The sequence below is a fragment of the Nothobranchius furzeri genome, unplaced genomic scaffold (genome assembly GCF_043380555.1).
Source record: "Nothobranchius furzeri strain GRZ-AD unplaced genomic scaffold, NfurGRZ-RIMD1 Scf031, whole genome shotgun sequence".
NCBI classification, from domain to species: Eukaryota; Metazoa; Chordata; class Actinopteri; order Cyprinodontiformes; family Nothobranchiidae; genus Nothobranchius; species Nothobranchius furzeri.
Window position 1 is genome coordinate 888,635 of NW_027223048.1, and position 144,179 is coordinate 1,032,813.

Consider the following 144,179-nt stretch of genomic DNA (forward strand, 5'->3'; position numbering starts at 1 on the left):
TATTTCTTAATCATTTTTATTTTTACAGTAATTAAAAAAATAAATCATTTTACCATCCGTTTTTGGTCTGTGTTGCATTCTGCATGTCTTGGGTTAGGTACCTTCCTCCAAACATGACACTTACTTGAGTAATAAACCCTATATCAGGAAAATATCGTCCTCGGTTTGTGTCCTTCCAGTGAGCTTTGCAGATGTGGGAAAATGTCATCAGGCAGGTTGTAACTGCAAGTTTTTTTAATTACTGTAAAAATAAAAATGATTAAGAAATAGATTTTGAAAATAGCTCTTCGAGAAATGTTGTAATTTTTTATTGCATTCTGTTAGTCTAGAATAAAATTAATATGATGAAATAAATATTTTTTTCAGTTTATTTTTCTCAAAAAATAAAAATTAAAATGCTTAAAGCCACATGGCTCCAGATGTTCTGGCTGGTGTGTGCATCTTTGAATCCAAAACGTGATAAATTAAACAACTGCTTGTTCTAACTTTTTATTAGCGAATGTGAAAGTAACACACACACACACACACACACACACACACACACACACACACACACACACACACACACACACACTGTGTTCCAGCAGCTTCTAATTCTTGGCAGATCTGCTTTTTGGTGATTCTTGGTTGTCTCTTTACCCTCCTGACCAATTTTCTCTCAGCAGCAGGTGATAGCTTGCGTTTTCTTCCTGATCTTGGCAGTGATGAAACAGTGCCATGCACCTTATACTTACAAACAACTGTTTGCACTGTTGCTCTTGGGACCTGCAGCTGCTTTGAAATGGCCCCAAGTGACTTTCCTGACTTGTTCAAGTCAATAATTCGCTTTTTCAGATCCATGATGAGCTCCTTTGACTTTCCCATTGTAGCGTTTGTGGGCGTTTGTATCCAATGAGCCCTATTTACCTGGCCTAAGAGAAGTCACCAGCTGTAGTCACTCATAATCACTCACAAGAAGTTAAGAGGCCATGCTATGAAGCTCAGTTCACTGACACGTTTCTAAGTCACCAAAATTGCTAGTTCATGTTGCTGTATGTATATTTGTGACCCAGCAAATGTGATCACTTTTCTCTGTTAACCCATAATAAAGACATTAAAGAACCAAACTTCATGAATGTTTTTTGTGACAAAGAAGTATCTGTTCCAATCACTCTATCAGAGAAAAATCAGAGTTTTAGAAATAACGGGACACTCAGTAGAGCCATTATATTATATTTTTTACAAGTGTATGTAAACTTCTGACCACAACTGTAGGTGTTTGGTTGGAAGTGTGAACATGGAGTTGTACTGGACAAGACAGCACAGCTTCAAATTTATGAGCCGAGGACTTGATTGTCCTTTGTTTACATAAGAATGATGATGCACATTAAGGAAAGCAGCGCAAACGTTTCTTTCATATGCAAAGTACTTGTATTTTGGAATGGATAATTTATTATTTACAATTAGTGTCATTGTTCTCTATGTCACTTTTTTACTCATATCTGTCAAGTACTTGTATGTGTGTGAGGGAGGCCTATATGCGGGTCTTTGTTTTGTAAGTCTTAACACTGAGGTGTACTCTACACCACAGCATGACTGAAATGTTGTGAGACTATTACTTTACTCTGTCTACATCATCTGTTTACATAAGCATGATGATGGATATACTGACTGTCCCACAAACTAGGTACAGGTCTAGAGGTGACCGGGCTTTCTCGGTCTTGGCTCCTTCTCTCTGGAATGAGCTTCCACTTGATATTAAACTGTCACCGTCGCTGCATGTTTTTAAGAGTCGTTCGAAAACTCATTTTTATCGTTTAGCTTTTATGTGACTTGTATGCTTTTATGCTCCCTGTTTACATTTTGTATGGTGCTTTTATGTCTGTATGTTGTTTTTATCTCTTTTTTATTCTATCTGTGTTTTTACTGTATTTTATGTTCAGCGCCTTGGGCTCCTGCAAAGGCAGTGGAAGGTGCTGTACAAATAAAGATTGATTGATGATGCACATTATGGAAAACAGTTTTCACTTTTGATTCATAAGCAACGTATTACTATTTTGGGAGAGTTGAGTTTGTATTTTAAATCTTTTTCATTGTTCAGTCAACTATTTGTGTGTGTGTGTGTGTGTGTGTGTGTGTGTGTGTGTGTGTGTGTGTGTGTGTGTGTGTGTGTGTGTGTGTGTGTGTGTGTGTGTGTGTGTGTGTGTGTGTGTGTGTGTGTGTGTGTAGTACATTTTAGTGTATGGTGCCTTTTCAGTTGACATATTTGATTTGTGATTTGTTTTTGGAGAAGCAGAGATGAGCAGGTGCATTGTTTTGATCAAATTATTTAACCTCGTAAAAACGTTCATATGCAAATGACCAAGTGTTAATGATCCAAAAATAAAAACTTTGACTGTTAAATTTTGAAAGTATTGATAAAGAGTACTAGGAAATTGGTTATCAGCAGGGGCCATTTGTGTGTCACTACAGTTTACAGTAAAATAAATGAAAAATCAGAGATGTATTTTTTTCACAAACGTGCTTGTTGGAGTATGTAGAGCCGGTTACTGTTGACCAGCAGGCATGATTTTGTGACAACAACTTTTACAGTGTAGGAGCTACAAACATTTCAATGATTTAAAAATTCAACAAAAATCAGACAAGTATGTTTTCTAAAAAGTAAATGCTGTAAATGCACAGTTAGAGATTATTTTTTAAATATTCTGCAGAAAAAATACCGAGGTCCAGACCTCAATGTCCTCAATGGTAGATACGGCCATGGTGGTGTCTAGTAGTGGGTAAATGTTTTGTTTTTACTCACGCAGCTCTACACAGATTTCCATGGGATCAGAAATCAAACCTGCAACACTCCTTTTCTTGACTGGACCTGTAGGGTACAGGGTAGGGTACAGGGTCCTAACAGCCCTTACCCTCTGGGGGTACTTCAGGAGTATGGGGTACCAGGCCCTCTGATACGGGCTGTTAGGACCCTGTACGACTGGTGTCAGAGCTCGGTCCGCATTGCCGGCAGTTAGTCGAGCTCATTTCTGGTGAGAGTTGGCTGCCCTGATGCCACTGGGTTTGTACTAGGGATGTGACAAAATATCGTTTGGCCAAAACTCGCGATACAAAATGTGACGAAATGCATCGAGGTAAAAAAATATGGACCACGAAATTAGGCTAGTCGGCACTGCTGCATGATTTGTGTAGTAGTAGGGCAGGCCCACAGTCTATGGTGACAGGCTGATAGCACCATCTCTGCTGATAAAGCAGGGTAAAACTAAACAAAATAAAATAAATTAAAAAAACATCCGGGGAACGGTGCAGTGCGTCATGACGTTAAGTCACAGCGCATGTTGTAACAACAACACTGCAGGCTACAGCGAGCAAACAAATATTAGCATTAGCACCAAGTTGGTGCCACCAACTGCCTTGCCCCGAAAGAGCAGAACAATGGAGTCAAATGAGGTCAAAACTGAGGATGCTCCTCCTGGATACAGGTCATCTGTCTGGCAGTATTTTGGCTTTCCGGTTAAAAAAGACAATAACGGCAACAGAGTAACGGAAAAGACCAAGACTGTGTGTAAGCTATGCTATGCTGTCATTCCGTACACCACCTCCAACACAACAAACATGAACCACCACCTTCAACGTTACCATTGTTGGGGTTATTAGGAGCGAACAATTAGTAAGCTTCAACTTACTTTTGGATTCTTCAATAAATTCTGTAAATATGTAAATATTTACTGATTTATTAATTAATTAAGATATTCTTAGATATACGGGGCACCATTCCCCTTTAACCGGGGAAAAATTGAATCCAAAACTCTTATCAGTCTTTCTTGAAGTTCGTAGAATCCTTGGAGCAGAGACTTCTCTTCGACACAACAAAGCTACTGGAGACGAAAATCTGAATTTTATAACGTTTAATTAACAATTTGTCAAATGAATAGACAGTGGCATAAATGAATAATAACCATGTGATATAATAAAAGGATGTATATTCAAAATAATGTTCAAGGTGTTTTGTGTGTATGTATGTGTGTGTGTGTTTCTAAAATGGAGTCTGTATGCAAGATGGCTGACCCCTTTGTCTGGCTAAAGTGTGAGTGGCAACTTGCACTTTAACTTCCAAGGCACTTAGAATCATCAGTAACTTAACCTTAAATTCACTCAAAACATTTCAAAGGATCATGAAACAACACAAAGGATTAATCACGAATAATATCTTTTAGTTTAACCACGTGGCCAAGCAGAAAACATTTAAAGATACCAAACAATGCAAGTTTATTTATTCAAAATGACCCGAAGGACGAATTGGGAGCGAAAGAGGAAAACACGAAGCTACTTTTTAAGCAATAGCGCGGTTTTATTGCTTATTCTGGACTATAGAGGAAACGGGAGAAGAAAAGGAGAGAGAAAAAATGAGTTTTCTGATCACCAGAAGAGCAGCAAGGCGTCCCCCGCTGTTATGATTTGACGGTTCTCCGTTTTTCTCCACAGTTTTCAGCGTCATCCGTCGGTTTGATGCTTTCTCCGTTGTTTGGCTCCACGAGTGTTTCTCCACGGGCTGGACACAAAGAGAACGAAGTTTCTTTTGTGCTGAGTTTGACAACTTACAGCGTCTCTGAGAGCTGGATGGAGCTCCGCTCGTTCCCAGTCAGGTCCCGATGATGGTGGAGTGGTTTCCAGCGGTTGCGTGGCTCAACTTGGGCACTTAGAGCTTCCGCGTGCTCAAGTTGTCGGAGCGTTCGACAAGCGTGTCCTTACCGCCAGGTATCCTGGGCAAAAGAACGAGGTTTCTTTGTCTCTGCTGAAGATTTATGGTCTTAGTTCGCGGGAAAAGCTCCACGGCTTCCCGCACATGCGCAGAACGTGTTTCTGGTACTAGGCAGTGACATCACCCAATGCTTCCGTGTGCAAAGCATCATGGGAAATGAAGTTTCTTGGCGCTGATGTGATTATTTGCTTTTCAGAGCAATTTAAGCACAGTCATTTTGGAGAAAATCACTGCATAGTAATTTCCTCATGAGGTCAGACCCTCAACATTCCCCCTTTTGGTTTCGGGGATCGCGCCCAAAGCTCGATCGTCGGAAGCACAGATGGGTTTGTTCCTCATGAACGTAGGTCGACTTGATCGTCGGAAGCACAGGTGGGTTTGTCCCTTAGGACGTTGGTCTCCTTGGACGCCTTTGTCTTTGGTCTTTGTCTTGGATCCTGGCGCCTTTGGTCTTTGATCCTGGTCAGGCACAAAGAGGATAGGAAACGGGATAGTCCCCAACACGCATAACGAGAAGAAGCCACTCACGCAGGTGGTACGCAATGATGATGTCATCCATGCGAGAGGTAGTAGTGTAGAAGGAGGAAGGTCGGTGGGCGGTTAACTCCACGAGGGGACACAAAGGCATCTCACCGCCGGCCATACAGTTCAGTTTATGGATCACGCGGTGATGTACGAGGTCCATAGTTCGCAAACGCGCATTGACCTATGTGGTCCCAAGATTCCCCCCTTTTTTGGTCCAAAGGGTGGATCAGGACAGTCTTTGGGCTAAAACAAGGACCATAAAACTAAGAGGTACTACAATGTGCTGGTGCGTCAGACAGAGTCATTGACAGACTGAGCTGGGCCGGCACATAACCACTAGTTATTATGTGACCAAGTACGAAACAAAAATACAGAAAACCCCCAAAAAAAACATATAACATCCAAGAAAATTCATAGCAACCTTGAGTCTCATAAAATACATTCTTAGGTCATACATTCAGTGTGTAGCTTATAAAGAATGTGACATAATGCAACACTCAGATAAAAAATGTGAGGTAGACTAAAGTGAGAACTACTCTTAGGGTTACAGAATAACAAAGAAAATGTTGCTCACCCCCTTTAGACAGGTGTGGTACATTCGCGCTTGGAGTCTACCCGAACGCGGTCACGAGGCACACCGTAGGTGAGCAAGTGCATCTTATCTTGGAGTTTATTAACACGCCTGTAGGCGGAATAAGCTATCACGGCCGTGATGAGCCATCCCATCCCCAGGGCGACCAATGTGCAGATTAAAGTCGTATAATCTGTGTCAATGTAGCGTCTTGGGCGTCAAAGTAAGTTCACGTGGGTTTTGTGTGAACTTAACAAATTTGGTTCCTTCAATCAGTAATTGTTGGTCAATTTCTAAATCGAAGGCAAAGTTATAACCCTGGAAAGCGTCCATGATCTCAATCTCTGAGTCATGCTGTTCGAGGTTGAGGTGATGGAGTGTCAGGTTTCTAGTTCAAAGTGGAAATGCCTACCGTCCTTTCAAATACCAATGTTCAGCATCGACCTAAACCTATAGATGTGAGGTGTCACAATTATGGGAACGTTTAACAGGAAACCGAGTTCTAATTTTTTTTCATCGTGAATGGGCATTGCACTACTTAGGCTGTACGCTAGGTGGATTTGTGAAAGGTGCACAGTAGAGGGGTAGCAGCTGTCAAGCCAACTTTGAGCAGGTCCAGTGGTACCAAGTACGGGGAAATACGACTTTCAACCAAGCTGTCCAGCGTGGAACTTACTTTCCTGAGCAGGTCCTACATCAAATCTCTCACCACTCGTGTGTACACAATATCCTGAGGTATGGTTTCAGACAAAGTCTTGATTGCACGTAGAGATTCATTAATCAGAGCCTAGTGTAGGTACCAGAGTACTCTGTAAGGTTTTAGTAGGTACATCCTGTTAGCGGTCTAGGAAGGAGTTTCTCTTGGTTAGTGAAAGTGACGGCGGGGGGGGGGGGGGGGGGCTGGTTCTTTGTCGGTTAGTACATGTTAGTGGGTTAAACGTGCACTTTCCCCCCCTTTCCATTTCCATGCATAGAACTATGTGGAGACTACGTCTACCTCCTGCGGGGAGTCTGGTCTCTGTACCCGCGGGGATGGTTTGACGTAGGGTTTGATTTGGTTTGCATGCACCCATTTGTAGACAGGCTCCTGTCTCGCTTTGGTGATGCGTAACCTGTATGCAACTGGAGAGAGTTTTGCCACGATCTCAAATGGTCCTGACCAGCAGGGCAGGAACTTCTTAGCTTTGCGTGCCGGTTGGGCGAACCGAAAGTAGAATACTTTGTCACCCACCTCGTATTCGCGGCTGGTTGTCTTTTGGTCGTAGTAGGCTTTAGCGCCTTCTACGTTGGTCTCCAGTTTCTTCTGAGCGTGCGCGAACGTAGCTCTGAGGTGTGTTTTCAAGTCTGCCACATACTGATGAGCGGTATAAGCAGTGGCAACACTGACATCCTCTGGGTGATACAGGAGGTGCAGTGGTAGAGTCATCAGTCTGCCGGTCATCATCTCAAAGGGCGTAACCCCCGTGGATCGCTGTGGAGTGGACCGTATGGCCATCAGGACCAGAGGGAGCTTGACGTCCCAGTGCTTCCCAGTGGAGCAGACGTACTTTTTGAGCATAGAGACGACCGTGCGGTTCATCCGTTCGACCTGTCCGGATGACTGTGGGTGATAGGGGAGGTGGAATCTCACTTCCACTCCCAGAAGTTCAAACAGGGACGTCATTACACTGGATGTGAAATGAGTTCCTCGGTCAGAGTCAATGCAGAGTGGAAGTCCCCATCGACTGAAAACGTGGTTAATCAGCAGTACAGCGGTTGTGACGGCTGTATCGTTTGGCGCTGGAAGGCACTCAACCCACTTTGTGAAACTGCAAGTTACAGTTAGCATATATTTGTTTCCTCTTGCCGATTTGGGAACCGGTCCAACCCAGTCGATCTGCAGGTGGGACCAAGGGAAGGTTATTCCCCTGCGTTGCAGTGGTGCTCTAGCAAGCGGCTGGGAGGGTTGAAACTGGGCACAGATGAGGCAGCCTTGGACATAGCTGTGTACGTCCTTGGACATCGACGGCCAATATGCTACTTCTGTCAGTGACGCGAGGGTAGCTTTTGCTCCGCGGTGACCTCCAACCGGAGTGTCGTGGGCGTAGGCAAGCATCACTCCTCTGTGGTCGAGTGGAACAACCCAGCGAGGCGGGCGGTGATCATCACGCATGTAAACTAACAAATCGTTTTGTAGTTTCAGGTGCGTGAGTTGACGATGCAGGTTTACCAAATCTTGGCTTGCACCAATAGGTGGTGATGGTTGTTTAGACATCGGGCCCTTTTGGAGAAGCTCGCGGATGAGCTTCAGGTCAGGATCTTGTTCCTGCATGGTGACTAGGTCCGCGTCATGTGGTTGTCTGCCTAGAAACACGGGTACCCCAATGTTCTGAGGTTCGTCTGCCTGTTTAGCATGGCGACGAGTAATCGCACAGACCTCGTGAACGGCCTTGGGAGGAAGCCACTCGTCTTTGAATTCCCAGCAGGTTCCCTGGTCAGCACCGAGCTTAGCAAGGCGGTCAGCTTCGTCATTACCATCTTTCTCCGGACCTATGGTCCTGGAGTGACCTTTGACCTTTTTCCAGTAGACCATTATGCCTTTCTCAGTGGTGAGCAGATCACACGCTAGGAATAACTCCGAGTGTTTCACGTCTCTGTTCCTGGCGTTTTTCATGTGATTCTCCTTCCACATGGGGAAGTGAGAGATGAAGCTGTGTCTAGCGTAGTTTGAATCAGAGCAAAGGACGATTTGAGTGATGTCCAAGGCTGCCGCCTGCTGGAGGGTTATCAACACTGCAGCAATTTCGGCGTACTGACTAGACTTTTGGCCCAACCGGTAGTGATTTGGTTGCTTAGTGTCACAGTCCACCCAAACGACTCCAACCCCGGCACGGAGCTGGCCTTCGTGAAGGTAGGCGCATCCGTCAGTGTAAACTTTCGGAAGCCCTTGGCAAACATTCTCATCAAAGTAGCGATGATTGGATGCGGTTGGGTAGACTGCGGCAGGTGTGTCCAGGGGGCCCATGACGGAGTCAGAGTCACAGTGCTGGCAGCCTGCTAGCCCTTGTCCTAGCGCTAGCTTGGTGTTCTGACCATACTTGACCTCAATGTTGTATCCTTGGAGCACCATCATCCACGTCGCAATGCGGCTGTTTGACACTCTTCCTTCGCGCAGACGCTGGCTGTTTAGGAAGGTGACAGGCTGATGACACGTTTCAATGATCACTTTCTGTCCACCGATGTAACTACGAAAGTGTTCGACGGCCCAGACTGTAGAGAGGAGAGCTCTCTCGCAGTCTGAGAACTGGAGTTCCACCTTGCTCAGAGGCTTGCTGGCGTATGCCACAACTCTCATGTCCTGATCGTGTTTCTGCTTCAAAGCAGCGCTCAGGCAGTGAGAGGAGAAAGTAGCCTCTATGTAGAACTCTTTATCCTTGTCTGGGTAAGCCAGACAGGGTGCGGACGCCAACTTCTGTTTTAGGAACTGGAAGGAGAGTTCTTGGGGTCTGTCCCACACGAAAGGTGTGTCGTTCCGAAGCAGCTCAGTGAGGGGCCTCGCTGTTTCAGCGTACTCCTCAATGAACTGCCTGGAGTAGTTGCAGACTCCGAGGAAGCTCCTGAGTTCAGTCAGATTAGCTGGGGCTTTGATGTCCTGAATGGCTCTAATGCGTCCCGCTTGGGGCTCGACTCCATTAGGGCCAACCAGCAGTCCAACATACTCCACTTTGGTTCGACACCACTGTCCCTTGAGAATCGCCAATTTAGCTCCGGCGTCAGCGAGCTGTTGCAGCACGTGACGGAGTTCGGCCAGGTGCTCCTCGAAGGTTCGACTCCTCATCAAGATGTCATCGACATATATGAGGTTCCCTCTAGAAGCAGCATCTGACATGGCTTTGTGGAGGAAGATGTTGAACTCTGCAGGTGAGTTAGAGTAGCCAAAGGGGCAGCGGTTCCAAGTATATTGGCGATTTCCAAAGGAGAAAGCCAGTTTATACTGGTCCGCCGGCTCAACCTTCATGGTCCAGAAGCCGTTGGCTACGTCAACCGTAGAGAAGAAACGAGCATCTCTGACTCTGGCTAGCTCCTGATCTAAATGGATCATAGGCCACCTGGAGAGAGGTACTTGTTTGTTCAGTGCACGATAGTCTATGGTGAGACGCCATTTCCCAGTCGGTTTCAGAACCGGCCAGATGGGAGAGTTGTAAGTGGAGTTACACTCTCTGATGATGTTTTTCTCCTTCAGCTGATCGAGGATCTCCTGGATCGACTCATAAGCAGCGAGGGGAATCTTGTACTGACGTACAAAAGTAGGAGGGGCATTTGGGTTCGTCGGAATGCGAACCGTATGCAGGTTTGTGAGTCCACAGTCCAGGGAGTCCCTGGATAAAACGGACTGAAACTCATAGAACAGGCTTCTAAGCTGTGCTCTCTGCTCCTCTGATTCCAGCGCATCCGCTTTGTCAAGCTGCTGGCTGACTTCGGCTTCAAAGCCGTCATAAGGTTCAGAGGAGGAGGGTCTCTGGTGTTCCGGGCTTTCAACCGGTGACTCAGAGGGTTGAGTATTTATTGCAAAAACCGTTAGACACTGACCGCCGTCAGTATCTAAGGTTGCACTGCAAATGGGTTCCTCAGGAAGGGCTTCATGCCGCTTGATGGTAATCATTTGTGAGGGGAACGTACTGAATGTGTCTGCACCAACCTGTCTGTCATTCAAGAACAACGGAAGTTGTCCGATCACGGGGACTGAAAGTTCGAAGTCATGGAATGAGCTATCTATCAGCATGCCCAAGGGCTTTCCTTCCGGCATGTGGATAGGACTCCGGGTCGGATTTTCGACCAACAAGTAGGTAGAACGATTGTTCAGCTCCAAGAGTGGCGTGCCACAGACGGCTAAGTTGAGCTCCAAGAAGTGTGGTGATGGCTGGAAGAAGGCCTGTGTGCCTGTCAGCTTCTGATGCTTCATCAGAGTCAGACGAACAGGCACTCCTTTGACCAGTGGGGGCAGAACCGTGCTGGCCTCAACCACTGCACGGCAGGCCTGTGGAATGGTCTGACCGGACAGCAAGTGTTCAGGGCCTTCTGAGCCAGGCTCAGAGGATGGTGTGGTCCGGGCCCAAAGGACTTGATTGCAAGTGTCCAGCTGGGCACCGAGTCGAACCAGCAGATCTGCTCCAATGAGTGCAGGTGGATCAAGCTGTGGTATGATGCTGAATGTATGTGTGAGCTGTCTTGCTCCAAGTTGGATAGTCAGAGAGCAGACCTCTGGCGCTTTCAGGAGCCTCTGTGGCCAAGTAGGTGACAAGAGCCGATGGCTACGTGTCACACTGACCAGAAGGGGGTCCTTCTGACGCAGGTGTTCAAACGTCTGCTGGCTGATGGCTGACTTTTCAGACCAAAGAGCAAGGCGAGCATCTGAGATGTGGGTGCAGTTGATGGTAAGACCACCAACTATGTGTGGTGCATATGGCTGCAGGCTGACGTTCTTCAGCGAGCAGAGAAAAGATGAATGTGTGCGGAACGGAGTTCCAGGAGCGGTTTCATGCCTTTGCAGGCGGACATCGTCTGTGGGAGCTGTAGGGAGGGGCATGACCTTGGAACAAGGGTTTTGCTGCTCACTTATGCTGACTTCAAGAATGGAGGATGGTCGGCTGCTATCCGGGTTCCAGGGCTTAGGTGTGTCCACCTGGGCCCACAGTTGACCCTTCTGGCAGTCGATGAGGGGAGCTAGACGTTCAAGCAGGTCCTGACCAATGAGAAGTGGTTCAGTGTCTAGCTGGCAGACATAAAACGGGTGAACCAGAGTCATGTCTTGGAAGGTGATATCCAGCCACGCCCGGTGAGTGATACACTCCCGGGTCTGGGTGTAGCTGGTGATTTTCAGGTCACAGGGTTCTACCTGGACTGGTTTCCCGAGCGACCGCATGGTGTCAGACACGCGATGGAACAGTGTGGAGCACATCAGGGTGATTTCTGAGCCGGTATCCAGCAGAGCATCAACCTGTATGCATCCACCTACGTTGGTGCTACAGTACAAACGGTGAGCATGATCATGGTTTGTTAAGTCACCAAGGAACTTCAGAAATTTAGTATCAGGTTTCTCTGGGGGGTAGATTTCAGGAGACTCCTGTGATCTACCAGTAGTGTTCCCCCAGCTGATCAGGTAGGTCCTGGCCACGCTGGGGGTTTGAGACACACCTAGTCATGCGGACGTTGGCTCTGGGTCTGGCTTCTTAGAAGAAGACTTTGGTGCAGGGGTCTCTTCTGCAGATCTCAGCTGTTCCTTCTGTTTAGCTAGGAACTGCTGAAACATCTCCTGGAGGTCGGCTTTGGTCAAGTACTCCTCTGCGGACTTGCGTTCGGGACTTACCTGTTGGCGGCGCTCCTTAAACCTTCCACTGTTCCAACCTACCTGCCGTTGGTTTTGGTTGGGCCACTTCCTGTCTGATTGTCCAGACCTAGGCGGCCGATTAGCACCCCCCTTCCCCTGTTGAGGAGATTGGGACTGCTCTCGCGGTTTAGCAGGTCTAGGTTTAGCAGATTTTGGCTTAGTGGGTGGAGCTTCTGTGCCTTCAAGCTCCAAACGCGGCTCGGTGTCGGGAGCTAGGTGCATGACGCGGTGATGTGCGTCAGGCTTTTGGGGCTTTCCGCCAGCTTCCCAAGCCTGTTGGGCGTATCTCCTAACCTCCTGAGTTGTCAGTTTTTTCATCCGACAATACATTGAGACTTCGGAGCGAACACACTCGTGCAGGTTGTGAATGAACAGGGATCTGAAGGCAGGGTCTTCCTTGAGCCCAGGACCGTTTCGACCTTGGAAATAAGCACTTTTTAGTCGGCGATAATACTCTCTGGGGGGTTCGTTTCTCCAGTGTTTGATGGAGAAGGCCCCCATTGTAGCTGACGCAGAGTCTGCATACGTGGCGTATTCATCCCTCAACGCTCGGCAGAGCGAGGAGTACCGATCTCGAATGTCAGGTGGTAGAGTTTCCATGAAACCGTGCACCGTTCTAGATGTGGTTTTCCAAATTAGCTTGAGCTTTTCCCTTGAAGAGGGTGCTGGAAGATCAAGCAGACAACGTTCTATCTCCCTGAGATAATCGTCGACATTGGATTCATTGGTGTTAGGATCAAAGCGTTCTATGTCTTTAGCTAGCGATTCAATTTGACGTACACGGAGCCCTGACTCACGGTACGGCGCGTCATCCTCTGACTCTGACCCACCGTCTGTCTCAGAGGGCGCTGGATATCGCTGGTGTGCTCTGGGCTCCCAATGTTGACTCCTGGGGCCCAAATTGGGGTCCGGCATGCTGTGGCGGGCTGCTGGTACGTCACGTGGGTGTCTTGGGAGGTCCTCCTCCCGGGGCACGTCTGCGTAGTGCAGCCTGCGTCTTTCAACTGGGGCATCTGCGTAATACGCTCTGTCCGGGTACGGACTGGCGTATGATGCTTTGTCCTGCAGCTGGTTATCAGCATGCCAAATACCGGAGTAGCTAGGATGGGTGGATGGTTGAGGTGCAGCTTGGGGTGCATAACCCCAATCGGCACCTTGCACCCTTCGTGGACTGGGGGAGCGGTCTAAATAGAGGTGCCGCTCGGCTGGTCGGCTTCTCACTAATTGAGAAGGCCGTGAAGATGAGGGTGGTGGTCCAACCTGGGGTTCGAGGGCGAACTGCCCTCGGCCCCTAGGTGGTCCTGAATGCCCTATAGTGTGTGTAGGGAACGGGGCCGCAGGTTGGGACAGATGAGCTTCATCTCTCCCCTGCGGCGTGCGTCCGTCCAGAGAGTCATGGTGTTTCCCCCCTTCCCACTGTCTGTTGTCATCAGCAGAGGGGGGCGGGGTCTTCTCCCCATCTTCCCCAGAATCGGTGCTGGTGTTGTCTTCCTCGATCGGCCTTCCATTTCGCTGTTTTTCAGCTAGCATACTCTGGAGGTTCATGATCTTCTGACCACGTTGGAGTCCTCTCTGATAGAGGATCAGGGCTAACTTAGCTAAGTGAACCTGGATTGGTTTTGTACCATCCAGGTTTTCTATTTGGTCAATTACAGCTTCTAGCTCGTCGCTACGCTGTTCTTCAGTGAAATCCCTAGAAGGGTAGTCGGGTTCTCGAGCAACCGCGACCAGTTTGGACAATATTTGTCCAGAAAGTAGGCCAGGTTCACATTTGTGGGCCGCAGCGCCACCTGGTTGCTGGGAGTTGGTCAGTTCACTACTCTGTCCCTCCATTTTAACAACCGAACCAAAATAGCCTAGTAGAGCTTCTGCAGATAGCTCAAACTGCACCTTTTGGCAGCAAACTGCTAGCTTTGTAGCAGAAAAACACTAAATTAACCTTTGTGCCCACAGGTTTTAGCGTTTTAAGATTGCACGGAATGCCGTGACTGACGCTTAAAATACTATTCCTTTCAGTATTTTAGCAAAAGCTGGTGCGTTGCCGCAGCAACGTCTTACAACACTTGCAGTGTTAAATATGCTAGTTATTCCTTCAGAATATTAGCAAACAGGGTGTTATCAGTCTTTGAGTGAAGGTTTCAGTTAGTTATAATAGCCACTGTGAGTTAAAGTCGCTAAATTAGCAGTTAATTTTAGCCTAAAAGGGTTAGTCAGAATTACTTACACACTGCACCTTTAATGAAGAACTGAATTTTAACCTAAAAGGTTAACCAGAATTAATTACACGTTGCACCTTTAAGGAATAACTGAATTTTAACCTAAAAGTCAACCAGAATTAATTTACACGTTGCACCTTTAAAGAAGCACTGAGTTACCCCCAAATTCCACTACCTCCGCTCCGCTGCGCTCCGCTCCGACACGGACGTCGGAGCAAAATCGGTCCCGTTCTAGTCAATCAGAGCAATTCCACTACTGCGGCCGTGCTCCGGCAGTGCGGCGCCGTGCGGCGCCCTCTGTTCCGACGTCCGGCAAAAATAGAATCGATCCTATTTTTGCCGGACGCCGGAGCACCTCCGCAGTAAAAGGACAGAAATCACAACGGCCCAACAGGAAAAGGAGCAAGCACATCTTCCGTTTTTCACAATAAATCGCTAAACAAAAGGCGTTTTTTGTTTCATATGCACAGGTTTAACAACTTTTAACAACTATCAATGGCGGCTGAAGTTTAAATGCACAAAAATAAGCCATAAATACAGTTGCCACTATCAAAGTAGTCACACTTTGTTGATCCAAACACTGCTGATCTCTCAACACAATGATGGGCAGATTAAACCGCTCATTTCCGATGCTTCTCCCGCACAACGGGTGTTTGGATCTAACTTCCGCGTTTATTGCTCGGACTGTATCGCAAGATCTCGAAAATCCCGCGCATGCTTGTTTGCCCCCCTCAGGTCTCCGCACCGGAGCGGAGCCGTTGTAGAGCGGGTACCAGTAAAATTGAGTTCGGAAGCGAGCGGCTGCGGAAGGCGGGGGCGGACCGGAGCGGAGCGGAGCGGAGGTAGTGGAATTTGGGGGTTACTGGTGAGAGTTCGATGCAGCTTCCTGCTCAGCGAAATCAGCACCACTCTGTTGCTGGTTCAAGGCTGAACAACTGATTATTTTTAATTCAAGCTCTTTGGATTTATTTGTTTGTTTGTGCCGGATAGAAATCTCTGTGTATCCAAGCCTCACGCGGGCTGCACCAATTAATGTTGGGGTTATTAGGAGCGAACAATTAGTAAGCTTCAACTTACTTTTGGATTCTTCAATAAATTCTGTAAATATGTAAATATTTACTGATTTATTAATTAATTAAGATATTCTTAGATATACGGGGCACCATTCCCCTTTAACCGGGGAAAAATTGAATCCAAAACTCTTATCAGTCTTTCTTGAAGTTCGTAGAATCCTTGGAGCAGAGACTTCTCTTCGACACAACAAAGCTACTGGAGACGAAAATCTGAATTTTATAACGTTTAATTAACAATTTGTCAAATGAATAGACAGTGGCATAAATGAATAATAACCATGTGATATAATAAAAGGATGTATATTCAAAATAATGTTCAAGGTGTTTTGTGTGTATGTATGTGTGTGTGTGTTTCTAAAATGGAGTCTGTATGCAAGATGGCTGACCCCTTTGTCTGGCTAAAGTGTGAGTGGCAACTTGCACTTTAACTTCCAAGGCACTTAGAATCATCAGTAACTTAACCTTAAATTCACTCAAAACATTTCAAAGGATCATGAAACAACACAAAGGATTAATCACGAATAATATCTTTTAGTTTAACCACGTGGCCAAGCAGAAAACATTTAAAGATACCAAACAATGATCAATAAGCAGTTTATTTATTCAAAATGACCCGAAGGACGAATTGGGAGCGAAAGAGGAAAACACGAAGCTACTTTTTAAGCAAAAGCGCGGTTTTATTGCTTATTCTGGACTATAGAGGAAACGGGAGAAGAAAAGGAGAGAGAAAAAATGAGTTTTCTGATCACCAGAAGAGCAGCAAGGCGTCCCCCGCTGTTATGATTTGACGGTTCTCCGTTTTTCTCCACAGTTTTCAGCGTCATCCGTCGGTTTGATGCTTTCTCCGTTGTTTGGCTCCACGAGTGTTTCTCCACGGGCTGGACACAAAGAGAACGAAGTTTCTTTTGTGCTGAGTTTGACAACTTACAGCGTCTCTGAGAGCTGAATGGAGCTCCGCTCGTTCCCAGTCAGGTCCCGATGATGGTGGAGTGGTTTCCAGCGGTTGCGTGGCTCAACTTGGGCACTTAGAGCTTCCGCGTGCTCAAGTTGTCGGAGCGTTCGACAAGCGTGTCCTTACCGCCAGGTATCCTGGGCAAAAGAACGAGGTTTCTTTGTCTCTGCTGAAGATTTATGGTCTTAGTTCGCGGGAAAAGCTCCACGGCTTCCCGCACATGCGCAGAACGTGTTTCTGGTACTAGGCAGTGACATCACCCAATGCTTCCGTGTGCAAAGCATCATGGGAAATGAAGTTTCTTGGCGCTGATGTGATTATTTGCTTTTCAGAGCAATTTAAGCACAGTCATTTTGGAGAAAATCACTGCATAGTAATTTCCTCATGAGGTCAGACCCTCAACACCATAAAAATGTGAAGACGGCCTTGGCGAAAACAAGCCTACCGAAAGGACAGCTGACCATGAAACAAGCACTGACACCAACTCTACCTCCGTCAAGTCCACGTGCAAAACAGATAACCCGGCTCATTGGTGAGTTCATAGCGGACTACATGGCTCCATTTAACATAGTAGCGAACAGAAAATTCATCCAAATGTTCAAGGTGCTGGAGCCCAAGTTTAAGATGCCATGCCGGGGACATTTTTCAGAGAAGGTAATCCCGGAAATTTACAATGAAACGAAACAAAGCGTGAAAGAGTGTCTAAAAAATGCCGACCGCGTCACTCTGACCACCGACAGCTGGACCTCGCGTGCAACACAGAGTTATGTCACCATTACGGCACAAGTCATCATCGAAAAATGGGAGAGTAAAAGCTTTGTGTTGCAAACTCGTGAGCTAAGTGAAAGTCATACTGGTGTTAACATAGCTCAAGTGTTGAGAAATTCACTGAGTGAGTGGGAGCTAACAAGGCCACACACAACCATTGCTTGTGTCACAGACAACGCGAGCAACATGGACATTGCTGTGAGAGAGAGCGGTCTCCACCCTCACATCAAGTGCTTGGCGCATGTTGTGAATCTGGCCAGTAAGAGAGGCTTGGCTGTATCCCGCGTTGCGCGCCTTCTTGGTCGTGTGTGAAGAATAACTACATTTTTTCACAAGAGCACCACGGCCACCGCAGTCCTGACCAACAAGCAAACCCAGTTAGAACTGCCTCGGCATAAACTCATCACCGATGTCCAGACCAGGTGGAACAGCACGTAGGAAATGCTGGCGCGCTAACTTGAGCAGCAAGCAGCTGTCTCAGCAGCGTTGAGCTGCCCAGAAATCCGAAGGAATGCGAGAGAAATCGACACTCTGGATCACACTGATATATCAGATGTAGAAGACATAGTGAAACTGCTTAAGCCACTGAAGACAGCCACAACTGTTGTCTGTGATGAAAAAGAGCCCACTGTTTCACTGATAATGCCACTGAAGTACATGATCGAGCAAAGCATGTCACCAAACGGAAATGACACACAGACCATCGCCAACATGAAAAGCGCCATCTTACTCGACATCTCGGACCGATGCACCGGGGACTGTAATGACGTGCTGCAGGAGTGCACAGCGCTTGACCCACGATTCAGAAGCCTGTCCCATCTGAATGATGAACAACGTGAGTCTATCTATGCCCGAATATGTGAAAAAGCTTCAGCACTTCATGAGCAGCGCAACCAGGTAGGCTAACTTGTATTGGGGAAAAAGAGGTTTCCTGCTGCATGTGTGTAACTGTATGTATGTGCAGGCCAGAGTCTGAAAACTTATTTCTCATGTTTTTTTATTAGTCCATCAGAGAGAGAGTGAATGAGAGTGAAGGACAGAAATGTTTAACTAGTTTTTCTATTTTATTTATTTTCAGACCAGTTACACTGATGAAAGAACCACTAGGGCCAGTGCTTCAACATCAGAGGCAGCAGCAGAGCAGGCCAGGGTCATGGTTGAGGCAGCACAGGGAGCAGAGCAGAGCCAGGAAGAGCCAGTAGAAGGAGAAAGGCAGATGCAGGATGCAACACAGCCTCCCCCACCAAAGAAGACAGCGTTGGAAGATCTCCTTGGGAGCTCCTACACTACTGTTGAGACAGTGCAGACCAGCAGAGGGATTGAAATGGAGATACTCTCCTACAGGAGTGGGATTCCCATCCCACTCAACAGAAGTCCACTTGAGTGGTGGAAAGTTAATGCTTATGCTTACCCCATACTTGCCTCCCTTGCCAAAGCCTACCTTTGCATTCCTGCTACATCAGTGCCCAGTGAGCGTCTTTTCCACAGCAGGAGACATTGTGTCTGCTCAGAGATCACTGATTACACCAGAACATGTTGATATGTTAGTTTTTTTGAAGAAGAACCAGTCCTGAGATAAGATAACCAAGGCCTATAGCAGCACTAAGGGTGTTCCTGTTTGTGTTTGGCCTGTTAGGCCTTGTGTTTCCCTGTGTGCAACTGGAAAAAAAATAAACAAGTTGTTATTATACAGTAATATTTTTTCCTTTTTTTTTCTTATCTGATATCGTATCGTGACGTATCGTTTCGTGCCTCAGACATATCGAGGTGCATCGTATCGTGAGTTTAGGTAGATCGTCCCATTCCTAGTTTGTACTGTATTGTATAATAAATAGTTTTATATTTGACGTGTTTGATTAGAAACTATAAATGTTTACTAAATATATTTGTATATGTCATAACCTGCCTTCATTTTATTTCTTAAGAGTAAAATCCCTCTACTGTGGATTTAGTTCTGTGTTATAATCCAACCCCTCCTCTTTAATCCGGGCTTGGGACCGGCAGAAGTGACTCAAAAGGGAAACTCTGGCAGAGTTAGTTGGATTTTTTTTTTTTTTTTTTTTTTTGGTGCTGGACGAGAAGCTCGTCCATTTGCCCTTTTCTGTCTGCTGTTATCTTTTTAAGGCGTAACACATTCAGGTGTTACACCTCTGAGCCAGAATCTTCTCCAGAACAGAGTGAATGCTGCCCAGAAACAAGCTGTTTCCTCTCTTACTGAAATGCACTCTGTCTGGGAGAAAAAGGGTGTTGTTGAAGAACCTGAGCTCAGGATGCTCGATGACCAGGCCCCCAAAGCTCCTAACGGCCTTCCTCAGTAAAGAATTAACCTGTTTTCTGTTGCTGTTAATTCTTCCTGGTCGCCCGTATCGCCACGACTGCCGTTCGTTGATGGCGGAAAAGGCTATTCTCATTTCCGGAAAGTCCTTATGGAGGTGGGACAAATCCTTTTGGATCTGAGAAGCCAGTTCCACCGGGGAAACGAGACCCAGATCGTTTCCTCCGGCGTGGACGACCAGAATATCTGGAGGACCGTGTGTGGGAGCCTCGGAGTAAAACCTGGGAAGGACACCGCCCCAGCGCATGCCTCCTTTGCCAAACCATTGGACCTTAGCTCTGAGTCCAAAGTTTGTCCCAAACTGCCGCTGAGCCGCCTCTTCACCCCGTCTGATGTAACTGGATCCAATAATCCAGATTACTGGAGTTCGAGGCTGCTCAGACTTGATGGTAGATGCAGTTTTTGGGGGTTCGGAGACACTTTTGGGTCCTGAATCCGTCCCTTTCCTACGACCTTTGAGGCGGATCATAGTGGGACGTTTCTGCTGAGGTGTGCCTTCTGACAGCCGCAGCCTTTTAGCAGCGCTGGGGAAGTCAGAGTTCTCGTGACCTCCGTCACTCAAACGCTTTCTTTTCCCCAACAGCTGAATGCGAGGAGTATCCTGGAGTTGGACAGAGGATGTCTGTCTTTTCTCCACTAAGGAAATTCCTCGGTACCTTGCCAGCGTTTTATATCTTTGGTCTTGTCGATTAGCCTGTAAAACAGAGGAGTTTTTGCTGGAGATGGATGTTAAACCTCCACTGGTGTCCACAGACGCGGCTGTCTTGAAAAGGACACTTGGTTCCTCAAAGGGCTGAATCTGACGAGACTTGTCAGGTTTTGATGCAGACAGACACAGGTTTTGTGTTTCTGCGAAGCTAGTTCCTCTGTAGCTAGCCAGAAGTTCATATCTGCGTCGTTTGTGAAGCGACTGTAGCTCAGAGGACCTTAGCCCTGACTGGAAAGCTGGTTGGCTGTTTGACAGAACAAAGACCATTTTGCACTCTAGGATTTCCGAGCAGTGAATAATTTAGCTATAAATATTCACCAAATGCACCAGATTTCTCTGAAGGAAGCTGTTAAAAGATGTTGTTTACACAAAACCAACAAGTTTTCTGAGAGCAACAATCCGTCCAACCACCTTCTTCAAAGCAAGTCTGATACTGACTGACCACTGACTGCAGACCTTTATGTATATGTCCATGCTGCCAGCGTCAGTCATAAAGGCTTTGTGACGTCATCACGCCACCTGCGCTTCCGTGCGTGCAGACCATTACAATTGTACTGCTGCGCATGCGTGAACGCTGTGGCCGTCTTGTGTGTCGGGTTTCTGTCTCCAGAGGGTCCGGTCCGGTCCAGTTGGGACAGAAAGAACGTTTAGCTGCTTCTGCAGGTTCTAATGAAACACTTTTAAACACTAAAGACTAGAAATGTCAGTCCTACCTGTAAATACGAGCTCAATGAAGCACGTAAAAGTAAATACGTGAACTTTGCGCACATGCAGCAAAAACAGTAGAGGGAGAACAGCAGTTAACGTAGCACACGGCAGGTCTCCATGGCAACAAGGGCTTGCTTCCACGTTACGTAAAAGGGGTGGACAATGGTTTCTGGCGCTGAATCCAGGAAGTAGAGAAAACAAGACTGACCAAACAGAAAAACTGTCATTAGAAAATATCAGGAACATGAAATCAGGCAGATGAAGTCAGTTGTCTTAACCACGGTGTTTCAGGTAAATGTAAACCGTCTGTTGGACCAATGTCGCCCTCCTGTGCCTGTTTGCTGGTACTGCACCTAAAATATTGACATTATTCTAATGGTTCTGAAAGAAAATGAAACAACTGTAATAAAACCAGAAAATACACCCATGCACCTAACATCTTCATCACGCTGTTGTAAAAACCATCTCTGACATTTCCTCTCCCTGGCTCGCACTGGTCAGCGAGGCGCTGTCTGTATTTTCACTGCTCATTAATGGCGCCCAGTCAGACGCAAGCACGTGCAGCATGGAACAAGACATGTGTGTTAAAATGTATTTGTACAGGATTTAAAAAGCTGACATTGCTTCACAATAAATCTTAAGGCGCCATATATTAAATTGAGGACATAAAAGCAAAAATAAAATAGATAAAACAAAAAGTCATACAGCCAAAATCTAGTTAAAACCATGATACATAAATCAGCTGCTGTTAAAAACAACATAGAGATTATTTCATTACCGGATGTAGTATGTTTGTGTCCCTGCTGCATAGTTCTGGATACCCAGTTTTGTTATTGGTTGTTTTTAGTGGTTGAAGGTTACTATAATAGCTTACTGCCTTTGTGTGTTTACTTTTTCTTTTCTGTAAGTGTTTGTGCTGCTCTAGCAAATGAATTTCCCCACTGACATTACTGTTCTATTCTATTCATCCACCTGGGACCAGTGCTCTAAAACATCTCCTGTTGTGTGAAAAACGGGTGTGGGAGTTTCTACACCAGCCCACGACTAGAAGATCTTAGACTGTCCCCGTGTCCCCGTGATGGACTGACTGATGGAGTTCTGTAGCAGCTCCCTGAGACCACACTGAGAAATAAGCATGGGGGAGAGATAGTGGGTGGGTGGGGCTTATTTAGATTGAATTTATTATTTATTCATTTTATTTATTTATTTACTTACTTTTTAATCTTCTGAGTCTTCTGAGTGACGTCAGCGTGACGCGTAACTTCATGTTTTGCTGCACATCTCGACATGTCATGGCAACATAATTGGGGTGGCTCGCTCTTGGTCTCTTAGTCTAAGTTGAATTACTGAAAAAGATGGACTTTTACACAATATTTACATTTTTCCAGTTTCACTTGCATGTCCTCCATCAGATTTCTAGATGACCTGGTGTGACTTTTCCAAAGTGATGATTTGTGCTGGTTATTGTTATAAAATTTAACCTCACGGTTATTGTGACCAAAATTATCACGGTTTTCGGTATTATCGCGGTATTTTTTTAAACGTGTTACATTTTCAGACAACTAAATAATCCCTGTATACCAGGAAATTATTGTCCTCAGTTTGTGTCTAAGTTTTGCCTAAAGTTTGTCATTTTGTAATTATGTTGTTTATTCCTTTACATTTTTCCCCTTTAGTCTTTAAAATACCAATATTTGCCCATAACTTCTTAATGTTTGTCTGTTTGATGTCATCATTTTAAAAATATTAGATCAGATGATACTCAGGCCCTGTCCACACGTAGCCGGGGATCTGCCAAAACGTAGATATTTTTCTACGTTTTGGCCTGTCATCCACACGAAAACGGAGTTTTTTCACACGAAAACGGATCTTTTTAAAAACTCCGGCCAAAGTGAAGATCTGCGTTTTCTCCGTTTTGGGTGTCTGCGTGTGGACAGACAAAACCGGAGTTTTAAGGTCCGCAACGTCACTTTCCGTGACAAAAAAATGCTGACATCACGTGTGCGACCTGTGTTTACACTAGCCGACAGCATGGATGCCCTCAGAGCTGCGCTCGCTTTATCAATCGTCCAAGCGCTTTTTGCTTGTTTGTTTTTGCAAGCAGAATTACTGCTGCTTGCGGAAGACCACAGACGAAGGACGAGGTTAAGAACGGGGGAAGTACTGCCGCCTACAGGTCTGGCATGTCCTTAACAACGTATTTATCCGGGTACGTGTGGACAGAGTTTTTTTAAAACGAGGTGGTGTGGACGCAAGTTTTTGGAGGGGCGGATATTCGTTTTAAAAAGACCCGGCTACGTGTGGACTAGGCCTCAGTACGCCTTCTACTCAGATACCTTTTTACCTTTACTGTCATGAGCTGGGGTGAGTACTCTCTTCCTCTTAACCATCTGTGAGTCTCTTGCCAGGAGAGGGAGTGGCCCAGCTGTTCCTGATCAGCGGGGTGTTTTCCTATTTAAGGTGGATGGAGGACACAATTCGACGCCGGAAGATTGCCTCAGCGTGGTAGTAGCCAGCCACTCGAGTTATCTCTAGTATTTCTTGGATTAATGTTATTCGTAGTGTTTAGCTCTAGTATTTTTGGATGTTGACCTTTCTTGCTTCGCCTGGAACTGATTTGGATTTTTACCCTTCGTCAGGATTTCTGTCGGCCTCTTTAGATACTTACCTCTACTCCAGGATTTGGATTTTCAGCACGCGGACCATATCACCAACCTCCATAACCCACCTCTCATCTCAACCCAGTGCCCCATCCACCAGGACGCCCCGCTTCTCTCCACCTATGCTCCCTCTCCTGCGCTTCCCCCCGGCTCTCTACCTCTCCCTCCTCCAGCCAACATCTACACGCCCCACAGGATGTTCTGCTGAACACCTCTGCCTAGACCCCTGCACGGACCTAAAATCTGAGCCCCAGCCCGACCCGGCCCGAAAAGGTTTTCAGGATTCTCTGGCCCGACCCGAGCCTGACTTTTTTTAACCAACTAAATGAAAACAAAGTGCGTCAATCCTGACCAATGTGTTAAAAGACGAGCAGGATCCGATCAATTTGTTTTTCCCTCGTTTACCGCCACGGAGATAACGGCGCACTGGCTCTGGTGGTAATCAAGTTAAATTTGATCTCTTTCCAACAATTTTCACAAGCAAACAAAACAGTCTAAAGCAGGGCTTGTGTCGACCGGATAGTTACCGTGTTTGGCCGTTTATTTTGACAGAGAAAGAATAGAAAGAATTATCCCGACGCATGCAGACAAACTGACATTTTATTCGTTACACACATCGCAGATGTAGCTAAATCACCCAAGAAAAGATTCCCATCTGAACATCTGAGCTGCTCAGCGCATATGTGCACAGCGAGCTGAAGTTGTGGAGAGGGGCTTGGAGCGCATCGCAGAACCAGAGCGCATGCGGGAAGGTTCCTCCCACTGAAGCGAGTGTTTTCCAAACCCTGTCTCTCAGAGAGACTTGTCCCTTAGAAAATGTTCCCTGATTATGAAACTTTGGCTGAATAGTGCTTGTTCCTGTCTCCAATGTGCGACACATCCAGGAGGAGAATCCCAGAATCTCTTCAGCCCAGGAAGCGCCTATGATTACGCACAAGCGTGACCCGTCAACCCGGTCTCACAGTAAGACCGGGTTGGACCTGTTCAGGTTTACGCAGACAATCTTTACATAGAATTGACTTACAGATATAAAATTAATTCAGTAAAATATTATACATTTTATTTAAATATCCATTCATTATTTTACAAGCACAGAGAGCCGCATCAGAAGGATGGGAGAGCCGCGGGTTGTGACATGTTTTCTCCAGGACCAGAGAGGACGCAAACTCAATACATCTCTTTTATTGTGAGGTAATAGGAGCGATTTGTGGCAGCGGCAGCGCGAGTGGCACTTGCAGTGGCAGCTCTGACTCTTCCGGGTGGTGCCACGGCTTTTAGTGGCACCTGCCACTGCTGCCATGGCCGCTGCCACTGCTGCCACAGCTGCCACGGCCCATGCCACTGCTGCCAAGACACTTCCAGGTGGTGCCACGACTTTTAGTGGCACCTGCCACTGCTGCCACGGTACCTGCGGCTGCCACAGGCTGTAGTGACCTCAGTAATTGCAGCACTTATTGCATCATCGGCCTCATCATGCCAACGTTTTTATTTTTTACTTTATTAACAAAATCAAAACAAACAAGGCTGTCACCGAAAATATTTGAAATATTTCAAGCGGTTTACAAATGCATTTCCCAGTCACTCCAGGCATATACAGTGTAATGCAATCAGAAGCATCAATGCATTTATTTTTTCCATCATTTTTATTGCTCCCACAGACAAATCTGTGACAGCTCTAGTGGAAGATCCACAGACACTTCCGGGTTGAGGACCGGCGGGTCACCGGCCTCCGGTACGGAGTCAGGAAGCAGGGGATTACCAGAGGCAGATGGAGAGCGCCAGAGCAGTTCTCAATTTCTGAAATAATTTATGACAACTGCTACCAATGTGGATTGTGGAATAAAAAGAGATAAACTGTTAGTTTTCTCAATATTGTCATTGCAATCGCAGCAGATAACGCCATCTGCCGGCTTAAAATGGTTATTGCAGTACATTTTAAACAACTTTTTTGTAACTATTTCAATCTTCGTTTTCACATACATTCAGTTTAAAATGTAACCTACATTCAACGTACTGAAGAATAAAGCAAATACAAATGACCTCAGATGAGGAACATGAAAATTACATTTAGAACTTGCAACAATTACCACATGACACTACACCATAAAATAAATTATGATGCAAAATAATAATAAAATAAAAATAAAATATCATCAACAAACAAAAAATGTTCAGAGGTTGATATTTCAGCATTATATTTCAAACATGTTTGATTCATTGGACTGTAATTTAAAGAACAAGAAACTCAGACATTGTTTCGTACAACTCAGTTATAGATTGGTTATTTTCTGATACTACTTTTAGAGATGTTGTAAATTGTTTTATTTCATTTTTAAAATGGTTAATGTTAGGCTTGCTGTTTTTCCATTTAGTTTTATGTATATGGTATTTTCCCATGATGAAAATAATATTCACCATTTTGGATATCTTTTTTGGCAGAGCATCCATGTAGATCAACACTTTAGATTTGTTAAGCCATACATCATTTCTCTCAATATTTAATAATCGATAAACATCCTCCCAAAAACCAGTTGTTACTGAACACGAGAAGAAAAGGTGCTCAATGGTTTCACATTCTGTCATACAAAAGACACACTGGTTCACTTCAAAATTAAATCTTTTTCTTAATGTTTCGGCAGCTGGATTGATATTATGTATTATTTTGAATTGAATTTCTTTCAACTTGGGTGCAATTGGCCATTTAAGATAGCTGCATGGCTGTAGTTTCCTTTCCTGTGATTTTTATTTTCTTTGATTTGTCAATATCATAGAATAACTATTTTTAACATACTTCCAAGTACTTTGTTTTTACATTTTTGTTCACCCAATTTAAATTTGCCAATTTTCAACTCAGGAAGTTTAATCACCACATTTGAATTAAGCAAGGTATTTTTAATCATGAATTTAAGGGAAGTGGAATAGCTCTACTGATTTGATTAAACTCTCTAACAGAGCATTTAAAATTAAATTTTTCGACAAAACATTCAAATTGTAACAAATTGCCATTTTTATCCATCAAATCTGTCACATATAAAATCTGTTTGTCATACCATTCTTCTTTGAATTTAGTCTTCCTATTAATTACAATGGCTCTATTATTCCACAAGGTGGAGCTATGCGGTGTAAAGTTGTGGCTGAATATCATTTTCCAGTAGAGCAGAATTTGTTTATGGAAGTCAGATAGTTTGATTGGTAATTTATATATTTCAAAGTCACATTTTAACAGGAATTCTAATCCTCCAACCTTTTGGAAAATATATTTTGGTTTGTGGAACCATATAGAATACCATATAGAATGTGTCTGTGAAGGTTCTCAGTCATCCAGGTCATTGTAGTCTAAGGAGCTTTGAAAGAAAAGCGTCTGGACTTAAAGCACCGTCCCTGTTACTCTCTAAATATGTACAGTAAATACAAATACAAATTTATACAATATTACTAAAAGAAGAATTACTAAACAGAGATTTATTCTACAGGATAAGGTGTAAATTGGCCATGGTAAAATTTATAAATAATGTGTTATTGACAAGAACGTACATTGGAAGTTATACAGAACTAAAGAATTTAATGACTTTCTCTCCAACCTCCCAATTAATTGTATAATTTTATTGTTCATTTATTATATTTATTACTTCCTGTTCCAGACTGAAACAATCATCCAGCGATTGGAAAGAGTCCTGTCACTTTCAGGAACTACATCTGTGGATCCTCATTTCATAACAGATGTTATTCTGCCCGAGGTATGTTTATATGACACTTATAAATATAAAAAAACACAACTTACTAGTATTTGTAATGTTTTGTAACACAAGCAGGAAGAAGTTGGATGCTAAAATTACATTTTCACCAACAGAAAATAGTGCCTTCACAATAATAATGTGGTCAAATATCTGCATAATGTAGATTCTAACTTTTTCCAAATTAATTTGATGTAAAATTGTTTTATAGGCTCTGATTCAGTGGGTGCAGACTACAAATGTCATCTTTGAACATCTTAGGTGTGTTCTTGCTGTGTCTTTGTAAATCCATGCTTTCGTTCTTTTTTAAACACAGAAACAGTTTTGTTTACCTGTTTGTAGCTACGGTTTCGCCGACAGCTGCCGGCTTCTTCAGGCTGACGCTGATGGTGGCGCGTCACTTCCTTCTCCGTTTATCTGCGGGCAGCAGAGGACGTTGTCGCCCTCTACTGCCCGCTCTCCCCTCTCCGACGATGCAGTCCTATGCGTGGTCCAGCGTGTAAACTCCGTCGTCCCTGTTCATGGTCCCACATCCACGTCTCCTTATCTCTATTGCTTCCTTGATCCATCTTTTGTATTTTTGTTGTTCAGTGGTTATGATCCGTGTGCTGTCCCAGTCCATTATATGGTTTTCTCTTAAGCAATGATCTGTTACGGCTGACTTTTTTATTGTACTTTCTGCTTCTTCTTTTGCTGCTCTTGTGTGTTTACGATTTGCCTCTTTCTCGCACTCCTTTCTGTGTTCTATTGTCCGTGTATTGAGTTGGCGTCCGGTTTCTCCTATGTATGTTTTATTGATTATTTTGCATGGGATTTCGTAGATGACTCCACATTTTTGTCCAGCTGATATTTTGTCTTTTGGGTGTACTAATCTGTTTCTAACTGTTGTGTATGGCTTTGTTGGTGTGTTTATGTTGTGTTTTTTCATTGTTGCTCTTATTTTTTCCGTTATGCCTCTGATGTATGGTAGGGTTATCACTGGTTTTGGTTCTTGTCTTTCTGGGTTTCTGGTTCTTTTTTTGGGTTGTTCTTTGCTTTCTGTTTTTGTTTGTTGTTTTCCTTTGTTTATTGCCCATGTCGGGTATCTGCAGGTCTTTAAAGCGTGTTGTATGTGTTTGTCCTCTTGTTTACGGTCTCTCTCTTCTGTTATCATGTTTGCTCGGTGATATAATGTTCTGATTACTGACATTTTGTGTATGGTGGGGTGTTCTGATGTCCATAATAGATATTGGTCTGTGTGTGTTGGTTTCCTGTATGTGTTTATGTTTAGGGTCCCGTCGGTCTGCCTGGTGATTTTCATGTCCATAAATGCTATGCTGCCTTCTGTTTCTAACTCATAAGTGAATTTTATGTTGCCCGTGTCGTCAATATTGTTTAAGTGTTGTGTTAGTGTTTCTGTTTGACCTTTTGGTATGATTTCCAGTATGTCGTCTACGTAGCGTTTCCATAGTTTTATTTTGCAGTTTGGGGGGGGCGGCGGCTATGGCTTTTTGTTCCAGGTCTTCCATGAAAAACTCGCACAGGGTGGCTGATAACGGGTTACCCATGGCGAAGCCTTCCAGTTGTTTGTATATTGTGTTGTCGTATGTGAAGTAAGTGGAGTTAGCTACCAGTCCTATAAGTTGTGCTATGTCATCTGCTGTGAGGTTTGTCCTTTTATGTAAAGTTTTGTCTTGTCTGATTCTGTTAACTACTATGTCTATGGTTTTTTGGGTTGGTGTTTTTGTGAACAGAGATGTGACGTCATGTGAGATGAGTATGTCGTTGTCTTCTATTGTAATTTCCTTTAGTTCTTTTGCCAATTCTATGCTATTTTTGCAGTGTTGGTCTGTATTTCCTAATAACGGGCTGATGATTCTGCTGATATCTTTTGCCATGTTGTATGTTGGTGTACCTATGCTGTCAACTATTGGTCTAAGTGGGGTGTTTTGTTTATGTATTTTTGGTGTTCCATATATTCTTGGTGTTATGTTTTCTGTGGGAATCCAGTGTTTGTACATTTTTTCTGTTATTTTGCCTTTTTCGTGCAGTGGCTTCAGTAATTTTTTCATGTTTTTCTTAATGTTTTCTGTTGGATCTTTTTTAAGTATTTCATATGTATTTTTGTCTTCTAGCATCTGTTTCATCTGTTGTTTATATTTTTCTCTGTCCATAACTACTGTGGTTCTTCCTTTATCTGCCGGTAGAATAATTATCTGTTCATTTTTGGATAAAGCTGTCATGGCTGATTGTTCTTCTTTTGTAATATTGCTGTGTTGAATTTGGCTGTTTTTTAATATCCCAACTACGTTATTTCTGAGTTCTGCTTTCTTTCCCTCATCTGTGATCTGTTGACATGCTAGTTCTGTTGCTACAATAAATTCATCATATGGTATTTCTTTTGGTGTGACTGCAAAGTTTAAACCTTTCTTTAATATGCTCTCTTCTGCTTCTGTTAGTTTGTATTGTGAAATGTTACATACCCATGAGTTTGGTGTGGAGTTGCCTTGTATTTCTCCCCTCTTTTTCTTGTTTATGAGTCTGTTTAACTTCTTTATGTGTCTTTCTTTTACTTTTATGAACTCTTTTTCCTGTTTTTCCATCATGTGTCCTTTAATTAGTTCCTCCATTTGTTTATCAAGTTTGTAATTCCTTTTCAAGTCCAGGTGTCCTCTTTCCAGTTCGTCCTCCACACGCCTCTGTTTGGTTATGACGTTCCTTATCCTCTCCTTGAGCAGTGCTCTCTGTGCTCTTTCTATTATATTTTGTGCTGTCTGGGTCCGGATCGATGTTTTCAGCTGTAGGCTTGTGGGTGTGATGTTTTCGTCCCGGCATCTTAAACAGAAGCAAAGGTGGTTTCTTAGACGTGCGTGTTTCTGGTGTAATCGTTCCAAACGGCGGAAGTCCTTCGTTCCTTGTTGTCCGTATTTCTCTTTGAACATCTTAGGTGTGTTCTTGCTGTGTCTTTGTAAATCCATGCTTTCGTTCTTTTTTAAACACAGAAACAGTTTTGTTTACCTGTTTGTAGCTACCGTTTCGCCGACAGCTGCCGGCTTCTTCAGGCTGACGCTGATGGTGGCGCGTCACTTCCTTCTCCGTTTATCTGCGGGCAGCAGAGGACGTTGTCGCCCTCTACTGCCTCAATACACGGACAATAGAACACAGAAAGGAGTGCGAGAAAGAGGCAAATCGTAAACACACAAGAGCAGCAAAAGAAGAAGCAGAAAGTACAATAAAAAAGTCAGCCGTAACAGATCATTGCTTAAGAGAAAACCATATAATGGACTGGGACAGCACACGGATCATAACCACTGAACAACAAAAATACAAAAGATGGATCAAGGAAGCAATAGAGATAAGGAGACGTGGATGTGGGACCATGAACAGGGACGACGGAGTTTACACGCTGGACCACGCATGGGACTGCATCGTCGGAGAGGGGAGAGCGGGCAGTAGAGGGCGACAACGTCCTCTGCTGCCTGCAGATAAACGGAGAAGGAAGTGACGCGCCACCATCAGCGTCAGCCTGAAGAAGCCGGCAGCTGTCGGCGAAACGGTAGCTACAAACAGGTAAACAAAACTGTTTCTGTGTTTAAAAAAGAACGAAAGCATGGACAAATGTCATCTGCCGTTTTCAAGCAGAAGACTTGCTTATGAAGACCAAGCCATTCATTGACAATGAAGGGTATAGTAACATTTGGGTGCTGACTCCTGTTAGGAGCATGTATAATAAGCTGAAATTTTGAAACGCTATGATTTCTCTGACCTCACAGAAAAGCAGAACTGGCCATTAATGATGACACTCCAAAGGTAAAGCACACATAACAAGTATAGTATATAGTACATATGTATATATTTACAGTGAGGGCGGAGGGTGTTTGATGTCCCGGGAATTTTGCAACTTCTACTTCGAAATCAAAGAGGGGTTTTCAGCATACATGCATAAACATTGCATGTATATATATAAATGTGTGTGTGTGTGTGTGTGTGTGTGTGTGTGTGTCTGTCTGTCATTTTCACAGGAAAGCAGTATTTTGGCAGACACGCTGGCAGCAGCCGAGTGGGTAAAGGAAACACTGTTCGAGGGAATGGTTAAAGTGCCATCCGTTCTGTCCATGGATGAGGAAGAACAGCAGGAAGTCCTTGAGGCAGTTCAAAGCTGGAACGAGGACCATGATTATGACTCTCCAGCAGAACATTTGACTTTTGCTTTTGAAAATAAAAATGACTATGACAAGTTCTGTTCCTTTATCATAGATGAGAAGAACCTCAAAGTTTTCTCCAGATTTGAGGTACAAGACTAAACAGCATAGGTCTTGGTTTTAATAAAGTTTTATTGTGTTCTAAGTCTTCTTTATTGGAGTCCCTTCACATTACAGAGAGTGATAAATCTATATACACAATACAAAACTTTATTGTTGTAAAATCACAATATCTATTAACAATAAACTACATTCCCAAATCTGTTGTAGTGACAAACAGCCTTTTCACTTCCAAGTTGTTTAAAATGTACTGCAATAACCATTTTAAGCCGGCAGATGGCGTTATCTGCTGCGATTGCAATGACAATATTGAGAAAACTAACAGTTTATCTCTTTTTATTCCACAATCCACATTGGTAGCAGTTGTCATAAATTATTTCAGAAATTGAGAACTGCTCTGGCGCTCTCCATCTGCCTCTGGTGCTCCCCTGCTTCCTGACTCCGCACCGGAGGCCGGTGACCCACCGGTCTTCAACCCGGAAGTGTCTGTGGATCTTCCACTAGAGCTGTCACGGATTCGTCTGTGGGAGCAATAAAAATGATGGAAAAAGGGTTGCCAAGATGGCGCTCTGAGCATTCACTTATCGTTGAGCTCTGCGAACCTAGCTTTACTTTAATATATTACACACAGTGAACAAAGACTTTTGTTGCTCCTATCCAATAATCATAATTTACTCTGAGTTTAAGTATTTTTTCAACCAAAATGAGTAAACCTGAGAAGAGAAAGACCGAAACTAAAAAGCTGCTAGCTAACAGCAGTTCCGTTAGCAAATACGCTAATGTTAGCCAAGCTACCCAGCCTCTTACTCTTGAGAAGCCCGCCGACACTAAAAATACTCTCATCGACTCCATATACGATTATTTGGAGGCAGTTTCCGAGCCTCTTCAACTAACCGGATGGAGGAAGAGTTTCCCCCTCTCCCTATCACTCCATGTGCCTCTCCCGCTGGTAAGCTAAGAAAAGTTACGGATATGGAGACACCTACGGTTCTCTGCCAGCTCTCATCACTCACCATGCTGATTAACTCGAGGTCAGACACTCTTGAAAAAATGGTGAGTGGCAACTCTGTAGTCATCTCCGAGATGAAAAAAGCTGTCCAAGAGAACACCAAACACATCACGGCGGTGAAGGAGTCGTTTGATGCTGTCTGCGCTGAGCTAAATGATATGAAGGGCAGAATTGCTGATGTCGAATCACAGCTTGAACAATATAAAACAAATGCGGAAACACAGGAAAAGCGCATCTCCCACCTGGATAACTACTCACGACGCTGGAATTTGAAGCTCTACGGTTTGCCCGAGGGAGAGAAGCAGGACGTCCGACAGGAGGTCATCAAAGTCTGCAGAACAGTCCTGCCGGAGGAGCAGGTGAAATTCCCCGACGTCGTTGATACCGTCCACCGCATCGGCCCCAAGAAATCCAACAATAACAACCAACCCAGAGGAGTCATCATCCAGTTTACATCCAGGATCTACCGTGATGCTGTCTGGCGCGCTGCCAAGAAGTCTGCCTTCCGGAAAAATAATAACCTGAAGCTAGCTGAAGATCATTGGTTACGTATTGTAACCCCATATTCTATGAGTCTAGTCGCAGCCCTCAAGCTAGCTGCTATTGGAAGGATGATCTCCGCATCAGCCAATCATGAAGAGCTTAAATGTACGCCCACCAATAAGTGGGCCCCCTCGTGGTATATAACCGCAGTGACCCCACTGCTCACCTCCAATGGCTCTTATTCCCATCATAACCAGAGGGGCCAGTGGCTTAAGGGCTGCGACTAGACTCATAGAATCTGGGGTTACAATACGTAACCAACGTTCTATTTCGTCTAGTCTTAGCCCTTAAGCTAGCTGCTATTGGAATAAAGCGCAGCTGGATGGGCTTACGCCCCACTGGTTAACACAACCAATGGACACACCCAATAAAATCTCCTCTAGTGGGGGACGTTCAACCTCAGACCAGGCTTAAAGACTGAGGCAGGCACGATAAGAGAGGGGCCCCCACTAAAAAACATCATCCACAACAGGATGAAATCCATCTCAGCAAGGCCAATGAGGTGCCATAAGCATTCATTTAGCCTGCTGGGGTCCAAGCACTGAACGAGTGATGGATCCTGAAGACACATCTCGTAAATAATAACGAGTAAAGGAACAGGGTGAAGCCCATGAAGCAGCCCGACAAATGTCTTCCGTTGACACACCACTGAGGAGCGCCATAGAAGAGGAAATCCCTCTGGCTGAGTGAGCCCTGAGTGCCTCAGGGGGATCCTGCCCTGATGATGTGTAAGCGAGGGAAATGGCGTCACACAGCCAGCGTGAAAGGCACTGGGCCGACAGCGCCTGACCAAGGGAAGACTCCCTATAGTGCACAAACAGGTTTTGTGAGCGACGAATCCCTGAAGTGCGTGACACATATCGTGCAAGCGCGCGCACCGGGCAGAGAAGGTGAGAAGCCACCTCCTCCTCAGAATTATGGGGAGGAAGAAAAAGTCCAGCCAATGAAATTGACCTGGATTTGAAGGAAGCATTAATGCTTTTGGGCACAAAGGCTGGGTTGGGGCATAAAACAGCAGACCCGCCATCCTCCCGGATCCTGAGGCATGCGGGAGCCACTGAGAGGGCGGTTAGGTCACTCACTCTCTTAACTGATGCTAGTGCCAGCAGCAATGCAGTTTTAAGTGACAGGAACTTGAGTGAGACCTGGTCCAAGGGTTCAAATGGAGCTTCAGATAAGCCACGCAGATCCACCGTTAGATCCCATTGGGGAAAAAGCGGGCGGGACACAGGTCTGTTCCTCCTGACACCTTTTAGAAAACGTTTTGTGAGGGGATGATTGAAAACAGATCTATCTCCAAAACCCTGATGACATGATGAGATAGCTGCAGCATATGTCTTAACAGTGCTGAATGCGAGGCCCCTGTCCATCAGTATCTGCAGAAATGATAGGACATCCGCCAGCTGGCAGGAGAGCGCTTGAACATTCCGTTCTGTGCACCAGTTCTGGAAAGCTGCCCATTTAGCAGCGTAAGACGCAATGGTAGAGGGCGCCCGCGCACTCTGAATCGTGGCGACCACATCATGCGGCAGCCCAGAAGCCTCTAAGCGTGACCGCTCAGCGGCCAGACCCACAGCCGTTGGCCTATTTCCGGAGGATGTTTGATTATCCCATCCGCCTGGAGAAGGGCGTCCTCCCTCCACGGGAGCCTCCACGGGGAGCCGGACTCTAGCGCTTGCAGGTCCGGAAACCATGACGCGGACACGCGTCTGGGAGCCACCAGAATCAACAAGAGCTGTTCCGACCGAATTCGGTCCAGGAGACGGGGAATCAGAGGGACTGGTGGAAACGCATAAAGGAGCGTTCGAGGCCAGGGCTGAAGTGAGAAGGCGTCCGCCCCGAGCGGGGGTCCGTCCCGGGGACTCAGGGAAAACCAAAGGCGACACTGAGCGTTTTCGCGAGCCGCGAACAGATCCACAGATGGTTCCCTGAACCTGATCCAGATCTGTGATATCAGTGCAGGATGTAGACGCCAGTCGGAGTCGCGGGGTCCCCCTCTCGACAGGATGTCTGCTGCCACATTCAGGACCCCTGGAATGTAGGTGGCTTTGATGGACAGCAGGTGGACATGTGCCCAACACAGTAAATCTGTGGCTACGAGCAATAGTGGGAGGGATCGAACTCCCCCATGGCGATTTATGTAGGCTGCCGCCACCTGGTTGTCTGTGTGAACTTCGACATGACGGCCCTCGAGAAGGGCAGCGAAGTGTCTGATCACATTTCTCACTGTCATAAGCTCCAACACATTTATGTGCTCGTGCGTGTGGGAGGGCCAGCGATCTGCAATCGTATGGGACAAGCACGTGCCCCCCCACCCCGACAGTGACGCATCCGTAAACACAGATACGTGTTACGCAGGACGTCCGATGGGAACCCCGCGTGAGAGGATGCAGGGGTTCCCCCAGTGAGCGAGGTCCCCGCCCAATGAAGGGGGAATCCTCAACATACGTCTCTTCTGACGTATCGGGTGTACCCGGAGGCGGACGAACCAGCGTTGCAAGCGCCTCGTGCGCAGCAAACCTAGCGGCACCACCGAATGGGCTGCGGACATCATGCCCAGGAGTTTCATGACTAACCAGGCTCTCACGATCTTGCGGGGTTGAACACGGGAGATCACCGTGGAGAGATCTGCCGCTCTTGCAGGCGACAAACGTGCTCTCATTAGGGAGGCGTCCAACTCCACCCCAAGATACACAATCGACTGGGATGGAAGGATGGAGCTCTTTTCCCAGTTTATAGAAAACCCTAGGGTTGACAGATGCTCTGTCAACCTCCTGGTTTGCTGTGACGCCTCGTCCTTGGACCGAGCGCACAGGAGAAGATCGTCCAGGTAAAATAAGACCCTCATTCCCTCCATGCGCAGTGGCTGCAGCGCGGTCTCCAGACATATGGAGAAGGTGCGCGGGGCTAGCGAGTAGCCGAAAGGGAGGCGATTGAACTGATATTGAACTCCCTTGAACGAAAAACGCAGAAACTTCTGGTGGTTTGGAACTACTGGTATGTGGAAGTATGCGTCTTTCAGGTCGATTGACGTGAACCAATCCCCGGGGCGCACATATTCCAAGACTTGTCTCATCGTTAACATGCGGAAATGCATTACTGCTATGGAGCAGTTGAACAGGGACAGGTCGAGAATCGGCCTCATTCCTCCCGACTTCTTCGGTACTACGAAGTAGCGGGAGTAGAAACCCGAGAGTTCTTGTCCGCGAGGGACTCGGGAAATAGCGTCTTTGGACAGAAGTTCCCGCAGCTCCAGCTCTAGCGCCTGAGACTGTACTTGCGATGTGAACGTCGTCTCCACGATCCCGTTGAAGGGAGGTGGAGTGGCCTGAAAATGAAGTGTGTGGCCGCAATGAATGGTGTCCGAAATCCATTTACTCATGATGCAAAGGCGGCGCCACTCGTGCGCGCGTTCCGACAGTGGACGCGTGTGCGCGGTCACGTGAACAACGTCTGAGGGTTGTGCATGCGCCCTTACCGCCGTCGCCCGTACCAGAGACCTGGGGGCGACCCATGGAGGGCTGCGCTCGAAAGGGCGAGTGCGAAACAGCTGGAACAGGCTGGTCCACACCGCGGAGCATGGAGTCCGAGAGTGAAGGAAGAGTGGGAGCCGGGCCTGTGCACGGGGGTGACAGAGTGCTAGCAGATGGAGCAGCGCACTGTGCCGCCGCACGTGGTCGAGACAGCGAAATGACATCCCGCCCCACCCAACGGCATGGGGAGAGCGGGAAGAGTTGGGCCTGGCCGGATGCTGGGGCCGGAGCGCAAATGGAGCGCACCCTTACGGCTGGCCGTGTATTATGACTACCTGCAGGAACATGTGTGCATGCAGCAGTGCTTGGTGTGGGGAACATGTGTGAAAACTCGGCAGAGGATTCTGCGGAGGACTGTAGAATTGTGCTCTTTGAGTGACGTTTTTTGGGTTTTATTTCAAAACCAACAACATCAGAACAATCAGTAACACACACATTCCCCCCAAAGAGTCACTTCCGTGGCTGCTTTTGGCGAGGCTACTGCACCTGGGACTGCCAAGACGGCGTCTGCTGACCCCGCCGGAACCGTTGTCCGCCATCTCGCTGGTCCCGCTGATGTGGAGCTGAAGCGGGAGGCCGGCTCCGTGGAGCGGGCGGTGCAGCTGGACGTCTGAAGCTTCCGCGCCGTTCGTCCCATCCTCTGTCTGAACGGCCGGAGTGCGAGGCTGACCGAGGGTGGACCAGGTCTCTCACCGTAGCCAATAGTTCGGCCGTCTTCTGAGCCCTCTCAATGACGCCCCTAAGATGGGGACCAAACAGAACATCGGTGGTGATGGGGCCATCCAGGCCCGGAGTGGCTAATCGGGAGGGTCTGGAGAATTCCCGGTGGGCCGCGCGATGTTTGGGCCGCATGCGGCCGGTGCTCTCGTTTTTGTTTTTTATCATTTTATTTTTATTTTTTGGTGCCGGTGTTCAGTCATGGCACTGAGGCCGCCGGGCTGATCACATACGCTCCTCCCGGCTGTCTCTACCTGCAGGCTGCAGCTCGTTGTTTTTTTTCCCCCCGTATGCGCCTGTGCGCACCACGTGACCACGCAGTTGACGGAAAGATGGAAAGTAGAAAGAGCAAGGGTGGCGCGGAGAAGGCAAGAATTAAAAAGAGGAAAGCGCTGGAAACAGATGCAGCTAAATGTGCAAAAATGAGCACCTTTTTTTCTCAAACAAGCTTGCGGTCTTTAACTTCAAATGAAGATAAAACGGGTAAGGCAAGTCAAGATGTTAAACTTTACCGGCTGCAAATCACCATTCAAGTTAATTAAGCATCAATAATGAATTATATGGCGTCATGACATAACGTTATGTAATATAGTTAACAGTATGATGTGACTGATGCCACCAAACTGCCTTGTAGCCCCTCAGAGTCAAACACAAGATCCAGTAGGCCTAATAAGCACCAGGCAGAAGCCCACAATTCCAGAGCGGGCATGTACAGGTAGGATTACTTATTGAGTCAGTGAACTGAATATTATTAAAATTTATATGATGAAAACTATCCTGGCTCTATATGAAAGTGTTCTAAAATACTAGATGAATCAGCATTGATCAGAAAGTGTGTAAAAAAGGAAAATGAATGCTGAATTGTGACCATTTTCACACAATGTAGTGTCAGAAGAAGAGCCAGGAGCCAGCAGTGAGGGTATTGCTCCTGTTGGGATAGAAAGTGAGCCAACTCATGTGCAAACAAGCAAACATCAGTTTGATTATAATAATTTTAATGTCCAAATAATAGTAGGGACCTGTTGTATTTTTATTAGTAAATGCACAAAGCCCACAACAGATCGCTATTAGAATGAAAGTAAAATGAAATAAGCCTGCATATTTTGCCATAGAAAATATTTTAATTGGTTACAAAAAATGTGTTTTCCATATCAAATGTGCTAAAGCTTTACAGATGATTATTTTAATTGTGTGCAGGTGAGTCTAGGGAAACTGGAAAAAGTGTGAAAGGGAGTGCTGAGTCATTTCATTTTAAAGATTTGAAAATCTCAGAACAGCTGTTTGAACAGAAGGTAGATTGTTATATTGTTAGAGAATGTGTTGTAAAGAACAATGTTGGAGATGTGCACTGATGTTCAAATATGCATTGTAAAGCAACTCTTTCTTGCACTGAATTACAAGGCTTTACCGAGTAGTGTGCTTTTGTAGACTATACATATAAAGTTCTAACATGATTTTAATAATAATTCGTTAAGTGGGCCGGTCTGGGGTCTGAAACTCCAGGGCTGAAAATGTGTCCCACTCCGGCCCTGGGGCCATCCAGCATCTCCTTTTGCAGATGTTCCGGAATGGAGGGCAGGGCCTTCAGCCAGATCGCTCGCTGGATGAGGGTCTGCCAGGCAGCGATGCGAGCAGAACCGGTGAGCACAGCAGCACACAGATTGAGGATAGCATCAGCAGTCTTAGTTATGACGGCTTTCGACTCCTCGTGAGCTTCCAGCTCCTCCATCATCTTGGAGACGCCGAAGGCAAGAAGGGCGATGTTATTCCCTCTAGCGCCAGTCTGAAAGGCACACTGATGTGCGCGGTCGGTGAGCCGCGTCAGCAGCTGGTCATGTTTTGAAGCAGGAACAGCTCGCGGGCCAGCGAGGTGGTTCTTGGCACCGAACAGCGAGGCCAAATCCGGCTCTAGCGGAGGAACGGACGGCCAGCCTTGGTCGGAAAACCCCTCGACCTTGGTGATGGGCGCATACATGGAGACTGGCGCCTTGAGCTTGGCAGGCTCGGAGAAGGCGGCAGACCAGCAGCTCATAGCAGCGGGGAAGCGCGGCCAGATAGGGTCTGGACAGCGTGTCTGAGTTGCCCCGAAAATTCCCGCCAAATCATCCGCTTCAGGCAGGGCCGGTTCTGGCACAGCTAGCCCCTTGCGGGCTGCTGCCGCAGAAATGATGGCAGGCAGCTCCTGGAGCAGTGCTCTTACTGCTGGCAGGGAGGAGCGAGAAGCCACTGGGGCAGAAGGACCCGCTGAGCGAAGCTCATCGACCTCCGTTATGTCTAGGAGGGATGCCGCCTCATCGTAGTTTTCGCTGTCGGTGACGTCATCCAGCCGGTTGAAGCCAGCCGGCTCCTGACCGGCGTCGAAGAAAACCAAAGCCTTGTCCAGCGGGTAGGAGTCAGCCACCGGAAATTCTTCGTCGGCGGCGGGAGTGAAGTACTCGACCCGGCGAATCTTCTCCGCCACGGGCAGAGCGGCACAGAACGGGCACGAGGCCTGCGGGGTCAAGGCCAGGCCAGCGTGGTGAGCCCCGAGACAGACCTCACACTTAGCGTGCAGGTCGCCGCTGGAAATGGAGCCCGTCTGGCAGGTCGGGCAGGGTCTGGCGTCGCTGGACATGGCTGGTAAGTCGTCTTCGGATAATTTTGCTCTTTTGGGATAATATTTGCTCTTTAATAAAGCTCTCAAGCTTGGCATGAAGAGAAAAAGGAGGTGAGCAGTGGGGTCACTGCGGTTATATACCACGAGGGGGCCCACTATTGGTGGGCGTACATTTAAGCTCTTCATGATTGGCTGATGCGGAGATCATCCTTCCAATAGCAGCTAGCTTAAGGGCTAAGACTAGATGAAATAGAACCACTAGGGCCAGTGCTTCAACATCAGAGGCAGCAGCAGAGCAGGCCAGGGTCATGGTTGAGGCAGCACAGGGAGCAGAGCAGAGCCAGGAAGAGCCAGTAGAAGGAGAAAGGCAGATGCAGGATGCAACACAGCCTCCCCCACCAAAGAAGACAGCGTTGGAAGATCTCCTTGGGAGCTCCTACACTACTGTTGAGACAGTGCAGACCAGCAGAGGGATTGAAATGGAGATACTCTCCTACAGGAGTGGGATTCCCATCCCACTCAACAGAAGTCCACTTTAGTGGTGGAAAGTTAATGCTTATGCTTACCCCATACTTGCCTCCCTTGCCAAAGCCTACCTTTGCATTCCTGCTACATCAGTGCCCAGTGAGCGTCTTTTCCACAGCAGGAGACATTGTGTCTGCTCAGAGATCACTGATTACACCAGAACATGTTGATATGTTAGTTTTTTTGAAGAAGAACCAGTCCTGAGATAAGATAACCAAGGCCTATAGCAGCACTAAGGGTGTTCCTGTTTGTGTTTGGCCTGTTAGGCCTTGTGTTTCCCTGTGTGCAACTGGAAAAAAAATAAACAAGTTGTTATTATACAGTAATATTTTTTTCCTTTTTTTCTTATCTGATATCGTATCGTGACGTATCGTTTCGTGCCTCAGACATATCGAGGTGCATCGTATCTTGAGTTTAGGTAGATCGTCCCATTCCTAGTTTGTACTGTATTGTATAATAAATAGTTTTATATTTGACGTGTTTGATTAGAAACTATAAATGTTTACTAAATATATTTGTATATGTCATAACCTGCCTTCATTTTATTTCTTAAGAGTAAAATCCCTCTACTGTGGATTTAGTTCTGTGTTATAATCCAACCCCTCCTCTTTAATCCGGGCTTGGGACCGGCAGAAGTGACCCAAAAGGGAAACTCTGGCAGAGTTAGTTGGATTTTTTTTTTTTTTTTGGTGCTGGACGAGAAGCTCGTCCATTTGCCCTTTTCTGTCAGCTGTTATCTTTTTAAGGCGTAACAGATTTAGGTGTTACACCTCTGAGCCAGAATCTTCTCCAGAACAGAGTGAATGCTGCCCAGAAACAAGCTGTTTCCTCTCTTACTGAAATGCACTCTGTCTGGGAGAAAAAGGGTGTTGTTGAAGAACCTGAGCTCAGGATGCTCGATGACCAGGCCCCCAAAGCTCCTAACGGCCCTCCTCAGTAAAGAATTAACCTGTTTTCTGTTGCTTTTAATTCTTCCTGGTCGCCTGTATCGCCACGACTGGGTGGGTGGGGCTTATTTTGATTGAATTTATTATTTATTCATTTTATTTATTTATTTACTTACTTTTTAATCTTCTGAGTGATGTCAGCATGACGCGTAACTTCATGTTTTGCTGCACATCTCGACATGTCATGGCAACATAATTGGGGTGGCTCGCTCTTGGTCTCTCAGTCTAAGTTGAATTACTGAAAAAGATGGACTTTTACACAATATTTACATTTTTCCAGTTTCACTTGCATGTCCTCCATCAGATTTCTAGATGACCTGGTGTGACTTTTCCAAAGTGATGATTTGTGCTGGTTATTGTTATAAAATTTAACCTCACGGTTATTGTGACCAAAATTATCACGGTTTTCGGTATTATCGCGGTATTTTTTTAAACGTGTTACATTTTCAGACAACTAAATAATCCCTGTATACCAGGAAAATATTGTCCTCAGTTTGTGTCTAAATTTTGCCTAAAGTTTGTTATTTTGTGATTATGTTGTTTATTTGTTTACATTTCCCCCCTTTAGTCTTTAAAATACCAATATTTGCCCATAACTTCTTAATGTTTGTCTGTTTGATGTCATCATTTTAAAAATATTAGACCAGATGATATTCAGGCCCTGTCCACACGTAGCCGGGGATCTGCCAAAACATGGATATTTTTCTACGTTTTGACCTGTCATCCACACGAAAACGGAGATTTTTCACACGAAAACGGATCTTTTTAAAAACTCCGGCCAAAGTGAAGATCTGCGTTTTCTCCGTTTTGGGTGTCTGCATGTGGACAGACAAAACCGGAGTTTTAAGGTCCGCAACGTCACTTTCCGCGACAAAAAAATGCTGACATCACGTGTGCGACCTATGTTTACACTAGCCGACATCATGGAGTCCCTCAGAGCTGCGCTCGCTTTATCAATTGTCCAAGCGCTTTTTGCTTGTTTGTTTTTGCAAGTGGAATTACTGCTCCTTGCGGAAGACCACAGACAACGGACGAGGTTAAGAATGGGGGAAGTACTGCCGCTGTTACGTCCTGGCTATGCTAGGAAGGTAAGGAGGTAACATAAACCCATGACCAGATGGAATGGGAGGAGTACATGCATTTAATAAAGAAAAACAGTGGATAAATAAACTTACAATATAAAGATAAATACTAACTGAGACAAACCTTACCAAACAAACAGGGCATTCACAATATTAACTTAAAGCTCTCATAGCTGTGAATATACCAGACAAAAAACACAGGTTCAGAAGGACTTCAACTGAAAGAGGCAATAGCATTTACTATTCCTAAATCGAACCAGAGGAGCTTTAACTCTACACAAACCTTTAGGTCTAACCAAGCTTCTAAACAACAATATCTCACTAGTAATCCTTCACAGTAGTTTAACGGCACAAAGTTCCAACAAAGCTGACCAAGTGTGGGAAAAGCACACCATCAGCTGGTCTGACTGGGCCTGGGTCCAAGCTGGCGCACCGAGCAGGGGCAGCTGCGAGCTCGCGGCTCCGTCCTGGGACAAGGGGTGACGGTGGAGTCCGGCATCCTTCCCAACGGCGTGGGCCAACTCCGGGGGAGCACACAGCCAGTCTGGTGCCCACAAAACAGGAGCGGTCCATCTGCGCCTCCCCGTCCAAGTCTCCATCCAGCTCCGGGAGGGTGGAGAGGATCGCTGAGGCCCGGGATCGGTGGCGGCGGCGAGGCGATGGCGGAGGAAGAGGAGCCGGCCGGTGGTCCATGGAGAGAAACAGGAGCAGGTCCTCTCAAGGGATAACCTCCCCGCTGGATCCTTCTGTAGGTTGGCTCGTTCTGTCACGACGCGCTGGTGAGTGGAGCGGATGTAAGGACCCAAACGCTGGGGAGGAATCAGGCAAGCAGACAACCTGGGATAGGTAAAGTCTTTTAATGATAAATACGTGCAGTACATGGGAACAACGAGCCAACCAGGGACACAGAACTGGAGGGGTTTATATACAAGCGGGGTGGGAGCTTGGGTGATTGGAAAACGAGAGGCAGGTGGGAGCAATTAACAGAGACGCAGGTTGAACAAAATGGGGAAACAGGACAGGGTGTGACATCTTTCTTCTTTCAGGACAGGGTGTGACATCTTCCTACATTTTTACTGACTGATATATATATAATTATCATTATGTGGAAAAACAATGTGTTTATCACCAAAAATAGCCTTTTATATTCCTATTAAGAAGAGAGCCTTAAGTGATTCCCACAGACCCCCTTAAATGAGGCTGCTAGCTAACATGCAACATTGCTCACCTTCTTGAGGTTCAATGGGTTGTGAGGGGACAACTGCTGACATATCATCAGCTGCTGATTCTGGTAGGGACTGGGACAACAACCTATTTACCATAATTAGATGAAACATAGTTCTATTTCGTCTAGTCTTAGCCCTTAAGCTAGCTGCTATTGGAAGGATGATCTCAGCATCAGCCAATCATGAAGAGCTTAAATGTACGCCCACCAATGGTGGGCACCCCTTGTGGGTATATAAGTGGAGCAACTCCACTGTTCGCCTCCGTTATCTCTTCAAGCCAAGCTGAAGAGCTTTCTTTAAAGAGCAAATTATCTAGAAACAACATTCAACTCACTAGCCATGTCCAGCAACGCAAGGACCTGCCCGGCCTGCCAGACGGGCTCCATCTCCAGCCGCGACCTGCACGTCAAATGTGAGGTCTGTCTCGGGCTCATCACGCTGGCCTGGCCTTGAACCCCCAGGCCTCGTGCCCGTTTTGTGCTGCTCTGCCCATGGCTGAAAAGATCCGCCGGGTCGAGTACTTCACCCCCGCCGCTGACGAGGAATTTATGGTGGCTAACACGTAATCGCTGGATAAGGCCTTACAGTTCTTCAATGTCGGCCAAGAGCTGGCTGGCTCCTGCCGACTGGACGATGTCATTGACAGCGAGGAGTACGGCGAGGCTGGCTGCCATAGCCCTTCTTCCCTCCTGGACAACACGGAGGTTGACGAGCTTCCCTCAGCGGGCTACTCTGCTCCAGTGCCTTCTCGCTCCTCCCTGCCAGCAGTTAGAGCACTGCTCCAGGAGCTACATGCCATCATCTCTGCGGCTGCAGTCCGCAAGGGACTAGCCGTGGCAGAACCGTCTCCGCCTGAAGCAGATGATTTGGCGGGAATTTTCGGGGCACACAAACGCGCTGTCCAGACCCCATCTGGCCGTGCTTTCCCGCTGCCATGAGCTGCTGGTCCGCCGCTTTCTCCGAACCTGCTAAGCTAAAGGCGCCAATTTCCACATATGCGGCCATTAGCAAGGTCAAGTGCTTCTCCGACCAGGGCTGGCCATCTCAACTGGAGCCGGACTTGGCCTCGCTGTTTGGCGCCAAGAACCACCTCATTGGCCCGCGAGCAGTTCCCGCTTCTACGCATGACTAGCTGCTGACGCAGCTCACCGATCGCGCACACCAGTGTGCCTTCCAGACCGGCGCTGCAGGAAATAACATTGCCCTTCTTGCCTTTGGCATTTCCAAAATGGTGGAAGAGCTTGACGTTCCTGACGAGTCGAAAACCATCAATTACTAAAACTGCTGATTCCATTCTCAATCTGTGTGCTGCTGTACTCAGCGGTTCTGCTCACATTGCTGCCTGGCAGACCCTTATCCAGCGGGCCTTGTGTCTCTCGGCCCTGCCCTCCATTCCTGAACACCTGCACAGAGAGATGCTGGAAGGCCCCATCACCTCTGACGTTCTGCTTGGTCTCTATCTTAGGAGCGTCATCCAGAGGGCTCAGAAGACAGCTGAACTGTCAGCCACGGTGCGAGACCTGGTCCACCCTCGATCCGCCTCTCACTCCGGCCGTTCCTCCAGAGGATTGGACGAATGGCGCGGAAACTTCAGACGCCCAGCTGCTCCGCCCGCCCCACGGAGCCGGCCTCCCGCTTCGGTTCCACCTCAGCGGGACCAGAGAGTTGGCAGCCAACGGTTTCGAAAGAGCCAGCAGATACCGTCTTGGCCGTCACAGTCGCAAGAACCTTGCCGAAAGCAACCACGAAAATGACTCGTCTGGGGGAATGTGTGTGCTTCTGACTAATATTAACTCTGTGAATGATTTTGGTTTTGAAATAAAACCCAAAAAACGTCACATTGAGAGCACAATCCTACAGTCCTCTGCAGAATCCTCTGCCGAATCCTCACACATGTTCCCCACACCAAGGACTGCGACACACCTGCATGTTCACGCAGTCAGTCATATTACACGAGCAGCTGTAAGGGTGCGCTCCATTTGCGCACGGGCCTTAGCTTCCAGCCAGGCCCAACACATCCCGCTCCCCCCACAACGTAGGGTGGGATGGGATGTCATGGCGCTATCACGACCACACGCGGTGACACAGTGAGCGGCTCCATCTGCTGGCACTTTGTCGTCCCCATACACGGGTCTGGCTCCCACTCCTCCTTTATCTTTGGACTCCACACTCTGCGGTGCGGTTTAGCCTCTTCCAGCTGTTTCACACTCGCCCTTTCGACCGCAGCCCTCCGTGGGTCGCTCCCAGTTCTCTGGTGCGAGCAACTGCGGTAAGGGTGCGAACCCAGTCCTCAGACGTTGTTCACTTGACCTCGAACCGCGTCCGCTGTCGGAACGCGCGCAAGAAAGGCACCGCTTTTGTCTCATGAGCAAATGGATATCGGACACCATTCAATGCGGTCACACACTCCATTTTCAGTCTGCTCCTCCTCCCTTCAACGGGATCGTGGAGACGACGTTCACGTCACAGGAACAGTCTCAGGCCCTGGAGCTGGAGCTACAGGAACTTCTGTCCATGGACGCCATTTCCCAAGTCCCTCGCGGACAAGAGCTCTCAGGCTTCTACTCCCGCTACTTTGTAGTACCGAAGAAGTCAGGAGGAATGAGACCAATTCTCGACTGTTACGACCCCAACCTGTTCTAGAATCCAGGGAGGTCTAACACAGAAACATGAGAATAAAAAGAAAATGATCGGACACCAAGTCACAACCAAAGAAGTTTTATTAACAAAAATTCAATTCAATTCAAGTTTATTTATAAAGCACCAAATCACGACAAGAGTCGTCTCAAGGCACTTCACATAATAAACATTCCAATACAGGAAAGTTCATTAAGCCAATCAGAAATAATGTTTCCTATATAAGGAACCCAGCAAATTGCATCAAGTCACTGACTGGTGTCAGTGACTATACAGCAATCCTCATACTAAGCAAGCATAAAGCGACAGTGGAGAGGAAAACTCCCTTTTAACAGGAAGAAACCTCCAGAGAATCCCAGCTCAGTATAAGCAGCCATCCTCCACAAATCACTGGGGATCGAGAAGACAGAGCAGACACACACACACACACACACACACACACACACACACACACACACACACACACACACACACACACACACACACGCGCACACACACGTGCACACACACACACGCACACACACAAAGACAAGTAATGTGTCTATAGTTATATTGTAATGTCTTAGTAAATATTCTATTTGGTGAAAGATAAACTTTATTGTATTTATCCTAGTGGATCTATAATTAAATGGATAAACTAGTAGTAGCACATACAACGTCAAGGAAAGCAAAAAGTTATTATCAGGAGAGTGATAATGTTTTAGTTGTTAGAAGCAATGTGCTAGTCGATGGCCCCCTCCATGAGGCCACCACAGCTCAGCAGAACATCGTTGTAGCTTCTTATGGGGAGAAAAACACTTACAGAGAAAATTAAGTTAACAGCTGAAGTTGCAGAAAATAGTACCGTTAAAGAGCAGACTGTAGAAGAAAGCAGGAGAGTGTGAAAAGTGGTCAGTGTATCCGCCAGCAGTCTAAGCCTATAGCAGCATAACTACAGAGATAACTCTGGATAATCTATCCTATTTAGATGGAGGCATGTTGGAGGCAGGGCAAGGGAGAGCCGTCTTTTCCGACTGTACACTCCACCTCCCTCTACTCCCCCACTTGTCCTGATTTAGGCTAACATCAGATTTTAACCATAGGCCCTATCAAATAAAAATGTTTTAAGCCTATTCTTAAAAGTAGACAAAGTGTCTGCCTCACAGACTAAAGCTGGGAGCTGGTTCCACAGGAGAGGAGCCTGATAACTAAAAGATCTGCCTCCCATCCTAATTTTAGATATTCTGGGAACCACCAGTAGACCTGCAGTCTGAGAGCGAAGTGCTTGGTTAGGAACGTATGGAACAATCAGATCATTGATGTATGATGGAGCTTGATTATTAAGAGCTTTATATGTGAGAAGAAGGATCTTAAAATCTATTCTGAATTTAACAGGTAGCCAATGTAGGGAAGCTAAGACAGGAGAGATATGATCTCTCTTTTTAATTCTCATCAGAACTCTAGCTGCAGCATTTTGGACAAGCTGAAGACTTTTAACTACATTCTGTGGACTTCCTGAGAGTAATGAATTACAGTAATCCAGTCTTGATGTAATAAATGCATGAACTAGTTTTTCAGCAACACTCCTGGAAAGTATGCTTCTAATCTTAGCAATATTCCGAAGGTGGAAAAAGGAAATCCGACAAACTTGTGAAACCTGGGATTTGAATGACATGTCCTGGTCAAAGATAACACCAAGGTTCCTTACTTTGTTCTCGGAGATTAATGCAATGCCATTCGGGTCAGGTGATTGACTAAGCAATTTCCTTTTCTGGATTTCTGGTCCAAAGATGAGAACTTCCGTCTTGTCTTGATTTAAAAGCAAAAAATTTAGAGTCATCCAATTTTTTATGTCCTGAAAACAAGCCTGTAATCTACCCAACCGATTAGGTTCATCAGGGTTAATGGATAAATATAACTGAGTATCGTCAGCATAACAGTGGAAGTTTATCCCATGCTGTCTAATGATTTTACCAATTGGGAGCATATGTATAGTAAAAAGAATTGATCCAAGCACTGAACCCTGTGGTACTCCGCAAGTAACCCTGGAGTATGAAGATGATTTGTCATGTACATTTACAAAATGAAATCTGTCAGACAGGTGGGATTTAAACCAGCCTAACACTGTTCCTTTGATCCCTACAACATGTTCAAGTCTTTCTAAAAGAACATTGTGATCAACTGTGTCAAAGGCAGCACTGAGATCTAACAAGACTAGAACAGACACAAGATTCTTATCTGAGGCCATAAGAATATCATTTGTAACTCTCACTAATGCAGTTTCAGTGCTGTGATACTCTCTAAAACCAGACTGAAATTCCTCAAACAGAGCATTGATGTTTAAATTCTCACATACTTGGATGGCCACTATTTTCTCCAGGACTTTGGATAAAAATGGAAGGTTAGATATTGGTCTGTAATTCATTGGGTCATCTGGATCCAGAGAAGGCTTCTTAAGTGATTATTAAGTGATAATCATTGATTATATCTAGAATGGGGGCAGTAACCAAAGGAAATGCTTCTTTAAAAAATTTGGTTGGGATTGGATCCAAAATGCAAGTTGAAGGTTTAGATTAAGCTAATATTTTTGATAACTCTGAAAGCTCAACTGGATCAAAACGGTTCAAGCACAGATGAGGTTCTACAGTCACCTCTGATGCTGCCTCACTTACTGAGGAAGAAGTAATCACGTAAGGGAGGATGCTAAAGATTTTGTTTCTAATAGAATTAATTTTACTTGTAAAAAATCCCATGAAGTCATTGCTGCTCAGGGCTAAGGGAATAGATGGCTCAGAGCTATGATTCTGTGTAAGTTTAGCAACTGTACTGAAAACAAATTTAGGATTATGCTTAGTCTCCTCAATTAGTGCTGAAAAATAAGCAGTTCTAGTTTGTCGAAGCTTATTTTTATAAAGCACAAGACTATTTTTCCAGGATAGGTAGGCCTCCTCATGGTACGCAGAGCGCCATGTTCTCTCCAATTTCCTGGAGTTTTGTTTTAAGGCTTGTAAATGACAATTAAACCAGGGAGCCAAAAAGCGTCCCTAAGGGAGAAGACCTGGTTAATAAACGAAGGGGAGTTTAACGTATGCTGCAGAGACCTAAAACTGAGGATTTAAGAAACTTAAAGAGCACTAAAATGAGAACTAAAACTCACTGGTTCCAAAAGTGAAACCAGGAACAACAGAAGCTTGCCCGGAGGCCTTACCAAGAAGTCCACTGGTGACTAACTCACCCACACAACCGACAGCTCTGTTAAGAGCAAAAGGAAAACGAATATCAGCCAGAATGTTTTCCCAAGCAGGTGGAAATTAGCCACCCGGGGGCAACTATGACTTCTACAACTTCTCAAACACAAGTCTCTTTAATCCTCTCCTCTGCAGTCCTCTCAAACTGTCCTTCTCCGTCCTCTCTGTGTCTCAATCTCTTCCTGTCTCAATCTGTCTGTCTCTCTCAGTCCTCTCTCTGTTCTCTCCTTCAGTCCTTCAGTGCAGCGCTGATTTTATCTGCTCCAGCCGGGGATATCCTGATGCGCATCAACTGCGCGAGTGTGGCTGGGCGCTCTCCAGGGTGCTGACCATGGTGCTGCAACAGAGCGGAGTAGAAGCTGGGCGCTGGGGAACTCAGGGATCGTAACATCGACCTTTCCCTGTTCAACTGCTCCATAGCAGTGATGCATCTGCGCATGTTAACAATGAGGCAAGTTCTAGAATACATGCGCTCCGGGGACTGGTTCAACTCAATGGACCTGAAAGATGCATACTTTCACACCCCAGTAATTCCTAAACACCGGAAGTTCCTGCGCTTTTCATTCAAGGGAGTTCAATACCAGTTCAATCGTCTCCCTTTCGGCTACTCGCTAGCCCCGCGCACCTTCTCCAAATGTCTGGAGACCGCTCTGCAGCCATTGCGCGGGGCGGGAATGAGGGTTTTATTTTACCTGGACGATCTGCTCCTATGCGCCCGGTCCAAGGACGAGGCGTCAGAGCAAACCAGGAAGTTAACAGAGCATCTGTCAACCCTGGGGTTTTCCATAAACTGGGATAAGGGCTCCATCCTTCCATCCCAGTCAATTGTGTTTCTTGGGGTGGAGCTGAACGTCTCCCTAATGAGAGCACATTTGTCTCTGGCGAGAGCAGCAGATCTCACCACGGTGATTTCCGCGTGCAACCCTGCAAGATTGGGAGTGCCCTGTTAGTCATGAAACTTCTGGGCATGATGGCTGCAGCCCACGCTGTTGTGCCGTCAGGATTACTGCACACGAGACACCTTCAGCGTTGATTCATCTGCCTCCGGGTACACCCGATACGTCAGAAGAGACGTATGTTGAGGGTTCCCCCTTCAGTGGGCAGGGGCCTCACTCACTGGGGGAATCCCTGCATCCTCTCACACGGGGTCCCCATCGGACGTCCTACGTCACACGTGTCTGTTTTTACGGATGCGTCACTGTTGGGGTGGGGTGGGGGGGCACGTGCTTGTCCCATATGGTGGCAGATCGCTGGCCCTCCCACACGCACGAGCACATAAATGTGTTGGAGCGTATGACAGTGAGAAATGTGATCAGACACTTCGCTGCCCTTCTCGAGGGCCATCATATCGAAGTTCACACAGTCAACCAGGTGGCGGCAGCCTACATAAATCGCCATGGGGGAGTTCGATCCCTCCCACTATTGCTCGTAGCCACAGATTTACTATGTTGGGCACATGTCCCCCTGCTGTCCATCAAAGCCACCTACATTCCAGGGGTCCTGAATGTGGCAGCAGACATCCTGTCGAGAGGGGGACCCAGCGACTCCGACTGGCGTCTGCATCCCGCACTGATATCACAGATTTGGATCAAGTTCGGGGAACCCTCTGTGGATCTGTTCGCGGCTCGCCAAAACGCTCAGTGTCGCCTGTGGTTTTCCCTGAGTCCCCGGGACCACCCCCCGCTTGGAGCGGACGCCTTCTCACGCCAGCCCTGGCCTCAGACGCTCCTGTATGCGTTTCCGCCGGTCCCACTGATTCCCCGTCTCCTGGACCGAGTTTGGTCGGAACAGCTCTCGGTAATTCTGGTAGCTCCCAGACGCTTCTCCGTGTCATGGTTTCCGGACCTGCAAGCGCTAGTGTCCGGCTCCCCGTGGAGGGCGGACGCCCTTCTCCAGGTGGATGGGATAATCAAACATCCTCCAGAAATAGGCCAATGGCTGTGGGTCTGGCCGCTGCGCGGTCACGCTTAGAGGCTTCTGGGCTGCCGCATGATGTGGTCGCCACGATTCAGAGTGCGCGGGCGCCTTCTACCGTCGCATCCTATGCTGCTAAATGGGCAGCTTTCCAAAAATGGTGCACAGAGCGGAATGTTCAAGCGCTCTCCTGCCAGCTGGCAGATGTCCTATCATTTCTGCAGATACTGGTGGACAGGGGCCTCGCATTCAGCACTATTAAATCATATGCTGCAGCTATCTCATCCTGTCACCAAGGTTTTGGAGATAGATCTGTTTTCAATCATCCCCTCACAAAACGTTTTCTAAAAGGTGTCAGAAGGAACAGACCTGTGTCCCGCCCACTATTTCCTCAGTGGGACCTAACGGTGGTTCTGCGCGGCTTATCTGAAGCCTCATTTGAACCCTTGGACCAGGTCTCACTCAAGTTCCTGTCACTCAAAACTGCCTTGCTGCTGGCGCTAGCATCAGTCAAGAGAGTGAGCGACCTAACCGCCCTCTCAGTGGCTGCCGCATGCCTCAGGATCTGGGAAGATGGCAGGTCCGCTGTTTTATGCCCCAACCCAGCCTTTGTGCCCAAAAACATTAACACTTCCTTCAAATCCAGGTCAATTTCATAGGCTGGACTTTTTCCTCCTCCCCAAAATTCTGATGAGGAGGCGGCTTCCCACCTTCTCTGCCCGGTGCGCGCGCTCGCACGATATGTGTCACGCACTTCAGGGATTTGCCACTCACAAAGCCTGTTTGTGCACTACAGAGACTCTTCCCTTGGGCAAGTGCTGTCGACCCAGCGTCTTTCACACTGGCTGTGTGACGCCATTTCACTCGCTTACACATCATCAGGGCGGGATCCTCCTGAGACACTCCGGGCTCACTCAACCAGAGGGATTTCCTCTTCTATGGCGCTCCACAGTGGTGTGTCGATGGAAGACATTTTTCAGGCTGCTTCATGGGCTTCCCCATGTCCCTTTACTCGTTATTCACGAGATGTGTCTTCAGGTTCCATCACTTGTTCAGTGCTTGGACCTCAGCAGGCTGAGTGAAAGCATTATGGCACCACATCAGCCCTACTTGAGTGAATTTCATCCTCTTGTGGATGATAATTTTAGTGGGGGCCCCACTCTTCTCTCTGGCTGCCTCAGCCTTTTAAGCCCTGGGCTGAGGCTGAGCGGCCCTAGCTAAAAGGAGACATGTTGGGTGTGTCCATTTGGTTGAGCTAACCAGTGTGGCGTAAACCCATCCAGCTGCGCATTATTCCAATAGCAGTTAGCTTAAGGGCTAAGACTAGACGAAATAGAACGTTGGTTACATATTGTAACCCCAGATTCTATGAGTCTAGTCGTAGCCTTTAAGCCACTGGCCCCACTGGTTCTGTTAGGACCAAGAGCCATCGGAGGTGAACAGTGGAGTCGCACACAAGGGGTGCCCACCATTGGTGGGCGTACATTTAAGCTCTTCATGATTGGCTGATGCTGAGATCATCCTTCCAATAGCAGCTAGCTTAAGGGCTGCGACTAGACTCTAAGAATCTGGGGTTACAATACGTAACCAACGTTCCTCTCACTATGGATATCAAAGCTAACAAACAGGTTGAATTTAACCACTCACTAACTAAACCCACCTTTCTTTGAGAAAAACTGTGTGACATACTGCTGCCCTCTCTTCTGCCTGTCCTCTTTCTCCTTTCTTTCTTTCCTTTTCCGTGACCCAGACATATTTTCACTGCAGCCTCTGCTGTCTGACTGCTGCGTGAAGCTGGCCTCGCCTGCTACGCGCCCCTTGGCCAGGTGGACTGTACCATTTTATGCCGTTGGGGGGGGGGGGGGGGGGGGGTTTCAAATTAATTAGTCAAAATAAAGTAGGGACCTCTGAATAAATATACATTTCATAAAGACTAAAAGATTGTTTGTTTGATGTCTTAAATGAGCAAAAATACTGCAAAGTAAAGTACTTGTGATTTTTAAACTTTATTTATTTTTTATTCAACTTTGAAACTTTTTTGGGCCCCTGATGTCAGATTGGTCAGCTGGATACGGGAGTTGAGCTTGTGGAGAGCGTTGTCTCACAGACGCGGAAGTGATAGCGTTGTTGAAACGCCGGCTCTCGGTTTAATCCCGAGAGACGTGCTTCAGCCCCCACTTCGCTACTGGGTGGAACGAAGGTCTTCCTGAGGGCGGCCACAAAAGCAGCATAGTCTTTGCAGGCAGGGGATTTAGAATTATAAAGAGCAGCGGCCCACTCCTGAGCGCGTCCAGAAAGCAGGGAGGTGAGGTGCGCAACCCGAGAGCGGGCAGTGGGGAAGCGTCCCGGTTGGCACTCGAATTGCATATCAAGGGAGGCGAGCAGACCATCTGGGCTCCCAACCTCTCCATTCCACCTCTCCGGTAGGCTGAACTGCGGCTCCTCCTTAGGTGGAGAGAGGACTTGCTGCCGGAGAGCATTCAGGGATGTGGTCAACTGAAGGGTGAGGTCGGTCAGGGAGTTCACCTTCGTGTTGAGCCGATCGACAAAGGCGTGGAGCTGAACTATCCCCTTCTTCATTTGCTCAAACTCTGCTGGGTTGATGGACTCAGTCATCCTGTCAGACTGGTCGGCTGGATACGGGAGTTGAGCTTGTAGAGAGCGTTGTCTCACAGACGCGGAAGTGATAGCGTCGTTGAAACGCCGGCTCTCGGTTTAATCTAGGAATCCCCGAGCGTTCGAGGATCAATGAAGTGACACGGAAATGCTGGGTTTTCCCGAAGTAAGAAAGAACATTTACTGTGAGCTGAGAGTTCGTACGATGGATCGGTTGCTTGGAAACTCTTATCATAGATCTGAAGAAACAATGACTGAGTGGTGAGCTGGGGAGGCGACTTCCGTATATAGTCACGGTTCGTGACGTAGGTGCGATGTGGAGGGAATCCCTGCGAGGGGCATGCTGGGAGTTGTACTCCATGGTGGATGCCGGCTAGCTGGGAGAGGTTGGTTTGGGGACTTGGGTTCTGACAGGACCCCCCCATCCAGGGACGGCTCCTGAAGTCCCAGGGCGGCCCCGGCGGTTCCAGAAGTCAGAGATCAGGGCATGGTCCAGGATGGAGCGGGCCGGTTCCCAGGAGCGTTCCTCTGGGCCGTAGTCCTCCCAGTCCATGAGGTACTGCCATCCGCGACCCCTGCGACGGATGTCCAGGATGCGCCAGATGTTGTAGATGGGCTTACTGTTGAGGAAGCGGGCAGGCGGAGGCGCCGGAGGCGGAAGCAGGGAGGATTCCACATAGGGCTTGAGTCGGGAGATGTGGAAGGTGGGATGAATGCAGAGAGTTGTCGGTAACCGCAGCCGGTACGAGACTGGGTTCATGACCTTCTGTATTGTGTAAGGCCCGAGGAACCAGGGAGCGAGCTTTTTGGACCCTGCACGGAAGCGGAGGTCCGCGGTGGACACCCAGACCTTAACCCCAGGGACATAGGAGGGACAAGGACGGTGTCGGCGGAGATGTTGGCGAGCGTAACGGCCGTTGACTCGGGTGATGGAAGCTCGTGCTTTGATCCAGGCATTCTTGCAGCGCCTCACTAGGGATTGCGCAGCAGGTACAGCAACTTCGGGCTGCTGGTGGGCGAAGACCGGGGGTTGATAGCCATAGCAGACCTCGAAAGGGAACATATGAGTGGTTGAAGAGGTGTGAAGGTTGTGGGACAGCTCTGCCCAGAGGAGGTTGTTTAGGCCATTGCGAGGGTTGGGCCGAGACAAAGCACCGGAGGTACCAACCTAGCTGTTGGTTAGCCCGCTCTGTCTGATCATTGGTCCGCGGGTGATAGCCTGAGGATAGGCTGACCGATGCTCACTGTCAGGGACCGAGCAGTAAAACTCCAGGACAATGGTATAAAAAGAATATCTTCTCCATTTATTTCATAAAGAATTAAACAAAATCAAAACAAAACCGGGCCCAAAGGAAAAAATGGCCACAAAAATAACCTTAACTAAAAGTAACAAGCAAGACTCTCAAACTGAGACACACAGGGGAATTTATACACACAGACTAGCCTACAGACAACGAGGGGGGGAGAGACAGGGGAAACACTAAGACAAACAGTAAATAAACCTAGGAAACTAAGTCAACAAAGTAGAACTACCACAAAAAAGCTTTAACTAATACATCCTAACAAAATCTGGTAAACTCAATAGAGCTTCAGAACGTCTGGTTTCTGGTTTCTTCATTATCAAGCTCCCTGCTTCCAGGAGCCAGATGGAATGTTCCACTTCCTGCATGGAGTTACACTGGGTGTGTCCCCTCTCTCTGCCAGTTCATCCAATCTCAGAATACAAATGATGATAGTTAATGATCAAAAAAACTATGTGCAAGATAAATTACTAAATGTGTGCACCCATTAGTAAACTTACAATATTGCAACAAAATGAAATAATAAACCAGCGTGTGGAAAAAATATATTTAAATAATACTGACACTGAGAAATGGCTGGAGGAACCTCCACACACTCCCCCTCCTCTGGAAACTCCATGGGCCAGCTGGACAGGTAGTCAGCAGTGGAGTTTTGCTTCCCAGGTATATGATGAATCTCAAACTGGAAGGCTTGCATCGCCAGGTACCAGCGAGTTATTCTGCTGTTCGAGTCCTTCATCCTCTCAAGCCACTTTAGAGCCTTGTGGTCCATTTCTAGGATGAATCTTCTCCCCAACAGGTAGTATTTGAATGAATCCAAAGCCCATTTAACAGCCAGGCACTCCTTTTCTACTGTTGAGTAGCGGGTTTCCCTTGGGAAAAGTTTCCTGCTTATGAAAGCAATCGGATGTCGTCTGTCTGGAGGCCCTTGAAGCAACACAGCCCCTAGGCCACGATCAGATGCGTCCGTCTGCAAAACAAATAGTTGTTTGAAGTCTGGACAATGTAACACTGGAGGTCCACTTAAGGCATGTTGGATGTCCTCAAATGCCATCTTCGCTTCGTCTGACCACTCGAGCTGGTTAGATCCTTTGAGGCTGGTCAGATCTGTAAGCAGAGCAGCTCTGGCAGAGAAATTAGGGATGAATATATGGTACCAACCCGACATGCCCAGAAATGATCTCAGTTGCTTTCTGGTTTGTGGCAAAGGGCATGACTGAATGGCTTGAACCTTTTCAATCTGAGGCTTAATGACTCCATTGCCAATAATGTGTCCCAGGTATTGTACTTCCTTCTTCGCCAGCATGCATTTAGCTGCATTCACAGTCAGACCTGCAGTGTGAAGACACTCAAACAAAACTGTGAGATGTTCAAGATGTTCCTCCCAGCTGTTACTGTAGATGACAATATCATCCAAGTAGGCAGATGCAAAGTGAGATTTTCCTTCCAATACCTTGTCCATAAGTCTCTGGAACGTTGCAGGTGCTCCATGCAGCCCAAACGGCATGACTGTAAACTGGTAAAGGCCCCAGGGTGTTCTGAAGGCAGTCAGCTCACGGGATCTAGTGGCAAGAGGAACCTGCCAATAACCCTTGGAGAGATCAATGGTGGTAAGATATTTTGCTCTGCCAAGACAACCAATTAGGTCATCAATACGAGGAGTTGGGTAAGAATCAAATTTAGAAACAGAGTTCAGGTATCGGAAGTCTATACAGAACCTCAAGGTGCCATCTTTTTTCAGTACCAGGACAACAGGATTGCACCATTCACTCTGGGAGTTCTCAATAATTCCCAGAGAAAGCATCAACTCAATTTCCTCCTTTAAAGGCCCCAAGAGGCGCTCAGGGATCCTGTAGCTCCTTCGTTTTACCACTGCATCTCCTTTCAAAAGAATTTCATGTTTGATATAGTCTGTACACCCAGGATTATCTTGAAAAATATTGGCATTACAGATGGCCCTCACCTGTGACTGCTGCTCAGGGGACAGATGGCTCAGGTCAAGCCTAGAAGTCACCTGTAGAGGGAGGTATTGTTCTTCCACCTCCTCTTCTGTCACACTTCTGATGAGAAAAACATCTTGTTTCTCCCTTTCCTCAGACCTTGAAATCCACTCCTTCAGGAGATTAATGTGGAGGACTCTGGTACTACGCCTCTCACCTGGACTACAGACTTTATAGGTCGTGGGACCGAGCTTTTGAATGTCCTTGCCACTGAGCCAAAAGCTTACTGTCTTCAGTGGGTAGTAGAACCAAAACTTTTTGACCTGGTTCAAAATGCCGCTCTCGAGCAGTTCTGTCATACCAGGTTTTTTGTTTTTGCTGGGAGACCTTCATATGCTCCTGAGCCAAGGTGGTCATCTTCTCCAGCTTGTCCCTCATCTGGAGAACATATGAAACTATGTTAACAGGCTCCTTTCCAGATTTCTCCTTCTCCCACCTTTCCTTTAAAAGCGCCAGTGGTCCTCGCACGTCATGCCCAAAGAGCAACTCAAAGGGGGAAAACCCAGTAGAAGTTTGGGGAATCTCTCGATAGGCAAACAAAAGGTATGGGAGCCACTGATCCCAATCAGACCTTTATTCATTGATGAACTTACGAAGCATGTTTTTAAGGGTCTGGTTAAATCTCTCTGTAAGGCCATCAGTTTGTGGATGATATGGCGTTGTTCTCAGCCTACTAATACCAATCAGCTTGTACACATCCTTGAGCAACTTGGACATGAAATTGGTCCCTTGATCTGTCAATATTTCTTTAGGGAACCCAACTCGTGCAAAAAACTGAACCAGGCAAAATGCAACAGTCTTGGCTTTAACAGACTTCAACGGAAACACTTCTGGATATTTTGTGGCATAATCAGTAATAACCAACATAAATCGGTTACCTGATTTGCTTTTCTCCACTGGGCCCACAACGTCCATCCCCAAACGTTCAAATGGTGTCATTATGATGAGAAGAGGCTGTAGGGGAGCTCTTGCTGCGAATCGGGCTGATGTTTTTTGACACTGAGGGCAACTCCTGCAAAAACTGGCAACATCTCTGTACAATCCCGGCCAGTAGAAATACTGTTGGATACGGGCTAAGGTCTTATTTTTCCCTAGGTGGCCAGCCCAAGGAATTGAATGGCCCAAAGATAAAACAGTTTCTCTGGCTGCTCTAGGTACCACAAGCTGTTTCAGTTCTCCATGTTGTCTATAAAGGATGCCATTTTGCAAACAGAATTCCTTTGCAGTCCCACCTTCTTCAGCTCCCTTAATAAGGTCAGCCAAGCCTGCATCCTGATGCTGCAGCTCAAGAATGTTGTCAGGAATTTCAAATCTTAGCTGTACCTCAGGTTCAGGTAACAGAGTGGACACTGTTGTGTTTTTAAATTTGTCCCGTTTGCGCTGCCTACGAGACTTTTGTTCTCTAGTTGGGCCAGCTTCAATCTCAGCCCCAAAAAATGGTAAAGCTCTTAAACTGCGATCATCTTCCCTTGGAGCTTTCAACTGAGACCGTGTTATTGCCACATTGCACATTTTAGGATCGTTAATCAAGTCAGTGAGAACTGGTAAATCATTCCCCAAGACAACAGGAAATGGTAATCTGTCCATGACACCCACATTTAATAGGTACACATGTCCTTGCACTTTCATATAGACGTCCGCTGTTGGATATTGTTTTTCATCACCATGCACACAGCAGATTGGTATTGTTTCAGAAGTGCAGATGTGAGCTGGTGAGACGTACCTGCGATGAACCAGTGACTGGGTGCTTCCTGTGTCAATCAGAGCCTTAACTTTCTGTCCATCTATCTCCACTGTGGTCTCCACCAACAGCTGGTTCATTGGGTTTGGGGCATGGTTCCCTCTGGGCACAAAATACATCTGGGAGAGTTTAGCTGGATTTTGTGGACACACCGGTTTTGTGTGGCCTTCTTTCCCACACAAATAACAGACAGGTTTCCGCCCCAGATTTTTTGTTTGACTGGGAAAATATTTCTCCCTTCCACATGGCTTACCAACATTCTCTGTCGGACTGGTGTTACCTGGCGCAGGGGTATAATCCTTTTTCATAGCCTTATAAGCCCATGATTGGTTCCTTCGACGGGCTGCCACAAACGCATCTGCCAAAGAAACTGCCTCTGCTGCGTCCCTTGGATTACGCTCCTTGATCCAAACTTGGAGTTCTGGCGATAGCATTCGGAAATACTGTTCAAGGATTATTGTTTCATTAATTTCATCAATGGTCTTACCTCTGGGTCTGACCCATCTCCCATAGAGCTCCTTTAGTCTCACAAAGAGTTCTCTGGGGGACTCATTTGGTTCAACTTGAAGAGAACGGAACCTCAGACGATAAGTCTCACTGCTTATTTCATATTTCTGCAAAATAGCAGCTTTAACATGATCATAGTCCATTGATGCATCCACATCCATATGTACATAAGCACTTCTGGCTTTACCCGTCAATAGTGGAATCAAATGGAATGCCCAGTCAGATCTCGGCCATCTACATGCACATGCTATTCTTTCAAAAGTTATAAGAAAATGCTCAATGTCATCCTCTTCACTTAGCTTTTGCAATCTTGGTTCTTTATCGGAAGGATGAACAGAAACTGAGTCACCTGATTTTGAACAGCGTGGTGCAGGCTCCGGTTCCACCTCATCCCAATCAGCATACTCATGAGGCCTCTCATGGTCTGCAGGCCCCAAACCTGCAGAGAAGCGGGCGTGGTCTTGCTCTCCAGGTAGCAAGCCAGCAGAGGTCTGGGCCTGAAACTCTTGCTGAAACAGACTGAACTGGTGTTGAAGATCTTTAAATCTTTGATCCTGGCGTACAATCACCTTCTCCCACTGTACCTCATGGGCTTCCTGTCGTCCAATGTGAGCTTGAAGGATGCCAGCCAGGTCTGATATTTTTGGCTCTCTGCCATGAACTTCCTCTTCAGCAGAAGCTCCACAGCCCTCACTCCCATCCTCTGTCTGTGCTTCTCTCTCTAAAGGGGCTGACTTGATTTTACCAGATTTGGTTCCCTTCATTGTAGATTCGTCAGGATAAAAGAAGAGAAAAAAAAATTGGGAGAATCTATTTACCAATGTCCTTTAACTGGAAGATCCCACCTCTGCCACCAACTGTCAGGGACCGAGCAGTAAAACTCCTCCATAGCTCTGGTTTCAGAGGGAGAGAGAGAGAAAAGGTGCCCACGGGGAGGACTGGTACCTGGTTGTAGCCTGATCTCCATGTCATATGGGCGGTGAGGCAGCAGTGTGGTGGCGCGTCGCTTATCGAAGACTGCAGCCAGGTCTCAATAGGGTAGTGGCGGATTGGGCGGTAGAGGACCAAGACCACCAGCCGGGCGGTCTGCCATGGACGGAGGAGGAGAGAGGTGGGCCTGGCACTGGGTCCCCCAGCCTAAAAGGCGGTTCTGGGACCAGGGAATCTGGGGGTCGTGGAGACGGAGCCAGGGGAACCCCAAGATTAGAGGAGAGGAGGGAGCAGAGATGATGAGAAAGTGGAGGGTTTCCCAGTGGCCTTGGAGGACCATCTGGAGAGACTGGGTTCGGTCTTGGACAGGATAGGGCTGGGGAGGTCTGCCGTCCACCGAGGTCACCGGAACAACTCATTCCAGGGGAGTCAGGGGGATCCGTAGGCGTTTAGCCAGATCCACATCCATGAAGTTGTCGGCGGCCCCTGAGTCCACCAGAGCATGTACCTGATGTGAGGTCTCATCGTGTAGGAGGGTGACAGGAAGGAGGAGTCAGTGGGAAGAGGTAGAGGCAGAGGGTGACCCGGGCTGAGCTACCCCGATACTCAGTGGGTTCCTCCGTTTCCCGGCCGTAATGGGCAGTCCAGGCGCCGGTGGTCGGGAGAGCCACAATAGGCACAGAGACCCTCGCACCACCGTCGCTGTCTCTCCTCCGGGGGAAGGTGGCCTAGCTGCATAGACTCCTCAGTAGAAGTGGGTCTGGAAGCTGGAGTTGGTGAACGAGGAAGAGGTCCGTGCACTCTGAGTGGGCGAGTGGATGATCTGGCTCGAACCAGAACCTGCTGGTCGATGCACAAAGCCAGGTCGGCAACCTCATCCAGGGTCTGGGGTAGTTCTCTTCCCACCATCTCGTCTCGGATGTAGGGCGCCAACCCCTCCAAAAAAACAGCTCGAAGGGCAGAGTCATCCCACTGTAGTTTGGCCGCGATGGTGCAAAACTCTGACGCATAGGCGCACACAGAGCGTTCACGTTGGCGGAGCTTTAAGAGACGTGCTTCAGCCCCCACTTCGCTACTGGGTGGAACGAAGGTCTTCCTGAGGGCGGCCACAAAAGCAGCATAGTCATTGCAGGTAGGGGATTTAGAATTATAAAGAGCAGCGGCCCACTCCTGAGCGCGTCCAGAAAGCAGGGAGGTGAGGTGCGCAACCCGAGAGCGGGCAGTGGGGAAGCGTCCCGGTTGGCACTCGAATTGCATATCGAGGGAGGTGAGCAGACCATCTGGGCTCCCAACCTCTCCATTCCACCTCTCCGGTAGGCTGAACTGCGGCTCCTCCTTAGGTGGAGCGAGGGCTTGCTGCCGGAGAGCATTGAGGGATGTAGTCAACTGAAGGGTGAGGTCGGTCAGGGAGTTCACCTTGGTGTTGAGCCGATCGACCAAGGCGTGGAGCTGAACTATCTCCTTCTTCATTTGCTCAAACTCCGCTGGGTTAACGGACTCAGTCATCCTGTCAGACTGGTCGGCTGGATACGGGAGTTGAGCTTGTAGAGAGCGTTGTCTCACAGACGCGGAAGTGATAGCGTTGGTGAAACGCCGGCTCTCGGTTTAATCTAGGAATCCCCGAGCGTTCGAGCGTCAATGAAGTGACACGGAACCACACACACACTTACAACCACAATCCCTACGCACACGCACATCAAAAGTGAATGATTCTACATTTTATATATCCATAAGGGTTGTAACTCTAATACACAGTGTTAATTGTACAATTGTTTGTGTCCTGAGCAGTTTATAAATTTAATTTTGAAAAATATCATCTTTAGAACCTCACAACTTCATCACAGACACAAGTGTGTGGACCCCCTGCAATCTTGTGGAGAACCCATTAGGGTGCCAGGTACCCAGGGTTGGGAAACACTGCTATATATGGTTTAATGGAAATAGAAGCCGTTTACTGTTTGCCCCTCTACTCATTTATTTGGTAGTACCTATGTAAAAAAAGATCCATTCCATCGGTATGTGACATGAGAAGATCTAAACACGTGTACTGATAATACCAATGATGTAAATTTTAACTGATCATTTGTAGTAAAGATTAACAGTTATGGCATGAAATTGATCACAAATATTGTAATGAAGTGCTCTGTAACAAAGGATATGTGGATGCATTTCTTTGTCCTTGTTAGATTCAACGTGGAAGTTGTTCAACATGGTTTCACACGCTCTGCCTTGGAATGACTGCCTTCCAGATGCCAAGCAAAAAGACACCTTGGTGTTGTGACATGTGCAAACAGCAGCATGTAAACAACATGTAGGTGTTTGGTTGGAAGTGTGAACATGGAGTTGTACTGGACAAGACAGCACAGCTTCAAATTTATGAGCCGAGGACTTGATTGTCCTTTGTTTACATAAGAATGATGATGCACATTAAGGAAAGCAGCGCAAACGTTTCTTTCATATGCAAAGTACTTGTATTTTGGAATGGATAATTTATTATTTACAATTAGTGTCATTGTTCTCTATGTCACTTTTTTACTCATATCTGTCAAGTACTTGTATGTGTGTGAGGGAGGCCTATATGCGGGTCTTTGTTTTGTAAGTCTTAACACTGAGGTGTACTCTACACCACAGCATGACTGAAATGTTGTGAGACTATTACTTTACTCTGTCTACATCATCTGTTTACATAAGCGTGATGATGGATACACTGACTGTCCCACAAACTAGGTACAGGTCTAGAGGTGATCGGGCTTTCTCGGTCTTGGCTCCTTCTCTCTGGAATGAGCTTCCACTTGATATTAAACTGTCACCGTTGCTGCATGTTTTTAAGAGTCGTTCGAAAACTCATTTTTATCGTTTAGCTTTTATGTGACTTGTATGCTTTTATGCTCCCTGTTTACATTTTGTATGGTGCTTTTATGTCTGTATGTTGTTTTTATCTCTTTTTTATTCTATCTGTGTTTTTACTGTATTTTATGTTCAGCGCCTTGGGCTCCTGCAAAGGCAGTGGAAGGTGCTGTACAAATAAAGATTGATTGATGATGCACATTATGGAAAACAGTTTTCACTTTTGATTCATAAGCAACGTATTACTATTTTGGGAGAGTTGAGTTTGTATTTTAAATCTTTTTCATTGCTCAGTCAACTATTTGTGTGTGTGTGTGTGTGTGTGTGTGTGTGTGTGTGTGTGTGTGTGTGTGTGTGTGTGTGTGTGTGTGTGTGTGTGTGTGTGTGTGTGTGTGTGTGTGTGTGTGTGTGTGTGTGTGTGTGTGTGTGTGTAGTACATTTTAGTGTATGGTGCCTTTTCAGTTGACATATTTGATTTGTGATTTGTTTTTGGAGAAGCAGAGATGAGCAGGTGCATTGTTTTGATCAAATTATTTAACCTCGTAAAAACGTTCATATGCAAATGACCAAGTGTTAATGATCCAAAAATAAAAACTTTGACTGTTACATTTTGAAAGTATTGATAAAGAGTACTAGGAAATTGGTTATCAGCAGGGGCCATTTGTGTGTCACTACAGTTTACAGTAAAATAAATGAAAAATCAGAGATGTATTTTTTTCACAAACGTGCTTGTTGGAGTATGTAGAGCCGGTTACTGTTGACCAGCAGGCATGATTTTGTGACAACAACTTTTACAGTGTAGGAGCTACAAACATTTCAATGATTTAAAAATTCAACAAAAATCAGACAAGTATGTTTTCTAAAAAGTAAATGCTGTAAATGCACAGTTAGAGATTATTTTTTAAATATTCTGCAGAAAAAATACTGAGGTCCAGACCTCAATGTCCTCATTGGTAGATATGGCCATGGTGGTGTCTAGTAGTGGGTAAATGTTTTGTTTTTACTCACGCAGCTCTACACAGATTTCCATGGGATCAGAAATCAAAACCTGCAACACTCCTTTTCTTGACTGGACCTGTAGGGTACAGGGTCCTAACAGCCCGTACCCTCTGGGGGGTACTTCAGGAGTATGGGGTACCAGGCCCTCTGATACGGGCTGTTAGGACCCTGTACGACTGGTGTCAGAGCTCGGTCCGCATTGCCGGCAGTTAGTCGAGCTCATTTCTGGTGAGAGTTGGCTGCCCTGATGCAACTGGGTTTGTACTAGGGATGTGACAAAATATCGTTTGGCGAAAACTCGCGATACAAAATGTGACGAAATGCATCGAGGTAAAAAAATATGGACCACGAAATTAGGCTAGGCGGCACTGCTGCATGATTTGTGTAGTAGTAGGGCAGGCCTACAGTCTATGGTGACAGGCTGATAGCACCATCTCTGCTGATAAAGCAGGGTAAAACTAAACAAAATAAAATAAATAAAAAAAAAACATCCGGGGAACGGCGCAGTGCGTCGTGACGTTAAGTCACAGCGCATGTTGTAACAACAACACTGCAGGCTACAGCGAGCGAACAAATATTAGCATTAGCACCAAGTTGGTGCCACCAACTGCCTTGCCCCGAAAAACCACAACAATGGAGTCAAATGAGGTCAAAATTGAGGATGCTCCTCCTGGATACAGGTCATCTGTCTGGCAGTATTTTGGCTTTCCGGTTAAAAAAGACAATAACGGCAACAGAGTGACGGAAAAGACCAAGACTGTGTGTAAGCTATGCTATGCTGTCATTCCGTACACCACCTCCAACACAACAAACATGAACCACCACCTTCAACGTTACCATAAAAATGTGAAGACGGCCTTGGCGAAAACAAGCCTACCGAAAGGACAGCTGACCATGAAACAAGCACTGACACCAACTCTACCTCCGTCAAGTCCACGTGCAAAGCAGATAACCCGGCTCATTGGTGAGTTCATAGCGGACTACATGGCTCCATTTAACATAGAAGCGAACAGAAAATTCATCCAAATGTTCAAGGTGCTGGAGCCCAAGTTTAAGATGCCATGCCGGGGACATTTTTCAGAGAAGGTAATCCCGGGAATTTACAATGAAACGAAACAAAGCGTGAAAGAGTGTCTAAAAAATGCCGACCGCGTCGCTCTGACCACCGACAGCTGGACCTCGCGTGCAACACAGAGTTATGTCACCATTACGGCACAAGTCATCATTGAAAAATGGGAGAGTAAAAGCTTTGTGTTGCAAACTCGTGAGCTAAGTGAAAGTCATACTGGTGTTAACATAGCTCAAGTGTTGAGAAATTCACTGAGTGAGTGGGAGCTAACAAGGCCACACACAACCATTGCTTGTGTCACAGACAACGCGAGCAACATGGACATTGCTGTGAGAGAGAGCGGTCTCCACCCTCACATCAAGTGCTTGGCGCATGTTGTGAATCTGGCCAGTAAGAGAGGCTTGGCTGTATCCCGCGTTGCGCGCCTTCTTGGTCGTGTGCGAAGAATAACTACATTTTTTCACAAGAGCACCACGGCCACCGCAGTCCTGACCAACAAGCAAACCCAGTTGGAACTGCCTCGGCATAAACTCATCACCGATGTCCAGACCAGGTGGAACAGCACGTAGGAAATGCTGGCGCGCTACCTGGAGCAGCAAGCAGCTGTCTCAGCAGCGTTGAGCTGCCCAGAAATCCGAAGGAATGCGAGAGAAATCGACACTCTGGATCACACTGATATATCAGATGTAGAAGACATAGTGAAACTGCTGAAGCCACTGAAGACAGCAGCAACTGTTGTCTGTGATGAAAAAGAGCCCACTGTTTCACTGATAATGCCACTGAAGTACATGATCGAGCAAAGCATGTCACCAAACGAAAATGACACACAGACCATCGCCAACATGAAATCTTACTCGACATCTCGGACCGATGCACCGGGGACTGTAATGATGTGCTGCAGGAGTGCACAGCGCTTGACCCACGATTCAGAAGCCTGTCCCATCTGAATGATGAACAACGTGAGTGCATCTATGCCCGAATATGTGAAAAAGCTTCAGCACTTCATGAGCAGCGCAACCAGGTAGGCTAACTTTTATTGGGGAAAAAGAGGTTTCCTGCTGCATGTGTGTAACTGTATGTATGTGCAGGCCAGAGTCTGAAAACTTATTTCTCATGTTTTTTTATTAGTCCATCAGAGAGAGAGTGAATGAGAGTGAAGGACAGAAATGTTTAACTAGTTTTTCTATTTTATTTATTTTCAGACCAGTTACACTGATGAAAGAACCACTAGGGCCAGTGCTTCAACATCAGAGGCAGCAGCAGAGCAGGCCAGGGTCATGGTTGAGGCAGCACAGGGAGCAGAGCAGAGCCAGGAAGAGCCAGTAGAAGGAGAAAGGCAGATGCAGGATGCAACACAGCCTCCCCCACCAAAGAAGACAGCGTTGGAAGATCTCCTTGGGAGCTCCTACACTACTGTTGAGACAGTGCAGACCAGCAGAGGGATTGAAATGGAGATACTCTCCTACAGGAGTGGGATTCCCATCCCACTCAACAGAAGTCCACTTGAGTGGTGGAAAGTTAATGCTTATGCTTACCCCATATTTGCCTCCCTTGCCAAAGCCTACCTTTGCATTCCTGCTACATCAGTGCCCAGTGAGCGTCTTTTCCACAGCAGGAGACATTGTGTCTGCTCAGAGATCACTGATTACACCAGAACATGTTGATATGTTAGTTTTTTTGAAGAAGAACCAGTCCTGAGATAAGATAACCAAGGCCTATAGCAACACTAAGGGTGTTCCTGTTTGTGTTTGGCCTGTTAGGCCTTGTGTTTCCCTGTGTGCAACTGGAAAATAAATAAACAAGTTGTTATTATACAGTAATATTTTTTTCCTTTTTTTTCTTATCTGATATCGTATCGTGACGTATCGTTTCGTGCCTCAGACATATCGAGGTGCATCGTATCGTGAGTTTAGGTAGATCGTCCCATTCCTAGTTTGTACTGTATTGCATAATAAATAATTTTATATTTGACGTGTTTGATTAGAAACTATAAATGTTTACTAAATATATTTGTATATGTCATAACCTGCCTTCATTTTATTTCTTAAGAGTAAAATCCCTCTACTGTGGATTTAGTTCTGTGTTATAATCCAACCCCTCCTCTTTAATCCGGGCTTGGGACCGGCAGAAGTGACCCAAAAGGGAAACTCTGGCAGAGTTAGTTGGAATTTTTTTTTTTTTTTTTTTTTTTGGTGCTGGACGAGAAGCTCGTCCATTTGCCCTTTTCTGTCTGCTGTTATCTTTTTAACGCGTAACACATTCAGGTGTTACACCTCTGAGCCAGAATCTTCTCCAGAACAGAGTGAATGCTGCCCAGAAACAAGCTGTTTCCTCTCTTACTGAAATGCACTCTGTCTGGGAGAAAAAGGGTGTTGTTGAAGAACCTGAGCTCAGGATGCTCGATGACCAGGCCCCCAAAGCTCCTAACGGCCTTCCTCAGTAAAGAATTAACCTGTTTTCTGTTGCTGTTAATTCTTCCTGGTCGCCCGTATCGCCACGACTGCCGTTCGTTGATGGCGGAAAAGGCTATTCTCATTTCCGGAAAGTCCTTATGGAGGTGGGACAAATCCTTTTGGATCTGAGAAGCCAGTTCCACCGGGGAAACGAGACCCAGATCGTTTCCTCCGGCGTGGACGACCAGAATATCTGGAGGACCGTGTGTGGGAGCCTCGGAGTAAAACCTGGGAAGGACACCGCCCCAGTGCATGCCTCCTTTGCCAAACCATTGGACCTTAGCTCTGAGTCCAAAGTTTGTCCCAAACTGCCGCTGAGCCGCCTCTTCACCCCGTCTGATGTAACTGGATCCAATAATCCAGATTACTGGAGTTCGAGGCTGCTCAGACTTGATGGTAGATGCAGTTTTTGGGGGTTCGGAGACACTTTTGGGTCCTGAATCCGTCCCTTTCCTACGACCTTTGAGGCGGATCATAGTGGGACGTTTCTGCTGAGGTGTGCCTTCTGACAGCCGCAGCCTTTTAGCAGCGCTGGGGAAGTCAGAGTTCTCGTGATCTACGTCACTCAAACGCTTTCTTTTCCCCAACAGCTGAATGCGAGGAGTATCCTGGAGTTGGACAGAGGACGTCTGTCTTTTCTCCACTAAGGAAATTCCTCGGTACCTTGCCAGCGTTTTATATCTTTGGTCTTGTCGATTAGCCTGTAAAACAGAGGAGTTTTTGCTGGAGATGGATGTTAAACCTCCACTGGTGTCCACAGACACGGCTGTCTTGAAAAGGACACTTGGTTCCTCAAAGGGCTGAATCTGACGAGACTTGTCAGGTTTTGATGCAGACAGACACAGGTTTTGTGTTTCTGCGAAGCTAGTTCCTCTGTAGCTAGCCAGAAGTTCATATCTGCGTCGTTTGTGAAGCGACTGTAGCTCAGAGGACCTTAGCCCTGACTGGAAAGCTGGTTGGCTGTTTGACAGAACAAAGACCATTTTGCACTCTAGGATTTCCGAGCAGTGAATAATTTAGCTATAAATATTCACCAAATGCACCAGATTTCTCTGAAGGAAGCTGTTAAAAGATGTTGTTTACACAAAACCAACAAGTTTTCTGAGAGCAACAATCCGTCCAACCACCTTCTTCAAAGCAAGTCTGATACTGACTGACCACTGACTGCAGACCTTTATGTATATGTCCATGCTGCCAGCGTCAGTCATAAAGGCTTTGTGACGTCATCACGCCACCTGCGCTTCCGTGCGTGCAGACCATTACAATTGTACTGCTGCGCATGCGTGAACGCTGTGGCCGTCTTGTGTGTCGGGTTTCTGTCTCCAGAGGGTCCGGTCCGGTCCAGTTGGGACAGAAAGAACGTTTAGCTGCTTCTGCAGGTTCTAATGAAACACTTTTAAACACTAAAGACTAGAAATGTCAGTCCTACCTGTAAATACGAGCTCAATGAAGCACGTAAAAGTAAATACGTGAACTTTGCGCACATGCAGCAAAAACAGTAGAGGGAGAACAGCAGTTAACGTAGCACACGGCAGGTCTCCATGGCAACAAGGGCTTGCTTCCACGTTACGTAAAAGGGGTGGACAATGGTTTCTGGCGCTGAATCCAGGAAGTAGAGAAAACAAGACTGACCAAACAGAAAAACTGTGATTAGAAAATATCAGGAACATGAAATCAGGCAGATGAAGTCAGTTGTCTTAACCACGGTGTTTCAGGTAAATGTAAACCGTCTGTTGGACCAATGTCGCCCTCCTGTGCCTGTTTGCTGGTACTGCACCTAAAATATTGACATTATTCTAATGGTTCTGAAAGAAAATGAAACAACTGTAATAAAACCAGAAAATACACCCATGCACCTAACATCTTCATCACGCTGTTGTAAAAACCATCTCTGACATTTCCTCTCCCTGGCTCGCACTGGTCAGCGAGGCGCTGTCTGCATTTTCACTGCTCATTAATGGCGCCCAGTCAGACGCAAGCACGTGCAGCATGGAACAAGACATGTGTGTTAAAATGTATTTGTACAGGATTTAAAAAGCTGACATTGCTTCACAATAAATCTTAAGGCGCCATATATTAAATTGAGGACATAAAAGCAAAAATAAAATAGATAAAACAAAAAGTCATACAGCCAAAATCTAGTTAAAACCATGATACATAAATCAGCTGCTGTTAAAAACAACATAGAGATGATTTTATTACCGGATGTAGTATGTTTGTGTCCCTGCTGCATAGTTCTGGATACCCAGTTTTGTTATTGGTTGTTTTTAGTGGTTGAAGGTTACTATAATAGCTTACTGCCTTTGTGTGTTTACCTCTAATCTTATTAATTTTCCTTTTTCTTTTCTGTAAGTGTTTGTGCTGCTCTAGCAAATGGATTTCCCCACTGACATTACTGTTCTATTCTATTCATCCACCTGGGACCAGTGCTCTAAAACATCTCCTGTTGTGTGAAAAACGGGTGTGGGAGTTTCTACACCAGCCCACGACTAGAAGATCTTAGACTGTCCCCGTGTCCCCGTGATGGACTGACTGATGGAGTTCTGTAGCAGCTCCCTGAGACCACACTGAGAAATAAGCATGGGAGAGAGATAGTGGGTGGGTGGGGCTTATTTTGATTGAATTTATTATTTATTCATTTTATTTATTTATTTACTTACTTTTTAATCTTCTGAGTCTTCTGAGTGACGTCAGCGTGACGCGTAACTTCATGTTTTGCTGCACATCTCGACATGTCATGGCAACATAATTGGGGTGGCTCGCTCTTGGTCTCTTAGTCTAAGTTGAATTACTGAAAAAGGTGGACTTTTACACAATATTTACATTTTTCCAGTTTCACTTGCATGTCCTCCATCAGATTTCTAGATGACCTGGTGTGACTTTTCCAAAGTGATGATTTGTGCTGGTTATTGTTATAAAATTTAACCTCACGGTTATTGTGACCAAAATTATCACGGTTTTCGGTATTATCGCGGTATTTTTTTAAACGTGTTACATTTTCAGACAACTAAATAATACCTGTATACCAGGAATTTATTGTCCTCAGTTTGTGTCTAAGTTTTGCCTAAAGTTTGTCATTTTGTAATTATGTTGTTTATTCCTTTACATTTTCCCCCTTTAGACTTTAAAATACCAATATTTGCCCATAACTTCTTAATGTTTGTCTGTTTGATGTCATCATTTTAAAAATATTAGATCAGATGATACTCAGGCCCTGTCCACACGTAGCCGGGGATCTGCCAAAACGTAGATATTTTTCTACGTTTTGGCCTGTCATCCACACGAAAACGGATCTTTTTAAAAACTCCGGCCAAAGTGAAGATCTGCGTTTTCTCCGTTTTGGGTGTCTGCGTGTGGACAGACAAAACCGGAGTTTTAAGGTCCGCAACGTCACTTTCCATGACAAAAAAATGCTGACATCACGTGTGCGACCTGTGTTTACACTAGCCGACAGCATGGATGCCCTCAGAGCTGCGCTCGCTTTCTCAATCGTCCAAGCGCTTTTTGCTTGTTTGTTTTTGCAAGCGGAATTACTGCTGCTTGCGGAAGACCACAGACGAAGGACGAGGTTAAGAACGGGGGAAGTACTGCCGCCTACAGGTCTGGCATGTCCTTAACAACGTATTTATCCGGGTACGTGTGGACAGAGTTTTTTTAAAACGAGGTGGTGTGGACGCAAGTTTTTGGAGGGGCGGATATTCGTTTTAAAAAGACCCGGCTACGTGTGGACTAGGCCTCAGTACGCCTTCTACTCAGATACCTTTTTACCCTTACTGTCATGAGCTGGGGTGAGTACTCTCTTCCTCTTAACCATCTGTGAGTCTCTTGCCAGGAGAGGGAGTGGCCCAGCTGTTCCTGATCAGCGGGGTGTTTTCCTATTTAAGGTGGATGGAGGACACAATTCGACGCCGGAAGATTGCCTCAGTGTGGTAGTAGCCAGCCACTCGAGTTATCTCTAGTATTTCTTGGATTAATGTTATTCGTAGTGTTTAGCTCTAGTATTTTTGGATGTTGACCTTTCTTGCTTCGCCTGGAACTGATTTGGATTTTTACCCTTCGTCAGGATTTCTGTCGGGCTCTTTAGATACTTACCTCTACTCCAGGATTTGGATTTTCAGCACGCGGACCATATCACCAACCTCCATAACCCACCTCTCATCTCAACCCAGTGCCCCATCCACCAGGACGCCCCGCTTCTCTCCACCTATGCTCCCTCTCCTGCGCTTCCCCCCGGCTCTCTACCTCTCCCTCCTCCAGCCAACATCTACACGCCCCACAGGATGTTCTGCTGAACACCTCTGCCTAGACCCCTGCACGGACCTAAAATCTGAGCCCCAGCCCGACCCGGCCCGAAAAGGTTTTCAGGATTCTCTGGCCCGACCCGAGCCTGACTTTTTTTAACCAACTAAATGAAAACAAAGTGCGTCAATCCTGACCAATGTGTTAAAAGACGAGCAGGATCCGATCAATTTGTTTTTCCCTCGTTTACCGTCACGGAGATAACGGCGCACTGGCTCTGGTGGTAATCAAGTTAAATTTGATCTCTTTCCAACAATTTTCACAAGCAAACAAAACAGTCTAAAGCAGGGCTTGTGTCGACCGGATAGTTACCGTGTTTGGCCGTTTATTTTGACAGAGAAAGAATAGAAAGAATTATCCCGACGCATGCAGACAAACTGACAATTTATTCGTTACACACATCGCAGATGTAGCTAAATCACCCAAGAAAAGATTCCCATCTGAACATCTGAGCTGCTCAGCGCATATGTGCACAGCGAGCTGAAGTTGTGGAGAGGGGCTTGGAGCGCATCGCAGAACCAGAGCGCATGCGGGAAGGTTCCTCCCACTGAAGCGAGTGTTTTCCAAACCCTGTCTCTCAGAGAGACTTGTCCCTTAGAAAATGTTCCCTGATTATGAAACTTTGGCTGAATAGTGCTTGTTCCTGTCTCCAATGTGCGACACATCCAGGAGGAGAATCCCAGAATCTCTTCAGCCCAGGAAGCGCCTATGATTACGCACAAGGGTGACCCGTCAACCCGGTCTCACAGTAAGACCGGGTTGGACCTGTTCAGGTTTACGCAGACAATCTTTACATAGAATTGACTTACAGATATAAAATTAATTCAGTAAAATATAAAACATTTTATTTAAATATCCATTCATTATTTTACAAGCACAGAGAGCCGCATCAGAAGGATGGGAGAGCCGCGGGTTGTGACATGTTTTCTCCAGGACCAGAGAGGACGCAAAGTCAATACATCTCTTTTATTGTGAGGTAATAGGAGCGATTTGTGGCAGCGGCAGCACGAGTGGCACTTGCAGTGGCAGCTCTGACTCTTCCGGGTGGTGCCACGGCTTTTAGTGGCACCTGCCACTGCTGCCATGGCCGCTGCCACTGCTGCCACAGCTGCCACGGCCCATGCCACTGCTGCCAAGACACTTCCAGGTGGTGCCACGGCTTTTAGTGGCACTAGCCACGCCCCCTGCCTCTAAAAGTCGTGGCACCACCCGGAACTGGTGGTGCCACGACTTTTAGTGGCACCTGCCACTGCTGCCACGGTACCTGCGGCTGCCACAGGCTGTAGTGACCTCAGTAATTGCAGCACTTATTGCATCATCGGCCTCATCATGCCAACGTTTTTATTTTTTACTTTATTAACAAAATCAAAACAAACAAGGCTGTCACCGAAAATATTTGAAATATTTCAAGCGGTTTACAAATGCATTTCCCAGTCACTCCAGGCATATACAGTGTAATGCAATCAGAAGCGTTAATGCATTTATTTTTTCCATCATTTTTATTGCTCCCCCAGACAAATCTGTGACAGCTCTAGTGGAAGATCCACAGACACTTCCGGGTTGAGGACCGGCGGGTCACCGGCCTCCGGTACGGAGTCAGGAAGCAGGGGATTACCAGAGGCAGATGGAGAGCGCCAGAGCAGTTCTCAATTTCTGAAATAATTTATGACAACTGCTACCAATGTGGATTGTGGAATAAAAAGAGATAATCTGTTAGTTTTCTCAATATTGTCATTGCAATCGCAGCAGATAACGCCATCTGCCGGCTTAAAATGGTTATTGCAGTACATTTTAAACAACTTTTTTGTAACTATTTCAATCTTTGTTTTCACATACATTCAGTTTAAAATGTAACCTACATTCAACGTACTGAAGAATAAAGCAAATACAAATGACCTCAGATGAGGAACATGAAAATTACATTTAGAACTTGCAACAATTACCACATGACACTACACCGTAAAATAAATTATGATGCAAAATAATAATAAAATAAAAATAAAATATCATCAACAAACAAAAAATGTTCAGAGGTTGATATTTCAGCATTATATTTCAAACATGTTTGATTCATTGGACTGTAATTTAAAGAACAAGAAACTCAGACATTGTTTCGTACAACTCAGTTATAGATTGGTTATTTTCTGATACTACTTTTAGAGATGTTGTAAATTGTTTTATTTCATTTTTAAAATGGTTAATGTTAGGCTTGCTGTTTTTCCATTTAGTTTTATGTATATGGTATTTTCCCATGATGAAAATAATATTCACCATTTTGGATATCTTTTTTGGCAGAGCATCCATGTAGATCAACACTTTAGATTTGTTAAGCCATACATCATTTCTCTCAATATTTAATAATCGATAAACATCCTCCCAAAAACCAGTTGTTACTGAACACGAGAAGAAAAGGTGCTCAATGGTTTCACATTCTGTCATACAAAAGACACACCGGTTCACTTCAAAATTAAATCTTTTTCTTAATGTTTCGGCAGCTGGATTGATATTATGTATTATTTTGAATTGAATTTCTTTCAACTTGGGTGCAATTGGCCATTTAAGATAGCTGCATGGCTGTAGTTTCCTTTCCTGTGATTTTTATTTTCTTTGATTTGTCAATATCATAGAATAACTATTTTTAACATACTTCCAAGTACTTTGTTTTTACATTTTTGTTCACCTTATTTAAATTTGCCAATTTTCAACTCAGGAAGTTTAATCACCACATTTGAATTAAGCAAGGTATTTTTAATCATGAATTTAAGGGAAGTGGAATAGCTCTACTGATTTGATTAAACTCTCTAACAGAGCATTTAAAATTAAATTTTTCGACAAAACATTCAAATTGTAACAAATTGCCATTTTTATCCATCAAATCTGTCACATATAAAATCTGTTTGTCATACCATTCTTCTTTGAATTTAGTCTTCCTATTAATTACAATGGCTCTATTATTCCACAAGGTGGAGCTATGCAGTGTAAAGTTGTGGCTGAATATCATTTTCCAGTAGAGCAGAATTTGTTTATGGAAGTCAGATAGTTTGATTGGTAATTTATATATTTCAAAGTCACATTTTAACAGGAATTCTAATCCTCCAACCTTTTGGAAAATATATTTTGGTTTGTGGAACCATATAGAATACCATATAGAATGTGTCTGTGAAGGTTCTCAGTCATCCAGGTCATTGTAGTCTAAGGAGCTTTGAAAGAAAAGCGTCTGGACTTAAAGCACCGTCCCTGTTACTCTCTAAATATGTACAGTAAATACAAATACAAATTTATACAATATTACTAAAAGAAGAATTACTAAACAGAGATTTATTCTACAGGATAAGGTGTAAATTGGCCATGGTAAAATTTATAAATAATGTGTTATTGACAAGAACGTACATTGGAAGTTTTCAATGATACATTCAATGATACATTAATGAAATATTGGCCATTAAAAACAGTTGTAAGGACCAGTTCCTCTCCAAGAATGTTAAGTGTTTCCAGTGTTTTCTAGGACATCATTAAATTCAGATGTTAGGAATTCAGCCAAAAGCTATTGCTGTTGAAAGCAAATGCCATTTTTATTCAGATAAGTTTAACCATATGAAAAAAGATATTATTTGCCAGTGCAAATGTAAACAGAAGCAGAAAGCTTAAAATTAACGGCTTTCGTTTTACTTTATGCAAATAGAAATTAAAAGGTACAGAACCTTAAACAACTGTTTCACAGTCTTGTGCAAAAACTTACACACTTCAAGTATCCAGAAACATTCAAATGCAGTTAATGTATCATTGAATGTCAATATTATCAATATACTGCACAACTATGCAGTCATGGAATTATGGTAACTGCAAAAATGTTTTTAAATTGATGACCTGAATTGAATCAATATCGGATCGGAATCGATCGGATTAGATATTGATAATCGATTTTGCTCCAGGAGCTACCTGCCATCATCTCCGCGGCTGCAGTCCGCAAGGGGCTAGCCGTGCCAGAACCGGCTCCGCCTGAAGCAGATGATTTGGCGGGAATTTTCGGGGCAACACAAACGCGCTGTCCAGACCCCATCTGGCCGCGCTTCCCCGCTGCCATGAGCTGCTGGTCCGCCGCATTCTCCGAACCTGCTAAGGTCAAACTGCCAATTTCCACATATGCGCCCATTACCAAGGTCAAGTGCTTCTCCGACCAGGGCTGGCCATCCGTTCCTCCACTGGAGCCGGACTTGGCCTCGCTGTTTGGTGCCAAGAACTACCTCACTGGCCCGCGAGCAGTTCCCGCTTCTAAGCATGACCAGCTGCTGACGCGGCTCACCGATCGCGCACACCAGTGTGCCTTCCAGACCGGCGCTGCAGGAAATAACATTGCCCTTCTTGCCTTTGTCATTTCCAAAATGGTGGAAGAGCTTGACGTTCCTGACGAGTCGAAAACCATCATTACTAAAACTGCTGATTCCATTCTCAATCTGTGTGCTGCTGTACTCAGCGGTTCTGCTCACATTGCTGCCTGGCAGACCCTTATCCAGTGGGCCTTGTGTCTCACGGCCCTGCCCTCCATTCCTGAACACCTGCACAGAGAGATGCTGGAAGGCCCCATCAGCTCTGATGTTCTGTTTGGTCCCCATCTTAGGAGTGTCATAGAGAGGGCTCAGAAGACAGCTGAACTGTCAGCCACGGTGTGAGACCTGGTCCACCCTCGGTCCGCCTCTCACTCCGGCCGTTCCTCCAGAGGATTGGACGAATGGCGCGGAAACTTCAGACACCCAGCTGCTCCGCCCACCCCACCGAGCCGGCCTCCTGCTTAGGTTCCATCTCAGCGGGACCAGAGAGTTGGCAGCCAACAGTTTCGAAAGAGCCAGCAGATACCATCTTGGCCGTCACAGTCGCAAGAACCTCGCTGAAAGCAACCACGAAAATGACTCGTTGGGGGGGGAATGTGTGTGCTTCTGACTGTAATGTTAACTCTGTGAATGATTTTGATTTTGAAAAAAAAACCCAAAAAACGTCACATTGAGAGCACAATCCTACAGTCCTCTGCCGAATCCTCACACATGTTCCCCACACCAAGCACTGCGACACACCTGCATGTTCACGCAGTCAGTCATATTACACGAGCAGCTGTAAGGGTGCGCTCCATTTGCGCACTGGCCTTAGCTTCCAGCCAGGCCCAACACATCCCGCTCCCCCCACAACGTAGGGTGGGACGGGATGTCATGGCGCTATCATGACCACACGCAGCGACACAGTGAGCGGCTCCATCTGCTGGCACTTTGTCGTCCCCATGCATGGGTCTGGCTCCCACTCGTCCTTTATCTTTGGAATCCACGCTCTACGGTGCGGTTTAGCCTCTTCCAGCTGTTTCACACTCGCCCTTTCGAGCGCAGCCCTTTGTGGGTCGCTCCCAGTTCTCTGGTGCGAGCGACGGCGATAAGGGCGCGAACCCAGTCCTCAGACGTTGTTCACGTGACTTCGAACACGCGTCCGCTGTCGGAACGCGCGCAAGAATGGCGCCGCTTTTGTCTCATGAGCAAATGGATATCGGACACCATTCAATGCAGTCACACACTCCATTTTCAGTCCGCTCCTCCTCCCTTCAACGGGATCGTGGAGACGACGTTCACATCACAGGAACAATCTCAGGCCCTGGAGCTGGAGCTACAGGAACTTCTGTCCATGAACGCCATTTCCCAAGTCCCTCGCGGACAAGAGCTCTCAGGCTTCTACTCCCGCTACTTTGTAGTACCGAAGAAGTCAGGAGGAATGAGACCAATTCTCGACCTTTCCCTGTTTCATAGCAGTGATGCATTTCCGCATGTTAACAATGAGGCAAGTCCTAGAATACGTGCGCTCCGGGGACTGGTTCAAGTCGATTGACCTGAAAGACCCATACTTTCACGTCCCAGTAATACCCAAACACCGGAAGTTCCAGTGCTTTTCAATCAAGGGAGTTCAATACCAGTTCAATCGTCTCCCTTTCGGCTACTCGCTAGCCCCGCGCACCTTCTCCAAATGTCTGGAGACCGCTCTGCAGCCATTGCGCACGGCGGGAATGAGGGTTTTATTTTACCTGGACGATCTGCTCCTATGCGCCCGGTCCAAGGACAAGGCGTCAGAGCAAACCAGGAAGTTAATAGAGCATCTGTCAACCCTGGGGTTTTCCATAAACTGGGAAAAGAGCTCCATCCTTCCATCCCAGTCGATTGTGTTTCTTGGGGTGGAGCCTCCCTAATGAGAGCACGTTTGTCTCCAACGAGAGCAGCAGATCTCACCACGGTGATCTCCCGCGTGCAACCCTGCAAGATTGGGAGAGCCCTGTTAGTCATGAAACTTCTGGGCATGATGGCTGCAGCCCACGCTGTGGTGCCGTTAGGTTTACTACACACGAGACACCTACAGCGTTGGTTCATCTGCCTCCGGGTACACCCGATACGTCAGAAGACACAGATGTTGAGGGTTCCCCAACTTCCTGTCCCTAATTACCTTCTTTTTTAAAGGGGCAACATCATCTAATGCCACACGTAAAGAGGAATTCACATGATGAACTAAGGCATCAATTTGTGAGGGGCTAGAACTGAAAATATTGCCCTCTGCTACATGCCTCTGAGATGCTGAGGACAGTAAAGATGGAACAGTTGATTTAAAAGACGCAACTGCGTTGTCAGATAGAGACCGACTATAATGAAATTTACTTTCATGTCTCGAGAACTCAGTTATAAAAAACTCAAAGGTTATCAGAAAGTGGTCCGAGAGGACTGGATTATGTGGAAAGATTGTTATTTCCTCACACTCAATGCCATAAGTCAGAACAAGATCCAATGTATGATGGCAGGAGTGGGTGGAGCTATGTATTCTTTGAGTAAAACCAATTGAGTCTAAGATATTACTAAAGGCTACATTGAGGCAATCATTTTCGATGTCCACATGAATGTTGAAATCCCCCACTACAATGACTTTATCAGTATTTAGCACCAAATCAGATAAAAAAATCAGAGATCTGATCCAAAAACTCAGAGTAAGGGCCTGGTGGACGATATAAAACTACAAACAAGAGTGGTTTTACAGTTTTGCAATCTGGATTAGGAAAACTAAGAATAAGATGTTCAAACGAACTGTAGCTATTAATCTGTAAGGGACTGATTAATAAGTCCGAATGAAAAATGGTTGCCACTCCTCCTCCTCGCCCTGTACTTCGAGCAATGTGATGATTTAAATAATTTGAAGGAGTCGACTCGTTTAAGCTAACATAGTCCTCTTGCTGCAGCCAGGATTCTGTGAGAGAGAGCAAAGAGATCTGATTATCATAAATCAACTCATTAACTAACAAAGTCTTAGAAAAAATGGATCTAATGTTCAACAACCCACATTTAATTTTTCTAGTTTTCTGCTCAGTTGAATTTGTTCTAATATTTATGAGATTTCCATGATTTGCTTTATTAAGCCTGATATTTAATCTGTGTGATTTTGGCCGTGGGCAGGACACTGTCTCTATGGGGTAGTGGGTGGGTAACAGTACAGAAGCTGCAGAGGGGTGGGTTAAACTACGACTCTGCTTCCTGGTCTGGACCCTGGGTTGTCATGGAGATCTGATAAAACTGGCTATATTCCTAGAAAGAAGAGCTGCACCATCCAAAGAGGGATGGATGCCGTCTCTCCGCATCAGACCAGGTTTTCCCCAAAAAGTTTTCCAATTATCAATATAGCCCACGTTGTTTTCAGGACACCACCTAGACAACCAGCGGTTGAAGGACAGCATGCGGCTAAACATGTCGTCACTGGTCCGATCAGGCAGGGGGCCAGAGAAAATTATGGAGTCTGACATTGTTTTGGCAAACTTACACACCGAAGCAAATTTAATTTTAGTGACCTCCGATTGGCGTAACCGGGTGTCGTTACCGCCAGCGTGAATAACAATCTTACTGTATTTACGCTTATGCTTAGCCAGCAGTTTCAGATAAGATTTAATGTCGCCCGCTCTGGCCCCAGGTAAACATTTAACTATGGTTGCTGGAGTCTCTAATGCCACGTTTCTGACTATGGAGCTGCCAATGATCAGAGTCGGCTTGTCAGTGGGTGCGTCACTGAGCGGGGAAAATCTATTAGAAACGTGGACGGGTTGGTGGTGGCCCACGGGCTGGGTTCTATGCTTCCTGCGTACCGTCACCCAGCCGGACTGAGGTCCCGGCTGCTCGGGTTCCACTGGAGGGTCGCTACGGGGTTGTTCTGAGCTAGTTAGCCCCGCGCTAGCTAAGTAACTACGGCTGTTTACAGGTTTTTCAACAGCGCGGAGCCGGGACTCCAATTCTGACACCCTCGCCTCCAAAGCTACAAAAATGCTACATTTATTACACGTACCATTATCACTAAAGGAGGCAGAGGAGTAACTAAACATCTGACACAGAGAGCAAGAGATAGGAGACGGAGAAGCAGAGACAGAAGTAGCCATAGCCGTGCTGAGGCTAAGCTAACTGGACGAGCAGCAAACTGTTCAGTACCAAATAAACTGCGTGCAGACTCAAATGGTTCCCTAAAAGCTAGGTGGAACAACAGAAAATGTGCGTTTTAGCGTGCTTTTGTGCTACAATAACTCAGAGATATCCAAGTACAGAGAAATTAAATCAGCTTTAGCGAGCCCCAAACACCAAACAGCTACACGGAGTGCAACACTGAAAACAGGAAACAGGAAACGCCTTACCGCCAGGTGCAGCCTGTAATCCCAACGAATGAGGTGTCCCAGCAGCCATGCCAGAACCACAGTCGTCCAAGGCCAACGAGCCGGAGCACCACCCAGGAGTAGTCGATGCAGATGACGAGTCACGGATCCACCCCCAGGAAGCAGGATCCACACAAGCTCAGCAGAGGAGAGAGAGCACAGTGTAGGCACTTCAATGTAGACACGACAAAAGTGCATTTCATGTCATCAAAGAAATAAAAAATAATAAAAACCTAACTCTATGAGTGCCTTTTGTACTATGTGTTAGTTTTATGTGTAATTACCCATGAAGTGAAGAAATGGATGCAGCCCTGACTGTGTATGATGCAAAAAGGAATGATGCGAGAAGCAGAAAAATGAAAGAAACCCTAACTGGTATCAGTGAATCCTCACTGTAAATACTTGTGTCAGGACAGGGGCAAAATTGGTTATAGCCCCGTAGGATAAATCAAAGAATTGATAATCACAAACATAATTTTCACTGTAAAAATCAACTGGTCAAAGGTACTATAAAAAAACAGAAATGTAAATCAGTACTAAAATGTAAATCAGTGGTTAGTAATCATGTTCATGTTAATGTACCCTTAAGGAATTGTGATTAGTAAAGATTAAAAAAAAAACAAAATTTTGGACAACAGTACTATGTGACCTAACCCACTCACTGTTACCTGGCCTTCTACCTGACTCCAGGAGCCCACAGCACGTCCGTCTCAACACACCTTAAGTCTGCACGTGACGTATAACAGGAAAGACAACCATGTACACTCACAAACAAACAAATTTGTGTAACCAGAGATAGAAATCTGTGGAACCAACGGGACGTATTTATCACCCCCCTTTTGAAGTCGGTGGATTGTTGTTGTTGGTATCGGCCAAATCTGTGGGACCCTTGTGCAGTTTGATATGGTCCCTGTGTACCCATTTGTAGACGGGCGCCTTGTTTTTGTCGGCGATCTTGATCTGATACACGACCGGAGAGATCTTATCTGTAATCAGGTATGGACCCGACCATCTGGGCAAAAGTTTCTTAGCCAGCTTCCCCGAGGTCGCATTGTTGTTACCCGTTTTGGGAGCGAAAATGTAGTACCAGGCCTGGTCACCTACATCGAGTTCGGAATGTGAGGCTTTCTTATCGTAATAAGTTTTTCTGCCTACAGATGACTTTTCCAGAGATGCCTGTGCGAACGAGAATGCTGCAAGCAGGGGAGTTTGCAGGTTCTGGTCGTAGAAGTGACGGTTTAGAAGAGTCTGAGGGGGCCTGGCTGGCGGGACTGACGCGATGGCGTCGTCCGAGCAATGTTGGCACGAAGCCAAACCCATGCCAAGAGGGCTACGTCGGTTCTGGGCGTAGCGCACCTCGATATCGAAGCTTTGAAGAGCCAGCAGCCACGAAGCAATTTGCGAATTGGTCACCACACCATCTCTGATGCGCTGACTGTTAAGGAAGGTCACCGGCTGGTGCTGTGTCTCAATGATGATTTTCTGTCCGCCAATGTAGTTCGCAAAGTACTTAACGGCCCACATGGTGGAAAGCAAAGCCTTTTCACAGTCCGAGTATTTCAACTCAGGTCCAGTCAAGAGCTTACTAGCATAGGCCACGACACGCCTGTCGCAGTCATGAATCTGGTAGAGACCAGCACTCAAACAGTGAGCTGAGAAACCAACCTCAAGATGGAACTCCTTGTCACAGTCGGGGAATGCCAAGCACGGAGCCGAGCACATGGCGGCCTTCAGGTCATCCATGGCCTGCTGGTGCTGCTCCGCCCACTCGAACGCCACATCCTTCTTCAACAGATTAGTCAGAGGTCGTGCCAACTCAGCGTAATGTTCCACGAACTGACGCGAGTAGTTGCAGACCCCCAAGAAGCTGCGAAGTTCGGAGACGTTTGTCGGAGGTGTGATGGTGGCAACACCCTGAATCCTGCCAAGCTGAGGCTGCACTCCCTGTGGTCCCACAAGGAGGCCAACGTACTGAACTTGTGACCTGCACCACTGTCCCTTGGCGAGAGAGATCTTAGCACCCGCCGCCGCGAGCTGACCCATGACATGGTCCAGTTCGGCCAGGTGGTCATCCAACTTACGCCGACGAATAAGAATGTCGTCGACATAGATGAGTGTCCCACGCTCTCGAGCATCGGGGCAGGCCTTGTTCAAGAAGATGTTGAACTCAGCTGGCGAGTTGGAATAACCAAAAGGACACCGGGTGAAGGTGTACTGCCGGTTGGCGAAGGAGAAAGCAAGTTTGTGTTGGTCCGATTCGTGGAGGGGAATCGTCCAGAATCCAGACGCAATGTCAAGGGTGGAAAAGTACTTAACATCTTTCACTTTTGGAAGCTCCTGCTCCAGGCGTGCCATAGGCCACCTAGACAAGGGGACCTGTTTGTTGAGTTGCCGGTAGTCAATGGTAAGTCGCCACTTACCATTAGGCTTCAGTACCGGCCACAACGGAGCCGAGTATGTGCTGTTGCAGGGTCGAATGACCCCGTTAGCCAAGAGGCTGTCTAGTCTTGGCCCTTAAGCTAGCTGCTATTGGAAGGATGATCTCAGCATCAGCCAATCATGAAGAGCTTAAATGTACGCCCACCAATGGTGGGCACCCCTTGTGGGTATATAAGTGGAGCAACTCCACTGGTCGCCTCCGTTATCTCTTCAAGCCAAGCTTAAGAGCTTTCTTTAAAGAGCAAATTATCTAGAAACAACATTCAACTCACCAGCCATGTCCAGCAATGCAAGGACCTGCCCGGCCTGCCAGACGGGCTCCATCTCCAGCGGCGACCTGCACGTCAAATGTGAGGTCTGTCTCGGGCTCATCACGCTGGCCTGGCCTTGACCCCCCAGGCCTCGTGCCCGTTTTGTGCTGCTCTGCCCATGGCTGAAAAGATCCGCCGGGTCGAGTACTTCACCCCCGCCGCTGACGAGGAATTTATGGTGGCTAACACATACTCGCTGGATAAGGCCTTACAGTTCTTCAATGTCGGCCAGGAGCCGGCTGGCTCCTGCCGACAAAACGATGTCATCGACAGTGAGGAGTACGGCGAGGCTGGCTGCCATAGCCCCTCTTCCCTCCTGGACAACACAGAGGTTGATGAGCTTCCCTCAGCGGGCTCCTCTGCTCCAGTTCCTTCTCGCTCCTCCCTGCCAGCAGTTAGAGCACTGCTCCAGGAGCTACCTGCCATCATTTTTGCGGCTGCAGTCCGCAAGGGGCTAGCTGTGGCAGAACCGTCTATGCCTGAAGCAGATGATTTGGCGGGAATTTTCGGGGCAACACAAATGCGCTGTCCAGACCACATCTGGCCCCGCTTCCCCGCTGCCATGAGCTGCTGGTCTGCCGCCTTCTCCGAACCTGCTAAGGTCAAAGCGCCAATTTCCACATATGCGCCCATTACCAAGGTCAAGTGCTTCTCCGACCAGGGCTGGCCATCCATTCCTCCACTGGAGCCCTTCTTGCCTTTGGCATTTCCAAAATGGTGGAAGAGCTTGACGTTCCTGACGAGTCGAAAACCATCATTACTAAAACTGCTGATGCCATTCTCTGGGGGGTACTTCAGGATTATGGGGTACCAGGCCCTCTGATACGGGCTGTTAGGACCCTGTACGACTGGTGTCAGAGCTCGGTCCGCATTGCCGGCAGTTAGTCGAGCTCATTTCTGGTGAGAGTTGGCTGCCCTGATGCAACTGGGTTTGTACTAGGGATGTGACAAAATATCGCGATACAAAACATGACGAAATGCATCGAGGTAAAAAAATATGGACCACGAAATTAGGCTAGGCGGCACTGCTGCATGATTTGTGTAGTAGTAGGGCAGGCCTACAGTCTATGGTGACAGGCTGATAGCACCATCTCTGCTGATAAAGCAGGGTAAAACTAAACAAAATAAAATAAATAAATAAAAAACATCCGGGGAACGGTGCAGTGCGTCGTGACGTTAAGTCACAGCGCATGTTGTAACAACAACACTGCAGGCTACAGCGAGCGAACAAATATTAGCATTAGCACCAAGTTGGTGCCACCAACTGCCTTGCCCCGAAAGAGCAGAACAATGGAGTCAAATGAGGTCAAAACTGAGGATGCTCCTCCTGGATACAGGTCATCTGTCTGGCAGTATTTTGGCTTTCCGGTTAAAAAAGACAATAACGGCAACAGAGTAACGGAAAAGACCAAGACTGTGTGTAAGCTATGCTATGCTGTCATTCCGTACACCACCTCCAACACAACAAACATGAACCACCACCTTCAACGTTACCATAAAAATGTGAAGACGGCCTTGGCGAAAACAAGCCTACCGAAAGGACAGCTGACCATGAAACAAGCACTGACACCAACTCTACCTCCGTCAAGTCCACGTGCAAAGCAGATAACCCGGCTCATTGGTGAGTTCATAGCGGACTACATGGCTCCATTTAACATAGAAGCGAACAGAAAATTCATCCAAATGTTCAAGGTGCTGGAGCCCAAGTTTAAGATGCCATGCCGGGGACATTTTTCAGAGAAGGTAATCCCGGAAATTTACAATGAAACGAAACAAAGCGTGAAAGAGTGTCTAAAAAATGCCGACCGCGTCGCTCTGACCACCGACAGCTGGACCTCGCGTGCAACACAGAGTTATGTCACCATTACGGCACAAGTCATCATCGAAAAATGGGAGAGTAAAAGCTTTGTGTTGCAAACTCGTGAGCTAAGTGAAAGTCATACTGGTGTTAACATAGCTCAAGTGTTGAGAAATTCACTGAGTGAGTGGGAGCTAACAAGGCCACACACAACCATTGCTTGTGTCACAGACAACGCGAGCAACATGGACATTGCTGTGAGAGAGAGCGGTCTCCACCCTCACATCAAGTGCTTGGCGCATGTTGTGAATCTGGCCAGTAAGAGAGGCTTGGCTGTATCCCGCGTTGCGCGCCTTCTTGGTCGTGTGCGAAGAATAACTACATTTTTTCACAAGAGCACCACGGCCACCGCAGTCCTGACCAACAAGCAAACCCAGTTGTAACTGCCTCGGCATAAACTCATCACCGATGTCCAGACCAGGTGGAACAGCACGTAGGAAATGCTGGCGCGCTACCTGGAGCAGCAAGCAGCTGTCTCAGCAGCGTTGAGCTGCCCAGAAATCCGAAGGAATGCGAGAGAAATCGACACTCTGGATCACACTGATATATCAGATGTAGAAGACATAGTGAAACTGCTTAAGCCACTGAAGACAGCAGCAACTGTTGTCTGTGATGAAAAAGAGCCCACTGTTTCACTGATAATGCCACTGAAGTACATGATCGAGCAAAGCATGTCACCAAACGAAAATGACACACAGACCATCGCCAACATGAAATCTTACTCGACATCTCGGACCGATGCACCGGGGACTGTAATGATGTGCTGCAGGAGTGCACAGCGCTTGACCCACGATTCAGAAGCCTGTCCCATCTGAATGATGAACAACGTGAGTCCATCTATGCCCGAATATGTGAAAAAGCTTCAGCACTTCATGAGCAGCGCAACCAGGTAGGCTAACTTTTATTGGGGAAAAAGAGGTTTCCTGCTGCATGTGTGTAACTGTATGTATGTGCAGGCCAGAGTCTGAAAACTTAGTTCTCATGTTTTTTTATTAGTCCATCAGAGAGAGAGTGAATGAGAGTGAAGGACAGAAATGTTTAACTAGTTTTTCTATTTTATTTATTTTCAGACCAGTTACACTGATGAAAGAACCACTAGGGCCAGTGCTTCAACATCAGAGGCAGCAGCAGAGCAGGCCAGGGTCATGGTTGAGGCAGCACAGGGAGCAGAGCAGAGCCAGGAAGAGCCAGTAGAAGGAGAAAGGCAGATGCAGGATGCAACACAGCCTCCCCCACCAAAGAAGACAGCGTTGGAAGATCTCCTTGGGAGCTCCTACACTACTGTTGAGACAGTGCAGACCAGCAGAGGGATTGAAATGGAGATACTCTCCTACAGGAGTGGGATTCCCATCCCACTCAACAGAAGTCCACTTGAGTGGTGGAAAGTTAATGCTTATGCTTACCCCATACTTGCCTCCCTTGCCAAAGCCTACCTTTGCATTCCTGCTACATCAGTGCCCAGTGAGCGTCTTTTCCACAGCAGGAGACATTGTGTCTGCTCAGAGATCACTGATTACACCAGAACATGTTGATATGTTAGTTTTTTTGAAGAAGAACCAGTCCTGAGATAAGACAACCAAGGCCTACAGCAGCACTAAGGGTGTTCCTGTTTGTGTTTGGCCTGTTAGGCCTTGTGTTTCCCTGTGTGCAACTGGAAAAAAAATAAACAAGTTGTTATTATACAGTAATATTTTTTTTCTTTTTTTTCTTATCTGATATCGTATCGTGACGTATCGTTTCGTGCCTCAGACATATCGAGGTGCATCGTATCGTGAGTTTAGGTAGATCGTCCCATTCCTAGTTTGTACTGTATTGTATAATAAATAATTTTATATTTGACGTGTTTGATTAGAAACTATAAATGTTTACTAAATATATTTGTATATGTCATAACCTGCCTTCATTTTATTTCTTAAGAGTAAAATCCCTCTACTGTGGATTTAGTTCTGTGTTATAATCCAACCCCTCCTCTTTAATCCGGGCTTGGGACCGGCAGAAGTGACCCAAAAGGGAAACTCTGGCAGAGTTAGTTGGATTTTTTTTTTTTTTTTTTTTTTTTTGGTGCTGGACGAGAAGCTCGTCCATTTGCCCTTTTCTGTCAGCTGTTATCTTTTTAACGCGTAACAGATTTAGGTGTTACACCTCTGAGCCAGAATCTTCTCCAGAACAGAGTGAATGCTGCCCAGAAACAAGCTGTTTCCTCTCTTACTGAAATGCACTCTGTCTGGGAGAAAAAGGGTGTTGTTGAAGAACCTGAGCTCAGGATGCTCGATGACCAGGCCCCCAAAGCTCCTAACGGCCGTCCTCAGTAAAGAATTAACCTGTTTTCTGTTGCTGTTAATTCTTCCTGGTCGCCCGTATCGCCACGACTGCCGTTCGTTGATGGCGGAAAAGGCTATTCTCATTTCCGGAAAGTCCTTATGGAGGTGGGACAAATCCTTTTGGATCTGAGAAGCCAGTTCCACCGGGGAAACGAGACCCAGATCGTTTCCTCCGGCGTGGACGACCAGAATATCTGGAGGACCGTGTGTGGGAGCCTCGGAGTAAAACCTGGGAAGGACACCGCCCCAGCGCATGCCTCCTTTGCCAAACCATTGGACCTTAGCTCTGAGTCCAAAGTTTGTCCCAAACTGCCGCTGAGCCGCCTCTTCACCCCGTCTGATGTAACTGGATCCAATAATCCAGATTACTGGAGTTCGAGGCTGCTCAGACTTGATGGTAGATGCAGTTTTTGGGGGTTCGGAGACACTTTTGGGTCCTGAATCCGTCCCTTTCCTACGACCTTTGAGACGGATCATAGTGGGACGTTTCTGCTGAGGTGTGCCTTCTGACAGCCGCAGCCTTTTAGCAGCGCTGGGGAAGTCAGAGTTCTCGTGACCTCCGTCACTCAAACGCTTTCTTTTCCCCAACAGCTGAATGCGAGGAGTATCCTGGAGTTGGACAGAGGACGTCTGTCTTTTCTCCACTAAGGAAATTCCTCGGTACCTTGCCAGCGTTTTATATCTTTGGTCTTGTCGATTAGCCTGTAAAACAGAGGAGTTTTTGCTGGAGATGGATGTTAAACCTCCACTGGTGTCCACAGACGCGGCTGTCTTGAAAAGGACACTTGGTTCCTCAAAGGGCTGAATCTGACGAGACTTGTCAGGTTTTGATGCAGACAGAAACAGGTTTTGTGTTTCTGCGAAGCTAGTTCCTCTGTAGCTAGCCAGAAGCTCATATCTGCGTCGTTTGTGAAGCGACTGTAGCTCAGAGGACCTTAGCCCTGACTGGAAAGCTGGTTGGCTGTTTGACAGAACAAAGACCATTTTGCACTCTAGGATTTCCGAGCAGTGAATAATTTAGCTATAAATATTCACCAAATGCACCAGATTTCTCTGAAGGAAGCTGTTAAAAGATGTTGTTTACACAAAACCAACAAGTTTTCTGAGAGCAACAATCCGTCCAACCAGCTTCTTCAAAGCAAGTCTGATACTGACTGACCACTGACTGCAGACCTTTATGTATATGTCCATGCTGCCAGCGTCAGTCATAAAGGCTTTGTGACGTCATCACGCCACCTGCGCTTCCGTGCGTGCAGACCATTACAATTGTACTGCTGCGCATGCGTGAACGCTGTGGCCGTCTTGTGTGTCGGGTTTCTGTCTCCAGAGGGTCCGGTCCGGTCCAGTTGTGACAGAAAGAACGTTTAGCTGCTTCTGCAGGTTCTAATGAAACACTTTTAAACACTAAAGACTAGAAATGTCAGTCCTACCTGTAAATACGAGCTCAATGAAGCACGTAAAAGTAAATACGTGAACTTTGCGCACATGCAGCAAAAACAGTAGAGGGAGAACAGCAGTTAACGTAGCACACGGCAGGTCTCCATGGCAACAAGGGCTTGCTTCCACGTTACGTAAAAGGGGTGGACAATGGTTTCTGGCGCTGAATCCAGGAAGTAGAGAAAACAAGACTGACCAAACAGAAAAACTGTCATTAGAAAATATCAGGAACATGAAATCAGGCAGATGAAGTCAATTGTCTTAACCACGGTGTTTCAGGTAAATGTAAACCGTCTGTTGGACCAATGTCGCCCTCCTGTGCCTGTTTGCTGGTACTGCACCTAAAATATTGACATTATTCTAATGGTTCTGAAAGAAAATGAAACAACTGTAATAAAACCAGAAAATACACCCATGCACCTAACATCTTCATCACGCTGTTGTAAAAACCATCTCTGACATTTCCTCTCCCTGGCTCGCACTGGTCAGCGAGGCGCTGTCTGTATTTTCACTGCTCATTAATGGCGCCCAGTCAGACGCAAGCACGTGCAGCATGGAACAAGACATGTGTGTTAAAATGTATTTGTACAGGATTTAAAAAGCTGACATTGCTTCACAATAAATCTTAAGGCGCCATATATTAAATTGAGGACATAAAAGCAAAAATAAAATAGATAAAACAAAAAGTCATACAGCCAAAATCTAGTTAAAACCATGATACATAAATCAGCTGCTGTTAAAAACAACATAGAGATTATTTCATTACCGTATGTAGTATGTTTGTGTCCCTGCTGCATAGTTCTGGATACCCAGTTTTGTTATTGGTTGTTTTTAGTGGTTGAAGGTTACTATAATAGCTTACTGCCTTTGTGTGTTTACCTCTAATCTTATTAATTTTCCTTTTTCTTTTCTGTAAGTGTTTGTGCTGCTCTAGCAAATGAATTTCCCCACTGACATTACTGTTCTATTCTATTCATCCACCTGGGACCAGTGCTCTAAAACATCTCCTGTTGTGTGAAAAACGGGTGTGGGAGTTTCTACACCAGCCCACGACTAGAAGATCTTAGACTGTCCCCGTGTCCCCGTGATGGACTGACTGATGGAGTTCTGTAGCAGCTCCCTGAAACCACACTGAGAAATAAGCATGGGAGAGAGATAGTGGGTGGGTGGGGCTTATTTAGATTGAATTTATTATTTATTCATTTTATTTATTTATTTACTTACTTTTTAATCTTCTGAGTCTTCTGAGTGACGTCAGCGTGACGCGTAACTTCATGTTTTGCTGCACATCTCGACATGTCATGGCAACATAATTGGGGTGTCTCGCTCTTGGTCTCTCAGTCTAAGTTGCATTACTGAAAAAGATGGACTTTTACACAATATTTACATTTTTCCAGTTTCACTTGCATGTCCTCCATCAGATTTCTAGATGACCTGGTGTGACTTTTCCAAAGTGATGATTTGTGCTGGTTATTGTTATAAAATTTAACCTCACGGTTATTGTGACCAAAATTATCACGGTTTTCGGTATTATCGCGGTATTTTTTTAAACGTGTTACATTTTCAGACAACTAAATAATCCCTGTATACCAGGAAATTATTGTCCTCAGTTTGTGTCTAAGTTTTGCCTAAAGTTTGTCATTTTGTAATTATGTTGTTTATTCCTTTACATTTTCCCCCTTTAGACTTTAAAATACCAATATTTGCCCATAACTTCTTAATGTTTGTCTGTTTGATGTCATCATTTTAAAAATATTAGATCAGATGATACTCAGGCCCTGTCCACACGTAGCCGGGGATCTGCCAAAACGTAGATATTTTTCTACGTTTTGGCCTGTCATCCACACGAAAACGGATCTTTTTAAAAACTCCGGCCAAAGTGAAGATCTGCGTTTTCTCCGTTTTCTCCGTGCGTGTGGACAGACAAAACCGGAGTTTTAAGGTCCGCAACGTCACTTTCCATGACAAGAAAATGCTGACATCACGTGTGCGACCTGTGTTTACACTAGCCGACAGCATGGATGCCCTCAGAGCTGCGCTCGCTTTCTCAATCGTCCAAGCGCTTTTTGCTTGTTTGTTTTTGCAAGCAGAATTACTGCTGCTTGCGGAAGACCACAGACGAAGGACGAGGTTAAGAACGGGGGAAGTACTGCCGCCTACAGGTCTGGCATGTCCTTAACAACGTATTTATCCGGGTACGTGTGGACAGAGTTTTTTTAAAACGAGGTGGTGTGGACGCAAGTTTTTGGAGGGGCGGATATTCGTTTTAAAAAGACCCGGCTACGTGTGGACTAGGCCTCAGTACGCCTTCTACTCAGATACCTTTTTACCCTTACTGTCATGAGCTAGGGTGAGTACTCTCTTCCTCTCAACCATCTGTGAGTCTCTTGCCAGGAGAGGGAGTGGCCCAGCTGTTCCTGATCAGTGGGGTGTTTTCCTATTTAAGGTGGATGGAGGACACAATTCGACGCCGGAAGATTGCCTCAGCGTGGTAGTAGCCAGCCACTCGAGTTATCTCTAGTATTTCTTGGATTAATGTTATTCGTAGTGTTTAGCTCTAGTATTTTTGGATGTTGACCTTTCTTGCTTCGTCTGGAACTGATTTGGATTTTTACCCTTCGTCAGGATTTCTGTCGGGCTCTTTAGATACTTACCTCTACTCCAGGATTTGGATTTTCAGCACGCGGACCATATCACCAACCTCCATAACCCACCTCTCATCTCAACCCAGTGCCCCATCCACCAGGACGCCCCGCTTCTCTCCACCTATGCTCCCTCTCCTGCGCTTCCCCCCGGCTCTCTACCTCTCCCTCCTCCAGCCAACATCTACACGCCCCACAGGATGTTCTGCTGAACACCTCTGCCTAGACCCCTGCACGGACCTAAAATCTGAGCCCCAGCCCGACCCGGCCCGAAAAGGTTTTCAGGATTCTCTGGCCCGACCCGAGCCTGACTTTTTTTAACCAACTAAATGAAAACAAAGTGCGTCAATCCTGACCAATGTGTTAAAAGACGAGCAGGATCCGATCAATTTGTTTTTCCCTCGTTTACCGTCACGGAGATAACGGCGCACTGGCTCTGGTGGTAATCAAGTTAAATTTGATCTCTTTCCAACAATTTTCACAAGCAAACAAAACAGTCTAAAGCAGGGCTTGTGTTGACCGGATAGTTACCGTGTTTGGCTGTTTATTTTGACAGAGAAAAAATAGAAAGAATTATCCCGACGCATGCAGACAAACTGACAATTTATTCGTTACACACATCGCAGATGTAGCTAAATCACCCAAGAAAAGATTCCCATCTGAACATCTGAGCTGCTCAGCGCATATGTGCACAGCGAGCTGAAGTTGTGGAGAGGGGCTTGGAGCGCATCGCAGAACCAGAGCGCATGCGGGAAGGTTCCTCCCACTGAAGCGAGTGTTTTCCAAACCCTGTCTCTCAGAGAGACTTGTCCCTTAGAAAATGTTCCCTGATTATGAAACTTTGGCTGAATAGTGCTTGTTCCTGTCTCCAATGTGCGACACATCCAGCAGGAGAATCCCAGAATCTCTTCAGCCCAGGAAGCGCCTATGATTACGCACAAGCGTGACCCGTCAACCCGGTCTCACAGTAAGACCGGGTTGGACCTGTTCAGGTTTACGCAGACAATCTTTACATAGAATTGACTTACAGATATAAAATTAATTCAGTAAAATATAAAACATTTTATTTAAATATCCATTCATTATTTTACAAGCACAGAGAGCCGCATCAGAAGGATGGGAGAGCCGCGGGTTGTGACATGTTTTCTCCAGGACCAGAGAGGACGCAAAGTCAATACATCTCTTTTATTGTGAGGTAATAGGAGCGAGTTGTGGCAGCGGCAGCACGAGTGGCACTTGCAGTGGCAGCTCTGACTCTTCCGGGTGGTGCCACGGCTTTTAGTGGCACCTGCCACTGCTGCCATGGCCGCTGCCACTGCTGCCACAGCTGCCACGGCCCATGCCATTGCTGCCAAGACACTTCCAGGTGGTGCCACGGCTTTTAGTGGCACTAGCCACGCCCCCTGCCTCTAAAAGTCGTGGCACCACCCGGAACTGGTGGTGCCACGACTTTTAGTGGCACCTGCCACTGCTGCCACGGTACCTGCGGCTGCCACAGGCTGTAGTGACCTCAGTAATTGCAGCACTTATTGCATCATCGGCCTCATCATGCCAACGTTTTTATTTTTTACTTTATTAACAAAATCAAAACAAACAAGGCTGTCACCGAAAATATTTGAAATATTTCAAGCGGTTTACAAATGCATTTTCCAGTCACTCCAGGCATATACAGTGTAATGCAATCAGAAGCGTTAATGCATTTATTTTTTCCATCATTTTTATTGCTCCCCCAGACAAATCTGTGACAGCTCTAGTGGAAGATCCACAGACACTTCCGGGTTGAGGACCGGCGAGTCACCGGCCTCCGGTACGGAGTCAGGAAGCAGGGGATTACCAGAGGCAGATGGAGAGCGCCAGAGCAGTTCTCAATTTCTGAAATAATTTATGACAACTGCTACCAATGTGGATTGTGGAATAAAAAGAGATAATCTGTTAGTTTTCTCAATATTGTCATTGCAATCGCAGCAGATAACGCCATCTGCCGGCTTAAAATGGTTATTGCAGTACATTTTAAACAACTTTTTTGTAACTATTTCAATCTTCGTTTTCACATACATTCAGTTTAAAATGTAACCTACATTCAACGTACTGAAGAATAAAGCAAATACAAATGACCTCAGATGAGGAACATGAAAATTACATTTAGAACTTGCAACAATAACCATATGACACTACACCGTAAAATAAATTATGATGCAAAATAATAATAAAATAAAAATAAAATATCATCAACAAACAAAAAATGTTCAGAGGTTGATATTTCAGCATTATATTTCAAACATGTTTGATTCATTGGACTGTAATTTAAAGAACAAGAAACTCAGACATTGTTTCGTACAACTCAGTTATAGATTGGTTATTTTCTGATACTACTTTTAGAGATGTTGTAAATTGTTTTATTTCATTTTTAAAATGGTTAATGTTAGGCTTGCTGTTTTTCCATTTAGTTTTATGTATATGGTATTTTCCCATGATGAAAATAATATTCACCATTTTGGATATCTTTTTTGGCAGAGCATCCATGTAGATCAACACTTTAGATTTGTTAAGCCATACATCATTTCTCTCAATATTTAATAATCGATAAACATCCTCCCAAAAACCAGTTGTTACTGAACACGAGAAGAAAAGGTGCTCAATAGTTTCACATTCTGTCATACAAAAGACACACCGGTTCACTTCAAAATTAAATCTTTTTCTTAATGTTTCGGCAGCTGGATTGATATTATGTATTATTTTGAATTGAATTTCTTTCAACTTGGGTGCAATTGGCCATTTAAGATAGCTGCATGGCTGTAGTTTCCTTTCCTGTGATTTTTATTTTCTTTGTTTTGTCAATATCATAGAATAACTATTTTTAACATACTTCCAAGTACTTTGTTATTACATTTTTGTTCACCTAATTTAAATTTGCCAATTTTCAACTCAGGAAGTTTAATCACCACATTTGAATTAAGCAAGGTATTTTTAATCATGAATTTAAGGGAAGTGGAATAGCTCTACTGATTTGATTAAACTCTCTAACAGAGCATTTAAAATTAAATTTTTCGACAAAACATTCAAATTGTAACAAATTGCCATTTTTATCCATCAAATCTGTCACATATAAAATCTGTTTGTCATACCATTCTTCTTTGAATTTAGTCTTCCTATTAATTACAATGGCTCTATTATTCCACAAGGTGGAGCTATGCGGTGTAAAGTTGTGGCTGAATATCATTTTCCAGTAGAGCAGAATTTGTTTATGGAAGTCAGATAGTTTGATTGGTAATTTATATATTTCAAAGTCACATTTTAACAGGAATTCTAATCCTCCAACCTTTTGGAAAATATATTTTGGTTTGTGGAACCATATAGAATACCATATAGAATGTGTCTGTGAAGGTTCTCAGTCATCCAGGTCATTGTAGTCTAAGGAGCTTTGAAAGAAAAGCGTCTGGACTTAAAGCACCGTCCCTGTTACTCTCTAAATATGTACAGTAAATACAAATACAAATTTATACAATATTACTAAAAGAAGAATTACTAAACAGAGATTTATTCTACAGGATAAGGTGTAAATTGGCCATGGTAAAATTTATAAATAATGTGTTATTGACAAGAACGTACATTGGAAGTTATACAGAACTAAAGAATTTAATGACTTTCTCTCCAACCTCCCAATTAATTGTATAATTTTATTGTTCATTTATTATATTTATTACTTCCTGTTCCAGACTGAAACAATCATCCAGCGTTTGGAAAGAGTCCTGTCACTTTCAGGAACTACATCTGTGGATCCTCATTTCATAACAGATGTTATTCTGCCCGAGGTATGTTTATATGACACTTATAAATATAAAAAAACACAACTTACTAGTATTTGTAATGTTTTGTAACACAAGCAGGAAGAAGTTGGATGCTAAAATTACATTTTCACCAACAGAAAATAGTGCCTTCACAATAATAATGTGGTCAAAGATCTGCATAATGTAGATTCTAACTTTTTCCAAATTAATTTGATGTAAAATTGTTTTATAGGCTCTGATTCAGTGGGTGCAGACTACAAATGTCATCTGCAGTTTTCAAGCAGAAGACTTGCTTATGAAGACCAAGCCATTCATTGACAATGAAGGGTATAGTAACATTTGGGTGCTGACTCCTGTTAGGAGCATGTATAATAAGCTGAAATTTTGAAACGCTATGATTTCTCTGACCTCACAGAAAAGCAGAACTGGCCATTAATGATGACACTCCAAAGGTAAAGCACACATAACAAGTATAGTATATAGTACATATGTATATATTTACAGTGAGGGCGGAGGGTGTTTGATGTCCCGGGAATTTTGCAACTTCTACTTCGAAATCAAAGAGGGGTTTTCAGCATACATGCATAAACATTGCATGTATATATATAAATGTGTGTGTGTGTGTGTGTGTGTGTGTGTGTGTGTGTGTGTGTGTGTGTGTGTGTGTGTGTGTGTGTGTGTCATTTTCACAGGAAAGCAGTATTTTGGCAGACACGCTGGCAGCAGCCGAGTGGGTAAAGGGAACACTGTTCGAGGGAATGGTTAAAGTGCCATCCGTTCTGTCCATGGATGAGGAAGAACAGCAGGAAGTCCTTGAGGCAGTTCAAAGCTGGAACGAGGACCATGATTATGACTCTCCAGCAGAACATTTGACTTTTGCTTTTGAAAATAAAAATGACTATGACAAGTTCTGTTCCTTTATCATAGATGAGAAGAACCTCAAAGTTTTCTCCAGATTTGAGGTACAAGACTAAACAGCATAGGTCTTGGTTTTAATAAAGTTTTATTGTGTTCTAAGTCTTCTTTATTGGAGTCCCTTCACATTACAGAGAGTGATAAATCTATATACACAATACAAAACTTTATTGTTGTAAAATCACAATATCTATTAACAATAAACTACATTCCCAAATCTGTTGTAGTGACAAACAGCCTTTTCACTTCCAAGTTGTTTAAAATGTACTGCAATAACCATTTTAAGCCGGCAGATGGCGTTATCTGCTGCGATTGCAATGACAATATTGAGAAAACTAACAGATTATCTCTTTTTATTCCACAATCCACATTGGTAGCAGTTGTCATAAATTATTTCAGAAATTGAGAACTGCTCTGGCGCTCTTCATCTGCCTCTGGTGTTCCCCTGCTTCCTGACTCCGTACCGGAGGCCAATGACCCGCCGGTCTTCAACCCGGAAGTGTCTGTGGATCTTCCACTAGAGCTGTCACGGATTCGTCTGTGGGAGCAATAAAAATGATGGAAAAAATAAATGCATTAACGCTTCTGATTGCATTACACTGTATATGCCTGGAGTGACTGGGAAATGCATTTGTAAACCGCTTGAAATATTTCAAATATTTTCGGTGACAGCCTTGTTTGTTTTGATTTTGTTAATAAAGTAAAAAATAAAAACGTTGGCATGATGAGGCCGATGATGCAATAAGTGCTGCAATTACTGAAGTCACTACAGCCTGTGGCAGCTGCAGGTACCGTGGCAGCAGTGGCAGGTGCCACTAAAAGTCGTGGCACCACCAGTTCCGGGTGGTGCCACGACTTTTAGAGGCAGGGGGCGTGGCTAGTGCCACTAAAAGCCGTGGCACCACCCGGAAGTGTCTTGGCAGCAGTGGCATGGGCCGTGGCAGCTGTGGCAGCAGTGACAGCGGCCATGGCAGCAGTGGCAGGTGCCACTAAAAGCCGTGGCACCACCCGGAAGAGTCAGAGCTGCCAACGCAAGTGCCACTCGCGCTGCCGCTGCCACAAATTGCGCTCGGTCCAGCTGCGTAATTTCTCCGAGTTTTGCGGTTGCGGGCGGGAGTAGATATGCACACTACGGGTGCGGGCGGGAGTAGATATGCACACTACGGGTGCGGGCGGGAGTAGATATGCACACCACGGGTGCGGGCGGGAGTAGATATGCACACTACGGGTGCGGGCGGGAGTAGATATGCACACTACGGGTGCGGGCGGGAGTAGATATGCACACTACGGGTGCGGGCGGGAGTAGATATGCACACTACGGGTGCGGGCGGGAGTAGATATGCACACTACGGGTGTGGGCGGGAGTTTAACGCAGGGGCGGCATTAGGCCTGGCTACTTGGGCTGAAGCCCCGGATCTAAATCGCGGAAGTAACATGCAGTACCAAAGTCCAACAGAGAGGGAGCAGCTGGCAGTAGTTTGTATACAGCCTGCCTGAGCCTCCACCACTGAAGAAGAAGCCCTTCAGCAGCCGGCTTCTTCTGCACTCTCTGCCTGAAACGCATGAGTGAAGATGGACATAAGGACGTTTTTTAGACCAAAAGTACGGCGACAGAACCCCAGCTTTGATGAGACTGGTGTTGACTCAGGTTTGTGAGTCTTATTTGAAAATATTTGTCAAATGTTCTGCTGGAGAGTCATAATCATGGTCCTCGTTCCAGCTTTGAACTGCCTCAAGGACTTCCTGCTGTTCTTCCTCATCCATGGACAGAACGGATGGCACTTTAACCATTCCCTCGAACAGTGTTCCCTTTACCCACTCGGCTGCTGCCAGCGTGTCTGCCAAAATACTGCTTTCCTGTGAAAATGACACACACACACACACACACACACACATTTATATATATACATGCAATGTTTATGCATGTATGCTGAAAACCCCTCTTTGATTTCGAAGTAGAAGTTGCAAAATTCCCGGGACATCAAACACCCTCCGCCCTCACTGTAAATATATACATATGTACTATATACTATACTTGTTATGTGTGCTTTACCTTTGGAGTGTCATCATTAATGGCCAGTTCTGCTTTTCTGTGAGGTCAGAGAAATCATAGCGTTTCAAAATTTCAGCTTATTATACATGCTCCTAACAGGAGTCAGCACCCAAATGTTACTATACCCTTCATTGTCAATGAATGGCTTGGTCTTCATAAGCAAGTCTTCTGCTTGAAAACTGCAGATGACATTTGTAGTCTGCACCCACTGAATCAGAGCCTATAAAACAATTTTACATCAAATTAATTTGGAAAAAGTTAGAATCTACATTATGCAGATCTTTGACCACATTATTATTGTGAAGGCACTATTTTCTGTTGGTGAAAATGTAATTTTAGCATCCAACTTCTTCCTGCTTGTGTTACAAAACATTACAAATACTAGTAAGTTGTGTTTTTTTATATTTATAAGTGTCATATAAACATACCTCGGGCAGAATAACATCTGTTATGAAATGAGGATCCACAGATGTAGTTCCTGAAAGTGACAGGACTCTTTCCAAACGCTGGATGATTGTTTCAGTCTGGAACAGGAAGTAATAAATATAATAAATGAACAATAAAATTATACAATTAATTGGGAGGTTGGAGAGAAAGTCATTAAATTCTTTAGTTCTGTATAACTTCCAATGTACGTTCTTGTCAATAACACATTATTTATAAATTTTACCATGGCCAATTTACACCTTATCCTGTAGAATAAATCTCTGTTTAGTAATTCTTCTTTTAGTAATATTGTATAAATTTGTATTTGTATTTACTGTACATATTTAGAGAGTAACAGGGACGGTGCTTTAAGTCCAGACGCTTTTCTTTCAAAGCTCCTTAGACTACAATGACCTGGATGACTGAGAACCTTCACAGACACATTCTATATGGTATTCTATATGGTTCCACAAACCAAAATATATTTTCCAAAAGGTTGGAGGATTAGAATTCCTGTTAAAATGTGACTTTGAAATATATAAATTACCAATCAAACTATCTGACTTCCATAAACAAATTCTGCTCTACTGGAAAATTATATTCAGCCACAACTTTACACCGCATAGCTCCACCTTGTGGAATAATAGAGCCATTGTAATTAATAGGAAGACTAAATTCAAAGAAGAATGGTATGACAAACAGATTTTATATGTGACAGATTTGATGGATAAAAATGGCAATTTGTTACAATTTGAATGTTTTGTCGAAAAATTTAATTTTAAATGCTCTGTTAGAGAGTTTAATCAAATCAGTAGAGCTATTCCACTTCCCTTAAATTCATGATTAAAAATACCTTGCTTAATTCAAATGTGGTGATTAAACTTCCTGAGTTGAAAATTGGCAAATTTAAATTAGGTGAACAAAAATGTAATAACAAAGTACTTGGAAGTATGTTAAAAATAGTTATTCTATGATATTGACAAATCAAAGAAAATAAAAATCACAGGAAAGGAAACTACAGCCATGCAGCTATCTTAAATGGCCAATTGCACCCAAGTTGAAAGAAATTCAATTCAAAATAATACATAATATCAATCCAGCTGCCGAAACATTAAGAAAAAGATTTAATTTTGAAGTGAACCAGTGTGTCTTTTGTATGACAGAATGTGAAACTATTGAGCACCTTTTCTTCTCGTGTTCAGTAACAACTGGTTTTTGGGAGGATGTTTATCGATTATTAAATATTGAGAGAAATGATGTATGGCTTAACAAATCTAAAGTGTTGATCTACATGGATGCTCTGCCAAAAAAGATATCCAAAATGGTGAATATTATTTTCATCATGGGAAAATACCATATACATAAAACTAAATGGAAAAACAGCAAGCCTAACATTAACCATTTTAAAAATGAAATAAAACAATTTACAACATCTCTAAAAGTAGTATCAGAAAATAACCAATCTATAACTGAGTTGTACGAAACAATGTCTGAGTTTCTTGTTCTTTAAATTACAGTCCAATGAATCAAACATGTTTGAAATATAATGCTGAAATATCAACCTCTGAACATTTTTTGTTTGTTGATGATATTTTATTTTTATTTTATTATTATTTTGCATCATAATTTATTTTATGGTGTAGTGTCATGTGGTAATTGTTGCAAGTTCTAAATGTAATTTTCATGTTCCTCATCTGAGGTCATTTGTATTTGCTTTATTCTTCAGTACGTTGAATGTAGGTTACATTTTAAACTGAATGTATGTGAAAACGAAGATTGAAATAGTTACAAAAAAGTTGTTTAAAATGTACTGCAATAACCATTTTAAGCCGGCAGATGGCGTTATCTGCTGCGATTGCAATGACAATATTGAGAAAACTAACAGATTATCTCTTTTTATTCCACAATCCACATTGGTAGCAGTTGTCATAAATTATTTCAGAAATTGAGAACTGCTCTGGCGCTCTCCATCTGCCTCTGGTAATCCCCTGCTTCCTGACTCCGTACCGGAGGCCGGTGACTCGCCGGTCCTCAACCCGGAAGTGTCTGTGGATCTTCCACTAGAGCTGTCACAGATTTGTCTGGGGGAGCAATAAAAATGATGGAAAAAATAAATGCATTAACGCTTCTGATTGCATTACACTGTATATGCCTGGAGTGACTGGGAAATGCATTTGTAAACCGCTTGAAATATTTCAAATATTTTCGGTGACAGCCTTGTTTGTTTTGATTTTGTTAATAAAGTAAAAAATAAAAACGTTGGCATGATGAGGCCGATGATGCAATAAGTGCTGCAATTACTGAGGTCACTACAACCTGTGGCAGCCGCAGGTACCGTGGCAGCAGTGGCAGGTGCCACTAAAAGTCGTGGCACCACCTGGAAGTGTCTTGGCAGCAGTGGCATGGGCCGTGGCAGCTGTGGCAGCAGTGGCAGCGGCCATGGCAGCAGTGGCAGGTGCCACTAAAAGCCGTGGCACCACCCGGAAGAGTCAGAGCTGCCACTGCAAGTGCCACTCGTGCTGCCGCTGCCACAAATCGCTCCTATTACCTCACAATAAAAGAGATGTATTGACTTTGCGTCCTCTCTGGTCCTGGAGAAAACATGTCACAACCCGCGGCTCTCCCATCCTTCTGATGCGGCTCTCTGTGCTTGTAAAATAATGAATGGATATTTAAATAAAATGTTTTATATTTTACTGAATTAATTTTATATCTGTAAGTCAATTCTATGTAAAGATTGTCTGCGTAAACCTGAACAGGTCCAACCCGGTCTTACTGTGAGACCGGGTTGACGGGTCACCCTTGTGCGTAATCATAGGCGCTTCCTGGGCTGAAGAGATTCTGGGATTCTCCTCCTGGATGTGTCGCACATTGGAGACAGGAACAAGCTCTCTTCAGCCAAAGTTTCATAATCAGGGAACATTTTCTAAGGGACAAGTCTCTCTGAGAGACAGGGTTTGGAAAACACTCGCTTCAGTGGGAGGAACCTTCCCGCATGCGCTCTGGTTCTGCGATGCGCTCCAAGCCCCTCTCCACAACTTCAGCTCGCTGTGCACATATGCGCTGAGCAGCTCAGATGTTCAGATGGGAATCTTTTCTTGGGTGATTTAGCTACATCTGCGATGTGTGTAACGAATAAAATGTCAGTTTGTCTGCATGCGTCGGGATAATTCTTTCTATTCTTTCTCTGTCAAAATAAACGGCCAAACACGGTAACTATCCGGTCAACACAAGCCCTGCTTTAGACTGTTTTGTTTGCTTGTGAAAATTGTTGGAAAGAGATCCAATTTAACTTGATTACCACCAGAGCCAGTGCGCCGTTATCTCCGTGACGGTAAACGAGGGAAAAACAAATTGATCGGATCCTGCTCGTCTTTTAACACATTGGTCAGGATTGACGCACTTTGTTTTCATTTAGTTGGTTAAAAAAAGTCAGGCTCGGGTCGGGCCAGAGAATCCTGAAAACCTTTTCGGGCCGGGTCGGGCTGGGGCTCAGATTTTAGGTCCGTGCAGGGGTCTAGGCAGAGGTGTTCAGCAGAACATCCTGTGGGGCGTGTAGATGTTGGCTGGAGGAGGGAGAGGTAGAGAGCCGGGGGGAAGCGCAGGAGAGGGAGCATAGGTGGAGAGAAGCGGGGCGTCCTGGTGGATGGGGCACTGGGTTGAGATGAGAGGTGGGTTATGGAGGTTGGTGATATGGTCCGCGTGCTGAAAATCCAAATCCTGGAGTAGAGGTAAGTATCTAAAGAGCCCGACAGAAATCCTGACGAAGGGTAAAAATCCAAATCAGTTCCAGACGAAGCAAGAAAGGTCAACATCCAAAAATACTAGAGCTAAACACTACGAATAACATTAATCCAAGAAATACTAGAGATAACTCGAGTGGCTGGCTACTACCACACTGAGGCAATCTTCCGGCGTCGAATTGTGTCCTCCATCCACCTTAAATAGGAAAACACCCCGCTGATCAGGAACAGCTGGGCCACTCCCTCTCCTGGCAAGAGACTCACAGATGGTTAAGAGGAAGAGAGTACTCACCCCAGCTCATGACAGTAAGGGTAAAAAGGTATCTGATTAGAAGGCGTACTGAGGCCTAGTCCACACGTAGCCGGGTCTTTTTAAAACGAATATCCGCCCCTCCAAAAACTTGCGTCCACACCACCTCGTTTTAAAAATAACTCTGTCCACACGTACCCGGATAAATACGTTGTTAAGGACATGCCAGACCTGTAGGCGGCAGTACTTCCCCCGTTCTTAACCTCGTCCTTCGTCTGTGGTCTTCCGCAAGCAGCAGTAATTCCGCTTGCAAAAACAAACAAGCAAAAAGCGCTTGGACGATTGAGAAAGCGAGCGCAGCTCTGAGGGCATCCATGCTGTCGGCTAGTGTAAACACAGGTCGCACACGTGATGTCAGCATTTTTTTGTCATGGAAAGTGACGTTGCGGACCTTAAAACTCCGGTTTTGTCTGTCCACACGCAGACACCCAAAACGGAGAAAACGCAGATCTTCACTTTGGCCGGAGTTTTTAAAAAGATCCGTTTTCGTGTGGATGACAGGCCAAAACGTAGAAAAATATCTACGTTTTGGCAGATCCCCGGCTACGTGTGGACAGGGCCTGAGTATCATCTGATCTAATATTTTTAAAATGATGACATCAAACAGACAAACATTAAGAAGTTATGGGCAAATATTGGTATTTTAAAGTCTAAAGGGGGAAAATGTAAAGGAATAAACAACATAATTACAAAATGAAAAACTTTAGGCAAAACTTAGACACAAACTGAGGACAATAAATTCCTGGTATACAGGGATTATTTAGTTGTCTGAAAATGTAACACGTTTAAAAAAATACCGCGATAATACCGAAAACCGTGATAATTTTGGTCACAATAACCGTGAGGTTAAATTTTATAACAATAACCAGCACAAATCATCACTTTGGAAAAGTCACACCAGGTCATCTAGAAATCTGATGGAGGACATGCAAGTGAAACTGGAAAAATGTAAATATTGTGTAAAAGTCCATCTTTTTCAGTAATTCAACTTAGACTGAGAGACCAAGAGCGAGCCACCCCAATTATGTTGCCATGACATGTCGAGATGTGCAGCAAAACATGAAGTTACGCGTCACGCTGACGTCACTCAGAAGACTCAGAAGATTAAAAAGTAAGTAAATAAATAAATAAAATGAATAAATAATAAATTCAATCTAAATAAGCCCCACCCACCCACTATCTCTCTCCCATGCTTATTTCTCAGTGTGGTTTCAGGGAGCTGCTACAGAACTCCATCAGTCAGTCCATCACGGGGACACGGGGACAGTCTAAGATCTTCTAGTCGTGGGCTGGTGTAGAAACTCCCACACCCGTTTTTCACACAACAGGAGATGTTTTAGAGCACTGGTCCCAGGTGGATGAATAGAATAGAACAGTAATGTCAGTGGGGAAATTCATTTGCTAGAGCAGCACAAACACTTACAGAAAAGAAAAAGGAAAATTAATAAGATTAGAGGTAAACACACAAAGGCAGTAAGCTATTATAGTAACCTTCAACCACTAAAAACAACCAATAACAAAACTGGGTATCCAGAACTATGCAGCAGGGACACAAACATACTACATCCGGTAATAAAATCATCTCTATGTTGTTTTTAACAGCAGCTGATTTATGTATCATGGTTTTAACTAGATTTTGGCTGTATGACTTTTTGTTTTATCTATTTTATTTTTGCTTTTATGTCCTCAATTTAATATATGGCGCCTTAAGATTTATTGTGAAGCAATGTCAGCTTTTTAAATCCTGTACAAATACATTTTAACACACATGTCTTGTTCTATGCTGCACGTGCTTGCGTCTGACTGGGCGCCATTAATGAGCAGTGAAAATGCAGACAGCGCCTCGCTGACCAGTGCGAGCCAGGGAGAGGAAATGTCAGAGATGGTTTTTACAACAGCGTGATGAAGATGTTAGGTGCATGGGTGTATTTTCTGGTTTTATTACAGTTGTTTCATTTTCTTTCAGAACCATTAGAATAATGTCAATATTTTAGGTGCAGTACCAGCAAACAGGCACAGGAGGGCGACATTGGTCCAACAGACGGTTTACATTTACCTGAAACACCGTGGTTAAGACAACTGACTTCATCTGCCTGATTTCATGTTCCTGATATTTTCTAATGACAGTTTTTCTGTTTGGTCAGTCTTGTTTTCTCTACTTCCTGGATTCAGCGCCAGAAACCATTGTCCACCCCTTTTACGTAATGTGGAAGCAAGCCCTTGTTGCCATGGAGACCTGCCGTGTGCTACGTTAACTGCTGTTCTCCCTCTACTGTTTTTGCTGCATGTGCGCAAAGTTCACGTATTTACTTTTACGTGCTTCATTGAGCTCGTATTTACAGGTAGGACTGACATTTCTAGTCTTTAGTGTTTAAAAGTGTTTCATTAGAACCTGCAGAAGCAGCTAAACGTTCTTTCTGTCCCAACTGGACCGGACCGGACCCTCTGGAGACAGAAACCCGACACACAAGACGGCCACAGCGTTCACGCATGCGCAGCAGTACAATTGTAATGGTCTGCACGCACGGAAGCGCAGGTGGCGTGATGACGTCACAAAGCCTTTATGACTGACGCTGGCAGCATGGACATATACATAAAGGTCTGCAGTCAGTGGTCAGTCAGTATCAGACTTGCTTTGAAGAAGGTGGTTGGACGGATTGTTGCTCTCAGAAAACTTGTTGGTTTTGTGTAAACAACATCTTTTAACAGCTTCCTTCAGAGAAATCTGGTGCATTTGGTGAATATTTATAGCTAAATTATTCACTGCTCGGAAATCCTAGAGTGCAAAATGGTCTTTGTTCTGTCAAACAGCCAACCAGCTTTCCAGTCAGGGCTAAGGTCCTCTGAGCTACAGTCGCTTCACAAACGACGCAGATATGAACTTCTGGCTAGCTACAGAGGAACTAGCTTCGCAGAAACACAAAACCTGTGTCTGTCTGCATCAAAACCTGACAAGTCTCGTCAGATTCAGCCCTTTGAGGAACCAAGTGTCCTTTTCAAGACAGCCGTGTCTGTGGACACCAGTGGAGGTTTAACATCCATCTCCAGCAAAAACTCCTCTGTTTTACAGGCTAATCGACAAGACCAAAGATATAAAACGCTGGCAAGGTACCGAGGAATTTCCTTAGTGGAGAAAAGACAGACGTCCTCTGTCCAACTCCAGGATACTCCTCGCATTCAGCTGTTGGGGAAAAGAAAGCGTTTGAGTGACGTAGATCACGAGAACTCTGACTTCCCAAGCGCTGCTAAAAGGCTGCGGCTGTCAGAAGGCACACCTCAGCAGAAACGTCCCACTATGATCCGCCTCAAAGGTCGTAGGAAAGGGACGGATTCAGGACCCAAAAGTGTCTCCGAACCCCCAAAAACTGCATCTACCATCAAGTCTGAGCAGCCTCGAACTCCAGTAATCTGGATTATTGGATCCAGTTACATCAGACGGGGTGAAGAGGTGGCTCAGCGGCAGTTTGGGACAAACTTTGGACTCAGAGCTAAGGTCCAATGGTTTGGCAAAGGAGGCATGCGCTGGGGCGGTGTCCTTCCCAGGTTTTACTCCGAGGCTCCCACACACGGTCCTCCAGATATTCTGGTCGTCCACGCCGGAGGAAACGATCTGGGTCTCGTTTCCCCGGTGGAACTGGCTTCTCAGATCCAAAAGGATTTGTCCCACCTCCATAAGGACTTTCCGGAAATGAGAATAGCCTTTTCCGCCATCAACGAACGGCAGTCGTGGCGATACGGGCGACCAGGAAGAATTAACAGCAACAGAAAACAGGTTAATTCTTTACTGAGGAGGGCCGTTAGGAGCTTTGGGGGCCTGGTCATCGAGCATCCTGAGCTCAGGTTCTTCAACAACACCCTTTTTCTCCCAGACAGAGTGCATTTCAGTAAGAGAGGAAACAGCTTGTTTCTGGGCAGCATTCACTCTGTTCTGGAGAAGATTCTGGCTCAGAGGTGTAACACCTGAATGTGTTACGCCTTAAAAAGATAACAGCAGACAGAAAAGGGCAAATGGACGAGCTTCTCGTCCAGCACCAAAAAAAAAAAAAAAAAAAAAAAAATATCCAACTAACTCTGCCAGAGTTTCCCTTTTGAGTCACTTCTGCCGGTCCCAAGCCCGGATTAAAGAGGAGGGGTTGGATTATAACACAGAACTAAATCCACAGTAGAGGGATTTTACTCTTAAGAAATAAAATGAAGGCAGGTTATGACATATACAAATATATTTAGTAAACATTTATAGTTTCTAATCAAACACGTCAAATATAAAACTATTTATTATACAATACAGTACAAACTAGGAATGGGACGATCTACCTAAACTCACGATACGATGCACCTCGATATGTCTGAGGCACGAAACGATACGTCACGATACGATATCAGAGCTCGGACATTCGGGAGGGACTCGGAGTAGAACCGCTGCTCCTCCGGATCGAAAGGAGCCAGTTGAGGTGGTTTGGGCATCTGGTCAGGATGCCTCCTGGACGCCTCCCTGGGGAGGTGTTTCGGGCATGTCCTGCCGGCAGAAGGCCCCCGGGTCGACCCAGGACACGTTGGAGAAGTTACATCTCCAATCTGGTCCGGGAACGCCTTGGGGTCCTGCCGGAGGAGCTGGTGGACAAGGCCGGGGAGAGGACGGCCTGGAGCTCCCTAGTTGGGATGCTGCCCCCGCGACCCGGACCCGGATAAGCGGAGGAAGACGAGACGAGACGACGACGAGAGACGAGACGATATCAGATAAGAAAAAAAAAGGAAAAAATATTACTGTATAATAACAACTTGTTTATTTTTTTTCCAGTTGCACACAGGGAAACACAAGGCCTAACAGGCCAAACACAAACAGGAACACCCTTAGTGCTGCTATAGGCCTTGGTTATCTTATCTCAGGACTGGTTCTTCTTCAAAAAAACTAACATATCAACATGTTCTGGTGTAATCAGTGATCTCTGAGCAGACACAATGTCTCCTGCTGTGGAAAAGACGCTCACTGGGCACTGATGTAGCAGGAATGCAAAGGTAGGCTTTGGCAAGGGAGGCAAGTATGGGGTAAGCATAAGCATTAACTTTCCACCACTCAAGTGGACTTCTGTTGAGTGGGATGGGAATCCCACTCCTGTAGGAGAGTATCTCCATTTCAATCCCTCTGCTGGTCTGCACTGTCTCAACAGTAGTGTAGGAGCTCCCAAGGAGATCTTCCAACGCTGTCTTCTTTGGTGGGGGAGGCTGTGTTGCATCCTGCATCTGCCTTTCTCCTTCTACTGGCTCTTCCTGGCTCTGCTCTGCTCCCTGTGCTGCCTCAACCATGACCCTGGCCTGCTCTGCTGCTGCCTCTGATGTTGAAGCACTGGCCCTAGTGGTTCTTTCATCAGTGTAACTGGTCTGAAAATAAATAAAATAGAAAAACTAGTTAAACATTTCTGTCCTTCACTCTCATTCACTCTCTCTCTGATGGACTAATAAAAAAACATGAGAAATAAGTTTTCAGACTCTGGCCTGCACATACATACAGTTACACACATGCAGCAGGAAACCTCTTTTTCCCCAATAAAAGTTAGCCTACCTGGTTGCGCTGCTCATGAAGTGCTGAAGCTTTTTCACATATTCGGGCATAGATGGACTCACGTTGTTCATCATTCAGATGGGACAGGCTTCTGAATCGTGGGTCAAGCGCTGTGCACTCCTGCAGCACGTCATTACAGTCCCCGGTGCATCGGTCCGAGATGTCGAGTAAGATGGCGCTTTTCATGTTGGCGATGGTCTGTGTGTCATTTCCGTTTGGTGACATGCTTTGCTCGATCATGTACTTCAGTGGCATTATCAGTGAAACAGTGGGCTCTTTTTCATCACAGACAACAGTTGTGGCTGTCTTCAGTGGCTTAAGCAGTTTCACTATGTCTTCTACATCTGATATATCAGTGTGATCCAGAGTGTCGATTTCTCTCGCATTCCTTCGGATTTCTGGGCAGCTCAACGCTGCTGAGACAGCTGCTTGCTGCTCCAGGTAGCGCGCCAGCATTTCCTACGTGCTGTTCCACCTGGTCTGGACATCGGTGATGAGTTTATGCCGAGGCAGTTCCAACTGGGTTTGCTTGTTGGTCAGGACTGCGGTGGCCGTGGTGCTCTTGTGAAAAAATGTAGTTATTCTTCACACACGACCAAGAAGGCGCGCAACGCGGGATACAGCCAAGCCTCTCTTACTGGCCAGATTCACAACATGCGCCAAGCACTTGATGTGAGGGTGGAGACCGCTCTCTCTCACAGCAATGTCCATGTTGCTCGCGTTGTCTGTGACACAAGCAATGGTTGTGTGTGGCCTTGTTAGCTCCCACTCACTCAGTGAATTTCTCAACACTTGAGCTATGTTAACACCAGTATGACTTTCACTTAGCTCACGAGTTTGCAACACAAAGCTTTTACTCTCCCATTTTTCGATGATGACTTGTGCCGTAATGGTGACATAACTCTGTGTTGCACGCGAGGTCCAGCTGTCGGTGGTCAGAGCGACGCGGTCGGCATTTTTTAGACACTCTTTCACGCTTTGTTTCGTTTCATTGTAAATTTCCGGGATTACCTTCTCTGAAAAATGTCCCCGGCATGGCATCTTAAACTTGGGCTCCAGCACCTTGAACATTTGGATGAATTTTCTGTTCGCTTCTATGTTAAATGGAGCCATGTAGTCCGCTATGAACTCACCAATGAGCCGGGTTATCTGTTTTGCACGTGGACTTGACGGAGGTAGAGTTGGTGTCAGTGCTTGTTTCATGGTCAGCTGTCCTTTCGGTAGGCTTGTTTTCGCCAAGGCCGTCTTCACATTTTTATGGTGTTGAGGGTCTGACCTCATGAGGAAATTACTATGCAGTGATTTTCTCCAAAATGACTGTGCTTAAATTGCTCTGAAAAGCAAATAATCACATCAGCGCCAAGAAACTTCATTTCCCATGATGCTTTGCACACGGAAGCATTGGGTGATGTCACTGCCTAGTACCAGAAACACGTTCTGCGCATGTGCGGGAAGCCGTGGAGCTTTTCCCGCGAACTAAGACCATAAATCTTCAGCAGAGACAAAGAAACCTCGTTCTTTTGCCCAGGATACCTGGCGGTAAGGACACGCTTGTCGACGGCTCCGACAACTTGAGCACGCGGAAGCTCTAAGTGCCCAAGTTGAGCCACGCAACCGCTGGAAACCACTCCACCATCATCGGGACCTGACTGGGAACGAGCGGAGCTCCATTCAGCTCTCAGAGACGCTGTAAGTTGTCAAACTCAGCACAAAAGAAACTTCGTTCTCTTTGTGTCCAGCCCGTGGAGAAACACTCGTGGAGCCAAACAACGGAGAAAGCATCAAACCGACGGATGACGCTGAAAACTGTGGAGAAAAACGGAGAACCGTCAAATCATAACAGCGGGGGACGCCTTGCTGCTCTTCTGGTGATCAGAAAACTCATTTTTTCTCTCTCCTTTTCTTCTCCCGTTTCCTCTATAGTCCAGAATAAGCAATAAAACCGCGCTATTGCTTAAAAAGTAGCTTCGTGTTTTCCTCTTTCGCTCCCAATTCGTCCTTCGGGTCATTTTGAATAAATAAACTGCTTATTGATCATTGTTTGGTATCTTTAAATGTTTTCTGCTTGGCCACGTGGTTAAACTAAAAGATATTATTCGTGATTAATCCTTTGTGTTGTTTCATGATCCTTTGAAATGTTTTGAGTGAATTTAAGGTTAAGTTACTGATGATTCTAAGTGCCTTGGAAGTTAAAGTGCAAGTTGCCACTCACACTTTAGCCAGACAAAGGGGTCAGCCATCTTGCATACAGACTCCATTTTAGAAACACACACACACACATACATACACACAAAACACCCTGAACATTATTTTGAATATACATCCTTTTATTATATCACATGGTTATTAGTCATTTATGCCACTGTTTATTCATTTGACAAATTGTTAATTAAACGTTATAAAATTCAGATTTTCGTCTCCAGTAGCTTTGTTGTGTCGAAGAGAAGTCTCTGCTCCAAGGATTCTACGAACTTCAAGAAAGACTGATAAGAGTTTTGGATTCAATTTTTCCCCGGTTAAAGGGGAATGGTGCCCCGTATATCTAAGAATATCTTAATTAATTAATAAATCAGTAAATATTTACATATTTACAGAATTTATTGAAGAATCCAAAAGTAAGTTGAAGCTTACTAATTGTTCGCTCCTAATAACCCCAACATTAATTGGTGCAGCCCGCGTGAGGCTTGGATACACAGAGATTTCTATCCGGCACAAACAAACAAATAAATCCAAAGAGCTTGAATTAAAAATAATCAGTTGTTCAGCCTTGAACCAGCAACAGAGTGGTGCTGATTTCGCTGAGCAGGAAGCTGCATCGAACTCTCACCAGTAACTCAGTGCTTCTTTAAAGGTGCAACGTGTAAATTAATTCTGGTTGACTTTTAGGTTAAAATTCAGTTTTTCCTTAAAGGTGCAACGTGTAATTAATTCTGGTTAACCTTTTAGGTTAAAATTCAGTTCTTCATTAAAGGTGCAGTGTGTAAGTAATTCTGACTAACCCTTTTAGGCTAAAATTAACTGCTAATTTAGCGACTTTAACTCACAGTGGCTATTATAACTAACTGAAACCTTCACTCAAAGACTGATAACACCCTGTTTGCTAATATTCTGAAGGAATAACTAGCATATTTAACACTGCAAGTGTTGTAAGACGTTGCTACGGCAACGCACCAGCTTTTGCTAAAATACTGAAAGGAATAGTATTTTAAGCGTCAGTCACGGCATTCCGTGCAATCTTAAAACGCTAAAACCTGTGCGCACAAAGGTTAATTTAGTGTTTTTCTGCTACAAAGCTAGCAGTTTGCTGCCAAAAGGTGCAGTTTGAGCTATCTGCAGAAGCTCTACTAGGCTATTTTGGTTCGGTTGTTAAAATGGAGGGACAGAGTAGTGAACTGACCAACTCCCAGCAACCAGGTGGCGCTGCGGCCCACAAATGTGAACCTGGCCTACTTTCTGGACAAATATTGTCCAAACTGGTCGCGGTTGCTCGAGAACCCGACTACCCTTCTAGGGATTTCACTGAAGAACAGCGTAGCGACGAGCTAGAAGCTGTAATTGACCAAATAGAAAACCTGGATGGTACAAAACCAATCCAGGTTCACTTAGCTAAGTTAGCCCTGATCCTCTATCAGAGAGGACTCCAACGTGGTCAGAAGATCATGAACCTCCAGAGTATGCTAGCTGAAAAACAGCGAAATGGAAGGCCGATCGAGGAAGACAACACCAGCACCGATTCTGGGGAAGATGGGGAGAAGACCCCGCCCCCCTCTGCTGATGACAACAGACAGTGGGAAGGGGGGAAACACCATGACTCTCTGGACGGACGCACGCCGCAGGGGAGAGATGAAGCTCATCTGTCCCAACCTGCGGCCCCGTTCCCTACACACACTATAGGGCATTCAGGACCACCTAGGGGCCGAGGGCAGTTCGCCCTCGAACCCCAGGTTGGACCACCACCCTCATCTTCACGGCCTTCTCAATTAGTGAGAAGCCGACCAGCCGAGCGGCACCTCTATTTAGACCGCTCCCCCAGTCCACGAAGGGTGCAAGGTGCCGATTGGGGTTATGCACCCCAAGCTGCACCTCAACCATCCACCCATCCTAGCTACTCCGGTATTTGGCATGCTGATAACCAGCTGCAGGACAAAGCATCATACGCCAGTCCGTACCCGGACAGAGCTCATTACGCAGATGCCCCAGTTGAAAGACGCAGGCTGCACTACGCAGACGTGCCCCGGGAGGAGGACCTCCCAAGACACCCACGTGACGTACCAGCAGCCCGCCACAGCATGCCGGACCCCAATTTGGGCCCCAGGAGTCAACATTGGGAGCCCAGAGCACACCAGCGATATCCAGCGCCCTCTGAGACAGACGGTGGGTCAGAGTCAGAGGATGACGCGCCGTACCGTGAGTCAGGGCTCCGTGTACGTCAAATTGAATCGCTAGCTAAAGACATAGAACGCTTTGATCCTAACACCAATGAATCCAATGTCGACGATTATCTCAGGGAGATAGAACGTTGTCTGCTTGATCTTCCAGCACCCTCTTCAAGGGAAAAGCTCAAGCTAATTTGGAAAACCACATCTAGAACGGTGCACGGTTTCATGGAAACTCTACCACCTGACATTCGAGATCGGTACTCCTCGCTCTGCCGAGCGTTGAGGGATGAATACGCCACGTATGCAGACTCTGCGTCAGCTACAATGGGGGCCTTCTCCATCAAACACTGGAGAAACGAACCCCCCAGAGAGTATTATCGCCGACTAAAAAGTGCTTATTTCCAAGGTCGAAACGGTCCTGGGCTCAAGGAAGACCCTGCCTTCAGATCCCTGTTCATTCACAACCTGCACGAGTGTGTTCGCTCCGAAGTCTCAATGTATTGTCGGATGAAAAAACTGACAACTCAGGAGGTTAGGAGATACGCCCAACAGGCTTGGGAAGCTGGCGGAAAGCCCCAAAAGCCTGACGCACATCACCGCGTCATGCACCTAGCTCCCGACACCGAGCCGCGTTTGGAGCTTGAAGGCACAGAAGCTCCACCCACTAAGCCAAAATCTGCTAAACCTAGACCTGCTAAACCGCGAGAGCAGTCCCAATCTCCTCAACAGGGGAAGGGGGGTGCTAATCGGCCGCCTAGGTCTGGACAATCAGACAGGAAGTGGCCCAACCAAAACCAACGGCAGGTAGGTTGGAACAGTGGAAGGTTTAAGGAGCGCCGCCAACAGGTAAGTCCCGAACGCAAGTCCGCAGAGGAGTACTTGACCAAAGCCGACCTCCAGGAGATGTTTCAGCAGTTCCTAGCTAAACAGAAGGAACAGCTGAGATCTGCAGAAGAGACCCCTGCACCAAAGTCTTCTTCTAAGAAGCCAGACCCAGAGCCAACGTCCGCATGACTAGGTGTGTCTCAAACCCCCAGCGTGGCCAGGACCTACCTGATCAGCTGGGGGAACACTACTGGTAGATCACAGGAGTCTCCTGAAATCTACCCCCCAGAGAAACCTGATACTAAATTTCTGAAGTTCCTTGGTGACTTAACAAACCATGATCATGCTCACCGTTTGTACTGTAGCACCAACGTAGGTGGATGCATACAGGTTGATGCTCTGCTGGATACCGGCTCAGAAATCACCCTGATGTGCTCCACACTGTTCCATCGCGTGTCTGACACCATGCGGTCGCTCGGGAAACCAGTCCAGGTAGAACCCTGTGACCTGAAAATCACCAGCTACACCCAGACCCGGGAGTGTATCACTCACCGGGCGTGGCTGGATATCACCTTCCAAGACATGACTCTGGTTCACCCGTTTTATGTCTGCCAGCTAGACACTGAACCACTTCTCATTGGTCAGGACCTGCTTGAACGTCTAGCTCCCCTCATCGACTGCCAGAAGGGTCAACTGTGGGCCCAGGTGGACACACCTAAGCCCTGGAACCCGGATAGCAGCCGACCATCCTCCATTCTTGAAGTCAGCATAAGTGAGCAGCAAAACCCTTGTTCCAAGGTCATGCCCCTCCCTACAGCTCCCACAGACGATGTCCGCCTGCAAAGGCATGAAACCGCTCCTGGAACTCCGTTCCGCACACATTCATCTTTTCTCTGCTCGCTGAAGAACGTCAGCCTGCAGCCATATGCACCACACATAGTTGGTGGTCTTACCATCAACTGCACCCACATCTCAGATGCTCGCCTTGCTCTTTGGTCTGAAAAGTCAGCCATCAGCCAGCAGACGTTTGAACACCTGCGTCAGAAGGACCCCCTTCTGGTCAGTGTGACACGTAGCCATCGGCTCTTGTCACCTACTTGGCCGCAGAGGCTCCTGAAAGCGCCAGAGGTCTGCTCTCTGACTATCCAACTTGGAGCAAGACAGCTCACACATACATTCAGCATCATACCACAGCTTGATCCACCTGCACTCATTGGAGCAGATCTGCTGGTTCGACTCGGTGCCCAGCTGGACACTTGCAATCAAGTCCTTTGGGCCCGGACCACACCATCCTCTGAGCCTGGCTCAGAAGGCCCTGAACACTTGCTGTCCGGTCAGACCATTCCACAGGCCTGCCGTGCAGTGGTTGAGGCCAGCACGGTTCTGCCCCCACTGGTCAAAGGAGTGCCTGTTCGTCTGACTCTGATGAAGCATCAGAAGCTGACAGGCACACAGGCCTTCTTCCAGCCATCACCACACTTCTTGGAGCTCAACTTAGCCGTCTGTGGCACGCCACTCTTGGAGCTGAACAATCGTTCTACCTACTTGTTGGTCGAAAATCCGACCCGGAGTCCTATCCACATGCCGGAAGGAAAGCCCTTGGGCATGCTGATAGATAGCTCATCCCATGACTTCGAACTTTCAGTCCCCGTGATCGGACAACTTCCGTTGTTCTTGAATGACAGACAGGTTGGTGCAGACACATTCAGTACGTTCCCCTCACAAATGATTACCATCAAGCGGCATGAAGCCCTTCCTGAGGAACCCATTTGCAGTGCAACCTTAGATACTGACGGCGGTCAGTGTCTAACGGTTTTTGCAATAAATACTCAACCCTCTGAGTCACCGGTTGAAAGCCCGGAACACCAGAGACCCTCCTCCTCTGAACCTTATGACGGCTTTGAAGCCGAAGTCAGCCAGCAGCTTGACAAAGCGGATGCGCTGGAATCAGAGGAGCAGAGAGCACAGCTTAGAAGCCTGTTCTATGAGTTTCAGTCCGTTTTATCCAGGGACTCCCTGGACTGTGGACTCACAAACCTGCATACGGTTCGCATTCCGACGAACCCAAATGCCCCTCCTACTTTTGTACGTCAGTACAAGATTCCCCTCGCTGCTTATGAGTCGATCCAGGAGATCCTCGATCAGCTGAAGGAGAAAAACATCATCAGAGAGTGTAACTCCACTTACAACTCTCCCATCTGGCCGGTTCTGAAACCGACTGGGAAATGGCGTCTCACCATAGACTATCGTGCACTGAACAAACAAGTACCTCTCTCCAGGTGGCCTATGATCCATTTAGATCAGGAGCTAGCCAGAGTCAGAGATGCTCGTTTCTTCTCTACGGTTGACGTAGCCAACGGCTTCTGGACCATGAAGGTTGAGCCGGCGGACCAGTATAAACTGGCTTTCTCCTTTGGAAATCGCCAATATACTTGGAACCGCTGCCCCTTTGGCTACTCTAACTCACCTGCAGAGTTCAACATCTTCCTCCACAAAGCCATGTCAGATGCTGCTTCTAGAGGGAACCTCATATATGTCGATGACATCTTGATGAGGAGTCGAACCTTCGAGGAGCACCTGGCCGAACTCCGTCACGTGCTGCAACAGCTCGCTGACGCCGGAGCTAAATTGGCGATTCTCAAGGGACAGTGGTGTCGAACCAAAGTGGAGTATGTAGGACTGCTGGTTGGCCCTAATGGAGTCGAGCCCCAAGCGGGACGCATTAGAGCCATTCAGGACATCAAAGCCCCAGCTAATCTGACTGAACTCAGGAGCTTCCTCGGAGTCTGCAACTACTCCAGGCAGTTCATTGAGGAGTACGCTGAAACAGCGAGGCCCCTCACTGAGCTGCTTCGGAACGACACACCTTTCGTGTGGGACAGACCCCAAGAACTCTCCTTCCAGTTCCTAAAACAGAAGTTGGCGTCCACACCCTGTCTGGCTTACCCAGACAAGGATAAAGAGTTCTACATAGAGGCTACTTTCTCCTCTCACTGCCTGAGCGCTGCTTTGAAGCAGAAACACGATCAGGACATGAGAGTTGTGGCATACGCCAGCAAGCCTCTGAGCAAGGTGGAACTCCAGTTCTCAGACTGCGAGAGAGCTCTCCTCTCTACAGTCTGGGCCGTCGAACACTTTCGTAGTTACATCGGTGGACAGAAAGTGATCATTGAAACGTGTCATCAGCCTGTCACCTTCCTAAACAGCCAGCGTCTGCGCGAAGGAAGAGTGTCAAACAGCCGCATTGCGACGTGGATGATGGTGCTCCAAGGATACAACATTGAGGTCAAGTATGGTCAGAACACCAAGCTAGCGCTAGGACAAGGGCTAGCAGGCTGCCAGCACTGTGACTCTGACTCCGTCATGGGCCCCCTGGACACACCTGCCGCAGTCTACCCAACCGCATTCAATCATCGCTACTTTGATGAGAATGTTTGCCAAGGGCTTCCGAAAGTTTACACTGACGGATGCGCCTACCTTCACGAAGGCCAGCTCCGTGCCGGGGTTGGAGTCGTTTGGGTGGACTGTGACACTAAGCAACCAAATCACTACCGGTTGGGCCAAAAGTCTAGTCAGTACGCCGAAATTGCTGCAGTGTTGATAACCCTCCAGCAGGCGGCAGCCTTGGACATCACTCAAATCGTCCTTTGCTCTGATTCAAACTACGCTAGACACAGCTTCATCTCTCACTTCCCCATGTGGAAGGAGAATCACATGAAAAACGCCAGGAACAGAGACGTGAAACACTCGGAGTTATTCCTAGCGTGTGATCTGCTCACCACTGAGAAAGGCATAATGGTCTACTGGAAAAAGGTCAAAGGTCACTCCAGGACCATAGGTCCGGAGAAAGATGGTAATGACGAAGCTGACTGCCTTGCTAAGCTCGGTGCTGACCAGGGAACCTGCTGGGAATTCAAAGACGAGTGGCTTCCTCCCAAGGCCGTTCACGAGGTCTGTGCGATTACTCGTCGCCATGCTAAACAGGCAGACGAACCTCAGAACATTGGGGTACCCGTGTTTCTAGGCAGACAACCACATGACGCGGACCTAGTCACCATGCAGGAACAAGATCCTGACCTGAAGCTCATCCGCGAGCTTCTCCAAAAGGGCCCGATGTCTAAACAACCATCACCACCTATTGGTGCAAGCCAAGATTTGGTAAACCTGCATCGTCAACTCACGCACCTGAAACTACAAAACGATTTGTTAGTTTACATGCGTGATGATCACCGCCCGCCTCGCTGGGTTGTTCCACTCGACCACAGAGGAGTGATGCTTGCCTACGCCCACGACACTCCGGTTGGAGGTCACCGCGGAGCAAAAGCTACCCTCGCGTCACTGACAGAAGTAGCATATTGGCCGTCGATGTCCAAGGACGTACACAGCTATGTCCAAGGCTGCCTCATCTGTGCCCAGTTTCAACCCTCCCAGCCGCTTGCTAGAGCACCACTGCAACGCAGGGGAATAACCTTCCCTTGGTCCCACCTGCAGATCGACTGGGTTGGACCGGTTCCCAAATCGGCAAGAGGAAACAAATATATGCTAACTGTAACTTGCAGTTTCACAAAGTGGGTTGAGTGCCTTCCAGCGCCAAACGATACAGCCGTCACAACCGCTGTACTGCTGATTAACCACGTTTTCAGTCGATGGGGACTTCCACTCTGCATTGACTCTGACCGAGGAACTCATTTCACATCCAGTGTAATGACGTCCCTGTTTGAACTTCTGGGAGTGGAAGTGAGATTCCACCTCCCCTATCACCCACAGTCATCCGGACAGGTCGAACGGATGAACCGCACGGTCGTCTCTATGCTCAAAAAGTACGTCTGCTCCACTGGGAAGCACTGGGACGTCAAGCTCCCTCTGGTCCTGATGGCCATACGGTCCACTCCACAGCGATCCACGGGGGTTACGCCCTTTGAGATGATGACCGGCAGACTGATGACTCTACCACTGCACCTCCTGTATCACCCAGAGGATGTCAGTGTTGCCACTGCTTTTACCGCTCATCAGTATGTGGCAGACTTGAAAACACACCTCAGAGCTACGTTCGCGCACGCTCAGAAGAAACTGGAGACCAACGTAGAAGGCGCTAAAGCCTACTACGACCAAAAGACAACCAGCCGCGAATACGAGGTGGGTGACAAAGTATTCTACTTTCGGTTCGCCCAACCGGCACGCAAAGCTAAGAGGTTCCTGCCCTGCTGGTCAGGACCATTTGAGATCGTGGCAAAACTCTCTCCAGTTGCATACAGGTTACGCATCACCAAAGCGAGACAGGAGCCTGTCTACAAATGGGTGCATGCAAACCAAATCAAACCCTACGTCAAACCATCCCCGCGAGTACAGAGACCAGACTCCCCGCAGGAGGTAGACGTAGTCTCCACATAGTTCTATGCATGGAAATGGAAAGGGGGGGAAAGTGCACGTTTAACCCACTAACATGTACTAACCGACAAAGAACCAGGCCCCCCCCCCCCCCCCCCCCCGCCGTCACTTTCACTAACCAAGAGAAACTCCTTCCTAGACCGCTAACAGGATGTACCTACTAAAACCTTCCAGAGTACTCTGGTACCTACACTAGGCTCTGATTAATGAATCTCTACGTGCAATCAAGACTTTGTCTGAAACCATACCTCAGGATATTGTGTACACACGAGTGGTGAGAGATTTGATGTAGGACCTGCTCAGGGAAGTAAGTTCCACGCTGGACAGCTTGGTTGAAAGTCGTATTCCCCCGTACTTGGTACCACTGGACCTGCTCAAAGTTGGCTTGACAGCTGCTACCCCTCTACTGTGCACCTTTCACAAATCCACCTAGCGTACAGCCTAAGTAGTGCAATGCCCATTCACGATGAAAAAAAATTAGAACTCGGTTTCCTGTTAAACGTTCCCATAATTGTGACACCTCACATCTATAGGTTTAGGTCGATGCTGAACATTGGTATTTGAAAGGACGGTAGGCATTTCCACTTTGAACTAGAAACCTGACACTCCATCACCTCAACCTCGAACAGCATGACTCAGAGATTGAGATCATGGACGCTTTCCAGGGTTATAACTTTGCCTTCGATTTAGAAATTGACCAACAATTACTGATTGAAGGAACCAAATTTGTTAAGTTCACACAAAACCCGCGTGAACTTACTTTGACGCCCAAGACGCTACATTGACACAGATTATACGACTTTAATCTGCACATTGGTCGCCCTGGGGATGGAATGGCTCATCACGGCCGTGATAGCTTATTCCGCCTACAGGCGTGTTAATAAACTCCAAGATAAGATGCACTTGCTCACCTACGGTGTGCCTCGTGACCGCGTTCGGGTAGACTCCAAGCGCGAATGTACCACACCTGTCTAAAGGGGGTGAGCAACATTTTCTTTGTTATTCTGTAACCCTAAGAGTAGTTCTCACTTTAGTCTACCTCACATTTTTTATCTGAGTGTTGCATTATGTCACATTCTTTATAAGCTACACACTGAATGTATGACCTAAGAATGTATTTTATGAGACCTCAAGGTTGCTATGAATTTTCTTGGATGTTATATGTTTTTTTTGGGGTTTTCTGTATTTTTGTTTCGTACTTGGTCACATATTAACTAGTGGTTATGTGCCGGCCCAGCTCAGTCTGTCAATGACTCTGTCTGACGCACCAGCACATTGTAGTACCTCTTAGTTTTATGGTCCTTGTTTTAGCCCAAAGACTGTCCTGATCCACCCTTTGGACCAAAAAAGGGAGGAATCTTGGGACCACATAGGTCAATGCGCGTTTGCGAACTATGGACCTCGTACATCACCGCGTGATCCATAAACTGAACTGTATGGCCGGCGGTGAGATGCCTTTGTGTCCCCTCGTGGAGTTAACCGCCCACCGACCTTCCTCCTTCTACACTACTACCTCTCGCATGGACGACATCATCATTGCGTACCACCTGCGTGAGTGGCTTCTTCTCGTTATGCGCGTTGGGGACTATCCCGTTTCCTATCCTCTTTGTGCCTGACCAGGATCAAAGACCAAAGGCGCCAGGATCCAAGACAAAGACCAAAGACAAAGGCGTCCAAGGAGACCAACGTCCTAAGGGACAAACCCACCTGTGCTTCCGACGATCAAGTCGACCTACGTTCATGAGGAACAAACCCATCTGTGCTTCCGACGATCGAGCTTTGGGCGCGATCCCCGAAACCAAAAGGGGGAATGTTGAGGGTCTGACCTCATGAGGAAATTACTATGCAGTGATTTTCTCCAAAATGACTGTGCTTAAATTGCTCTGAAAAGCAAATAATCACATCAGCGCCAAGAAACTTCATTTCCCATGATGCTTTGCACACGGAAGCATTGGGTGATGTCACTGCCTAGTACCAGAAACACGTTCTGCGCATGTGCGGGAAGCCGTGGAGCTTTTCCCACGAACTAAGACCCTAAATCTTCAGCAGAGACAAAGAAACCTCGTTCTTTTGCCCAGGATACCTGGCGGTAAGGACACGCTTGTCGAACGCTCCGACAACTTGAGCACGCGGAAGCTCTAAGTGCCCAAGTTGAGCCACGCAACCGCTGGAAACCACTCCACCATCATCGGGACCTGACTGGGAACGAGCGGAGCTCCATTCAGCTCTCAGAGACGCTGTAAGTTGTCAAACTCAGCACAAAAGAAACTTCGTTCTCTTTGTGTCCAGCCCGTGGAGAAACACTCGTGGAGCCAAACAACGGAGAAAGCATCAAACCGACGGATGACGCTGAAAACTGTGGAGAAAAACGGAGAACCGTCAAATCATAACAGCGGGGGACGCCTTGCTGCTCTTCTGGTGATCAGAAAACTCATTTTTTCTCTCTCCTTTTCTTCTCCCGTTTCCTCTATAGTCCAGAATAAGCAATAAAACCGCGCTATTGCTTAAAAAGTAGCTTCGTGTTTTCCTCTTTCGCTCCCAATTCGTCCTTCGGGTCATTTTGAATAAATAAACTGCTTATTGATCATTGTTTGGTATCTTTAAATGTTTTCTGCTTGGCCACGTGGTTAAACTAAAAGATATTATTCGTGATTAATCCTTTGTGTTGTTTCATGATCCTTTGAAATGTTTTGAGTGAATTTAAGGTTAAGTTACTGATGATTCTAAGTGCCTTGGAAGTTAAAGTGCAAGTTGCCACTCACACTTTAGCCAGACAAAGGGGTCAGCCATCTTGCATACAGACTCCATTTTAGAAACACACACACACATACATACACACAAAACACCTTGAACATTATTTTGAATATACATCCTTTTATTATATCACATGGTTATTATTCATTTATGCCACTGTCTATTCATTTGACAAATTGTTAATTAAACGTTATAAAATTCAGATTTTCGTCTCCAGTAGCTTTGTTGTGTCGAAGAGAAGTCTCTGCTCCAAGGATTCTACAAACTTCAAGAAAGACTGATAAGAGTTTTGGATTCAATTTTTCCCCGGTTAAAGGGGAATGGTGCCCCGTATATCTAAGAATATCTTAATTAATTAATAAATCAGTAAATATTTACATATTTACAGAATTTATTGAAGAATCCAAAAGTAAGTTGAAGCTTACTAATTGTTCGCTCCTAATAACCCCAACAATGGTAACGTTGAAGGTGGTGGTTCATGTTTGTTGTGTTGGAGGTGGTGTACGGAATGACAGCATAGCATAGCTTACACACAGTCTTGGTCTTTTCCGTTACTCTGTTGCCGTTATTGTCTTTTTTAACCGGAAAGCCAAAATACTGCCAGACAGATGACCTGTATCCAGGAGGAGCATCCTCAGTTTTGACCTCATTTGACTCCATTGTTCTGCTCTTTCGGGGCAAGGCAGTTGGTGGCACCAACTTGGTGCTAATGCTAATATTTGTTCGATCGCTGTAGCCTGCAGTGTTGGTGTTACAACATGCGCTGTGACTTAACGTCACGACGCACTGCACCGTTTTTTTTTTTTTTTTTTTGTTTAGTTTTACCCTGCTTTATCAGCAGAGATGGTGCTATCAGCCTGTCACCATAGACTGTAGGCCTGCCCTACTACTACACAAATCATGCAGCAGTTCCGCCTAGCCTAATTTCGTGGTCCATATTTTTTACCTCGATGCATTTCGTCACATTTTGTATCGCGAGTTTTCGCCAAACGGTATTTTGTCACATCCCTAGTACAAACCCAGTTGCATCAGGGCAGCCAGCTCTCACCAGAAATGAGCTCGACTAACTGCCGGCAATGCGGACCGAGCTCTGACACCAGTCGTACAGGGTCCTAACAGCCCGTATCAGAGGGCCTGGTACCCCATACTCCTGAAGTACCCCCCAGAGGGTACGGGCTGTTAGGACCCTGTACCCTACCCTGTACCCTACAGGTCCAGTCAAGAAAAGGAGTGTTGCAGGTTTTGATTTCTGATCCCATGGAAATCTGTGTAGAGCTGCGTGAGTAAAAACAAAACATTTACCCACTACTAGACACCACCATGGCCGTATCTACCATTGAGGACATTGAGGTCTGGACCTCGGTATTTTTTCTGCAGAATATTTAAAAAATAATCTCTAACTGTGCATTTACAGCATTTACTTTTTAGAAAACATACTTGTCTGATTTTTGTTGAATTTTTAAATCATTGAAATGTTTGTAGCTCCTACACTGTAAAAGTTGTTGTCACAAAATCATGCCTGCTGGTCAACAGTAACCGGCTCTACATACTCCAACAAGCACGTTTGTGAAAAAAATACATCTCTGATTTTTCATTTATTTTACTGTAAACTGTAGTGACACACAAATGGCCCCTGCTGATAACCAATTTCCTAGTACTCTTTATCAATACTTTCAAAATGTAACAGTCAAAGTTTTTATTTTTGGATCATTAACACTTGGTCATTTGCATATGAACGTTTTTACGAGGTTAAATAATTTGATCAAAACAATGCACCTGCTCATCTCTGCTTCTCCAAAAACAAATCACAAATCAAATATGTCAACTGAAAAGGCACCATCCACTAAAATGTACTACACACACACACACACACACACACACACACACACACACACACACACACACACACACACACACACACACACACACACACAAATAGTTGACTGAACAATGAAAAAGATTTAAAATACAAACTCAACTCTCCCAAAATAGTAATACGTTGCTTATGAATCAAAAGTGAAAACTGTTTTCCATAATGTGCATCATCAATCAATCTTTATTTGTACAGCACCTTCCACTGCCTTTGCAGGAGCCCAAGGCGCTGAACATAAAATACAGTAAAAACACAGATAGAATAAAAAAGAGATAAAAACAACATACAGACATAAAAGCACCATACAAAATGTAAACAGGGAGCATAAAAGCATACAAGTCACATAAAAGCTAAACGATAAAAATGAGTTTTCGAACGACTCTTAAAAACATGCAGCAACGGTGACAGTTTAATATCAAGTGGAAGCTCATTCCAGAGAGAAGGAGCCAAGACCGAGAAAGCCCGATCATCTCTAGACCTGTACCTAGTTTGTGGGACAGTCAGTATATCCATCATCATGCTTATGTAAACAGATGATGTAGACAGAGTAAAGTAATAGTCTCACAACATTTCAGTCATGCTGTGGAGTAGAGTACACCTCAGTGTTAAGACTTACAAAACAAAGACCCGCATATAGGCCTCCCTCACACACATACAAGTACTTGACAGATATGAGTAAAAAAAGTGACATAGAGAACAATGACACTAATTGTAAATAATAAATTATCCATTCCAAAATACAAGTACTTTGCATATGAAAGAAAAGTTTGTGCTGCTTTCCTTAATGTGCATCATCATTCTTATGTAAACAAAGGACAATCAAGTCCTCGGCTCATAAATTTGAAGCTGTGCTGTCTTGTCCAGTACAACTCCATGTTCACACTTCCAACCAAACACCTACATGTTGTTTACATGCTGCTGTTTGATCAATATTTGTGATCAATTTCATGCCATAACTGTTAATCTTTACTACAAATGATCAGTTAAAATCTACATTATTGGTATTATCAGTACACGTGTTTAGATCTTTTCATGTCACATACCGATGGAATGGATCTTTTTTTACATAGGTACTACCAAATAAATGAGTAGAGGGGCAAACAGTAAACGGCTTCTATTTTCATTAAACCATATATAGCAGTGTTTCCCAATCCTGGGTACCTGGCACCCTAATGGGTTGTCCACAAGATTGCAGGGGGTCCACACACTTGTGTCTGTGATGAAGTTGTGAGGTTCTAAAGATGATATTTTTCAAAATTAAATTTATAAACTGCTCAGGACACAAACAATTGTACAATTAACACTGTGTATTAGAGTTACAACCCTTATGGATATATAAAATGTAGAATCATTCACTTTTGATGTGCGTGTGTGCGTAGGGATTGTGGTTGTAAGGTGCTTGGCTCATGTTGGACACAAACAAGAGGGTGCTTGTGGGAAAAAGTTGTGAACCGCTGGTCACTCATCCAGTCACTCACACATAAAAGCAGGGGTAGGGAACCCTGGTCCTGGAGAGCCACTATCTAGCACATTTTAGAGGTTTCCTTGCTTCAACACATTTGATTCCATGTTCAGCAGCTCATGAGGCTCTACAGAGGCATGTTAATCACCTGCTGATTATCATCAGGTGTGTTAATGCTGTGTAGTCTCTAAACATGCTGGGTAGCAGCTCTCCAGGACTAGGGTTTCTTACACCTCCATTAAATGCACAATAATTAACTTTTTGATTTTTTCAACATCATTTTCACTATCCCTTAAAAACAAAAAGAACACTTCCAAGCATCATATAAGGCCACAACAAAGTTTGAGTAACGTGCATGTCTGTTATCACGGATTCATAGGACTTCAGGGCTTGTTTTTGCTGACATTCAACAGATGTTTACCTGTGGTCACAACACAGCTTTTCTCTCAGTGTCTTCCTTCTGTGTTGGTCACACGGTTATTTTTCAAAAAAATGATGTTAGACAATAGTAACGTCCAGGGGCGCCGTAAAGCGGTGAAAGATTAGGAAGATTCTAAGGGCCCACAGCTGTCAGGTGTCAGAACCCAAGTCCCCAAACCAGCCTCTCCCAGCTAGCCGGCCTCCACCATGGACCACAACTCCCAGCATGCCCCTCGCGGGGATTCCCTCCACGTCGCACCTACGTCACGAACCGCGACTATATACGGAAGTCGCCTCCCCAGCTCACCACTCAGTCATCGTTTCTTCGGATCTATGATCAGAGTTTCCAAGCAACCGATCCATCGTACGAACTCTCAGCTCACAGTAAGTGTTCTTACTTACTTCGGGAAAACCCAGCATTTCCGTGTCACTTCATTGACGCTCGAACGCTCGGGGATTCCTAGATTAAACCGAGAGCCGGCGTTTCACCGACGCTATCGCTTCCGCGTCTGTGAGACAACGCTCTCTAAAAGCTCAACTCCTGTATCCAGCCGACCAGTCTGACAGGATTACTAAGTCCGTTAACCCAGCGGAGTTTGAGCAAATGAAGAAGGAGATAGTTCAGTTCCACGCCTTGGTTGATTGGCTCAACACCAAGGTGAACTCCCTGACCGACCTCACCCTTCAGTTGACCACATCCCTCAATGCTCTCCGGCAGCAAGCCCTCGCTCCACCTAAGGAGGAGCTGCAGTTCAGCCTACCGGAGAGGTGGAATGGAGAGGTTGGGAGCCCAGATGGTCTGCTCGCCTCCCTCGATATGCAATTCGAGTGCCAACCGGGACGCTTCCCCACTGCCCGCTCTCGGGTTGCGCACCTCACCTCCCTGCTTTCTGGACGCGCTCAGGAGTGGGCCGCTGCTCTTTATAATTCTAAATCCCCTACCTGCAATGACTATGCTGCTTTTGTGGCCACCCTCAGGAAGACCTTCGTTCCACCCAGTAGCGAAGTGGGGGCTGAAGCACGTCTCTTAAAGCTCCGCCAACGTGAATGCTCTGTGTGCGCCTATGCGTCAGAGTTTTGCACCATCGCGGCCAAACTACAGTGGGATGACTCTGCCCTTCGAGCTGTTTTTTTGGAGGGGTTGGCGCCCTACATCCGAGACGAGATGGCGGGAAGAGAACTACCCCAGACCCTGGATGAGGTTGCCGACCTGGCGTTGCGCATCGACCAGCAGGTTCTGGTTCGACCCAGATAATCCACTCGCCCACTCAGAGCGCCCGGACCTCTTCCTTGTTCACCAACGCCAGCTTCCAGACCCACTTCTACTGAGGAGCCTAGGCAGCTAGGCCACCTTTCCCCGGAGGAGAGACAGCGACGGTGGCGCGAGGGTCTCTGTGCCTATTGTGGCTCTCCCAACCACCGGAGCCTGGACTGCCCATTACGGCCGGGAAAAGGAGGAACCCACTGAGTATCGGGGTAGCTCAGCCTGGGTCACCCTCTGCCTCTACCTCTTCCCACTGACTCCTCCTTCCTGTCACCCTCCTACACGATGAGACCTCACATCAGGTGCATGCTCTGATGGACTCAGGGGCCGCCGACAACTTCATGGATGTGGATCTGGCTAAACGCCTACGGATCCCCCTGACTCCCCTGGAATGAGTTGTTTTGGTGACCTCGGTGAACGGCAGACCTCTCCAGCCCTATCCTGTCCAAGAACGAACCCAGTCACTCCAGATGGTCCTCCAAGGCCACTGGGAAACGCTCCACTTTCTCATCATCTCTGCTCCCTCCTCTCCTCTAATCTTGGGGTTCCCCTGGTTCCGTCTCCACGACCCCCATCTTGGGGTTCCCCTGGCTCAGTCTCCACGACCCCCAGATTTCCTGGTCCCAGAACCACCTTTTAGGCTGGGGGACCCAGTGTCAGGCCCACCTCTCTCCTCCTCCATCCATGGCAGACCGCCCGGCTGGTGGTCTTGGTCCTCTACCGCCCAATTCGCCACTACCCTATCGAGACCTGGCTGCAGTCTTCGATAAGCGATGCGCCACCACACTGCCGCCTCACCGCCCATATGACATGGAGATCAGGCTACAACCAGGTACCAGTCCTCCCCGTGGGCGCCTTTTCTCTCTCTCTCCCTCCGAAACCAGAGCTATGGAGGAGTATATCAACCAGGCCCTCCAGCAGGGTTTCACTCCTCTTCCCTGGGTGCTGCAGGCTTCTTCTTTGTGAAGAAAAAGGAAGGCGACCTTCGTCCCTGTATAGACTACCGGGGTCTAAACAAAATCACTATCGGGGCCGCCATCCCCTGCCACTCCTCACGACTGCTCTGGACTCCATCTCCTAGGCGTGGATGTTCACAAAATTGGACCTCCGGAGCGCCTACAATCTGGTCCGCATCAAAGCTGGGGATGAGTGGAAGACCACATTCATCACCCCCACCGGTCATTGGGAGTACCAGGTCACGCCCTTCGGGTTGTGCAATAGCCCCGCCGTATTCCAACGCCTCATTAACGATGTTCTCCGCTACATGCTGGGCCGGTGGGTGTTTGCCTACCTGGATGACATCTTGATTTACTCCAAGTCCGAGGCCGAACACCTCCACCATGTTCGTGCCGTCCTGACCCGGCTTCTGAGCAACAACCTATACTGCAAGCCCGAGAAATGCTCTTTCCACCAGCGGGCTATCTCATTCCTGGGCTTCATGATCTCGGACCAGGTCATAACCATGGACCCTCAGAAGGTCCAGGCATACGCTGACTGGCCCCTTCCTACGAGCCTAAAAGAGCTATAGAGTTTTCTGTGCTTCTGCTATTTTTACCACCGTTTTATTAAGAACTTCAGCACCATTGTGGCACCACTCACCTTCCTCCCCCGACCAAGCCCTCCCGGCCAACCGTTCCGTCTGACACCAGACGTCATTCGGGCTTCCGCCACCTGGTCACCCGGTTCACGTCGGCCCCTATCCTCCGCCATCCAGAGACTACGGAGCCCTTCGTGGTCGAAGTCGATGCCTCGGACGTCGGTGCCGGTGCCATCCCGATGACAGACTCCATCCCTGCACCTACTTCGCTAGGAAGTTTTCCGCCACCCAGCAGAAGTATAGCGTGGGTGATCGGGAACTGCTGGCCATAAAATGGGTGCTGGAGGAGTGGAGACAGTGGCTTCTAGGCACCACCCAGCCTTTCACTATCTGGACGGTCCACCAGAACCTGACTCACATCCGATCAGTCAAGCAGCTCAATCCTCGCCAGGCCCGCTGGGCCCTCTTCTTCGAGCCCTATGAGTTCCATCTTGCCTACCGCCCTGGGACTAAGAACCAGAAGGCTGATGCCCTCTCCTGCCAGTTCACACACTCCACGCCCACGTCCGAGCCTGCACCAATTCTCCCAGAGCACCGTTTCCTGGCCCACCTAAGGTGGCCGTTGGAGGAGGCTATCCAGAACGCCCTCCGGAACGACCCCGCACCTCCAGAGACCCCCGCGGTTCGTCTCTATGCGCCTACATCATGTCGCAGTGAGGCGCTCTCCTGGACCCACTCCTCACGCCTGTCTGGCCACGCGGGGTTCTCTCGAACTCTGAGGTTCCTCCAGCGAGCACTCTGGTGGCCTTGCATGGCAAGAGATGTTAAGGAATACACTACCGCCTGTGACATCTGCGCCTGCTCCAAAGCACCCAGCCAGGCCCCTGTTGGTGTCCTCAGACCTCTTCCAGTGCCCTGCCGTCCGTGGTCCCACGTGGGTCTGGATTTCGTGACAGGACTCCCCCCGGTCAACAACCTCAACACGGTCCTCACAGTCACTGACTGGTTTTCTAAGGCGGTCCACTTCATCGCCCTTCCGGGTCTCCCTTTGGCCCGACGCACGGCGGAAATATTCCTGGAGAACGTGGTGCGCCTGCACGGCTTCCCTGTTGATGTGGTCTCCGGCCGGGGTCCCCAGTTTACGGCCCAATTCTGGAAAGCCTTTTGCCACCTAATGGGAGCATCAGTCAGCCTATCCTCAGGCTATCACCCGCAGACCAATGGTCAGACGGAGCGGGCTAACCAACAGCTGGGTCGGTACCTCCGGTGCTTTGTCTCGGCCCAACCCTCGCAATGGCCTAAATACCTCCTCTGGGCAGAGCTGTCCCACAACCTTCACACCTCTTCAACAACTCATTTGTCCCCTTTCGAGGTCTGCTATGGCTACCAACCCCCGGTCTTCGCCCACCAGCAGCCCAAAGTTGCTGTACCTGCCGCACAATCCCTAGTGAGGTGCTGCAAGAATGCCTGGATCAAAGCACGAGCTTCCATCACCCGAGCCAATGGCCATTACGCTCGCCAACATCTCCGCCGTCTTGTCCTTGTCCCTCTTATGTCCCTGGGGATAAGGTCTGGGTGTCCACTGCGGACCTCCGCTTCCGTGCAGGGTCCAAAAAGCTTGCTCCCTGGTTCCTCAGGCCTTACACAATACAGAAGGTCATCAACCCAGTCTCGTACCGGCTGCGGTTACCGGCGACTCTCCGCATTCATCCCACCTTCCACATCTCCCGACTCAAGCCCCATGTGGAATCCTCCCTGCTTCTGGCTCCGGCGCCTCCGCCTGCCCGCTTCCTCGACGGTGAGCCCATCTACACCATCCGATGCATCCTGGACGCCCGTCGCAGGGGTCAGGGATGTCAGTACCTCGTGGACTGGGCGGACTACGGCCCAGAGGAACGCTCCTGGGAACCGGCCCACTCCATCCTGGACCCTGACCTGATCTCTGACTTCTAGAACCGCCGGGGCCACCCTGGGACTTCAGGAGCAGTCCCTCGACGGGGTGGGTGGGGGGTGGGGGGGGTCCTGTCAGAACCCAAGTCCCCAAACCAGCCTCTCCCAGCTAGCCGGCCTCCACCATGGACCACAACTCCCAGCATGCCCCTCGCGGGGATTCCCTCCACGTCGCACCTACGTCACGAACTGTGACTATATACGGAAGTCGCCTCCCCAGCTCACCACAGTCATCGTTTCTTCGGATCTATGATCAGAGTTTCCAAGCAACCGATCCATCGTACGAACTCTCAGCTCACAGTAAGTGTTCTTACTTACTTCGGGAAAACCCAGCATTTCCGCATCACTTCATTGACGCTCGAACGCTCTGAGATTCTTAGATTAAACCGAGAGCCGGCATTTCACGGACGCTATCACTTCCGCGTCTGTGAGACAATGCTCTCCACAAGCTCAACTCCCGTATCCAGCCGACCAGTCTGACATCAGGGGCCAAAAAAAGTTTCAAAGTTGAATAAAAAATAAATACAATTTAAAAATCACAAGTACTTTACTTTGCAGTATTTTTGCTCATTTAAGACATTAAACAAACAATCTTTTAGTCTTTATGAAATGTAAATTTGTTCAGAGGTCCCTACTTTATTTTGACTAATTAATTTGACCCCCCCCCCCCCCCCCCCCAACGGCATAAAATGGTACAGTTCACCTGGCCGAGGGTCGCGTAGCAGGCGAGGCCAGCTTCACGCAGCAGTCAGACAGCAGAGGCTGCAGTAAAAATATGTCTGAGTCACGGAAAAGGAAAGAAAGAAAGGAGAAAGAGGACAGGCAGAAGAGAGGGCGTCAGTATGTCACACAGTTTTTCTCAAAGAAAAGTGGGTTTAGTTAGTGAGTGGTTAAATTCAACCTGTTTGTTGGCTTTGATATCCATAGTGAGAGGAATGTTGGTTACGTATTGTAACCCCAGGTTTTATGAGTCTAGTCGCAACCCTTAAGCTAGCTGCTATTGGAAGGATGATCTCAGCATCAGCCAATCATGAAGAGCTTAAATGTACGCCCACCAACGGTGGGCACCCCTTGTGGGTATATAAGTAGAGCGACTCCACTGTTTGCCTCCAATGGCTCTTGGTCCTAACAGAACCAGTGGGGCCATTTGCTTAAGGGCTGCGATTAGACTCATAGAATCTGGGGTTACAATACGTAACCAACGTTCTATGTCGTATAGTCTTAGCCCTTAAGCTAACTGCTATTGGAATAATGCGCAGCTGGATGGGTTTACGCCACACTGGTTAGGTCAACCAAATGGACACACCCAACATGTCTCATTTTAGAGAGGGCCGCTCAGCCTCAGCCGAGGGCTTAAAAGGATGAGGCAGCCAGAGATAAGAGTGGGGCCCCCACTAAAATCATCATCCACAAGAGGATGAAATTCATTCAAGTAGGGCTGATGTGGTGCCATAATGCTTTCACTCAGCCTGCCTGAGGTCCAAGCACTGAACGAGTGATGGAACCTGAAGACACATCTCATAAATAATAACGAGTAAAGGGACATGGGGAAGCCCATGAAGCAGCCTGAAAAATGTCTTCCATCGACACACCACTGTGGAGCGCCATAGAAGAGGAAATCCCTCTGGCTGAGTGAGCCCGGAGTGTCTCAGGAGGATCCCGCCCTGATGATGTGTAAGCGAGTGAAATGGCGTCACACAGCCAGTGTGAAAGATGCTGGGTTGACAGCGCTTGTCCAAGGGAAGAGTCTCTGTAGTGCACAAACAGGCTTTGTGAGCGGCAAATCCCTGAAGTGCGTGACACATATCGTGTGAGCGCGTGCACCGGGCAGAGAAGATGGGAAGCCGCCTCCTCATCAGAATTATGGGGAGGAGGAAAAAGTCCAGCCAATGAAATTGACCTGGATTTGAAGGAAGTATTAATGTTTTTGGGCACAAAGGCTGGGTTGGGGCAGAAAACAGCAGACCCGCCATCTTCCCGGATCCTGAGGCATGCGGGAGCCACTGAGAGGGCAGTTAGGTCGTTCACTCTCTTGACTGATGCCAGCGCCAGCAGCAAGGCAGTTTTGAGTGACAGAAACTTGAGTGAGGCCTGGTCCAAGGGTTCAAATGAGGCTTCAGATAAGCCGCGCAGAACCACCGTTAGGTCCCACATTGGAAATAGCGGGCGGGACACAAGTCTGTACCTTCTGACACCTTTTAGAGACTCTCTTGGTTAGCTTGCTTCTCACACCAAACCTTCCGTCAGGAATCCTGGCGTGACCTTTGACCCAGCTCTCACCCTGGATTCTCATGTCAGTTCTCTTGTTGGCTCTTCCTTCTTCCATCTCAGGAACATTGCTAAGCTGAGTCCCATTCTGTCTCGCTCTGAACTTGAGACTGTTCTCTGCACCTTCATCTCCTCACGCTTAGACTACTGTAACTCTCTTTTCACGTGTCTGAGCAGAACCTCCCTGAACCGTCTACAGGTGGTTCAGAACGCCTGTGCTCGGCTTCTGACCAAGTCCTCCTAACACACCCACATCACCCCGCTTCTCCTCCAGCTTCACTGGCTGCCAGTGAACTTCAGGGTTCATTTCAAGATCCTGGTTCTGGTCTATAGGGCCTTACATGGACAAGCACCATCTTACATTGGTGATCTTCTTAGTCCCTACACCCCCAGCAGGTCCCTGAGGTCCAGTGATCAAAGCCTACTGGTTGTGCAGCGCACCAGGCTAAAGACCAAAGGTGACAGATCATTTGCTGCTGTGGCTCCCAGACTCTGGACCTCTCTCCCCCTGAGCCTGAGATCAGTGGACTCAGTGGTCTCCTTCAAAAAGCAGCTGAAGACTCACTTGTTCAAGCTGGCTTTTGTATGACCTTCTTCACCACTCTCTCTTTATTCGACTCTCCCCACCTATTCCACCTTCCTCAGGATCCACTGATTTCCCTCTTTCCTATTCACTCTCTCTCTTCCTTAACATTTTTTCTTTTAAATCGCAATTGCTTATTGCTCATTTTAAATATATTTTTAAACATTTTCAAAATGCTTTTTTCTATTTTTACAATTTTTATATTCTTTGTTTTTGTGAAACGCCTCATGATTTTTATCTTGAGAGGCGCTATAGAAATTATATTTTCTTCTTCTTCTTCTTTTAGAAAACGTTTTGTCAGGGGATGATTGAAAACAGATCTATCTCCAAAACCTTGGTGACAGGATGAGATAGCTGCAGCATATGTTTTAATAGTGCTGAATGCGAGGCCCCTGTCCACCAGTATCTGCAGAAATGATAGGACATCCGCCAGCTGGCAGGAGAGCGCTTTAACATTCCGCTCTGTGCACCATTTTTGGAAAGCTGCCCATTTAGCAGCATAGGATGCGACGGTAGAAGGCGCCTGCGCACTCCGAATCGTGGCGACCACATCATGCGGCAGCCCAGAAGCCTCTAAGCGTGACCGCTCAGCGGCCAGACCCACAGCCATTGGCCTATTTCTGGAGGATGTTTGATTATCCCATCCGCCTGGAGAAGGGCGTCCGCCCTCCACGGGAGCCTCCACGGGGAGTCGGACACTAGCGCTTGCAGGTCCGGAAACCATGACGCGGACAAGCGTCTGGGAGCTACCAGAATTACCGAGAGCTGTTCAGACCGAACTCGGTCCAGGAGACGGGGAATCAGTGGGACCGGCGGAAACGCATACAGGAGCGTCTGAGGCCAGGGCTGGCGTGAGAAGGTGTCCGCTCCAAGCGGGGGGTGGTCCCGGGGACTCAGGGAAAACCACAGGCGACACTGAGCGTTTTCGCGAGCTGCGAACAGATCCACAGAGGGTTCCCCGAACTTGATCCAGATCTGTGATATCAGTGCGGGATGCAGACGCCAGTCGGAGTCGCGGGGTCCCCCTCTCGACAGGATGTCTGCTGCCACATTCAGGAACCCAGGAATGTAGGTGGCTTTGATGGACAGCAGGTGGACATGTGCCCAACACAGTAAATCTGTGGCTACCGATTGAACTCCCCCATGGCGATTTATGTAGGCTGCCGCCACCTGGTTGTCTGTGTGAACTTCGACATGACGGCCCTCGAGAAGGGCAGCGATCTTTTCAGCCACGGGCAGAGCAGCACAAAATGGGCACGAGGCCTGGGGGGTCAAGGCCAGGCCAACGTGATGAGCCCCGAGACAGACCTCACATTTGATGTGCAGGTCGCCACTGGAGATGGAGCCCGTCTGGCAGGCCGGGCAGGTCCTTGCGTTGCTGGACATGACTGGTGAGTTGAATGTTGTTTCTAGATAATTTGCTCTTTAAAGAAAGCTCTTAAGCTTGGCTTGAAGAGATAACGGAGGCGAACAGTGGAGTTGCTCCACTTATATACCCACAAGGGGTGCCCACCATTGGTGGGCATACATTTAAGCTCTTTATGATTGGCTGATACTGAGATCATCCTTCCAATAGCAGCTAGCTTAAGGGCTAAGACTAGATGAAATAGAACTGTGTTTCATCTAATTATGGTAAATGGGTTGTTGTCCTAGTCCCTACCAGAATCAGCAGCTGATGATATGTCAGCAGGTGTCCCCTCACAACCCAATGAACCTCAAGAAGGTGAGCAATGTTGCATGTTAGCTAGCAGCCTCATTTAAGGGGTTCTCTGGGAATCACTTAAGGCTCTCTTCTCTATCAGTTATATTACAAAGGAATATAAAAAGGCTATTTTTGGTGATAAACACATTGTTTTTCCACATAATGATAATTATATATAAAAATCAGTAAAAATGTATAGATTGTTTTGGATGCTGGGCAGGTTGCAGTGTTGCCAACTCAGCGACTTTGTCACTGTTCCTAACAACTTTTTGACCCCCCTCAACGACTTTTTTTCCAAAAAGCGCCTAGCGACAAAGTTAGCGACATTTCTCAGGACCCGTTGCTACTTTCTGTAGAACTTTCATGTAGATATTCCCCACAGATTAGCAACAAAGAAACCATTTGCACTCTGAACCGTTCTTCCGGGAGTAAGGAAAGAGAACGATACTCTGCACATGTGCACGAGGACTGACCAATCATAAACCGTTTTCGGCCGGTCTGATTCGCTGAAGACAGAGTACAGCTGCAGAGCTGGAGACCGCCGATTTACGTCTGCTGCTTTCATATTACTGCAGGCTCACGCTTCTACTAGAGACGGCGCGGGGGCCATCTCTGGTTCTGCAGCCGTCAGACACTTTGGCTTTTCCTGCATTTGGCAAATGAAGTCATCGGGAGTTTCAACTACCGTCCCGTTTACACACGCAGCTCTGTGGCTCATCTGAATTTCCTTCAGTGACACAGGGATGGTTATACTATGAGACACCCGCTCCCTTTTGCTCGGTGCACCGTTATTATCACGATGGAGAGAATGCACAACAGAGAAGTTGAGAACCTATGAGGTGTAAAAAACAGCTTTTTAGGAAAATGTCTGTGAGAATGAGGAGAGCAGGAGGTCTGAGTTATATCCTACAACAGAACTGTTTGGATCACCACACCATATCTGTCTTAATGCCCCTTTATTGGTAGTTTTGGAATTTATTGTACATTTCAAAGCAATTTGGGCCCATTTTAATCATACTAATTAATAACTTTAACATATAACATAGTTTTTATTTTCCTCCCTTTTAGTCCTATATATATATATTAGATGCTATGGGGAAAACGAACGCTAATGTGGCGTGATGATGTCATCAATATGTAAATTAGCACGTGACATCATCTGGCGACATCTAGTGACTTTTGGGGGGAACTTCAGCTACTTTCAGTCAAAAACAGTTGGCAACACTGGCAGGTTGAAGCATTGTTATTTAGTCCGTCACTAAGTATGTCTCTCAGGAGCATTATTAATTATATCACTGTAAATAATAAATCTTGCTGTGTACAATCAGGCTGAATATATTTTTAGCTGTTTTTTTGTTGTTGAGAAAAATGGGGTTTCTAGAGACTTATAAACAAATTCATGCAGTTATCCAACTTTAAAATTTTATGTAACCCTAACTGACTTCGGCTTGAACTGTGTGCTTATTCATTTTGTGTCTGTGATGAAGGCATCAAGACTTAATAAAGAAGTCACCTTGTGAGCAGTGAATCCTTAATTTTTGTCAGTCATACAGAAATACTTGATTTCAAGAGGAAAGATGTCACACCCTGTCCTGTCTCCCCATTGTGTTCAACCTGCATCTCTGTTAATTGCTCCCACCTGCCTCTCGTTTTCCAATCACCCAAGCTCCCACCCCGCTTGTATTTAAACCCCTCCAGTTCTGTGTCTCTGGTTGGTTCGTTGTTCCCATGTCCTGCGCGTGTTTATCATTAAAAGACTTTACCTGTCCCAGGTTGTCTTTCTGCCTGATTGCTTCCCAGCGTTTGGATCCTTACATCCGCTCCACTCACCAGCACGTCGTGATAGAAGACAGCTGAAAATGTAGTTATGTAAAGCTTTGACACAACATGGACATTTAATTAGATATCCAAATTTGAATTTGATCATCAAATAACATTTTAGAATAAACACATTTTAAGGGAGTAATAGGGAAAAGGAGATTAACACCTTTCAGCATTTCCTGCTTTTTTCAGCAGTGATATTGCTAATTCTGTTGAAGGAAATTCACTGTTTAATGAGAGACAGCTGGTGAAAATGATATGTAAATAAGTAAGAATGCATGTAGACCTACATAATTAAGCAAAACTGAAACACTAATATGAAGTATATATATTATATTTTTTTCTCCCTTCTAATCTGGGAGGGTGGAACCCCAGCTCCAGCTATGGACAAGCCCCCAGGAGGCCCAACTTGATATTTTTTCATGGGGCCCAAAATCTCTGGCAGCCCCCCTGGTAATGTCACATATCAACATGCTGCCCCTGGAGTCTGCTTACAGCACTTGATGAGGGGACCAGGTGTGATGAATGAAGGCTGATGAGATGAATGATGGTGCATGCATGGCAGGGTCATGACAGTCTTACCTCCGCACGCTCTGTCTTTCCTTTTGTTGGTGTGGTTCATGCGCGGCGCGCGCTCCTGCATAAAATCCCGCGTCCTTGCTGGATTAACAGCCACTGCTTTCTCTTCACAAACAGTTTAATTTAAGATTTAAACATGAAACGGAAACCCTTCAGCAACGTGGGACAGTGTTTCAATTTGCGGGTAATTCTGGTCTCCCTTTACTACAGCAGCCACTCAGCTATGGAGGCTGCTGGCCTACGGAGGCTCGGAGCTGGACTCTGGCAAAGGTGAACACGATCAAACTACTTTTGAGGAGGGAGAGCTTTGCTGCATTTTTGCTACTGAAATAAGACGTTTCAACCAAGCACTGTATGCTTTTTACATTTTACAAGTGTGATTAAAACATTTAGTAAAAATAAACATTTTAAATTCTCACATTTTAGGGGTGCTGGGAGATGATTTAGGGGTGCTTCAGCACTCCCCAACATAGGCTAAAAACGCTCATGGTGCTGATGGCAATTCTGAACGAAATGAACAAGGTCCATGCCAAACCAACGGAAAAAAAGGTTAGAAGCAAGGTACGAAACAGACACTGTAAAATAATTATAAGTATTAAGATGTTAAAAGTATATAAATGTCAAAAGAAAACAATACATGAGCTAAGATCTACAACCAGGGGCAGTCCTAGCTCGTTTGGTGCCCTGGGCGATCACACTTCCTTATGCGTGATTTACTTGACCAACTTATTACAATATGTGATGCATTTATACCCCAAGGCATAAAGAAGGCAAGAGCAAAAAAGCAAGTAGCCGTCGCCGCTGTAACATATGTTCTCCAAAAGACACACAGCACTCCCAAAAATAAAAAGGATTTTTCAATACCTAATACCCATTTTGCCGCCCCCATTGTCCAGGTCTAAAACTGCTACTGTTTACAGCAATATATTCCAATTCATGTTCATGAATATCTTTATTCTTCATGTTTTCAAGGTTTCAAGTGTTTGAAATTTAAACAAAGTGCTTGAACTGTAAGTGATAGATACTGCAGGTGTGTGTGTGTGTGTGTGTGTGTGTGTGTGTGTGTGTGTGTGTGTGTGTGTGTGTGTGTGTGTGTGTGTGTGTGTGTGTGTGTGTGTGTGTGTGTGTGTGTGTGTGTGTGTGTGTGTGTGTGTGTGTGTGTGTGTGTGTGTGTGTGTAAACATGAGCAGCAAATTATCAGAAAGCAAAAGATCAGTCTTGATGAAATGTAGATTTGGGTTCTGATTAGGGTTGTCACGGTAACCGGTGTAGCGGTAAACCCCGGTAAAAAAGTTGACAAAAATAATAACCGTCTTGTTTTAAAATATATATATTATCTTGGTGGGTTACCGTGGCTGCGGTGTAGGCGCGGTGACCCTTACCAGCCACCGTATCATCTGCTGAAGTTGCCGGCAGCACATGTGCGCTTTGTTTACGACCAAAACTTTCTTGAGGCTAAAGCTGAAATAATGACCAAAGGAGGAGACAGCAGCGCTCAGGACATTTATTATCCCTCAAAGAAGACAAAGTGGGAAGTACGGGCATTTTTTTTTATATTTGAAGAATGCCGAGGGACAGTTGATAGAAGACGGCTATCCTGTTTGCAGCACGTGCAGAAAAAGTGTCTGTGAAAGGCAGCAACGCTTCAAATCTCATGACACATCTGCGTGACCATCACCCACAACTCTACAGTCAACGCAAGGCAAGCTAACGTTAGCGTTTTAGCTAAAATGCGTGATCCGAGGATTTGGGTTGAGGGAGAAAGCAACGAGTCGCTATATAAAGCAGCCGCAGCGCCGCTACCTGCATATAAACCGTGTCGCAGACACCCCCATGTTGAAATGACGCTATGCATTACGGGGCTCCCAGGGGCAGATAAGAGTTGGTCTCTCTCCGAGAATAATTATGAATTTAACAATGATTACTGCCTGATGACATTTTCCCACATCTGCAAAGCTCACTGGAAGGACACAAACCGAGGACAATATTTTCCTGATATAGGGTTTATTACTCAAGTAAGTGTCATGTTTGGAGGAAGGTACCTAACCCAAGACATGCAGAATGCAACACAGACCAAAAACGGATGGTAAAATGATTTATTTATAAAGGAGGAACTTAGGATGCACAGATAAGTCTGTGATTGGAACTGCTACGACAGCTCAGCGTCTGGAGGAGGGAGAACACAGGTGAGCATAGGTTCTGATTCAGAAGTCCAATGTAGGCAGAGGTAGAGCCCTGCACTGAAGCCCTAGGCCCTCGTGTCGGCCCGGCCCGACGGCCCTCGGGCCGGGCGCCTTTATTTTTAATCGAATTCATTAAAAAAACGAAACACAAACGCAACATAGTAGAGCCCTGCGCGGGACTGTTTTCTTCATCCCGCTCCTGCCCGCTCCCGCTGAATTTCTGACCATTAACGCCTGCAACTGCAGCGTTAAACCAGGGGCGGATTAAGGACTGAAGAACATCCGGGGCTTAACACACGCACACACACACGCTCACACACACACACACACACACACACACACACACACACACACGTGACACGCACTGGTCAACATCATATTTGTCTTGTACCACATAATTTTTAATCTGAAGCTACATATTAAGCATTTTCAGGTCAGAGTATTGTTCCTGTTAGTGTTTAGTGTGAGATGATAGTAAATATTCCCTTTCTTTCTCCAACAAATTTACCTGATAGTAAGCTAGCTTTAGGCAAACCAGCAGCACAACAAATATTTTCAAATAAGACTCACAAACCTGAGTCAACACCAGTCTCATCAAAGCTGGGGTTCTGTCGCCGTACTTTTGGTCTAAAAAACGTCCTTATGTCCATCTTCACTCATGCGTTTCAGGCAGAGAGTGCAGAAGAAGCCGGCTGCTGAAGGGCTTCTTCTTCAGTGGTGGAGGCTCAGGCAGGCTGTATACAAACTACTGCCAGCTGCTCCCTCTCTGTTGGACTTTGGTACTGCATGTTACTTCTGCGAGTTAGATCCGGGGCTTCAGCCCAAGTAGCCAGGCCTAATGCCGCCCCTGCGTTAAACTCCCGCCCACACCCGTAGTGTGCATATCTACTCCCGCCCACACCCGTAGTGTGCATATCTACTCCCGCCCGCACCCGTAGTGTGCATATCTACTCCCGCCCGCACCCGTAGTGTGCATATCTACTCCCGCCCGCACCCGTAGTGTGCATATCTACTCCCGCCCGCAACCGCAAAACTCGGAGAAATTACGCAGCTGGACCGAGCGCAATTTGTGGCAGCGGCAGCGCGAGTGGCACTTGCGTTGGCAGCTCTGACTCTTCCGGGTGGTGCCACGGCTTTTAGTGGCACCTGCCACTGCTGCCATGGCCGCTGTCACTGCTGCCACAGCTGCCACGGCCCATGCCACTGCTGCCAAGACACTTCCGGGTGGTGCCACGGCTTTTAGTGGCACTAGCCACGCCCCCTGCCTCTAAAAGTCGTGGCACCACCCGGAACTGGTGGTGCCACGACTTTTAGTGGCACCTGCCACTGCTGCCACGGTACCTGCAGCTGCCACAGGCTGTAGTGACTTCAGTAATTGCAGCACTTATTGCATCATCGGCCTCATCATGCCAACGTTTTTATTTTTTACTTTATTAACAAAATCAAAACAAACAAGGCTGTCACCAAAAATATTTGAAATATTTCAAGCGGTTTACAAATGCATTTCCCAGTCACTCCATGCATATACAGTGTAATGCAATCAGAAGCGTTAATGCATTTATTTTTTCCATCATTTTTATTGCTCCCACAGACGAATCCGTGACAGCTCTAGTGGAAGATCCACAGACACTTCCGGGTTGAGGACCGGCGGGTCATTGGCCTCCGGTACGGAGTCAGGAAGCAGGGGAACACCAGAGGCAGATGAAGAGCGCCAGAGCAGTTCTCAGTTTCTGAAATAATTTATGACAACTGCTACCAATGTGGATTGTGGAATAAAAAGAGATAAACTGTTAGTTTTCTCAATATTGTCATTGCAATCGCAGCAGATATCGCCATCTGCCGGCTTAAAATGGTTATTGCAGTACATTTTAAACAACTTGGAAGTGAAAAGGCTGTTTGTCACTACAACAGATTTGGGAATGTAGTTTATTGTTAATTGATATTGTGATTTTACAAAAATAAAGTTTTGTATTGTGTATATAGATTTATCACTCTCTGTAATGTGAAGGGACTCCAATAAAGAAGACTTAGAACACAATAAAACTTTATTAAAACCAAGACCTATGCTGTTTAGTCTTGTACCTCAAATCTGGAGAAAACTTTGAGGTTCTTCTCATCTATGATAAAGGAACAGAACTTGTCATAGTCATTTTTATTTTCAAAAGCAAAAGTCAAATGTTCTGCTGGAGAGTCATAATCATGGTCCTCGTTCCAGCTTTGAACTGCCTCAAGGACTTCCTGCTGTTCTTCCTCATCCATGGACAGAACGGATGGCACTTTAACCATTCCCTCGAACAGTGTTCCCTTTACCCACTCGGCTGCTGCCAGCGTGTCTGCCAAAATACTGCTTTCCTGTGAAAATGACGGACACACACACACACACACACACACACACACACACACATATTTATATATATACATGCAATGTTTATGCATGTATGCTGAAAACCCCTCTTTGATTTCGAAGTAGAAGTTGCAAAATTCCCGGGACATCAAACACCCTCCGCCCTCACTGTAAATATATACATATGTACTATATACTATACTTGTTATGTGTGCTTTACCTTTGGAGTGTCATCATTAATGGCCAGTTCTGCTTTTCTGTGAGGTCAGAGAAATCATGGCGTTTCAAAATTTCAGCTTATTATACATGCTCCTAACAGGAGTCAGCACCCAAATGTTACTATACCCTTCATTGTCAATGAATGGCTTGGTCTTCATAAGCAAGTCTTCTGCTTGAAAACGGCAGATGACATTTGTAGTCTGCACCCACTGAATCAGAGCCTATAAAACAATTTTACATCAAATTAATTTGGAAAAAGTTAGAATCTACATTATGCAGATCTTTGACCACATTATTATTGTGAAGGCACTATTTTCTGTTGGTGAAAATGTAATTTTAGCATCCAACTTCTTCCTGCTTGTGTTACAAAACATTACAAATACTAGTAAGTTGTGTTTTTTTATATTTATAAGTGTCATATAAACATACCTCAGGCAGAATAACATCTGTTATGAAATGAGGATCCACAGATGTAGTTCCTGAAAGTGACAGGACTCTTTCCAAACGCTGGATGATTGTTTCAGTCTGGAACAGGAAGTAATAAATATAATAAATGAACAATAAAATTATACAATTAATTGGGAGGTTGGAGAGAAAGTCATTAAATTCTTTAGTTCTGTATAACTTCCAATGTACGTTCTTGTCAATAACACATTATTTATAAATTTTACCATGGCCAATTTACACCTTATCCTGTAGAATAAATCTCTGTTTAGTAATTCTTCTTTTAGTAATATTGTATAAATTTGTATTTGTATTTACTGTACATATTTAGAGAGTAACAGGGACGGTGCTTTAAGTCCAGACGCCTTTCTTTCAAAGCTCCTTAGACTACAATGACCTGGATGACTGAGAACCTTCACAGACACATTCTATATGGTATTCTATATGGTTCCACAAACCAAAATATATTTTCCAAAAGGTTGGAGGATTAGAATTCCTGTTAAAATGTGACTTTGAAATATATAAATTACCAATCAAACTATCTGACTTCCATAAACAAATTCTGCTCTACTGGAAAATGATATTCAGCCACAACTTTACACCGCATAGCTCCACCTTGTGGAATAATAGAGCCATTGTAATTAATAGGAAGACTAAATTTAAAGAAGAATGGTATGACAAACAGATTTTATATGTGACAGATTTGATGGATAAAAATGGCAATTTGTTACAATTTGAATGTTTTGTCGAAAAATTTAATTTTAAATGCTCTGTTAGAGAGTTTAATCAAATCAGTAGAGCTATTCCACTTCCCTTAAATTCATGATTAAAAATACCTTGCTTAATTCAAATGTGGTGATTAAACTTCCTGAGTTGAAAATTGGCAAATTTAAATAAGGTGAACAAAAATGTAAAAACAAAGTACTTGGAAGTATGTTAAAAATAGTTATTCTATGATATTGACAAATCAAAGAAAATAAAAATCACAGGAAAGGAAACTACAGCCATGCAGCTATCTTAAATGGCCAATTGCACCCAAGTTGAACGAAATTCAATTCAAAATAATACATAATATCAATCCAGCTGCCGAAACATTAAGAAAAAGATTTAATTTTGAAGTGAACCGGTGTGTCTTTTGTATGACAGAATGTGAAACTATTGAGCACCTTTTCTTCTCGTGTTCAGTAACAACTGGTTTTTGGGAGGATGTTTATCGATTATTAAATATTGAGAGAAATGATGTATGGCTTAACAAATCTAAAGTGTTGATCTACATGGATGCTCTGCCAAAAAAGATATCCAAAATGGTGAATATTATTTTCATCATGGGAAAATACCATATACATAAAACTAAATGGAAAAACA

General features: G+C 46.1%; 3 protein-coding genes across 3 annotated transcripts in view; 1 reads left to right on the plus strand and 2 right to left on the minus strand.

The window, feature by feature from the left end:
* Nucleotides 1-9,238: 9,238 nt before the first annotated feature.
* Nucleotides 9,239-119,489, plus strand: LOC139064486 (protein NYNRIN-like). Its single transcript, XM_070547809.1, has 2 exons — nt 9,239-9,338; nt 116,974-119,489. Exon 2 carries the CDS (start codon nt 117,057-117,059, stop codon nt 119,412-119,414), a length of 2,358 nt encoding a protein of 785 aa, XP_070403910.1. The 5' UTR covers nt 9,239-9,338; nt 116,974-117,056; the 3' UTR covers nt 119,415-119,489.
* Nucleotides 57,765-60,620, minus strand: LOC139064487 (uncharacterized). The gene is made up of 2 exons (XM_070547810.1): nt 59,197-60,620; nt 57,765-57,851 (listed from the first exon to the last, which is right to left on the minus strand). Exons 1-2 carry the CDS (start codon nt 60,483-60,485, stop codon nt 57,848-57,850), a joined length of 1,293 nt encoding a protein of 430 aa, XP_070403911.1. The 5' UTR covers nt 60,486-60,620; the 3' UTR covers nt 57,765-57,847.
* Nucleotides 119,490-141,719: 22,230 nt separating the features above from the next.
* LOC139064492 (uncharacterized) overlaps nt 141,720-144,179 on the minus strand; it is a 7,840-nt gene continuing 5,380 nt past the window's right edge. The window contains exons 3-6 of the mRNA XM_070547814.1: nt 142,800-142,895; nt 142,497-142,591; nt 142,372-142,408; nt 141,720-142,159 (exon numbers count right to left, since the gene is read on the minus strand). Of these exons, the coding sequence (XP_070403915.1) occupies nt 141,878-142,159; nt 142,372-142,408; nt 142,497-142,591; nt 142,800-142,895 (510 nt within the window). The 3' untranslated portion in view covers nt 141,720-141,877. The remainder of the gene's footprint in view (nt 142,160-142,371; nt 142,409-142,496; nt 142,592-142,799; nt 142,896-144,179) is intronic.

Bases quoted from the DNA above. Each gene is read 5' to 3' on its own strand.
- LOC139064486 (XM_070547809.1), top strand. From the start codon at position 117,057: ATGAGAGTTGTGGCATACGCCAGCAAGCCTCTGAGCAAGGTGGAACTC.
- LOC139064487 (XM_070547810.1), bottom strand. From the start codon at position 60,485: ATGAAGGGAACCAAATCTGGTAAAATCAAGTCAGCCCCTTTAGAGAGA.